This window comes from Accipiter gentilis, chromosome 14 (genome assembly GCF_929443795.1).
Source record: "Accipiter gentilis chromosome 14, bAccGen1.1, whole genome shotgun sequence".
Taxonomy (NCBI): domain Eukaryota; kingdom Metazoa; phylum Chordata; class Aves; order Accipitriformes; family Accipitridae; genus Astur; species Astur gentilis.
The window spans coordinates 14,208,214-14,352,392 of record NC_064893.1 but is presented as its reverse complement, the minus strand read 5'-3'; the positions used below and the strand labels follow the sequence as shown (position 1 = coordinate 14,352,392).

The 144,179-nt window shown below is 41.2% G+C and overlaps 1 protein-coding gene across 2 annotated transcripts; it reads left to right on the top strand.

Annotated features, from left to right (window-relative positions):
- The first annotated feature begins 32,897 nt into the window (after positions 1 to 32,897).
- Positions 32,898 to 100,463, top strand: SEPTIN7 (septin 7). Of its 2 annotated transcripts, XM_049816514.1 has the most exons (14): positions 32,898 to 32,998; positions 35,960 to 36,062; positions 72,262 to 72,368; positions 78,680 to 78,780; positions 79,430 to 79,564; positions 82,581 to 82,698; positions 84,540 to 84,632; positions 85,857 to 85,953; positions 88,086 to 88,137; positions 89,061 to 89,186; positions 93,729 to 93,749; positions 96,542 to 96,677; positions 98,764 to 98,903; positions 99,438 to 100,463. In XM_049816514.1, exons 2-14 carry the CDS (start codon positions 36,053 to 36,055, stop codon positions 99,475 to 99,477), a joined length of 1,176 nt encoding a protein of 391 aa, XP_049672471.1. In that variant the 5' UTR covers positions 32,898 to 32,998; positions 35,960 to 36,052; the 3' UTR covers positions 99,478 to 100,463. The 2 variants fall into 2 exon arrangements, with proteins under 2 accessions (XP_049672471.1, XP_049672472.1); XM_049816515.1 differs by lacking the exon at positions 93,729 to 93,749 and having other exon boundaries at positions 32,905 to 32,998.
- Positions 100,464 to 144,179: the final 43,716 nt, after the last annotated feature.

Sequence of the window (144,179 nt, the reverse complement as noted above, 5' to 3'; positions counted from 1 at the left end):
AAGCCCACCCACACCGAGCCCTTTTTGTCCACTTTCCTAGTCTTGAAAAATCTGACAAAGAGCCCTGGCATGTGGGAAGAAAGCTAGTGGTTTGCTAAAGCTCTTAGGGGTTGGTCTGCTTTTTTAATCCTTTGTTAAATGGTCTCGCAGTCTGGAATACATACTTTTTTATGTTTCACAAATTGAAATCAAAATAAATAAATAGCTAAAAGGAGCTTGCTGGCAAATTTATGTCATCTATGTGTTGTTATAATTCTGCTAGGAAACACAGATTTTTTTCAGAGGAGAGCAGCCAGGTCTCAGGGCTTAGAAGAACAAAAAAAGCAGAAGTAAGGGAGGAGGGAGCTACAGCCTTTGCCACCAGCCCAGCACCTATTACTAAGGTTGTCATACAGAGGCAGCAGTGACATTTTCTGAGCTCAGGAAGATCTCTTACATATCACATAGACAGAACTAACAAAATTTTAAAAGACGTGTCAATTTAAAGGATAATGAATAAAGATATATGTGTCTTGTTCTATATTCCAGAAATGAGCAGCTATTCAGAACAGGGAACTGAATAAACCTATCGCTTCACATCACTTCCCATTCTTCTTCCATAATTTTCACAGCCAGAATAGCTTAATGGGAAAGTGACACAGGTCATCAACATAGCAAAAAGCTGAATGTCAGATGGTGAGAAAAAATCAGCAGTGGCTGTAACATTATCAAGAGAATCTGAGGCTTGAGCTTCCCTGAAGCAAATGGTATATACAACCAGCTTTCACAGCATTTGAGCTAGGGGGATGGCTGATGCAAACGAAACAACGCGAAATGAAGTTCAAGTAAAGACCTATTGCCAAGGGGTGGAAGGGTTTAAGCACAGCAGACACCTCAGCTTGACAACATAAATTCTGCAAAGACTCAAACAGAAAGGGGCAATTACTGCCTTATGTTCCAGTTCTAATCTTAAATTATAGGATAGTTTCCTAATGAGGGGGAACATTGCCAGAGACAGCTGTGGTGGATGGAAGGGAACACTGCTGTAATTACAGATCCTTACACATTGGTGACAGAAGTTCCCAAACTCCAAGAGGAAACACCTTCATAATGTTTGTTTTTGCAGAATTGAATAGCATTCTCAATTTGCAATGGAATGGAAATGTTTGAGTATGTGAGCCCTGAAATCAGATTGCAGCTATGTGGTGCATGTTAGGAGCTAGACTAAACTGGCAGAGGTGAACTAGTGTACTGGGATCCTAACTCAGACTGGGGGTACAATAATGATGGTCAACTACAGAAATGCAAGATACAGCAGTAGCAATCAAGGGAGAGAAAACAAATAAAGAAAACAAGGAGACAGGTCTTAGGCAGAACATCTAATATGGCAAAGTCAAAACAAACTCATTCTCTTCTTTCAAGATTACTGCTAGCAGCAAGGGCATTGAATGTTTCATACACTTTCTTATTGCACAGAGCATGTTACTGGAAAGACCGAGAAAATGATTCTTGATTTAACAGGAGTTTTTTGCCTTTGTGAGCTATACAGAGACAGTGGTTTACAACATGCAGTCTACAGACTCCTAGGGTTCCACAGATGACTTCCAAGGGCTGCAGAAGAGGTAACTGAGGAGCACACTGTTGTCTTGTCCCTATCCAAGGATCTACATCTCTTCTGCAAATTTTATAGGGATCTACAACTAAAGAAAGCTCAAAACCACTGCTTTTACACTATTACTATTACATGAAAAGAAATCAGTGGTATTTTTCCAATTGGTACTTTCAAGAATGACTCAGCTCCTAGTAGCATGATGCATAACTATATTTTCAGAGTAGCTCTGCTTCAGCCAGTATACAGAACAAGAGCTGGTCATGTTCAATGATTTGTGTTCTCATTGTTTAATGGGGCTTCAGATTTTACTGTGCTGTATGCTTTTATTTTGCTCTGAAGGAGGAATTGTTTGTTCCCTAAGGTACTTATTTACTGGCATTTAACATTATAAAATCTGAGTACTTTGCAATTATTTTTTTTTTTTAACAAAACTCTGAGATGAATGGGTGAAAAATTGGGGGAAAGATAAATTAATTTTGGCATCCAATTTGAGATATTAAAACTTGATCCTTCTAAACACTTGACTTTTTTGTTTGGTTGGTTTTGGTGTACACGAAAAATATAGCCCTCCATTGACTTCAGTTAAAGCTCAGCATTTTCTCATGTCAGGCATCACACTGATCACTGGGGAAATGAGGAGCTTCCAGATAACCATATGTGAAGTTTGCCTGGTGTGCAAGGAGTTCTGGAGCAGTGGGAGAGGGTCCAAGGCAGCATTTAAACCCCAGGGGCCATTTATCCAGACCACATCTTCTCCTTGCCCTCAGCTTTAAGTTCTGTACCTCTGATCGAGCCAGTCCTCACCTCTGCTCTGTAAACTTCCCACCTAGTCCTAATCTTCTTGCTCAGCAAGTCCTAGGCCCTAGCCATTCCAAGACATCAGCCCCACGCACAGCTCATTGCCAGGACCAGCGCCGCTATCCTCTCCCTGTCTTGGCATAGCTGTCCCCACTGCCTTTCTGCCTTTCTCCTGTGCCACCTCAGCCAGGTTCAGCCCCAGGCTCTGCTTGGGGGTACTTCCCAGGTCCCCAGCACTGATGCTCCCTTCCCAGCTCCCTTCCAACTTCTGCCTTGCAGTTTGCTTCAGCACCAGTGTTCTCTCCCCATCTCTGCTGCAGGTTTAAACCTCTCAGCTTTCCTTCTGCCACCTCCAGGGCCAGATTCCACCATTCTAAGGCTCCTTCTCCCCAGCAGCTTCCCCTTCAACCCTGTAGTGCCAGCCAGGGGATGCTGGCTGGAAACTAGTCTGTGCCCCCAGCTCAGTTCAGATCTCAACATAAAGCGTGACCTGCCACAGAGCCTCGTAACGACTGTATGGGGGAAAAAACTATTTTAAATTTGGACTGGGGTGTGCTCAAGGCAGACAAAATCATCGGGGAGGTTAGCTGCTAAAATTGTAAAGGTTTCTGTTGAGCATGTGTGAGCTACAAACTTTCAAAGGCCTCTCTCTGCCTGACCTAACTGTGGCTGAATTTGCTGAAGGAGTGCGAAAAGAGAGAGCCCTTTCAGCAAGACCACTTCCTCCCTCCTCCCCCCACACCTCCTGACTGCAAAGGCCAAATCCTCACTCCAAACCCCTTTGACCTGAGCAAGATCCACGTATCGCTTTTACCCTATATCTGAAAAGTACAGCCAACTTACCTAGTGTAGGTGTACTTAATGTCGGTGTACCTGGTTACAGCCAGATAGCTCTGAACGGCTGAATTCTAGGAGCTGAATTCAGAAGTTGTAACCAGCTGGAAACAGGGCTTTGTAATGAGATGTGCAGACAAACTCTAATAATACCTGGAGTCACCAGCCTCACCTACAATAACTGATTTCATTTGGAGAAATCTATACAAAAACTGTTTTGGTGAAGCCTACAGTAAATAGGCTTTGGTTTTATTCTCCTACTCACCGTGTTAATTGTGACAGATACAGCCTGACATCATTGTAACCTGGGAACCAGATAGTTAGGAGAGGAATTGCAACCACACCAGCACCTAGCTTTCATCTGACTTATTTTTGCTCTTTGATCTCTTTAGCTGGCTAATTAAGAAGCTTGAATCAGCACACTGCCAAAATAGGTTGTGCCTTTTTCCGTATCTGTGACCCTCAGAAAGAGCATCCAGTGTACTCACATTCAGTAATAAATGTATTATTTGTGAGTCTTTCAGCTCTGTTCATTTAGGTGACCATATAAATGTGCGCTGTGTTCTACTATGGACCCTCCTCTTTCTGCATTTCCTATTTTAAGATGAATTGAGGGGGGAAAAATATAAGGCTTGACATCACATTTTGCAAAGGAAGCAAATGCACTCCTCCCTAAAGTCTAAATGAATGGCCTTTTAAGGTGACTGCTGAATTAAATTCCTGAATGATGAAATCAACAGGCATGAGAAGGTTCTTATTTCCGAAAAAGAAAAAAGCTGCGGGGAAAAAAAAAACACAAAAAACACAAAAAAACACAAAAAAACCAACAACCCCCAAAAACACCCAGTAGTGTGATTGCAGGGCTGAGAGCTGAATAGGAGCTGTTTACGCTGACTCAATAAAGATACTTTACTCAGCTTTGGTAGTAATGCAGCTTCACAGGCTGAAGGGAAACAAGGATATACATATTCTGAGCCTGCTAAGCTTCTCTAATGTAAGACATGTGCATTTAGTTGAAGTCCTGAAATACTTCACTAAGAAGAAAGATGATCAAAACCCCAAGCACATCTTTCTGTTTATCATACATGACATATTTCTGACATAGTTTAAGCAGTGCTGTATGCATGTCTGTAAAGTTTGCAGCTAAACCCCAGTTTCTGCGAAGACCTAAAATACCCTTAAGACAGAGTAAAAATAATCTCATTAGGGGAATGGGGCACGTCTGGACATTCTCAGCACAGAAGCTCTACCCAAGCACAGCCTGTTGCTCCCACCCTTGCAGGGGAAAATCACAGTGAATCAAACCACCATGAAACACAGAAATGAAACAAACTCCCTGTAATCTTGAAAAAAAGAGCCAGAGACGTCCATGAAAGCCATAAATTCCCTAGAGCTCAGGCGGTCACTAGTGGTTGATTAACATTACCTAAGCACTTTTCTATCATTTTTCACAGGGATATCGCAGAAAGACGAGAACACAATGGACATGAAATCTAGTTCCAGTTTTTTTCCTCTCCTTATACCTGCTGCCCCAGTGTAACTCCAAAACCTGGGTCTCCACCAGGCTTTCCTCCATAACGTCTTCTGTTGTTGGGACTTCCCTTGTGGCTGGATTGTCAATAGCAATATGAGCTTTAGGGCAGGAGAGGTAGTTAGGCATTGGTATTTTTTTTTATTACTACATCAACCAGACTTGCTTTAAGTAAGGTTAGACCACACAGTGATAAAACACTGATGTCTTATCTTAACTGTTCTCACTGTTGCTACAGGCAATGGTGCTACAGCAGAGATAACTGAATGTTAGGGGAGGGTGGCTATTTTAGACAAGCCTACATCTGCAGGAAGGAAGGGAATGTGACACCTCTGTAGGGATTTAGTTTTAAGATAAATGAAGCTGAAGGCAGTGATTTTCCTTTTTTGAATGTAATTCCTCCTACTATCACCGATCTACAGGTGGTAAATTAATTACTTGGACAGTTCAAATAGGGAATGAAGAGGCAGCTGAATGATGACTTGAAAACCTTCCACAGGTTAGTGGACTAGAAGGACGTTAGGGCCAGATTATCACAGCAGGCAGGGGAACACTGCAGTCAAAGCTACTTTCTGTGCTATAATCTGGAGCTAACCCTGAAGGATGTCTCAGCAGGGCATGTGACAGCACTATACTCTTTTAACTTCTCTGGTCTTCTTTGCTCGCTCTACTAAAAGAATTCTGAGTTTTGGACCCTATGTATATTTTATCCATAGCAACCACAACACTTCCCTCAGACTTGCTAAAACACAAGTCTTTAATTTAGAACAAGGAAGATGGATCTTCTCCCTGATACTCTACTTCTGAGCTTGGCTGAAGTTTAGAAGTCAGCATCTTTGTCAGCATCAGGGCTTCCTGATGGCCCTTCCCATCTTAAAGACTCCAAACTCTGGCTTAGCAACCCATGACCTTCGCAAGCAATCAGTGGGAAAGCACTGAAGAAAAATTGTTGAGTGATGACTCACTCTACCACAGTTTGGTTGCTTTATCATTTTCTAATGCTGCTGATGGAAAGATATTTTCTATTGTGAGAGGCTTGTTTTCCTGCTCCATAGGAACAATGATCCATAAGGATTTCCTGAGAAGTGACTTCTCCTTAGAGTGTGTGAGATTTCTTGTCTCTTAGCTCCTGGAAGGCTAATTGAATTAAGCATCACCCAGTTACTTATTACCTTCCTGTTCCCTCTCACCTTTTCAACACCTACTTTAATGCAGATGGCTCCTCATAGGACACAGGCTCTGGGAAACAGGGTGTGACTAATGAAAAGCCGTCATAAATCAGCATTGTAGGAGGAAACACATAGGACCGGGCTAGAGCAATCAGGGGCCACATGTGGACAACAGTGTGGGGGACTGCACATGGAGGGGAGCAACGCTGCGGGTTCAGTCCTGGCTCTGCTGGCCTTCAGTGTGAACTCCAGCTTGGAACGGCCATAGCTGATGAGGAGGGTTACAGCAGAGGACTTCTTTCTCGTCTGATCAGAAACAGCATTTGGGGCTTCTTCAGGAAGCAAAGACGCAACAGCAGTCAAGGTTTATCTGCTTGGGCAGAAGGCCCAAAGCCACTACATTCTTCTCCATTTATTTACAGCCATCAGTGAGGGCTCCTCTCCTCTGACGATCGCAGATTGTGATGTTTCATTGCAAGCACAGCTGGCTGGTTTGGGGAGCTTACAGGCAGAGCCGCACCTGCTAGACTAGATGCTAAGAAAAAAGACGTTCTGACAGATACAGGAAGATTGTCTAATCAGTGATGGATTGCATGGCCAAAAGAGTTCGTTAAGACCATCCTGTGTGACCTCCTGCATTGACCATCCATTGACTCCTGGTTGGGTGACAGAAAGTCTTTTAAGATGATACCAAACTTACAGAAGTGACTCTGATCTGATGGTGAGTATGGGTAAATATGTGTGCGCGCCTTGAGGTTGGCAGGGTAGAAGAGATGTCAGTCACACTGCATAGCTCACTATTGTCCCTTTCTCTGCTCCCAGGAGGCTGGGAGAAGCAGCTGTATTGCAGAGATGCCAACCATCAGCAAAATACAGCAATTGTTTGATGAGTTTAATGCCCTTTATCTCCTAATTTATTTACCAGGGACCAGCTGAGTAATGCTTGGTGAATCTCAGCTTGGTGAGGAGAAAAGTCTTAAAAACACTCTTCCATTTGCTAACATGTTATTTCTTAATAAATAAAAGTGTTATGTTTTAGAAAATTAAAGCTTTATTTAAAAAACAACAACAACAAAAACTGAGGGTGGGGAAGAAAGGGACAGACAGGCAAACTCCGGAATAGTGAAATATCTCCTCAGCTCATGCTGAGAGAAGACAGCAGCAGGTACATGGGAAAGCAGGTTGGCCAGGTCTCATCTTTTTCTAATTACTTGCCCCAGCAAGGATGGGATGCCATTGCCCTGGAAGCGTACGGTCGCTGCCCCAAAGACACACATGCTGAAGGGTGAACCGTATCTGAAGGAGTTCAATCTGATCTCCTACGCAAATGCAAGAAAGCTGCTGGGTTGGTATTTGCTAGCTCAGGTATTGCTATCTCCTTCGTGTTTATGTACACGTATCTGTAGTGGCTGGGACCCCACAGCGAGCACTGCCAGCCTCTGTACCAAGAGGAATTAATTGCAGGATAGAAGCCCGCTGTGGAGCAGATGAGAGGGATCTAGAAAAGCACTGGAGGACAGACAGCATTAGATAAATGGTAGTGAGAAAGCCTGCATTAATAGCACTAATGTAGCTGTGTTTCCTGAAAAGAGAGCAAGAAATTCCCTAGTGTAGACATACTTCTTGTTGGCCAAAAAGCATTCTGAATTCCTCAACAATCAGGCAGGAAGTGGTAAAATCCGTCAGACAAAATGAGCAATATGTTATTTTTTCCAATATCAAAAATATATTTTAGGTCATAACTATTAGAGAAAAACATGTTGTGGCCAGATTTATTTTTTCAGCCATACTAAGTTTGTTGGTGATATACAGCAAATGGAATTTCTGCACACAAAAATGTGTTTTAAGATCTTTGTTTCAGTCCAGATCAGTACTTTACCTTAGAGGTGCATTATGCGTAAGCAATCGTGGCTCTTTCAAATATTTACACAAATAGAAATTATCTTTTAGTATTTTCCCAGTCAAGTAATCAGAGAGAAAAGCAGAATTATAATAACCATGGGTTTTCCGCTGCCCGTAAAGAGCTGGAGTTTTTATAACAAACTGACACAAAACATACAAGGTAATTTCTGATTTTATTTTTTCACTTTGTGAGATTACTTTTGTTTAGCTTCCTTCATGACTGAAGTCAAAGTGTTGACTCTGTATCATGACGGGTCTACAGTCTTGTACCTAGCTTGCTTTGTTGGCTGTTCTGAGAGCCTCCTACCAAGATTTCCTGTTGTATCCATTTTAGAGGAGCTCTGTCTTTTCTCTGATGAGTGGAAATTAGTAAGACCCACCTGGTGCTGCTGCCTGAGTTCAGTCTGTAGAGTTCAGTCTGTGATTCCTTCCAGTTTCTTTCCTTGTAGATAAAGAGGAAGGAGGATGCTAGCTTAATAACTTCTCCCCATTGTGCCCCAGAGGTTAGGCACCTTGCCATATACAGATGTTATCAAAAATGGAATCATTTTATAAATAAACTGTGGATTAACAGCAGTCTGGATAAATGTATGCTTTGGTTCAAGACTGATGTATTCCGTTCTTTGAGAACATTCTCTAAATAAACTGAATGTTTCCATTTTGTACTTTGTTATGATTTATCACATTGTGGTTTATTTAAGTCTTTCAATGCTCTCTCTTCCACTTGCTGAACTTCAGATATGGAATTAAAATATCCTTGACTGCACAGTCTTCCCTCTGTGTTCAAAGGAGAAGCCATGTAGCTATCACAATGGATTAAGATGTCCTACTTTAAAAACCTGTGTCATTTTTGCAACTGTGTGCATTTATGCAACAAGACATCAGTAACTAATGGGTCCATCTAAGACATTAAGTTGAATGGACACTTTTTTTCATAGCTGTGGTAATTTGTGAATACCCTGAGAAAGGCTTCTTTGCCAACTGTAGCCCAAGAAAATCAAATACTGTTCTCTTGCAAAAAATGCTCTGCAAATATTCAGCCACCTTATTCCATTACATGCCATTACAAAAAGACAGCCACTTGTTTATTCATTGGAAGCTACATGCACATACAGTAGATCTTTTGAAGGTCCATAAATGCTGCTTTAGCTTTTCTGTCAAAGTCATGACCTCAAGCTAAGAACTTTCCCCATTTACCTGCTATGGACAGCCCATAGTACTAATAGATCCATAATCATAAAAATTCGATCATCCCCAATTCTTTCATATAGAATTACAACCGCCACCTTTGCTCTCTGGACTCAGCCACAACAGACTTGTGGGGTGATCCACCCATCCATGGGGAGAGGGTTTCTTTTGGGGGACATCTTCCAAAACATCAGGACCAAAGTCTTAAATGTGCCCAAACCAACTTTTTCTAGAACTAGGGTTTTCCAGGAAAGAATATTGATGGTGTTGAGGTATATTCACAATAAACACCTTCTGCTGTTACCAAACATATCAACTCCCATTTGGTATTTAGTTATGCCTTAAACCATTTATTTACTGTCTAGTTATGATTCATATAACTATATATTGCTGCCAAGTGAATTCCATTACCATGGGGATATTTGCAGACATTTTAAATAGTTGAGATAAATACAATAAACTAGAAAAACACAAAGAAATAGATTGATATAAAATGGGAGATCACTGGCTCACAAACTGGAATTAAACAAATGGAATTTTTGGACCAACTAATCACCACAACAGTAACTGCATGAGCCATGGAATAATGTGCTACAGGTAGAACAAATACTATGATTCTCTTTGCAATAAAAGTAGTCAAAACTCTTTTAAAGGAAGGATAACGTAAGCAAATATTTGCTTTCTCCACAACTGAACCCTCTTTCAGTAACATTCAATTCTTCAGCTAGGTATTTCAAAGAAATAAGAACACACAGCAACTAGTCTGTAACTGAGTGTCATGTCCAACAGACTATTTCTATCGCAGTTTTTTTGGTGAAGATGAGTAATATCTGAAAACATTACAAATACTTGTGTATTCCTAAAACATGAAGTCATGCAACCAGGCATTCCATGTATAAAAAAGTGTGGTTTTATTTAGCCTATTATATAACAGAGGTGTTCCCATGCACTCTACAGAGCACACAATCAGCTATCAAAAAGTGCTATCAATGTATAACCAAACAGTACATGCGTCACGTATATTCAACCACAGGTTTTAACCACAGTTTTTACAGAACATTGGGCACTACATTAGACTGTTAGGAAAACAGAGAACAAGAAATGTGGGCAAGGAGCTTAGGAACACCCTGGATAGGAAGAGTCCACACTGCTAGTTAGTCCAAAAAGGACATTTAATGACCCCATGATCCAGAAGTGGGAAAAAACTGTCATTTCATAAAGCATATCTATGATATTATGCAAATAACCCCCAACCCTAATTTTTCTACACTAACAAAGATTATGTATTTTGCTTGAAAATGTATACACTGAAAGAACTGAGCCTGAAGTTTGGCTCTGTAACAAGCACATTATTTCTTCAAAAACTCTCTAACACTCTTAACCTTCTGTTAGTACAACAATACAAGAACTTTTATGTGGAAGACTGAGGGTATGTCCTGGGTTATACTAATGGATCTACTTTGAAACAAGCTCTTGAAATATTCTTGGCTTATATAGTGGATTCATCATCAAAAAGACCATTATCTTCCATTATGAATCCCAAACGTCTACATAACAGATTCTTTCAGAACTGTGCTCTATTTCTAGTATTGCTCAGTCATCATAGCAAAATCACTAAGTACTGTTCTCCTTATGTAAAAAAGAAGTTCAGCATGATGTAATTCAGAATACAAATATGAAAAAGTAATCTGAATTAAGTTTCAGCATTTTCCTTGATCTATGTTTCAGTTTTTAATTTTTTTCCACATTAGGCACCTATAACTTAAAAAAACTGGATTGAAATCTAATGTGGTTTGGGTATTTCTATGCTGTTACATTCATATTTTAGCTGTTTGTGGTTTTCTTAGAAAACAATGTTTTGAGGATTTTTTTTATAATAGACAGATTTGACTGTAGGAGATTGTGTAACCCTTAAAACCAATTGCAAAATTCCCACTGTCATCAGTGGCAGTAGGCTTCAGTCAATTCCAAGTGTAAACAGACACCAGTCCTTACACATAGCTTAAGAAAGAATTGATTTTGCTTTTTACTTATTGGTAAGTGCTTAATATCACCTTTTGTTGCAAGGGACAAATGAGTAGCTCTATCGGACTAACGAGCTACATACATAGGTGTGTTCAGCTTAATGGCTGCCGCTAGATAAACTATCATCAAAGTCCAAAAGACAGGTACAAATAAACCATCCTCTGACAAAAGCAGGAGATAAAGCCAAGCAGTGAACTGTAAAGATCGTATTCATTGATTCTAGCCCAAGGGTTCCACAACTGTTTTTAGGCTGGAACCTAAAGATCAAAAGCACATTGAATATCCGAAATTGAGAAGTGCAATTGAATAGCTGAAAAGTGACTTTCAAGAAGTGTAGGGTGGATGTTCTGGTGCTGAAGCACCAATAATTTTATTCACACAAAGCAGCTGGTCACAAAAACAGGAAGGATGGTCTGACCACCTTGGGTGAGTTACATGTGTATGCATGGTAGATTAGACAGGTGTGGAAGTTCAAGTCCTCCTCTGTGAAGTGCTGCGCTCCTGATGGTTGTGATAAGCAATCCATTTTGCTTAATTGACTCATTTAATTGCCAGGTGCAGCCTTAAAGGGTGGATCTGGGAGCTCAGTCATGTGCAGGTCAGAAGAGTAAGTGCAGCAGTGGACTCAGGACCTGCCCACCCAGAGGGAGCAGGGTCCAGGCTGGTCTGACTTGCAGTACGAAGGGAGAGACTCGTCGCTTTGGGATGAGTTTGGAGAGGACTCCGGATTGTAGGTAGCCCAGTAACCATGTCAGAAGCTAGAGTCGCATTTTCACAGGTAAAGAAAACGGAACAAAGTGGCAAAGTGATTAAAAAGCCAATAAGTAGCACAATCTGCAACACTTCAGTTGTTCAACATTGGTACCCAAGCCCTTGATGTGGCATACTGCTACCTCAAGTCTAATGTCAAGTACTAGGCATACTATCGCTTTAGCATTTGCAAGGGCAAAGCCTGATGCAATGTTCCTAGGGTGATGTAGGTGTCCTTTAATCAAAAGGGGACAACTGGAAAATACAAAACCGGACTGCTGGGACTGCAGTGGCACAGGGTACACAGTACTTCTTTCCTATCAGTACCCATCATTGACTTTACTTTGGAGAAACAATGTTCCAATACGAGCGAAGAGAATGAAGAGCTGACTACTGCACATACAGAATTAATCTGTTTTCATTTTGTAATATTCGACTATTATTTACTCTATAATATTTTATTTCTGGAATTAAAAAAAATAATCTAACATTTACATTTTAAGTTCATGAATTCACTTTAAGAGAAATTATTTTTCTTTTGGAGGGCATAACTCCTTTCCTTAAATAAAAAAAAAGTAATAAAATGCCACATTGCATTACATGTCAAAGTATTTTTTTTCCTAATGTAATATGCAAAGTGTGATGGCACTACCTTACACTATGCTAGGAAGTGCTTGCTAATGTAAACAGGCAGTAAGCCTGACTCTCTGAAGGCCCTGCTCTTGCAGTGGTGGCAGTGTGAGCAGACCTTTTATGCCCACCGGGCTTTGCTCAGACACAACGGTTCATCAGTATATGTTTGGGTGCCGCACTGGTTATTAATGATTACACATCTGGGTATATAGAAAGCCTCTTAAGGATTTACTGAGACCTGCCCAACCCCAGTGGGGCTTACTTATTAACAAATAAACAAACAGAGAACTGGAATTACAGGACGCATGCTGCATACAATCACCTTGCTCCTGGTCATCCGAGCAGCCGCCGCTGCTGCCTGCAAGTGGAGGGGCAGAAGGTCGAGAGGGCCCTTTGCTTAAGGCTCCATCTGCCTGGCGTAGGAAATACATCTTTCAATCTGTCAGCTCACTGGCTTGCGTCTGTGAATGTTGTACAAATAACATTAGATGGTGCATTTTTCAAATAGTTTAACATTACTGGAAATCTGCTGTTTCCCAAGCCACAAGTCCCTCACCAGGATGAAGGAAACTACCATGAAGGTTGTCTCGCCTCACTTAAGGAAGTAGTTGTTATTGGTATGAGTACATGACTAAGGGTTAGGCTGCCTTCCTGCTTCTACTGATCTATATTCCCCGCTACACAACTATAACTGCACAAAGCAACCATTTTCTACCTTAAACAATAAGTGCATGTGTGTGCCTCTCACAAGGATCACATCATTGGGTCGTAATCTATCAAAGCCTCTTTCTTTAGATAATTGAAGTAATGGATGTATACCAGGACGATACAGTAAACACACTACAAAACAAGAGATGCTGTATTTTTCCCATAGCAATTGTTCAATAGAAGCCTGTGTTCATAACTTTTACAGCATTTTATAAGCCTTCGCTGATGAATATAGCTTGCTCTTATTGTTGCAGAGCATTTTTTTAAACAGCAAATGGTGAGACTTAAAAGGGGGCCAAGAGGTATACATTTTATGTTGCTTCATTTGCATATTAGTAGAATAATGTTGTAGGTGGCAGCCAAAGACAACAGCCGTGATGGCAGCAGCAACAATAGTTAGTATAGTTGGTTACTGTGCTGCTTGTGAGTTTGCAAGGGTTTTCTGTTTCATGACAGCCCTCCTCTGCATACAGAAAAGCGCCACAAATACAGGCCTGATTCTGGAAACCTTTATTCAGACAAGTGGCCCTACTGACTTGGTATGTCTCAAAATAGGAAAGGGTTGATGGACAAGACATCAGGGCCCAATGAGATGTGACACCAAATGCCTCATACTATTGTTAGCATTTGTATTACCATGGTGTTGGGCCGTTTCTTGTACTAGCAAACAAAGCAAAATGGCAGCATTTACAAAAAGATCATCCAATGTAAAGGGCAACAGATGTCAAAGAGGCAACAAAGTACAAGGACAGGAGACATTTCTGGTCAGCATGACAAGCAGTGGTCAAAGAGTGGTCCAGATGCTGGTAGGCATTACTGCAAAGCTAAGATTTAAGGGTGGGTTTGAAAGAGGATACTGCGCTTATTATTCAGCGTTGAGCATCCTCAGCCTCCTATCTTGCAAGAGCTAGACTGTTTACAAGAATGGGAGTTTAGGACTTCACCCAGTTGGTATAATGAAACTGGTTGTTTTGACAAGGGGTTGCTTGGTATGCAAAGATCTGTTACGCTTGTACAGCAGCTCAAAAGGATGCTGAATACATTGGACCAACTGAGCAAGCACAATTTGGTCTGGAGATGTACTACATGCCCTACAAACCCAGGAGTTATTGGAGTTGCCATGCAGAAGCAAGTCAACAGGGTACAAGCGCAGTAATTCCACCACATCCCGTGCTGGAGCTAATGCTATGTGCAAATTCACCTAGTGAGTCACGTCTTCTTGCATTAAAAAAAAATGAAAACAAAATAGTCTTCATATGTCTCACCAGCAAGAAGACACTGAAACTGGCTAGGCTGGTTGGGAACCAACCTCGTGGCAGCCCTAGTTAGCAGACTTTGTAAATAAGGTGAGTGGGTTTTGTTTCTGTATCTGAAGACAAGGACACAGATGGGTTCTGAGTTATGGCAGGTAGCCTTCTATATTTGAGTTTGCAAAGCTTTTTTTTAATTTCACAAAAAGTAGTCACAAAATTGTATCTTCTTTCAAAAGAATTAAATAAATAGAATCTAAAGAGTCTTGAAATTTACTTCTTGAGTTCAGTTTTTTAAAGTTTAATGACAGACTTAGTGAAGTCTTTTCCCTTTGAAAGAAGAACAGCAGATTGCTACAGGAATGGAAAAGTTTGGATTTATTATATTGTACACAGAACACAGCATTCTTCAAACCTCAGGGACCCATTTGCATTTGCTTTCTTTCTTCTCAAAATGAACACAATTTTACAGAATCTTCCTAACCCTGTAAATTACTGTATGGAAAGAGAATTCCCCCCCCCCCCCCCCCCCGGTATTCACAACACAGAAAAATAGGACATTAACCTCACATAAAACCCACTAGCTTGCATCTTGCTTCCTCATTAAGGCTGTACCAGTTTTGCAGTTAGATTTCAAAGCTGCAAGCTCACTTTTGTTTTTCCAGTGATCAATCCACAAAGTAATGTCTTACTTAAAAGGAAATTACTTAAAAAAGCATCATTCCCTTTTTGAAGATATCCCCATTAGTCACATACTATTTTTTCAACATTGAATATCTGAAAACAAAAGTAAATGGTTTTGGGCAATTTGAAGCCCTTACTACAAGACAGAAAACAAGTATGGTTCATATTGTTTGTTTTCCCACAATGTATTTTTATGGGAGAGCTGCGGGGACCATATTTTGTATTCAGTGAACAACTTCTGCGGTGTAAAATGTCTCTTTTTGGTATTCAAATAACCACGAAAGCAATGTAGCTATATTTCATTGCCATGGACATTACCACCTAAACCAACCAGAATGAAAAAAAAAAGGTTATTTCTTACCTCATCCATTGTGACAGACACAGATTTATGAGATAACATTTGGCAGTCCTGTGACCAAAGATAATAAAAATCTCTTTCCCTTGGGCATCCGAGAACCACAGTACATTGTAACAATTCCAGTTCTTAAACAGTGCTGAACCACATTGTGCAGGGCTGCATACCTTTCTGAAAAGATGATGTGTTTTCCTTGTTGTCATAAAACATTTGTTCATCAAACGCACCCCAAAAAAAGAAAATCAGACATTAGACAAGAAAGAATTGGATGGAAACGTGTAAGAAACAAGGACAATCTTTGAGTCTTCATTGTTGCTCCTGTCTGCCTTGCTAGGACTCTACCTACAAAAATACTGCATTATGGAAAGTTGCTATTTTCATCCTTCTAGTACCAGGGCAGGGCAAGCTCTTAAAATGTACTTTTAATAATGGCAGAAACAAGTTATATCATAGGCACAATAAATTTACATATTTTTCCCTGTTTGCCAAGTACCTTTCCCTACTAGGGAAGTGTACTGTGCCTTGTGTGAAAGAAAAGGCAAGGAACAGACCATACTCGGAAATCCCTAACACAAAATAAAGTATGTTCGGTTTCAAATCACACATCATAAATACAGGTCTCCAGTATTTCAGTTTGGGCATAAAATATCCCAGAGTTTAAAAGGCTCCAAAGATACCTGTCCCAAACATAAAAAGGAAATACAACATTGAGAGCTGTACTGGAATAGGAAAGGCAAAAGTCATTTTTCCACCTCTCTTGGAGTCCATCGTTTTCCAGTGTCACTTCTTTACCTCAGCAGAGGTTTGCCCTGGCTCACAGCAGCATTTCAGAGGAACCAGTTCAGTGTCTTGGGGACGGTAAGGCTTGTCAGTGTAATTCCCAGGGCGTGGAAGCACCTCTTGGACCTCCTAGAAGGATTTTATCTGGCGCCTGCCAACAGCTGTGTTCAAATTTTTTAATTTTTTTTTTTTTTTAAATGAATTCTCATGCCTTATTGGGGGACTTGGGCACCAAATTAGCACATGCCGATGGCAAGAAAGAGCAGGCTTCGGTCCCATTTGCGACTCTGACGGTGGGAAAACAACTGCCTTGGCAGCAGCTGCCCGGCAGAGCCCAGGCCTCGCCAGAGAAGGCCAGTCAGGGAGCCCCCGGCGTCCTGCGAGGAGAAGGGCCCGGTCCCCTCGCCCTGCTGGGGGCGGACTGGCGTCTTGGCCGCGGGGGCCGGCACCCGCGGCGGGCAGCGGCTCCGTGAATGAGGCAGCGGTTATGAACGGAACCCAAACGCCTCAAACGCCTCGTTCGGGGGCGGGCACGCCGGAACCGCGGCGGGGGGAGAGCCCGGCGTCAACCCGCCGCGGAGGGGCCCGCTCAGCCGGGCGTAGGGGGGAGGCAGAGGGACGGACTCCTGACCGCCTGCCGCAGTGCTGCAGCCCGAGCACTCCCCGGGGACAAGGGCGGCTGGCGGGCCCTCACCTCAGCGCCCCCGGGCTAAAGGCGGCCCAGGGCCTGCCGCTGGGCCCCAGTCCCCCTGTCCTGCCGGCCTCTCGCACGCCAGCTGTGTGAGAGGGCGGGCGGAGGGAGCGTAAAGCGCCATCGCGTTCATTGGGATCCGCAAGACGCGTAGGACTAGCGATGTTCCGAGAATAGCCCCGCAGAAAGGAAGGGGCGTTGTAGCCGCCTCGTTCAGCCCATCGGAGTCGTCGGCCATCTTTGTTTCGGGCAAAGCCCCGGTGGCCGCTGTGGGGCTTTCACGCTCCTGAGCGTGCCCGGTTTCAAAATGGCCGCCGAGCGGTCCTTTTTCTCTCTGACACGGAGCGGGAGAAAATGAGTCAGATCCCGGGCTGGGCTGGGCTGGGAGGGGAGTGGCGGGGGTAAAGACGTGGGAACCGCGGCGAGCCTCACGCCGAGCGGGGGGGCCGAGCCGGAAGCCACCGCCGCTGCGTGCTCGGGGAGGCGGGCAGGGAGCGAGCGTGTGAGGAGTGGGGCGAAGGCGGCGAGGGAGAAGGAGGAGGAGCGGCGGCGGCAGCGGGGTGGAGCGGAGCCGAGCCGAGCCGCGCCGCGCCGAGCCGCTAAGTCCGTCCGTCCGGCCAGCCAGCAGAGCGGGCGCGCGTAGGCGCTGTGCGGAAGAGCCGCGGCCCCTCGGCGGAATCGGCGTAGGGGGCGTTGGAGAATCGCCGGGGCGGCCGCCGGGTTGGCTGGCGGGAGGCGCGCGGGGAGGAGGGGGCGGCCCGCTCGGTGCCGCGGCGGCTGAGGGAGGGAGGGAGGGAGGGAGGACAGCCAGCCGGAGCCCAGCGTCAGCAGCGGCAGAGGCACCACCGCCGCCGGCCAGCGCCATGGGTGAGTCTCCAGCCCGGGGCCGAGGCGCGGGAGGGCCGTTGACAGTCCGAGGCGGGAGCCTGCGGCCGTGGGGTCTCCATGATGGGTGGGCTGGGAGACAACCCGGGAGGAGCGGGTGTGTGGGGGAGAACGGGACAGCGGGCACCTCCGAGAACCCCCATCCCGCTGGCGGAGACCGGCTGCCGGGCGGAACGGCGGCCCCGCCGCGGGGCCCCCCGTCCCTCTCGCTGCCCCCCCGCCTTCCTCCTCCTCAGATGCGGCTCCAGCCCCCCTCGCCGCCGCCTGCCCCCCCCCCCCCCCCCCCCCCCCCCGCATTCACTTCCTGCCTCGCCGAAATTGTATAATGCCTGCGCCGAGCCGGGGAGCCAGGCGGCGAAAATGCCGGAGATATTTCTTCTCCCTCGCTTTCTCCCCTTCCCCCCCCACCCCGTCCCTCCTCCCCTTTTCTCCTTTTGCGCCCAAATTTGGGAGGGAGGAATTCGCTGCAGGAATTAAAGCAGCTTTCAAATATGCGGGAGAGGAGCGGGTGGGACTGAAATCACGGCGGCGGGGGGAGGAGGAGGAGGAGGAGGAGGAGGAAGGAGAAAGAGGAGAAGGGGGGTGGGTGCGTGTGTGGCAGCGGGAGAGGGCCGAGGGCACCCTTCCCAGCCAGCCGCCTGCCCGCCTCCGTAGCTGTCTTTTTTTTTTTTTTTTTTTTTTTTTAATCCCTGAGGGCTTTTTCGGAGGGCTTTATGCCGTTCGGGTCTGGCTTTTATTTGGCGTGCGTGGGGCTGGTCGCCTCCTCCGCGGGGGGGCCCGGTCCGTGCCTTCCCCCTCCTCGCGCTTCCCCGGCCGACTCTTGCCTCTGCAGCGGTGCCAGGCCCTCAGCCGGCCGTTCTCAAATCAAAACGGGAAAGAAAAAAAATAAAATTAAAAATTACAATTTACGAGCGACTGCCCCGGAAATCTGTATGAAATGCATTATGAGCAGTTTCTGTGTGCTCCCCTCGTTTAGCCAGCCAGTCCTGCAGAATAAATTGGAGGGTTGCTTAGTGTTTCAGGAGGGCGGCTGGGAAAAGGCATGATTATGTACAAAGTTTTTTAATGGGCAACTTAAGGAAAAGCAGCTAAACTTACTTTAGCGTGAAGTTGTTGACTTCACACTGAACCAGTTATGTGCAAATGTAATTCTGTGAAAGACAACGTTCAAGAATCTTCTGCGTGCCGTTTGTGTGCCGCCTCCTGCAGATGAAAAATCAGTGAACAGAAGACTGTCAGAAGTACCCATTCGCTGAATGTTTTTTCTTGGCCATTGGAGCCTCCCTCTGACTGACAGTGGCTTTAGGTTATGTTCAGTAAAAGAAATGTTTCTGTATGTAGAAATACCTATGAACGGTCTTAATATCGGGAACAAAAAAAATGTCAGCTTGTGAGAATATGCAGGCTCAGCTCCCATGAAAGTTAGATGGACCACTGCTGTATATCTTGGCTAAAAGGTAGACCATACCTTCTTGTGCAAGATTTTGTTGTAGTAGTAGCTTTTCAGTGTTAAGTGATAACTTAATTTCTGACCAGAACTTCCACTGAGACATCAAAACAATATTATTGTAAAGTATTTCTCCTTTGTAATTCTGTCTACATATATTTTAAAGTTTTTGCCTGCTGAAGTGTTAGGAAATTGGGGAAGATGTGTTTTTTGTGTAGTGTTTAACATCTTTCACTTGATACCTGCTTAGTTTGTAATGTTTGTGTCTTGTTTGCTCTGTGAGATTACTAGCATCTTTGGATGGTGACTTGTGAACATAAGAGCGTTATTTCGCCCTGGATTTGGATGACTGCATTTTTTTTTTTTTTTTTTTTTTAGCTGACAGGTGTATAACAAAAAGAGATGAACAGAAATTTTACTTAGAAGAGCAGGTTTCAAAAAGCCATTGCTTTAAAGGTCAATTACTGCCTTGTCTGTGTTGAAACCTGAATTGAAATGCAAGAACATCACCTACCTGTTCTGCATTTGCTACTATGGAAGAAGAAAGGGTTGCTACTTAGTCATTCTGAAATTGAAGCAAATGCACCCAGGACTGTGCATATCAGTCTGTGTGCTGATAGTAACAGCATTTCCTTCAGTTTACCCACAAGGACAAGCGACTAGTCTCAGTTAAAATGGTGCTTCAGATGTATACTCAGTGTCACAAACAAATGCGTGTTTGTGTATATATGGATAAAAACTTGGTTGTTTATCTTATGCAGGAATAAAGGATTAGATTTGTCTTTGTAAGCTAAAATACAATATATTTTTGCATAAAAATGTCTAAACACACACAGTAGAACTACCTTCTTTTTTTCTTTAACTGGCTGGCAACTTAGTGGTCTTTCATTACTCTCTTCCATGGGTCAGGCTCATACTTCTTGTATTTTATTTTCTTCAGTTCTAGTAGCTCAATGCTGCTGTGGTGGTGTTTTTAATACTATCTTAAAATACCCATTAAGGCAACAAATAGTTATAAAGTACAATGGCTACAGATTCAAAACCTTATTTTAAACACAAAGTCAGTGAAGGAGAATTTGCCTCGGAGAAGGTGTAGGAGAGAGGTTTCTACTCAGAACTGTAGTGTGACATACATTTTTAGCTTTAATTTATTGCCAGACTATTCACTTAACCTGTCTAGACCAGAGATGCGTATGTATGAGCGACGTTCTGTTTTCTGTAAGTTGGTGCTCTAGCTCCTGAAATAAGCTAGTTAATTGCAGATGTGTTCTCTGTAATTAGAATGGCATTTAGTCACCATTTAAGTAGTTTAGTTAAGTCTCGTTTAAATTAGTAATTCATATTTGGGGTAGTGTTAAGCTGTAGGTGTTCACAAACTATTCCTTAGGAGAGCTTGAATGTCTTGAACTGATGTTTATAGATAGTTGTCTTACTGAGGTGGGGATGGTGGCATAGGTGAAGACATTTCTCAACTGCAAGGGCTAGAATCTCAGTTCACAGAAACCAGTGACTTCCTGCTCACCTTGCCAGAGTGAGTTTCATTTATGTCAAGGATGAGTCAAACTGAACTTTTTTCCAGCCTGGTTTAATGGTCACATTGTGATAGCTCTGTAAAGTCATCAGGTAGCTCTTTTCTATTTGTGGTTGGTGTTTTTTGGTGGGTTTTTTTTTGGGGGGGTTTGGTGGTTTTTGTTTTTTGTTTTTTTTTTGTTTTTTTTTTTTTTTCAGAGGAAAGAATCAAATCAATATTTACTTACATAACTTACAGTTTTGTCTTCTGCTTTAGTTTAATGCAGCTGCCCTGCAAAACCAGTTATTTGCTGCACTGCATGAACATGAGTGTGTAAGTTATGATGTTCTTCGTGTTACATTAAAAATCAAAAAGTAACCAGTAGGCTCATAAGTACTTCAGAAGACGATATGTATCCACTTTCCTTATGACAGAGTTTGAACTAGAGGTATGTAAAACACACACCTGACTAAACCTTGTTCTTATGTACATCCTGGACTTCCTTCCCACAAAAGCCACTTAATCTTACTTCTCCTTCTTGTGCATCAGTGCTGTTCCGTGCTTCTAAATGTCTTGCAGAAACCTGCCAGTTGTGAGCCAACTTCAGTGTCTGGACTGGCAGTGCTGCAGCACTGCCTGGTAGCCCTTCTTAAAGCCACTTACGAGGAATCTCTTTTTCAGCGGCTCTAGCTCTGTATCTTATTTTCAAATGGCTCTTTGTGTGGCCGTTTTCATGCCAGATTTCTATCATTTAACGCAATGATAGTTAAGAATGCATTTGCAAATAATTTTGGAAGTAGTGTTACAGAACAATAACACTATGGGTGTTACATTCAGAAGCACTTAAGCAACTAAAATAAAATAAATAGTTCTGAATTCTAAAATAGAACTGAAGTATTTCTTAGTAGCACAGAAGATTTGGAAATTTTTTTTGTCAATATTGAAAATCACATCTTAAGATGTAGTTTTTTTAATTGCTTTTTTTCCCCCATTTTACACTTAATGGTTGTGCTTTTTGTTTGGGTTTTTTTAACCTGAATAGTAAAAATGTTAGGACTTAGAAGCAGGGGGAGGCTTGATTAAAACATTAGGGAGATTTCTCCCTCCTTTGACCCACTGTAGCTGCAGGGGAATCAATATTAAGATACAGCACCTAGTTTTGGTGTCAGCATTTTTTAAAACAGAGCTTTTTAAATGGAAAGATTGCATCATACTCACAAAAGATGTGAGACCTGAAGAAGAAAAAAAAAAAAAAAAGACTTTAGACTTGTCTTTCATTTGACCACAGAAAAGTCCAAGGGGTGACAGTGGTCTTAGAATCATGCTCTCAAAGGAGAGAATATCACATACTAAGCTTTTTCCAGTCCTTTGGGGTAAAGCATGACAGGAACAATGACCAGAAAAAGAGAAATGCAAACTAGATATGCAAGGCATGCTCTTCAATGTTGTTGGTGAGTTTTGAGCTACAAAGTAGCAGTTTATCAAATTCCAATCAAAATAGTCGTCTTATATGTAGAAATCAGTCTATCATACAGTAATGTTATTACAAAGAGACCTTTCAGAAAGGCAGCTGAAGTCATTGATGGCAGAATTTCTGGTGTGACATTTGTCTGAAAAAGCTTTGTAGGTCATTGCAGTTGATGCTGAGAAAAATGTAAGATGGCATGAATGTTGGTACTGGTGCTAGTGGTTATCACTGTATTATAGGCAGGCAGATTATTAGAAGAATAATGTAAGAAATATCACCTCTTTTTATATCTCATACATTAAAAGACCATTCATGTAATGATTCAAGTTCAACTTCAAATAAAATGAAACTTGACTGAGGTGGTCAAAATTGCCAAGAATGCTTAAGTTAATGTTAACATAAAGCTTAAATCAAACCTTGTCCAGTGTTGGCCAGTTGGAGTGTTTTAATCTCACGTATGTGTAATTCTTTCACAGTTTGCAGGAAATTTTAGTATGCCCAAATTTAGTATTTTTAGTATTTTCAAACAGTATCCTCTGCTTTCCTTTTTGTTCTTTAAGAACCTTATCACATGATTTCAGAGCTTATGCTGGTATAACTGGACTGCAGCTGAAAAACACTGTCTTGAATGTGTGTTTTTCTCTTGTCCTTTGTGTTACCTCTAATGTTCATGTACTGGTGTGATTAGATGAGCTTGCTGATGTAAGGGAAAGTTAACTTTATGGTAGAGTAGTTTTCAGCTGGATATGTGAGCTGATCTGGCTTGTTCCCTAGCTGTACGCTTACCAGAACTGATAGGAGGGAAGCCTAAGCTCATCCGCAATGGTACAGTTGCTGGGTGAATCTGTTGGCCAGCTGCTTGAAAGGAGGCAATTCTGCTGCTCTCCCCACCCTTGCAGCAGTGCCTCTTTGACCCAACAGTGAGTCAGTTCATAGAGCTCAACTCACAGGAACTGCCTGTTTTTTCTTCCTCCACATCATTTTTCTTTCTATCAATTGAGCTCCCTGAACTTTCACATCATGGGGTCACAGAAGTGTTAGCATGAAAAAATAAATGCAGGCATGCTCTAGGCAAGACATGGAACTTCATTTTGGCAGTAGGCAGGTAGCTGCGATCTTGGTTTAATGCCTGGTTTAGGCTAGTGTAACATGGCACTGCTGCATGTTCCCACCCAAACACTGAGTCTTAACGTAGACTGAAAGTTGTGGTAGTGTGCCCAAGGCAGCAGAGATACGTGGTAGCTAATCTAGTTGTACAACTTGTTTATTTCCACTGTACCAGTCGTTAAGATAGGGAAAGAGGAAAACCGTATCCTGTTGGAGGAATCAATGCTAGTGGTTAAGAAAGTAGTACTCTCCCCTTGGTGCTGAGCTGGTGACTTAGCTGAGATTAAACATGAGTGGGCAAAGTTTAATGGCTCTTGTTTCAGCTGCTATCATTTACTCCTTGAGCACTAAATGGGTGAGGTGACTTGCCCTTTTTTATCTGCTGTTGCATCATTACCTGTGATGTTTGTGGTAATACTAATATTAGCATTTGGACTTTCCTGAGTGATGTGCAAAACTAAAGCCCTGACTAATGATGGCTGCAGAAGTCTGGCAGTGCAGAGGGTCTTGTAGTCCTGACCAGATCTGAACTGTGATGATATCTTCAGTAAGATGAGATACCAGTTTTAGCTGACTTCTTGTCAAAAACAAAGCAGTTGTGAAGCATTGAAAGCTGTTGTTGGAGAAATGTAATTTTTCTGGAAGCTTTCTGACACCAGACATTTTTCTGGCTGTGCATTCTTATGAAGACTCACTGTAGCTTTTCAAAACGAGAATGCAAAACTCAGAGTATATGACTCAAAATCTGAGTTCCAGATGCTGGCTTAGATGTAGTTGAATGCTTTCAAGTTTGGGACAGTTAAAATTTCCAACGTAGAATGAGGCGAAGAAACCCATCTTCTTATTTCCACTTTCCACCCCCTTTTCTGGAAACAACACTTCTTAATTGCAGCTAGTAAAGGTATACTAACAAACCAAGAGATTCAAGATTAAATGAGTTTCCTCTTGGGAGTCTTTGCCAGATGGTGGGAAATCAAGGTCTGAGTAATCTCTTGATGATGGGTAAAGGGGAGCCATCCTGTTGCCTTCCTCTGTGTTCTTTATTTTTTTTTAGCACTTAGTTGAGGGAGAACTTACAGAGGAGAGCTGCTTACAGACTGCTGCAGTATTAGTTACTGAAGCTCATGATCATCTCCTGCTGTTCCGCTGTGCCAAGTATTGACCTTCAGTGCTCTTATTTGCAATTCTTTGGGCATCTGCAAACCTGGAAGTTTTCAGAGCAGTGCAAGGAACCTGCAGTTTAAGTGACAGGCTAAAGCAATGGGGAACAAGACCTCAGAGACTGGGGCAAAAACTAGAGGATATGACTGTTCAGTCTTTTTTCAGATGTTGTAAAGTTGTGGATTGTGAATAAAAGGAATCTCCTTTTTAATCAGTTAAAGGAAAAATGTCTTAATGTTACAGGTTCAAAACACTACTGAAGGCTAGATGCCTGAAAGGAGGAGAAGGGTAGGGGTAATGAGCCCCCATCTGATAAAAATTTGGCAAGGAAAGCTGGGAATTTCAGCAGGGAGTTTTTTCCTTACTAGCAGTTTCAACTTTAATTAGCAAGTTAATTTTTGAGCTGGTTGGTGTTTGTTCCTTTTTAGGTGTTTAACAGGGCCTCTATAAAAGGTCTGTAAGATTTATTGTGTTCTGAATCCTTAAACAGTTGAACTTTTCAGCACATGAGTTCAAAATTGTATCAATACTCAGTATTTTATGTAGACCAAGTTAAGTTATTTGAGTGTTAATACCTTAGTAATGAAGGGACACTGAAATCTTTTTGTCCAAATGTATGCAGGAGTTGGCTTTGGAGAAGACCTTGGAAGCGGTTAAGACACAGCTTCTCCAAAGAAATGTTCAGTGAATGGCCTCTAACCTTGTCACTGAATGAATTTCACTTGGCCCGAGCTTTATGTCTCTGGCTTCTTGCCTAGCAATATGCCTGCAAGGCATCCAATATCCCCTTAGGTAAAGGCGACTCTTTTTCAGTATGTTCATTTCTTTGTTGCTGTGGGTAGCAACAACTATCCTGGGTTTCCTGTTCTTTTGAATTGTGTTTCTGGCTGTGAATCTTGGCCATCAAGTACTCTGGTGTGGCAGAAAGGTATGGAGAGGATTTAACTCCCACGCTGAAATTTAGCAGGGCTGATCATGCAGGATAGCTGCTCTGCTGGTATACATGTTAGACCATGTAAATCATGCTCTTCACAGCTAGCCTCATTACTAATACAAAAAACAAAAGTACTTGGGAAGTTGAGAAACCAGCAGATTGGGTGCTGTTGATCAATGGGATGGTTTGCTACCAAGCTGTGGCTTCAGACCTCACAGTCTTTAGTTTTCTGATCCAAGGCAATTAGACCACTGGTGTCTGGATGCTCTCAAATGGGTTGCCTTCCTCTTTGAAAAATGTAGGCAGTAAAGGCCAAGTTAAAAATGAATTCCTTGACATGGAATAAATGAAATCGGAACTCAGGGTTTCTAACTCCCAACTTGTACTACACATGAGTGGTAATTATACTAATTGTACATTATAATGGTCTTAATATTAAGCCTGGATGATGCATTTCGTTATCAGTATGGACCATTCTTTGTATCAGTTGCCATTGCAACCTGAAGGGAAACAATCTTTAAGTTTTACTTACTGTCTTCCTTACACAGTAATTATAAGGCGAGTTATCTTTCTGTGGTATCTCTCTAGCTTAAAAGTAAAGACAATTAAAAACAATGCAGCCAGCCAGCTGTGTTTCAAAACATCTAAGTTAAATGGAGAGATTTTTATTAGTTGGCCTAATTCTTTAAAATAGCACCTGTGTCTCTTTTTTAATCTTCTTGGTCTCATTAGAGTTCTTTATATTATAAATACAAAACTCCTCAGACAGTGTGGAAATAGTTAAAAAGTAAAATCCTCTAAGTGATTTAATAATATTGTTAAGGACCTCTCCTGGTAGTGTTTGATGGACCTTGTAGTAGAAGTATTGAAACACAAAAATAAACATGATTTCAGGGTATCTTGAAAATTCAGCTTATAATTAAAAGTCTAACTTCTGTCTTCTAGTGTCGTTAAAATATGCTGTCATGGGGGGAAATGAATGCTGGGGAAAATACCTAACCTGCTTCAAGTGATTAAAAATACAGTAATTTAACTTTGAACTACCACTGTGCTTTTTTTCATAAAAATGTGTTTTAAATGATTAGTTGGTAATAGCTTGTTAATGATAGTCTCAAGATATATTTTAATTTTTCCAAAGAAATTGCTTGTCTGAGACAAAAGGATCAGTGCTTTCAGAAGTACTTGGGTTTCATGTTCTGGGGTGCTAGTTCGCTACAGCACAAAAATACAATAAACCTTAAAAGGCAAGTGAGTGGGACATGTCTCTTAAAATTTTAGCTCAAAATGTCTTTCATGGTGAAACCTACACGGCTTCTGAAGGCTTCTATAAGTCAGATCTTGAGGTGTTCAGCATAGAAACTAGTATAGGAAAGAGAGAGAAAACAGATGGCTTCCATATGGGAACGAGTTGCATCCACCATACAGAAGTGTATGGTAAAAGCCCTTCACTCAGTTTAAATGAGAATTCCTCATGTTAACAGAAGCACCAGAGATGAAATACTCTAATTTCTATCATGATTTTTAAGGAGAACACACTTCACTTAGAGCGTGTTGAACATACATGAGTATTTCTGCATGAGTGATTCACCTCTCATTAGCATTTCTGCACCTACGTGTTCAAGAAATTTTACTAGATCTGACAGTAGCCCTTTAGGCTAGAAATGTAACAATACTATTTCTTGTATTGCCATCCTTACAGCTGCTTGGTGAGGAGAATGGGGTACACTACTGGGGAGGTCACTTCTGTTGGTATCCAAGGCATAGAACAGAAGGGAGCACAGAGTGGACACCTGCAAATGCCTTTTTCAGACACCCTTGGTTGAAATACTGCCAGTTGGATTGCAGGAATCTACTCTTCCTGAAAAATTAACTTCTGTGCTTGGGCAGATTAAGATGCCCTTACTGTTGCTGCTGCTTCACCCAGAGACTTGGGGTGGGAGAGGGAGGGAATCATTTGGGTTTTTGTTTGTGTTTGGCTGTTGTTTTATTTTTAAATGGGTCTAAAACTATAAACTGTAATTTATCACCACCTGCTAAGTCTTTGTGTTAACTGACCAATCTGTATGCAAATTTTGAAGGAAAATGCAATGTTAATGTGAACCTGAAGGAACTGAAAAATGCTCAACAGTAACTTAGATTCAAAGGAAATGGCAAAGGAACTAAATAATACATTACAGCATGATACTTTAATGCGTCTTAACACTTACTATGCTTTGTTGCTTCTTTCTACTATGTTTCCAGTGCTAAGTAAGAGTCTTGAAATGGTCTCCAGGTTGAGGCACTAACCTACTTTGTAGAGAATTTGTTTCCTTAAAAATGGCTTAAAAAAAGTAGTGTGAGAGAAAACTGCCTGAAAGTTCCAACAAGTTCTTTTTTCTTCTTTTAATTCTTCTTAAATCTTTTCTTTACAACTCTTTGGGAAACTTCCACAAACCAGACAGACAAGAGACATGTTAAATATGGAGTACAGATACTTTTTTGTTTGGCTTTTTTTTTTTCTCACTTTCCCTTGGAGGTTTTGTATCCAGGAATCTTGCTTTTTTTTCAAAATATTTTTCCTTTGCATCTTTCATTTTCAACCCTTGGTTCAGTACTTGTATTGGAATAAACATTCAATGATAGCAAAACTGAGGAGGGGGAGTTAGGAAGGAAGGTTAAAAGTGGTGATAGACACATCAAGTGATGTGTGGTTGATGCTTGATCTGCTGCTGTTCCTGACACTAGTTCCCCAGCTGCTGTTTTGGTGACCTCTTTCTGTAAGCTTTCTTCTCTCCTGTGCCATTTCTTGCTGTAGTTATTTTGACCCCTACTTTATGGAGTGGAAGGTAATCAGTCACTTCACTGTCAAATTTGATTTCGAGTTGGTCATGTCTGTTTGGTGCAAGTTGCCATGTGATGGTGGTGTGCGCGCTGCTTTCTGCAGGCAGACCAAGGCTGCTTTTAAAGCCAGAATAAAGGGGAAAATGTACAAAAAGAACAAGAAGCTTTAAAACTGTATTCTTGTACTTTGAAATTGTCTTTAAAATGCACGAATAAGGTTTACTTTCTCTCAAGGAATCAGTTGTCTAGCTAATTCTAGTGAAGGATGAACAGTTACGTAGAAACTGTCAATATGTGTGGCTGGCCTGAATGTTTCGTGGAGTCAACGTGGGTAGAACTTTTAATATTGTATATTTTAGTTATACAGGCCTGTATTTGTAGTTTGATAACTCCCTCCCCCTGCCCTTTCTTTCCTGCCCTCATCTATCTATAATTAGTTTTGTTTTTCTAAATAGTTAACTGAGTTCATTTTCCTAGTTCATTTTCCTGTAGTTGTCTGCTTTCTTGCACTTCTTTGGCTGCTGTAAGAACTGCAGCACTAACTGTTAGCTACAGCTGCTGCAGTCTGTGCACAGTTTGGTCAGGCATGCCCTTGTATGCTGTATGCTGCCTCTGAAGGCTGGCAAATGTCTTAACAGGCAAGTTAAGGTTTACTTGTGTGCCTGCTACCTCCCCTTTGTTTTTCTTCAGAGTTTTCTGCTTTCCTTCTGGACACGCTGCCTGTAGCTCAACAGATGGACCATGCTGTCTGCTCTTTCTGATCTTTACAGTGCAGAATTCTTCTTGTAGAACCCTTTTGCTCTTAGACCTCACATGTGTTTCAGCACTATCTTTTAATAAACCAGGTGATAGTGTCTGGCACAGAAAAAGAGAGTCTAAAGCTCACTCTTCACTTATACTCACTGTGCCCAGTGAGATTTTGAGGAACAGTTGAATTGAAAGTACATTCACTGGATCAGTGACTGAAGTTACTGATTATCGACTTAATCAGCTTGCTCCTAGAGACTGAGAGAAATAATTGTGCTTATGCATCGAAAGGTGTATGCAAGACCCTAGGTTCACACTTGGAAGCCAAGTTGCCTTATTATAAAATAAGGCTTTTAATAGGTTTCTGCTGTCTGCAGTTGATGTCTGTTTGAGGGAGTAGAAGTGCTGATTTCCTTTCCGTCAGTACTAGACTTCTACCATGCAGATTACAGCAGATGCTACTGACCCAACAGATGTTTTCACTTTGGATAGTGAAAGGACAAAAGCGTTCATAGATGTTCAGCATAAGTTTAACTTTACAGCTAGAGTTGATGAGTTTTCCCCTTTTATATTGTTATTTCCATACTTTTTAAATTCAGGTGAGTTTTTTTTAATATGGATTGCCTATATGTTAGTGTTTTTGGAGAAAAAACCTCTAAGTTAAGGTACCATCTATTACATTAACAAGTGCTCAGGGCTCTTAGAAGCATTACTACACTAAACACTGCTACCTAAAGCTCCGATTTTAAGAAGCAGTAATAAAAACTGTCAGTTGCAAGACATATGCAGTTGCTCTCTGCCTCTGGGATGTGGCATGACAAGATAGGGATATGTATTAGCTATATGTTTTATGTATTGCCTCCATATTGACAGTTGGAAAAAGTGCAGATTTGTTAAACTTTAGAAAGCTTTTAGGGATTTCGAAGGCGTTGGTAAGGTGAATCCCTAGGCCTTCTTGCAGGTTTTGGAGGCTTCTAGATACTGGTGTGGAGACTTTAAACAACAAGCACTGTTAGAAAGAAGAAAATAAAAAGTTACCACATCAGGTATGTTGGAAGAAATGTAAGTACACAGTGTTTTGTAGACTATGTAGACTAGTCTTTCTATGTAGAACTAGAAATTACTAAACTGATCTTACTCATAGCATGGTGGTAGGAAATGGAATAGAAATACTGTGGCTAAAGATTATGCAGAAATTAGCTAAAAGTTCTGAAGATGATTTTAGCTTTATTGAAATCAGTGTTAGGGCAGGTGCAAATTCTTATGTTTTGGTGGCTCTGACATATTTTCAAAGTAAACTGAGTTTAAAGGAAACTTGCCCTATGTGTAGATATCTTAGAAGAACCAATTGACTCCATAGCAAATGTAAATTGTAGAAAAAATACCATGTTCAGAATGTGCTCCCTGTTCCAAATGTGTGAAATAAGTTAAAAATGATCGCCTTTTATTCTCATGGTCGATGACAAGTAACATTGCTATTGCATGCCTAATGCAATGGGTATCTGTGCCCTTTCTAAGACTGTTTTATGTTGCTTATAGTTGTGGTCAGATTTCAACAATTCTTGGGTTTTCTGTGATGCTTCTGGAAGCTGTTTAAAATAATGGTTCATAGAAGGTCACTAGGGAAAAAAAAGATTGTGTTTCTTTCTCTTTGAATAACTTTGAGAAGCTCCAAAGCCAGCTTTGATTGGAAAGGACAGTGACTCCCCCCATGTCAAACTGCTTTTCTGTTTTGTCTTTTTTTCTCTCCTGCTGTCTTAGTTAATATTTGCTGCTAGTTTGGCTAGGTCATAAATCCTTGAAGAGTTTTCATACCATCATGTAGCAGGCTGCTGGTTACTACCAGTGCACAGCAGCTGTATTTTGCTGTGTAGAGTGTGAGCTGAGCTCTCAAGTTCCATGTAGTAAAGGTAAAAAATGGCTTTAGCTCAACTCGGACTTGCATCCCCTCTTGATGAGAGGGATAAGGTATGCTCTTTTGTCAGGCAATGAACCTTATTATGTCAGAGACTGTCATCTTTTGGCCCAGATGGTAGTACCTGAAGAACAACTTTAGATTTATCATTCCAGGACACAGTCAGCACGGAATAAAGGAGAGAGATAAATTCTGGTGATTGGGCAATAACAAAGATGATAGACAGACTTGATGGAAAACAAGGAAAGGAGGATATTTTAATTGTCAGTGTTCTTCCTTAAAACTCCTTGGAAAGCCACTGATGGTGCCTCCTTTCTCTCTTTTTGCTCATTTGCATAGTTACAGCAGCTTGCTGCTTGCTATTAATCCATCGGTTCAGATGATGGATCTAAAACCACCAGCTCTGCAGCTGGTTTATGTGGGCTTTTACATTTTGCTTGGGGGAGACAGACACTAAAGTAACATTGAGTGCACAGAGTGGATGCATCAAAAGTCAGCTAAGGCCAAACTTGTATGTATGGCTTGCCTTTGTTTGTGCTAACTAAGAGAATAGATGATGGACAACTACAGAGACTTAAAAATGTTAGAAGACTTGATATAAAATGATAGCTGAAATGCAGTGTAGGTGAATGTAAAGTGATAGACACGCAGACTGCTTTTGTGCTGTATGCTCAGTGGTAAGCTGTGAACATCTGTTAAAGCTTAGGAACAAGGTCTTGGGCCTGTGTACCGTTCACAGTATTGTCAGCTCAGTACTTGGAAGTAGTCAAAAAAGAAAATTGTGTTTTGGGAATCAGTAAGAAAGGGTCAGAGAATAAGAGATATCACATGATAAGACTGTGGATCTGTGACTGTTTTGCCTCTTGGATACTATATGTAGCTCTCACCCTGGCCTCTCCAGAAGAGTACAGATCTGGAAGAGGGTTATGGAAGAGCAGCAGACACAATCAGAGGCACGAAATGGTTGCTTCTCAATGAAGTGTGTTAGGTTATTAAGGCTGTTTTCCAACACAGGTAGTACTGTGCAGCAGTTAAGCCAACAGGTGGGAATTTTGAAATTACCAAGTCCTCCCTTTAACAATGTACAGGTAATCAGAGGGAGTCCTTGCTACAGGGGCTTTTGTGGATGCTCTGTTTATGTGATGCTAAGAAAAGTGTATGAGTGCATGGAAGACAAATCAATCAAATGCTTTTAAAGTGCACAAGCTAGACTGCTGGCCTAGAACGTGGTACTGATATTTTTTTTTTCTCTTTTTTGTGTGGGTGTCTTGAAATACTCAAGTATGGGAAGATGTTTAGTGAAAACCAGAAATTTAAAGGGTCTTTGTGATATGGGTTTGTAGTTAAAGTATTTTAAGTGCCATGTTGGTGAACTAGCATAGGTCTCTTGTCTTCCACAGTTAGGTGATGCTGAACAGACACTTGACTTGCGCCCTGTAATTTGTTCTGGGTTTTTTTTGGCTGTTAACCATGTCAGTTATGCCCAAATTTGCAGCAGTGCTCAGTATTGCAAATGAAGTGAATTGACACTGTTCCCTGAATGTATAAAGTGACATAGAAATGCAAAATCCTGAGATGCATTAATTATGATGATAGCTGTGATCTTTGTACCTTTCCACTCAAAATATTGTGCAGTAGTGTGGGGAAATGAGATTACATGTTCTGGTGAACACCTCTGAAGAAAATAAATACCCTTGAACCTATTACAGGTTCAGATAGCATATGGTAAACAAAAAGCACACTGACTAACTAGAGTAAAAACAACTGTTGAATAACTGCCTATATTGATCATTAAATGGCATGCAGGTCATGTATTGTATTATCATGAAATGAAGCTGTTATATAAAACAAACTAAACTAAGATTACATAAAACACTGCATGCTAAGCATACTAGATGGAAAGTATTGTGGGTAACTTTGGTCAAATGTAAGTAACTTTTTCTTTCCTTTTCCTTCTCTCCTCACATTGCCCCTGTTTCTGGATTGTTGCTGCATTTGTTTGGACTCGTTGCTGCAATGGTTCAAATTCATCGGTTTACTGGACTGCTCCTGGATGTATCCTATTGATACCTTCAACACTGGAAATGATGGAAATGTGTTGTTTACAAAGTAGCTGTAAGTATTACTTTGATACAGACATATTACAGCTATTGTGGAAATAGAGGAAGCATTAGGGTTTTAGTAGGTAAGCTGAAACTGAGCTTAGGTAGCAGCTGGTTGAAAATCAGGAAGGGATAAAAGTTAAGGGGAAGCTATTGTAAGTATTAGAAACATGAGATCTCACCTGGCACAATAATACAGTGAAAGTCAATGCTTCAACAAAAAAAGTAGTAACTTCTTTTAAAAGCTGTTGCAGGAATTTAAGAAACTCAATTCCTAGTTTGTTTCAGTGTGTTTAGAAGTAGCAAGTTATGAACAAATGCAACCATTTAAAAATCAGTATGTTGAAAGCTTCAATTTTAATTGATATTGGTATACCAGAAAACTGAATCTGGCATCTGACTTCAGTTTTTTAAAAGGCTCTTTCCTATGGAGTATAAATGCTCACATTAAATACAGTATTAATGCCAAGTGTAACATTTCATACATCCTTCTGGTTAGTAACACTTATATTTCATTATCTAAATGGGTGTAAATGCTATAGACCCACTTAACAGAGCAAACAACCTGCAAGTTGCCATCTGTTCCAGTTTAGCATTTCATACTCAGTGTTCTTAAAATTCTTAGTAGTAAAACTATGCTAAATGTGGGGCTACATATGAAGGGGATGAGAAAGAAAAATAATTTAAAATAAGCATTACATGTAAACCCATTCTTTTAAGCAAAAGAAGTATTACCTAGATTTAATGAAGGGATGAGCTGTTTCTGGTAAGCATGACATACATTAAAAGGTATCTAGGCATTAAAAGATACAGGTGGTTGAAAAGTAGAACTATAAGGAGTGTCTGACTGTGATGACATATTTTACATCTGGTAGCATGAATAGCAGTTCCATATCCTTAATAGTTATTAAGGACCTGCACTGTTAAAGAGCTCTTTAATATCTTAATATTAAAGATATAATATTAAAGACACCTGCATGTCATATAATATCTCTGAAGCATTGGCTCCTATTCAGGATTTTAGATTGTGATAGATTGTATTCCTCACATGTAGTTGCAGTAATAGATTGGAAAAGTAAAACAGTCTTTGGATTTTTAAATTCATGGCTGATTTTTTTTCTAGTATTTTGAAAACTTTCAGATGAGATTCTTGCTGCATCAAAGGCTGAATTGAAACAGAAAGCATCTTAAAAAAAGTTCTTGATGACACAAGGCAAACATTCCTACATTTAGAGAAGTAATAACATTTGTTGCATTGTGTGTATTTGAAATTGAAACTGTAACACCTAGCTTTAGCTGGCTATCATTAGATGTTCCTCTCTTATTCTGTATGAGTTAATGAGTTCAAAGATTCTGCCTTTTTTTAAACTTGAAGGAGAATTGATGCAGTGTATTATCACTAAATGAGAGGTGATACTAATTTGCAGTAGTATTAAATCTATCTTTTTCAAAGTAGTCCTGCTAAGTTTGGACTTTTCAGACTTATTTAAATATGGTGATAGCACCAGTATAATATGTCTTTGCAGTGGTGTAGCATTGCTTGAGAATAATCGTTTGTTTGCCAAATGGAGAAATCAGTTATGTGACTTAAAGCAGAGGGTCAATTCATTGATTAGTGCTGTTGGATTGCAAAGAAGTTAGTTCTTCTGGCATTCAGTGCTTTAAAAGGGAAAAGGGATAGTGTTTTACATACTTGCAAGGAAGGTTTGCTTCAACTAAAAAAAAAATAAAAATTAAACTCTAGGAGTTATTACTGTAATAAGTTTATTCTGTCAATTATAGAAAAAATATACAAATAAGCATGAGTTAACCACGTACCAAACTTAAATTAACCATACTCTATCCCATATACAGAAGTTCTGAGGCAATAGTGCCTGTAGTAAAACAGATTTTTTTTTTTTTATTAATTTTTAGAATTCCTCTATCCTCTTGAAGATAATCTTAGGGAGGGGAATGTAAACTTGTAGACAGCGCTGCAGCTCTGTGGAGGTACATAACTCTGAAGCTCTGAAGTTGAGGTAGTATCAAATCACATCCTCTCAACTTTGGATGGATGTAAAACCTAAAGGCTGAAATCATGAGAATGCTCCATGAGAAACAGTACCTTGTGTTGCTTTAAGTAGACAGTTGTCTCTGAAAGTATTTTCGGATTCTCTGTAAAGGAACTAAACTATCTTGTCTCATAAGACAATCCTCACACCTACTGTGATACCAAACACATTTCTTGGATTCTACTGGAAGAGCAGTTTAAAAGTATCATGGCTGGTCTCTGAGGATCACCAGGTCTAGTACAGTGAGGGAGAAGCATTTTAAGCACCTGTGATGAGAAGTAATGGCTAACATCCATAATTCTCCTCTCTTTTCATAGCAGGCAATATTTTGAATAACTTCTTCGCAGTACAAGGCAACTGAAGTTTTGCCTTAATGGAGAGTGTGTTGCAATGCATGCTGCGCTAGTGGAGATCTAGATTTAACATGAAGGCCTCCAGTTGTGTGACTCAGAAGTAGAGGGTGTCAGGTTAGTCCCAATCATTTTGGGGCAGTACCACCATGACTCTCGGGAGTATAGGAAAGCTACACTCATACTACTTGCCTGCATTTCAAATGGGCGTTGGAACAAAGTTGATTTTATTTTAATCTGTTTGTGCTTGTACGCTCTGGTGCTTGCGCAGTCATAATGTGGTAATTGTACTTGCTCAAAATACTGTTAGCATATTAGCATAGCTAACTTTCTGTGCCAGTCTTTTGGCTATCCAGTCAAAAACAAATCAATTTTTCTTATTTATTATTGCAGTTCATTGGACTGTCTTTGATTTAGACAGCTTAGGTTGTTGAGAAGTTGGGTAGATAGCACCTTTCTAAAAATGTGAAAATGAACATGTAAGTGACTAAAAAAAAAAGACAAGCAAAGTAAGAAGTTACAAGCTTTTCTTTTAACTTTTTTTTTCTTTTCCCTAAATATCTCTTGCCTTAGCAACAGAAGAACCTTGAAGGATATGTGGGGTTTGCAAATCTTCCAAATCAAGTTTACCGGAAGTCTGTGAAGAGAGGATTTGAATTCACACTCATGGTAGTAGGTAAGTTTGTCTTTGTTGTTGATGGTGAAGTATATTCATTAGAAGTATATTGACATAGTTCTTAAAATCTATGATGATGATGTAAATGTTTTGCATGACCTCATGAGAAAATACAGATCTTCCACTTCTAGACTGTTAAATCTAGAGTGTTTAAAAAGAACATGTTGTCTGATATGCAAGTAGATTAGGAGAATAAAGAATGAGAACTGTATAGTTCATACAGCCTAAGAAAAAAGTTTGGTGTGGATCTAGTTTAAAATGTGACTTGCATGTGTGACATAATAGAAGTAATTTCAACTTGAATTTTCATTTGAATTAAAAAATCGAACTGCTTTTACAGTTGCGTGCAACATGGCAAACTGGGATCCAAAAGTAAAGTTGAAATCTTTCCTTGCACATAACCAGGCAGCAGGATCCTGTATATCCTGCATTTCTGTGGCCACAAAACTGTGCTATAAAATCAAAGCTTTAATTTAAACAAACCTTTCTAGTTTGTATGGTTGCAAAGGAAACCAAATGTAAACAATGTGTTCCCTATGGACTAGAGAGAATGGGAAATTCTAGTTAGTATGGATGAATAATGCCATGCAGAAAGGTTCATTCAGGCTTCAGTGATGACCTAAATTGTCGTCTGTTCTGCTAGGACATCAGATTTCCTTTTTTCTCCCTCTTTTGAGTACTTGTATGATAGTAGACCATTATTAAGGTTGGGTATATTTGTATGTAACTGGTACATGTATACTGGATATGTGACCCAGTTTTGACATGCTAATCATTAAAAATAATAATTAAAAATGTATTTTATAATAGCCAGCTGTTTTTTTGTTGACATCTACCTTTATCTTTTGTAATTTGGCTAGCTTGATAAAGCTTGATGTTTTGTCATCAATACAGTGAATATCTTGTGCAGTTGTTATGTACATGTAGCATGTAACATAATAGTACTATTGACAGAGTTAGAAATCAAGGTCAAATTGGTAAAAACTCATTGTAGATCATTTATAATCTTCTTTTGATTACAAAGTGAGTTAGAATTTTAAAATTTGAGGGTTGCTTTTTTCTTTTGGAATTTGATTACAGGTTCCTTTGTAATCTAGCATCCAAGTACGTAATGAATTATTTGGTACAAGACTGTTTGGTCTTAAGTAAAATTTGGTTTTCTGCCATCTATGGGAAAAAGGGAGGAGGAAGGGAGGGAACTGTCTTCATAAAGTATTATTCCAGAAGGGGATATAATTTGTACTTCCAGGTTTCATTCTTGCAAAAAGCAAGTCACTTAAAGCAGGAGTAGTAGATGTAGTGATGTATTAGACCTGGAGAGAGTGCGTAAAATTACCCTGGTGTTCTTACGTTTGCCTGTAGTACAGTCTAGTGCAATTGCAGTTACGAGAATTGTAGAAAATTGTGACTGTCAAGAAGAAAAGTTGGTCCAAAACTAGATTGAAAATGAGATGTTGATCAGAAAATTTTGTTACTAGTTTTACGTCTAATATTTTAGTATTTAATACTAAGACTTAATTAACTTGCCATTGTACCATTGTCTGGAACTTTACTGGGGGAATTGGCAGTAGTTTTCTAAATTAAAAATGCATCTAATTCTCTCCTTCCAACCCCCAAGTATAGAAATCAGATACTTGAAAGTGAGTGTTTAAATAAAATGATGGCTGATGTTTTAGTACTCCCAACATCTGGGGAGGGTCGGGGGGGAAAAATGATTGTGTTTCAAAGTGATGTGCTTGGTAATAGTATGCCCTGGAAAAATGTCTGTTTTAAATATGAAGATGAAGTAGTTTGTGTATTACTGATTACTTTCGTTGGTTAATATTGTAATGTAATGTGCAATTAAATTCTTGGAATTGTAATTATTTATTGCTGTGTTCATCCTTTGAGATACTGTACTCTGACTTGGTTTGAGGTCTTTAGCTGACATGGTACAGTTCTGTAATAGTAGATGGAATTGTCTATAATCTACTTACTAAAACTTAAAAGTTTTAGAATGTAGTGCTCATCTGTATATGGTCAGTGCTGGCTGAACAAGAATACTGTATATATCATCTCTTGGAGATAATGTAAAATACTCTCTCGCTCTTTCTACTACGAAGAATTGTGTGTGCATGGTTGCCTTCTGCTGTAGATCGCACAATTACTAGCCTGCTGGCTATGCTTTATTTATAGGTACTTCAGTGTCAGTGAGTTACCTGTTTGTTCTTAAATGAAAAATGAGAAAAACAATGCTTGTGGTTGCTAAACAGGTACAAGGAAGAAAACAAATCGTGTTTGGGATCTGCAGTCTCTGTGTCCAGCAATTTTCAGGTGTCTGTGAGGCTTGATATTGCAGCTAATGCATTTGTACAGAAACTACTTTTCAGCTGTCCATTTATTATCACTTAATATCTGTAATATATAGAATATAAATAATAATTACGTATAATATATATTATATATAATATATCAGTTAATGTATAACTGGAATTATCAGTTAAACTTAATAGATGCACACGGTGTGGTATCTGGCTTCTTTGTCTTGAAATATGTAGTACAAAAAGTCACCAGGTCATTGTTTTGGGGAGGACTTGCCCATACGGTCATGCAGCTGTACTGACTGTTGTAGAAACAAATCAGTTTTCAGTTTAACTGTGTAAGATATTTGTTACAGAGGAAGTAGTAAGTACAGCATCCAACAGATCTGACATTTTTTCCAGTAGGAATTTTTGCAGGGAGATAGATCAGTTTTATAGAACCTTTCTTGTGCGTAAGGCGTGATGAATGCATTCCCCAGGCTGCTGAGTTACTGTCATTGCCCTGGAGATGATGGGGCTGCCCATAGCAGTGTGTGGTGGTTTCCTGCGCTTCTGTTGTGCCAGTGGAGTTGGAGAGAGGGCTTTTGTTGAATAGCCTAGAGCGTTGTTTCTGGAGCAGGTTCAGGACATAGGTGCTCCTTATCTGAGCCGATCTAAGCTGGTTGGGGGCATTGCTTTAGGTGGCTTCATTTCAGCCATGTGGGCAGTGCTCTGTCCTGTAACTTGCTCTTTGAGTCAGGACTCAGTAAAATTACTTTATTTGAGGCCTATAATGCTAGTGAAGTCTTTTCTGAAAATACAGTTTCTAATTTCCAGGTGTTCTGGTGTTTACGTTAAATGTAACTAAAGGGTGAAGTGTTTATGAACTACATGCATATAAATATAAAAAGTTGATGTTAAAGTATCCTTTTATATTTAATGTTTTAAGAATAATTGAAAATTTAATCTTAATAGGAACTGGGGTTACTCTATAACATTTAGCCATAATAAACATTTCAAATTTATATCTCACTAACTGTATTTACATTTTCTCTAAGTTGTAATGGCTTTTTTTGGTAGTGTTTCTAAAATTTTCTTCCAAAACTGAAGGCTGAGATAGCCCTTTGTTTTCCTTATTGATCAGTTGTCATTGGAAAGTGATTTGTCTTTAAAATCTTCATGAGACAATGAATTTCATATTAGTCATATTCTAAAAGGCTAATCAGTAGTTTAAATCACGCTATTTCTGAAATGACTTGTTAGTTTTTATTCTACAAAACCAAGCATTTCCCCTGAGGGTTAGACATAAAGTAGGCAGAAATATGCATTAAACTGAGCTGTATTCTTGATGCTTTCAAAAGATGACATTTAAATAGTGATTTAAACCAACGAATTCTACCTCTGAAATATTAAAGCTCACCAGTAGAAAAAATGCCAAGTTTGCCTAGGTAGGCTGCTTCCTTCATAATCTTGTGTAATCTCTTCAAGTATAAGATGTTGAAACACTTGAGAACCCAACATAAATATTTGGTCTATTTGAAATACAAAGTATTTTTTATATATATATATATATATATATAATAACTGCTGTATAGGTTTTTTTGAAGGAAAGTACATGCTTAAGTCAGATGCTTAAGAAAAGAAAACTTCCAAAAGTAATGCTACAATGGTTAGTAGCTCACAAATTGTGAAATTGTAGTTATGTCTGTTTATTAATATAATTGCACTTAAGTAGTGGGCCTGTGTTTTTGTTTTATTGTAATGAGGTGTGGAACAAAGAGTTGCTTTTTAATGTGTCCTTTTTCTAAAGACCGAATCAGGAAATCCTGCTTTTGTTGTTGCATTGAAATTATGCTGGTAACGTGATTTGAACCAACACTCAAGTAGATGCAAAGTCATAATTTAAAAAAATATCTTTTCTCCTATAGACTTTATGTACCTAAGAACAATTATTTGGGGTGGCTTTTCTTAGAGCTGTATACTTTAAGGTGTTCAGGCTTCATGAACCTTATTAGAGGTTAGACTCTTAAATTTTATTTTACTTTTTTTTTAAAAAAAAATCATCTGATTTGCAAAGTGCAGAACACTTAGAGTCAAGTGACTTTGCAGAGGACAGTTCCTATTTCTTGAACAACTGTTTGGTAGCTTTGACTCTGAAAGCTGTTTTGAAACCTCTCCTATAGTAAATTGTCTGGTTTGTTTTCTAATTGTCGCTTTAGCCTTGTAGATCACCTGTAGATTACAACTTAAAGGAAAAACTCATGCAGTATTGTCATAGTGTTTCATTTGTAATTCTATGCAGGCTCAAATGTTTTGGTTTAAACATGGGTTTTTGGCATGGACGCCAAGGAAAGGGCTTTATTTTGCAAGATTCAAGTTGTGTCAAAGAAAAAGCACACTCTGATTTTAAAACACTCTTATTGTTCACTGGAGAAAACTTGGTCTGCTTTAATACTGGTATCTTCTGGTGATGGATCATGTTCTGATTAGACTGGGGCAGTTTATTCATCAAGCCAACCAGTGGTACCCAAGAGCCTCAGCTACTCACAGCTACTTGTTTTTCTCTAGTCTGATATCCTCCTCCCCCGGTTTTAAAGCCATGAACAAAATCATTAAGCATGTGGCAGGATAGGAAGACTAATTAAGTGAAAAATAACTTGTGGGGATAACCATTTGGGGATGTTGCCAGTTCTTGTTGACCTGCTGTGATTTGAAATCCTTTTAATTAAGCCTTCTGTAGTGTCCCTACTACCACAGTATCTTGAGTATGTGTTTGGCCTTTGGTGTGACCTTCATTCTTGGCTTCATAGGATCAGTGAAGTACCATTGCTGAGTATTTGTTGTCTAATTTTGCCATTATTTTAGAGGTCTCTAGGCTCTACTACCATACAAATATAGCTTAAATTAAAACATGCTTTCTTTTAAACCTACTTGAGGAAAAAAAAAAAAAAAGTGAATTTTGACCTTTCCAGTCAGTTGTTAGCTTCCCTGGGCTGTATTGTTGCATTGTTGGTTATGGAGCTTTTCCTTGTGTATACAGTCAGGGGTGTATGCTGGCATATATATCTTAGAAAGAAAAAGTGTATCGTGGGAAAGAACTAGCGTGTCCTGTCTCCTTTTCCCCTGTAACTTTACTTCTTCAAAATACCTCAATTCCCCTAATTCTCTCATCCTTTGAAAACTGTCCCATGTTTTCATGCTACGACCTTGGCTGCAGCCCATTTTGAGCTACTTACTTACATGGCAGCTGACTGTCCAGTACTGCTGTGCCAGTGGGCTAAGGCCAGATTAGATAGCAGCCCTTCAGTTCCCAGGGTACACTTTCAGTAAAGAATAGTATTAGTCTGGGTTCGACTGGTTTGTAGCAGATATGGCTCCCTTAGGAAACTAGATTTTTTAAAAAAATGATAAAAAAATTAAGTTGCAGTTATTCTGTTGACAAGATTATGAGGTTTCAGTGAAGTACAGAAATAAGAAAAGTTCCTTTCAAGACTTTTGTAACCTTAAAAAAATAATTTACTGCCTTTCATGTACTGGTTCTGTGTTCCAGCGATGCTGTCTACAGAGTATTAAAATTGATAGCTTAATACTTACATGTGCCTGATGGGGAGGCCAAAGCAAAATATGTTGAATGTAGGGGAATTGGCAGAGCTAGAAATGAAAGTAGTAGAAAACTGGTGGAAATCAGAATGAAGCCGGGGTTTTCCTAGAGATGACACATTCCTCTGGAGTAATTTATTGATGGAGTAATGCCTCACCAATAATGTATCCCTCCTTTTTGTGGAAAGAAGTTGATAAAGGCTTTTTGAGAAGGCAGAACAGAAGAACTCTGAAGATCTTTCTGTGGAAAAGAAGTGAGTATCTCTTCAAGATGTGAAAGGTCAGTAAACTAACAGTTTACTGGCCTGCAATGCATAATTTTCCACTGAGTTGCTTTAAGATGAGAGCTTGAAGTATAGATTCATGTGGCTACTTGGCCTCAATTAGAAAATCTTCTCTCATACTTCTTTGTTGGTTGTATGGGTGTTTTTTTTCAGGTTCCCCCCCCTTTCTTTTGTGATGCAATGAAATACAGTTTGCAGTGTGCTTGTTCTTCTTGCCTCTTGTGGTATTTTCCTGTGCCTTTTTCTAGCGTTGGGGGAAGAAACCTGCACAAAGTCTAAAACCTGATGGAGGAAGAGAAACTTTTTACAGTGTATTATTGTTGCAACTTAGTGTTGGAGAAAGTCAGTTAATCTACCTATTTGAGCTTATCTAGAAACCGTAGCTCTTCAAATACTTTCACAAGTTGCTCATAGTGCAGTGTTTTTTAATCACTCAATATAAAAAAAAAATTTAATCTTAATTTTAAAGCTTGTTTTAAGCATTTCCTTCACTGTGTAATAGCTTAGACTTGTACTAAAGGATGCTTAAACACTCTAACGGGCAGAACTGAAGCTGGTATTTAAAATTATTGCTATTCAAATCTCAATTTTTCATTGTTTGCAACTGCAACGTTAATTCGGATTGTAGTGCTTACTGGACAACTTTTAAAGAGCCTTTGGGTTTTTATTTTCTTTATTAACTGTATGGATGCAAAGCTTCTTGAGTAGATTATATGAAAGCCAACTTTAGTATGGTATCTTACTGGATGCTTGCTGTCATATGAGTCTTGAGTTCTGACAACTAACCTTAAGTACCAAGTATTATTATATTAAAATATTGCTTTGAAAAATTAGGGGAAGGTGTGGTGGGTTGACCCTGGCTGGATGCCAGGTGCCCACCAAAGCTGTTTTATCACTCCTCCTTCTCAGCTGGACAGGGGAGAGAAAATACAACCAAGGGTTTGTGGGTTGAGATAAGGACGGGAGAGATCACTCACCAATTACTGTCATGGGCAAAACAGACTCAGCTTGGGAAAATTAACTCAATTTATTACAAATTAACCAGAGTAGGGTAATGAGAAATATACCCAAATCGCAGAACACCTTCCCTCTACCCCTCCCTTCTTCCTGGGTATAAATTCACTCCCAGATTTCTCCACCAACCACCCCACCCCCACCCCCCCGCAGCGCAGGGGGATGTGGAATGGGGTTTGCGGTCAGTTCATCACACATTATTTCTGCCGCTTCATCATCCTCAGGGGCAGGACTCATCACACTCTTCCCCTGCTCCAGCGTGGGGTCCCTCCCATGGGAGACAGTCCTCCACGAACTTCTCCAATGTGGGTCCTTCCCACAGACTGCAGTTCTTCACAAACTGTTCCAGCCTGGGTCCCTTCCACGGCGTGCAGTTGTTCAGGAGCACACTGCTCCAGTGTGGGTCCCCCACGGGGTCACAAGTCCTGCCAGAAAACCTGCTCCATGGGCTCCTCTCTCCACAGATCTGTAGGTCCTGCCAGGAGTCTGCTCCAGCGCGGGCTTCCCATAGGGTCGCAGCTTCTTTCGGGTACCCACCTGCTCTGGCGTGGGGTCCACCATGGGCTGCAGGTGGATATCTGCTCCACCGTGGACCTCCCTGGGCTGCAGGGGGACAGCCTGCCTCACCATAGTCTTCACCACGGGCTGCAGGGGAGTGTCTGCTCCGGCGCCTGGAGCATCTCCTCCCCCTCCTGCTTCACTGACCTGGGTGTCTGCAGGGCTGTTTCTCTCACATGTTGTCACTCTCTCTCCGGCTGCCGTTTCTGTCTATCCCAGCAACTTTTTTCCTTCTTAAAACTGTTATCACAGAGGCATTACCACTATTGCTGATTGGCTCGGCCTTGGCTGGTGGTGAGTCTATCTTAGAGCCAGCTGGTATGGGCTTTCTCTCAAACACAGGGGAAGCTTCCAGCAGCTTCTTACAGAAGCCACCCCTGTAATCCCCCCCCTACCAAAACCTTGCCACATAAAGCCAATACAGAAGGTTTTGTAAAGCTTTGGTGGTTGTATTTAAACTAATCTAAACTTAACTGCTTGTGTTGGCAGCATTTTGGTCAGAGCCTAATTTCTATTTCAAAATTCTTTGTTTCCTGGCAAAGGTTTTTGAGGAAAGCAACTTCTACCTAAGCGTGTGTATGTGAATCCATAATTTGGCAAAAATCTGCCTGTAACTTAATGGGCTTTTATTTCTTTAAACAAGTGATTCTCTTGGAAACATTTTTTTTTTCTATTTCATATATCATTTCCTTGTCAGTCTCGTAACAAATTGTATGAATTCTTTTACTTCAATATGTATTTAAAACTGGGTCCCTAATAGATGAATTCAGGGAATTTAATGAAAACCATCCAGTGAGATACCATTCTCTGCATTATGTAGGTTTCATCTTCACTGTCTTTTTTTAAGTTTTGTGGAGTTTTTCGGTACTCACCTGCATAATTAATCCTGTTGCGCTATTAGCTGTCTTCAGGCCAGTTGTAACTTTTGCTGTGTTTCTAACTACATAAATAGGTGGTTTTTCTTATCCTAGCTTACCAGTTTTTATTTTATTTTTAAATAAAAATGTCCTTGCTTATTTTACATATCTGAATATGTGCACACATGCACACAAACACACAGTTACTCTGTTGGTATTTCATGTATTACAGTACGCTGGTTCATGATGGTGAGATCAGCCTTTGAACCTGGTCCTTGTTCCTGTTGGTGACAGGCTTGTAGGTCACAATTTAACTGAAATGAATGAATCTGGGGTTTTTGATGTTACAATAAGAATAATTAATCACTGCATGATGTTCTCGTTATGCTTTTGTAGATGCTCAGATGTAATGGTGTTTAATGTAATGTGTGAACTCAAACATGGCTTAGAGAAGGTACCTAACTAGTGGATTCATTTTACTTCTTAAATTGGTTATCAGGTGGCCAACACTTACTTCGATTCTACCCTCAAAAATCAGCAGATGTCCTGAGCTGCATTGGTAAGGTGTGAGCTAAAAGTTGCACATATTGTGACTTCTAACAGGTCATTGCTTACACTACTACCGTTTCCAGTTCCTTAGCCCTGGATAATCAGGTGCCAGTTTACTGCAGGCCTGGTTTTGTGGCCATCTTTGCTACAAGCCCGGGTTGAGATTCAAAGTAGAAGTCGGGGGTTTTTTGTATAGATAAATATGCTGTATGAGTTGAAAACTGCTTCTTTCTTCCTGTTGGCTGAAAATGTTAGGCTTGCCTACTGTATCAAGAAATACTGACAATTGCATGAATGAATAGGTTAATACTGTAGCCAAAGTGATATTCTTGGATGGAGTATTTGTGGTCTAAATTTCCAATTGTAGTTAAGCCACTGTGACCCATTAAATGTGACAATATGCTTGTTTTCCCTCTGGCTAATTTTGCAATGGTCAGTTCAGATCTTCACTGTGAAACCATTTGAAGCTGTTAAATTTTGTTCCTTTTTCCAGTGTTTTTCTGTACATAGTATGGCTATTGCATGTAACTGTTCCATTTTGGTTTTTGGATGTTTTTCTGTTGAGCTTCTGAGAACGTTTACTAACAAATAAGAGTTTATACCATACTCTTGTCTATAATTTCTTTTATTGAAGAGAATGAACATCATCATCTAAGAAGAATTGTTTCTCACTTCTATTCTGGTGTTGTAGTCTGATGTTTTTTCCAGTCATTTACCATAAATATAATACTTAAGGCAGAATATTTAGAATTATTAGTGGTTGGAGGCAAGAAAGGCTGCTGAAGCTGACTGTTTCATCATATTAGTTTTTCTGTTTGAGTTCTTGTCAGCTTTTACTTCCATCCCAGTTTTTCACTGTAGGTAGTTTTGTTATGCATACCAAGAGCATAAATGTAAGAACTCTTACACTCTATGTTGGAATGGTGCTAAGTTTCTGTCAGTGTCAATATAAACTGTATTAAGTGTGTAATGATGCTGTTCAATGTAGTTCCTTCCCTCTATTAAGCTTGAAGTAGAAGTTTTTTGGAGGGTCCTGATTTCCTAATTTCATAAGCAGTTCTGGCTTTGTATCACTGAAGTTTTTGACTTCCATCACTGATGAGGCTTTAAACCAGAAATTATGCTGATATCTTATAACCAAAACTACAAGTGTGTCAAAGCTAATGCAAAGTGCATCATTCTGATACTTCTGTTTGTGAAACTTCTGTTGTGAAGGGTAAACAAGTGTTTTTCATAGGGCAGACACTTCTCCAGAAGGGCAGAAATGGTCTGCAATTTAAGAGAATCAAGCTCTTGGCCTTGGGCAAAATGAGAAGCAATGCAACATAAGGACATAAATAAATGCGGGACAGATAAGGACAGCAAGTGTCAGTTCTAACAGCATCTGGCTCTGGTAGTTTACTACTTGGGATGTGTGAAGTGGTACTGCTTTCTATGTAAGGTGACAGCTTGCTTATTTGAAAAGAATCTGAAGCATTCCCAGGTGACATCTCTTAACTGCAAACAACAGTGCTTTTTAAAATAGAAATTTTTCAGTCTGAAGTCATTGTATGTAAAGTTTTGAATTTATGGGCTAATCCTGAATCTTGGGTCCATTTTCTATTGCTAAGTCAATTAAAAAATAATAATTCAGTGGTCTGAAAGCAGTTGTTGGATATCTGTGGAGCACTTTGCAGTACAGGCTAACAAACATTGTGTTAAAATGAAGAACTGTGAAACAAACCACTGCTGAAAAATATAATTATCAGGTAAGCAATTGGTGACACTTCATAAGCTTGAATGGTATGGAGCACAAAAGAGAATTCATTGTATATATGCATCGATTATTATTACTGCCTTGATCCACGCTGCATATGTCTTTTATCTTTCAAGATAGAAATGCTATGCTTTGTATTCAAAAGCATGGTAGCAAACCATGTGTTTTAGAAGCAAGGGACATTGATCTTCAGTTTGTTCCAGTGTTTTGGAACTTGCTGTCCTTGATCTAGTCTCATTTAAGACCTGCATTTTTTGACCTTAAATGTTACTTGCCAGTGATATAACAAAATGTTATGTTCCACTGTGATGGAAATGCCCATTATCAAGGCTCTGGTTGTTGCCAGTCAGACCAACAGTTCACTAAATTAAAGGATTTTGAACTATTGCACCAAATGTAGTTGGATTTGTATTCTTTTAGAGTAATCTGATTTTTGTTACAAATGGGGTAATCTCAGGAATACTCTGAAGTTGTCTCATGAAAGATCTCAATAATTCACCTGTGATAACAATATTCTGGTAAAGAGCTAGTTGAGCTTTCATCTATAAGTATCTCTTCAAACCCTATGATGTAAATCTGTAAAACATTCATTTGTATCTGTATTAAACTGTGATACATTAATTTGCCTTCACATCTGCGTGATTTTTTTTCTGATGAGTTATTGTTAAATTTTCTATCTCATGCTGCAGAGTTAAAAGGGAGCTGTCGGTTTTCTGAGAGTAAACTCTTTTGTTTGTCTTGAAAGTCAGCAATTCTCTTTTACCATCTGTTCCTCCTTGGTTTAAGGTATGAGAAAGTTTACTGTCAGTTTCCGGTTATTTCTGCTTCACTGTTTTCCTTATTAGCTATTTATACCTGCCAATGATGAAGAGGAATTGGTTTGCTTTCTTTTTTTCACCCCCAGAAAATGCTTTACATGACAAGTGGCACAGTCTGTCGAAGATGCCTTTGAGCAATTGATGTATTACCCTGAAGTAAAATACCATTGTCTTCATGTAGAATAGTATAAATAAGTAACAGAAGGAGCTCTTTAAGACAAACTTGACTCTGAACGTCAGTTTTCTAGGGTCTTGGATAATGTGTGATGGTGTTTTGCTTAATGACCTGTGGAGAGGTTAGCAACATAAAATAGTATTCAATTTTAATTGTAATTATTTTTAGGGGGATTTCTCTTCTGAACTTACTGCATTCTGGTCACCAGAATTCTGATCTTGTATCTCCAGACTTCTGGCAAAAGACTCAGGGAATGTAGAAACCTTTGAGATGGTTGCACAGGTTTGTGGCTAACCATTCTTCTGTGTTCCCAGCAACAGAACTGAAGTTGTGAAAAGAAATTATATCATCTCTTTGTAGGCTTTTAGTTTATGGCACTCCTTGCTCTGAAAATGCCAAAGGGAGCCTTGTTAGTGCAAGTCTTCTGATGCAGAAAGAAATAGCGTTAAATAAAATTCCAACCACCTTGTTTCCATGTACTCTGAAGCATGTGCGAGGGGACTAGTGCAGGGGTTAGCCTGAGCAGGACAAGTGAAGCCCCTTGTCCCACATGCCAGGTATGTTCCACAGCACTACCATTTGTGGTCCATTGATTAACTTCAGTGAAACTCTAGTGAAGTCAGACCTTGAAGAGCATGATCTTGCCTGCTACACCAAATCCCCTCCTGTATGTAGATGACTGTATCAATAAAAATAGCATTTTACATTCACTTTTCTGTAAAGCTGTGCTGGAATTTTTCCATTTTTGTTCTTTTATGGTCTAGGGTGCTTGCAGTACATAAAATTTTTATTTGAACAGTTATTTCAAGGGTATATTTTGTCTCCTACTTCTTCCTGAGTAACTGAGGCTAAAAACCTAAACCAATTACCACTGCAAGGAAATGTCTTCTGTCAGTGATTTTGCAAAATCAATACCTTCTACAATACAGGTAGAGCTTAATTCAGTAATGCATGTTACTTATTACTTTGCTCAATAGACTAACACAGTCTAGTGGTTGGAAAACTAAATCCATGTACTTTTCTCACAAGGAAATAAATACTGTGTTTCTGAAATACAGTTCTTGCTCTGTGCATTTTGGTCTTTTTACCTGCTGTTGTTGAACTGTTTAATAGTGAGGTCACTCTATGATCAAACATTTTTAGTGACCGAATGCAAAGAAATGAGTTAAGACTTGGATGATTGGGCCAGATTTTAGCCTTAAGAATTCCTTGAACTGGAACTATTTGGCTTGAATTATCAAAGCTATTTCAGTCTATACAATATGTATAAGAATTGGATTTTTATATGCTTGTTAGTGGTTTGAACTGAGGGCACTGTCTAAATTTTTATTTGACTGAATTTATCTGCTTTGGTCGATTTATGTCAAATGGCAAGCATTCAGATAACTGAGTAAAATAAACCTGACTCAGATGAAGTGTTTTATGAGCTTTGCAGATACTTGGACTGCTTGAGGTTCTACTCAAAGTAGCTTCTGCTTTAAGTAACAAAAACATTTATTTTGCATCTCATTGCAAAACATTTTTATACACCTGTCTAATTAGAAAGAAATTGAGACCTGCAAGATCAAAACATCAACTCTACTACATAACTCTGCAATCAACAGACAAACTTCTAGGCAGTGTATATATACACATATCTTCTTGTCCCTCAGTTTTGGCACTCTTCTGAAATTTTCTATCTGTCTGGTTTTTTTGCTAAAAATAAACTCAGTTTCTTAGAAGTAATTTGCTTCTGGGGGACAGCATAGAATACTGTAATTGTATTTCCTAATGCCTGTTAAATTGTGTTGAGTGGCTGACTGAGACCAGGCAAGGATACAGACAGCAGCATAAGTAGAAAATACAGGATATCAGAAGGAGGATCAGCATCATGACAGTAGCTGAAATCATGACACGGTACTAATTTGGAGAAAGCAGGTATCTGCTTTTGTCCTCTGTCAAAATTGGGTATTGGATATTGTGTTAGATAAAATAAGCTAGGTCCCATTTTGAAGTCACAGTTGATGACATTTTATGAGTGTTTCAGGAAGGTGCTGGTATGGAGCGTTTGGTCAGACCGAAGGTTCAGTACATAGCTTTTATTGAAAAGGCTTATTGAATTCTTTTAAAATGTTAGTGAGCAATTATCTGACTTTATGTTCATGGTGAGAGAGCAGTTGTGTTTCAGGCTAGATTTTTTTTTAAATTATTTTTCCTTGTACTTGGGATCACACTTTATACTGGAGTTTTCTGAAAGGTCTTTTGTATGTTACCTATGGCTATGTAATATCTGGGGAAGCAGTGTAGGTTTTAAGTGGAAGAAGGCAAGGAAGAAGCAAAATCCTGAGTTTGTGCACAATGATGATTCATTTTTCTATATGGATTAGATGCTAGATAGGAGTCTTTACCATTCAGCCTTCTCATTTTATTATTTAGGCAGTTCCATTTTCCTTCAAAAAAGGCTGAAATACAAAAATGCTTTTATACCATTTCAATAAGGAGTTCAGGAAGTTGTAAGACATTGACAGTTTGAAAGGATTTGGAAATCTTTATGAATCTAATACCCTTTAGAATTTGTCTCTGGTTAAATTGTGTCCTGACATGCTTTGCAATTGCTGATCAGGTGAAGTTAGGCCATTTTCAGTTTCTCATTAGCCAGATACTGTGAATATTTTATTAAAAAGTAGGTTTTTAACCAAAGATTAGATAGGGTTGCCTCAGATAGAAACTAGCATTTGATTAAATCGCATATAATGACAGTTTTTATTTGAAGGACGCGAATTGGAATATGCAAAGTGTGAAGACCTTTGTATGTCTTTTTTAATAAACTGTTAAAGAAAAGATCATACAGTTGAGTAAACCTGTAGTTGATTATCTTATTCCTTTAGCATTTTAAAAATGATATGTTATTGCATCATTTTTTGTACTATTGGAAAGTAGGGCAAGAAAGGCTTCCCTATTACGAGTAAGTAAAATGAGCTGATGGCAGATGCAAAGAGTTTTTTGTGGTTATTCAAATAAGGTTATGTTTGTCAACATTGTGTATTTACCAGTTTCCTTAACTGACTGCTGCTGTCAACTTAAAAAAACCAAAATCAATTTCATGAATGTGGAATATGATTAATATTAAAATAAATAGTTTATTGCAATAAAATAATAATTTAAAAAGCCCAACAGCTATGCTTCACTAAGGATATTGTGTCCTTTACTTGTTTGCATGTTTTTAAGTGGTTTAATTTAGATATACCTTTCTAAGGTTAGGTTATTCTCAACTTGCCAAATGCAAAAATAAGCACTAAGGTCAGGGTCCTAGCCTCAGTAAAGATTCATCTTTACTGACTGCATTTTGTGATTTTTGGGGAGGCATTTTATAACTTGTTCTATGTGCTGTTCATATTCATGCTTTATGGAATGCTCCCTCTTGAGAAGTCGCCCTCTCTCCCCAGTTAAGTGGTTAAAGATTTAATTTGCATTTTCATCCATATCCTTGGCTGTAAAACTTTCAATTCTGCAGAACCACCTTCCCTATCCAATCAATAACAAAGTGGTGAGATTTTCTGTTTTTTCTTTTTTCTGGTTGTTTTTTTTGTGGGTTTTTAATAAGGAGGAGAAAACTGCTTGTTAATTGTCTAGCTACTGAGTAGTAGACCTTTGCAGGTATATTAAAAGAGTCAGTACTTCCTAGAAAAAGCATCACATCTTAAAAGCTGGGGTTTCTTAAATTCAGTTAGACACGTTGTTCTAACACCACCCATTGTCAATGTACTTCAGAGAAAGCCTGAGGCTCACTCTTATTGGGTAAGTATTTGAGAGCCTTTAGCACTTTTAACTCTGCAGAAAGATAAAAAATTAACTTTGACACAGAAATATTGCTATTGTGGTATCTTTGAGAGGTAGATGTATACGCCAAATTTAGGTTGGCAGTAATTGCTCTGTATTTCCTCTCTTGAGAATTTCCCCATGAAGCGTCTCTCTTTTTAAAATACCTGTTTTTTTAATGTAAGATATTTCTGGTGCATATACTAGTACTGACAGTATTGTCTGAGTGACATGAACACCTCAATAAATATTACCTATTTATTATGAAGAGGCATAAATATGCATCATCCTTTACTTGTAATGAAGGGCAGCAGTCTCAATTTGCTGTGGAAGATTCCACCCTGGCCCCGCCCACCCTTTCTGGCATTTTATATAAAGTCACTTCAAGCTGAAGTTTTATGATCGGTTTTGTTACATATAGAACAAAAGGATTTAAAAAAACCCTCAGCTGGGTTTTCTTGATAATAGGGAGAAGCTTTTAAATGAGGTGTATTTCTTTAAAACAAACAAAAAACCTGGAGAAATAAGCAAGTGAGAAATTCTGATTTTCCAGCTAAGAAGACTAAGATAACTAAAAAGGCTATCTTTGTTTCTGTAGATGATCACATATGACTTTTTAGTTAAATTGTGCCTTGATTATGTTTATGCTTCTGAGAATGGAAGATCAAGGGCCTTATCTTACATGACTTTCTACCTGTTTTGTTCAAGCTGCTGTGTCATAGTAGTACTGCTGAGTATGTTTAGCATCCTTTCATGTCCAGTAAATTGCAGAGATCTTGTTTCTGATGTTTCTGGCCACAGCTTTTTTTGTTGATGTACTTTGGACCCTTTCTGGAAGGCTTTTTATTACTTGCTATTCAAAAACATCTTTAGCTCTTTCCACATATTCTAACAAAGTGACTTGCGTATGTCAAAACATACGTATAGCTTCAGAGTTACCTGCTTCTAGAAGCAAGCTAAAGCTGTGGTTCTTGAAGCTATTCTAGGAGCAAGTGAGGACTTGATATACTGGGTCTGAAGGTGGGAGAGTGAAGGTGAAAACAGAAGACAAAGGAAACTTCTTGTATTGCTGTTTAGTCTTAAGATGTAAATTTTGATTTGCAAAAATAATTAGGAATTGAATTTCCATGGAAAAAAGGTGGAAAAATATGAGTGGGACACATATTCCTGCTGTGTGCTGCCCTCTCAGTTCGAATCCCATGATTCAGATTTAGCACTGGGTGCTGCTGAAGAAGTGTAAACTGCGTGGCTGGCTGGTGATAAGGTAGGCAGGGACAGCAGAGAGCTGTGTTTCATGGAGAAGTTTCCTTGGTCAGATCTGCTAACAGAGGTGAATTTCTGTTCAGCCTCCTGCAATATGCCACAAGAGGTTGTTGGACAGTACCCCACTACCCACAAGGATTTCTCTTACCTCAAACCTGCTGAATACCACAGCTTTTTGTGATCTTTCTTTGAGGTGACTGAAGTCCTTGCAAATGAGGATAAGAGGACATATTGGAATCATGCAGTGGAGTGAGGTAGAGGTGGTGTACAGTGTTTCCCTAAAAGGTTAGGATAAATGATTGCCACTTGACATAGTTTGTTAAAAAGATCTGTTAGGGGAGGCTTCTTGTCTGGCTTATTTGGGCAGGTTACCGTGCCTTGGACGTTGTGCATAGACACTCTGTTCAGAATGAGTGCAACTGCCGATATTCCACTTAAGCTTTTGGAATTGGTCTGAATATTGTATCATGGGGCCTTTTTATAGGCATAAATTCTTTTCCATATTTCTTTCATCAGAAGCTTTTCTGCCTTTTTTGTTACATGTGAGCTCATTGGGTGTTTCCTCTTGAAGCCTTAAATGTGTTTTGGTCCTGCCCTTTCTGTCGTCAAAGTATCACTAAATACATTAGGCAATCCTCTGGGTAAGTCTTTTTTTTCCCCGACTTACATGATTCATGTCAAAGAAAGATAGGCATCTTAAACGTTAAGCACAGAATTAGGTCTTGCACAGATGTGGTGGTTCATTTGTTCATGGTCTGAATCATGCTATGGATCTATTGACTATTGCCATTCTGAATGGTTGTCTCGCTTTTTGCTTTGTAGCTTGCTGAGAAGCTGGGTCAGTTTATTGGCTTCAAAGAAGGGTGTTTGGCACAACACTTCAATCTGGAGTCTCCATCTAAAACTATAGAACAAATCAGCTCCTTCCAAAACAGCAGAACATACTGGTTTTCAGAGTCCAGTATGGGCTGTAAAGAATGCAAAAGAATACATGGAAGCTATTCTGAAGTTCTTTGCCTTCTTCAGCTATTTTGAGACATTTCATTTCACTCTAAGCAAGTTAGAGACCTTCAGTATAGAAGTATGGATTTTATTTTTTTTTCATAAATAAAACCTGGATATGGAAATTACAGGTCTGTGTTTTGTCTGTTTTTTTTTGTAAGAGTCTTGCAAAGTAGTGAAGAAAATTTTGAATACTTTAAAAAAATTCCCAACAAAGTGTAAGTTTTGCTAAAATGCAGTAACATTTTACCTTTTTTTGTGTAGATAAGTTGTTGTGTAATGCTGTTTTTGAAAGTTGGTGTGGGTTTTCCGGTGGGTTTTTTGTTTGTTTTTTTTTTACCACGTCTTTAATCCCTGTTGGCCATATTTGAGTTTATGCATAGTGACTATGACTTGTACTATGTTGATAATTTAACTACTCAAGCCTTTTGAAACTATTCTGGCTTGCCTTTCAGAACAGGCTTCTTAGTATCTTGGTTCTAAGCCTGCTAATTAGTAGTTAGCCTCGGTCATAAATCAAAACTAAGCGCTGTTCGTGTATGCTATGAACAAGATGAATTAATAGAGCTTTCTGTCTTGTTACATGGATGTTTTTCTTGGCACTTTTTGTTTGAGGGTACATGAAATGTAGTAGTTTAATGTTGATCCTTCTCAGTTAAATGCACTGAAGTTCTAAAATAGTTTTTTTTATGTATGCTTTGGGTCCAGTAGTGCTTTTGGAAAGGAATGAAAAAGATAAGGACAACTTTAAAGCTGCAGTGGTGTGGGGTTTTTGGTTTTGTTTTTCAGTAATACTGGTTTATTTAGTTTTACATAAAGCTTGTATGTGAAAAGGTTCTCAAATATGTTGTTTACTATGAAGTCTTATGAGATCCAGTGCATAGTGACACATTCCAGGTAGGAGTATGTTTGCTATGTACTGTGCCATCCTTCGTTTTCAGAACTGTGAGGACAGAGATTGCATTAAGTTTCCCCCCACTATGATCCAAAGGTGCTCAATTCATTTTCTTGTCAGACCTTCATATGTACTTGCCAAAATACTACTCAAAATAGTCTAACCATATTCTGCAGCTTGTTGCTGCCTGGGTCAGTGGACTAATGTTAGATTTGTAAGTAAAATGTATTCAGTGGGTTATGAAATCTCTGAGAGTAGGAGTGTGGTTGCAAAAATTGCATGGTTTTACATAGTCTATTTCAGGTTTGTTTTCTTGTGCAGGATTCCCAAATAGAAGGTTAAGAGAACTAATTTCTAGTCCCTGTTTGATAGTGGAGTCAACTGGTTGCTCCTGATAATTATATTCCACTTCCAAGATACCAACATTATTATAATTTTCAGCTTTGACTCTGGAAGGGGGAGCATCTCTGCTATTCTGTGCGAATCTTGCTGCCTTGGTTGGCAAACCACCACCGAGTTTTGGTGGGGTTGGTGAAAGTGGCTGTTGACGCAGTGGGGGCTGCTTTAGGTAGTCAGAGGGGATGAGGACTAGAAACTACTGCTCTGTTATAGAGGAAACAATGCTTCTGTGCTTGAAGGGAGAGGGCATAAACAGACCAACACCAAAGCTCTGGATAAGGAAGCTGGAGTCCAAAAGCATTAATACAGATGTGTATGAAATATAATATAAGGAAAAAACTGGTTTGGGTGTGTTCTTCTCTTGGTTGAATAAAAGCGTACTTCCTCACTACCATCCCTGGGTGTGGGAAGACAGACCCTTAAGTTTTGAGGAAAAGGAAAGTTTGTTTCCTTTCTGGATTGAATGTAAATTATACCTCTATAATTGGATACTTTATCTAGGAAAAAGCTTTTAGATAACTAAGGCCAGCAGCAATCATGTAAAAGAGCCTCTTGAGACTGGGGAAGTATTCTGCATTTAGATTTTAAAATTGGTGCTTTTATAGCCTAATTTGGGATTGCAGATGCCTGTGAAAGTATCAGTGCTGTTTTTTCCCCATACCTTTTGTCTGGCACCAGAACACTTGTTCTTCCTTATGGGTGGAACATTTAAGTGATCATGCTGCCTGTTGTCAGTTCCCTTTTACTCCATCACCTCTCACTAGATGACACTGGGGCATCTTGAAGAATTTCAAAAGGTGCCAAAGACTAGAAATGTCATGTAACTATATAGAAGTTGGTTTTGCAAAGTTTTTATAGGATTGTTTGACTTTCCCTGGGGGTCAATATAAATAAGCTTTTTCTATTCTACAGTTGGTCTTAGTTGGCTAACTAGTTAGCACAAGTGTTACTGGCTAGCAGGTCTCCCTTATGTTTCTGGTCTGGCAAAACAGCATTTTAGATGGTTGCATCTACAAGGGAGTTTTAGCTTTGATCGTAATTCCATTCTTGAAGTGAATCTCACAGTTGTTCCCATTTACTGGGCTTTTCATTCACATCGTGGGGCAGTCTGGCGGAATATGAACTTGGTATCTTTCAGAAAAAATACTAAATCAGAAGGCTCTGTCTCGGATTACATCTAGTAGGGTCCATTTGCTAATTAGTATTCAGTCTGTCTGCCTTGAGGCTTACGCCGAGGACGCTTTTCAGGAAGACAAGAGAGGGAAGAGGGCTGAAAGTGGAACCTGCACTAACTGCCTGGTGGGAAGTGATGGCCACTGGTGTCTAGAAAACCAAACTTGGTTCTGCCAGTTATGGAACAACTTGTACAATAATAATGCATAAAATTTATAAACACTTTTGTAAATATATACTTGCAATTAAGCCTGTATCAACCATTTACAAATTAAGGCAATTTTTCTGAGCATAGCTGTTGTTCCAGTAAAAGTGTAAATGTGGCCTTAGGTGTAGTCAAGTCTTAATTAGTTCTCGTAGTACAACTTCTTATGCAAATTTTGCCGTGTTTGGCTTTTCTTGTATGTAGGAAGTAGTTCGTATTTTCTGTGAAGTGATGCTCATTTCTTTAAAAGGAGAAAGCAAGGTGTCTAGTAGCAAGTTCTAGAAGTTTTTTTTGTGTAGAAACTCTGAGACTCCGTAAAAGCACATGACACATTTAACATGCAGGCTGTAAGATGTAACTTAAACATTGCAAGTTAAATTGAATTAGCCACAGTAGTTCTGATCACATTTTACAGATGGATTGCTTTGTCAACTGTTGAAAACTTGTCAGCGGTAAAAGCTTCAAGCTTGTTCATCTTAATTCTGTAAATGTCGAGGTGTTTAGCACAGACAGGTAGCACTTGAGGATCTGCAGTGGGCTTGCTGGGTTTGCTTTTCCTAATAAGGAAACTAGCATATAGTTCTGTTTCCTCTTTGGATGGTGGGTTTTTAATGATTCCCCCCCGCTCTGTTCCCATTTGTGACATTTGAAGATGGTCAGGCATGTAGAAGCACACAGGAATGTAGGTATAGTGTGTCTGTAGTAGACTTGAGGGGCTTCCAAATGTTTGCTGAGTAAAGGCCAATAATTTTAATGATTTCTAAGATCAGGAAATTGATCTTAACAGCAAAAAGAAACCAGTGAAATCTCTTTAAAATCTGGTTGGTAATAAAGACGTGACAAATATTTCTGTGCTTCTGTACAAATGCTGTGAAATCAATATAGCTTTGAGCAAATCTGACCTGATTTGAAATAACAAATTTAATGCTAGAGACTATCTTGCATCTGCTATCAGAGGAACTATAGCTGAAATGACCTTTATTTCTTAGTGTGCTGCAGACATTACTGTTGTCCAATCCCTTTAGAGATCTTAATGTAGCTCTTTATGGGCTATTTATATTTTAATAAATATATAACAATAAAAAAACCCAACTGTATTTTGGGACTGGAAGAAGCCATCCAGGTCAGTTTATCTGGTCTCCCTCACTCATGGTAACTAGCCCTTTTAATCATTGCAATGAAGCCTTTCAAATTAAAAAACGCTGTGCCCACCAGCCCCAAAAACAAACAACCCCAACCTCGGCCTATGCATTTTGCCAAAATACATTCAGTAGGCCTGGTACAAGGACTTCAGAAGTGGCTGGTTGAAATACTTCATTTTTAAAGAAGTGTTCAACTTCAATCTTTGTTGAATGCGTTTTAAATGACTCCTTTCAGAATCATAACTAGGTATGTTTTAGGCAATATGCTAACTTTATATCCAGTCCTTCAGGATTGTTTTAAGTAGCAGAAAAGACACAGCTCATGGTTATGATCAAGAGAGGGGAAGCCCTTAAATCTAAGAAGAGACGAGTATGCATCTCATATTCTTTTTGCAGGGAGTTAGAGGCAGGAGGATGCTCCTTTTCCAGTAATTAGGAAGTTAGCTAGTACAGAAGGAAAAAGTACAGCGTCCTGATAGAGATGGCAGTGCTGCATCTCCAGTTGAGGGGGTGGAGGATATTTTGAAATGTACTCTGGTGGTAAAAGTAGCAAGTTATGTCCAATTGCAAATAAGTCTGTTGGTTATTTCAGTACCTGCATTATCTCTGGAGCAATTTAGGCCTATAATTCAAATGCAGCATTATTAGAGATGAGTGGAGACAGGAAAAGAAAACCAACAACCCCTTCATGGAAATTTGGAAGGAAAGATGATGTTTTGGGGGGGTGGTTCTGACAACCTCAATCTTTATTTTACAGTATAGATGAGTTTAGATCAAACTTTAAAAAGCAGTTAACCTGAAATGCATACTGTAAAGAGGAAGTTTGTTGTCATTGTTTATGGTGAGTTTATTTTTGGAAGGAACATTGTTGGGAGAGTAGAGGCTTATTGATGTACACTGTATCACAGCTTGGCGTAGCAGAGATTTTTGCTGAAGTCTGAATCTTGCCTAAAACCATTTTCCACAGCTTTCTGATTGATTTTTCTGTGAGGGTATTTCACTCCAGCATAATTGGATGCTGGGGTGACTAGTACTGCTCTCCTGGTATGATACTCGATTTAGGACTCTGCCCTTGCTTTCTTTCTATTGTTCTGTGTGGCTTAAGTGTTCCACTGTTGAGAAGTTTTGTTCAGAAGCAGCATAGGTTTCGGCTGCCTGTGTATTTTTGAAGACTGTCTTCTCCAGTTCCCCTCATCCAAACCTCAGGTTTTCTGTTCATTCTGGAGTGTGTGTGTGTTTGCTGGTTTACCTTCTGATGTGTGTTGATATTTGAGACACCTTACTGTGCAACATTTACTCTATCAGCTGGCTTTGTCCTTTTAATTCCCTACCTTTTAGGCTGCTTCAGTTAGGCCTTCATTTTTGTGATCTTGATTTGGCTGTTGTCTTGCCTTTACTTTTGAGAACAGGGTTCCTGATAACACTATGGATATTCACGTACAAAAACTTGCCCTGTTTTTTTTTTTTATCATTCTAATTTTGAACAATAACTGATGTTACTGGAACTCTAAAAGTTGTCTGTCCCCTCTCCCCGCCTTTACAAGGATGTTGTACTACCCAATGACCTATTTTAGCCGTAGCATTTGGAAACAGCTAGGAAGAATCCAGACTTGCATCTTCCTTTTCAAAAATATTAGAATCAATGCAAATTCCTTGGCAGTCATTGCCTTAGCCATGACTCTGTTTTGCAGTTCTTGACCTCATTTGGCTGCTTTTTTTTCGTATCGATACCAGTGGATTTTTTGACATGGCTCTTTTTCTGCTGGCCAGTCTGATGTGGCAAACTGTCTTTTTCTAGTCCTTCTCTGATCATTTTAACATTGGTAGATCTGTAACGTGACCAGCATAAAGTTACCACTGGAAAATAACTAGAGCTTCTGTCTCCAAGATTGCTGGTTCCTTTGAGAGGTTTCCCATTGGAACATGGCAAATATGATTAGCGTCACAGATGTTAATGGATACAACACTCTACAGAAAACCACTTTTTTAATGTGGCACTGGAGTGACTGTTAGACTTGTTTATTTCAAGATTTATGTTTTTTCTCATTTTTTCTAGCTTTTCAGTAATCATACATCTTTAAAAACTGTAAAATTTAAATGAGTATTATCATTTCAGTATTGTGTGCTTGTCAGCTTTTTATCCCAAACCAGGTTACAGTGACTTTTAGGAAAATGAGACTTGAGTACTTTTTGTTGAGGTGAAGGGAAAAAAAAAAAAACAAACAAAAAAACCCACCCCCAAAACAAAAACCACCACCCAAAAACTTGAAGGATTTTCTTGCTTAATGAAAAACAGAACAAAGTGAAGGGGAAAAAATTAAACCGTACATTCCATATGTGGTCAGCTTCTTTTCGACTAGTTTTTCTGTAGAGCTTTTTTTTTTTACTGAGTTTTTTTTTTTTTTTTTTTTTTTTGTTTGGCTTTGGGTTTTTTTTGTTTTGTTTCGGGTTTGGTGGTTGGTTTGGGTTTTTTTTTTTTTTTTTCAGATTCTGGAATTCCCTTTCCACACTGTTTCTTAATATAGTGGACAACCTTTTGAAAATGCTTGGGTGGGAAAGTTTGGTTGATGTAGAGGGTGTCAGTTGTGTAAATAAGAATACAGAAATGATTCTCCATAATTTTTTAAGTACTTAAAGGGACATACTGGCCTCAGTGGCATTTATGAAGTGCCATTCTGGTTTGATTAGGAGAAACTGTCCAACAGTAGCAGCTGTTCCTCTAGGCTGAAATTCAGATTTTAACCTGGCCTAAGTCTGTGCTGCTAATAGCACTAGGCCCAAATTGGATTAGTGTGCGAATCCAGCTGGAGAGTTTTCTGAGAGCTGCAAGGAAGGTTAGTCTTCAGTCTGTTTGTAGCATGGCAAAAGAAAAGTCTTGTGTCAGCACAAAGAAGGGGTGGCATGGAGGCTGGGATTTAACTTTTTTTTTTTTTTTTTTGTGGCAGTACTGGCTGATATGACAGTGATTAGGCATTTGTTTCAGAAACTTGTCAAAATGACCTTTAGTTGCATTGAAATAATGCTTGCTTTTGGCTAAAAATCTTCAGTATTATAATTACTGACTATACTATGGTGGCTGTAACGAAGGTTCTGTGTTTGTCTGAGATATTTTTTCTCGAAGAATTTTAAGACTTCCATAGTTGGAAGAGCAGCTTATCTCATGAATACCTTCATGCTAAAAATACTAAATGAAGCTATGCACAAGTCAGTCTTGTAGGATGCGATTAAAAAATATTCTGAGGTAAATGCTTAAAAATTGTATTTTGTGGATTCTGTATGTGTCTGAAATTCTTGAGAGCTCAGGGGAAGAGCCCAACCTGTAGCACTGCTCAGCTGGAGTCATGCATCAGATCAGCTGATGTTAATGGATGTGTAACTACACTTTGCCAACATGCTATTGAGATGACACTTTTTTTGAAGTGCTGGTTGTTGCAGCTTCCCAGTGTGGTGTAGGATGAAGGCAAGTCTTTGTTCCTCGTTTTAAAAAGAATAGCTTAAAGTTTTGTAAATGACCCATCATTTAGCATACATACAGTCTTGTTTAGGATGTATGTTTCAAATGCAACATTTGTGTGGTATGGAAATCTTACTTGTATGTATTTTCAAATGACTCCACAAGTTTTTATTAAATGGGGAGCTTTCACATGTGTTGAACTGTAAATAAATAACATGTTAATCAGATGTATCTTATTTGGAATTCCGTGCATCACTGAAGCTTTTTATTTTTTTGTAACATCACACTAGTAGAATTACTATTTTAGTATGAACAAGTATATGATATACCACTTCCAACAGCAAACTTGAATAGGAATCTGACAATTACTCAAGCAAATTCTTAAACATGGCACATGAGGAGTGGGAAGCTTTTTGCTGTAGGAGAGCAACATGAGACTTTTTAAATTCAGATTTTGAAGTTCAGATAAAATGAATATCCGTAGTACTGCAAAGGTGGTATCCTCATATTCTAACTTACAGAATGTAGAAATTACTAGAATATTTTATGTGCTGCTAGCCCTACAAAAGCAAGTAACTTTAAAATCCACAATGGATCTCAGAGTCTTAGAGTAGCATAAATGCTGAAGTAGGAGATGAGGTGAGATTTTGTGATATTTTGTACTGAAAAGGCTAATTTAAAGGAATGCCATTACACTGTAGTGGAGGAGAAATTGCAAGATTTCTTATTTTTTAGGTCTTGGAGGCATGCACTGCTGACAAAAATGTGGAATATATACAAAGTTGCTAATTTAGAGGAAACTGACTATTGGCAAGTATTTATTCACCATTTTTCTGCTACATCAGTGCCAGGCATAGCAGAAGCTGACAGTAGCTGACAACTCAGCAGATACTGAGAGAAAAAAGAGAATGTTAGATTTTTCACTAATTTACCCAGTCAGGTTTTTGGTGTGGGTTTTGTTTTGTGGGATTTGTTTTGTTTTGTTTTACATTGCATTTGACTGAATGATTTAAGAATTTATGTGAGAAAATATTTTAAGAATTATGCTTTGTATCTCTTTTGTCTAAATTCATTGTATATCATCCTCACCTTCTGTAAAGGACAAGCCTGTGACTGACCTGATTCTGTGTCCTTGGCTCTGGGCTGTGTCTTCCCTAGCTGGCAGAAATTCCAGAAGGAGTCCTGGTCCACCTCCTGTGTCTGTCCTTCATGCTCATCTGCTGCAAAACATAGCAAGCACATTAGACAGGTCTTAGGATATCACTTTATCATAAGACCTATCCGTTTGCCTTTCAGCTTTGTAAATGTATGCTTCTGTTGTCGCTACAAAAGCGGCTCAGTTTTCCTTAAGTAATAGAAAACTGAATAGTGGTGGCAGCAATTTGGAAGCAATGGCTTAGCGCTTAAGCAAAACAGTTCTTCTCACCATATTAAAAAGGGTGTAGTCTTGACAAGACAAGCTTATTCCAACCTACCTCAGCCTTTGTTAGAGATAAAATACCCATTTTTATGACTACAGTGGAAGCTGTCTTATGGAAACAAAAGCATGTAACTGCTCCCAAGTAATTGAGGTATCAAATCTGTGTATTTTGCCAAGGTTGCTTAGAATTGGCAGCAGTGTATTCAGCAAAGCACATCTCTGCAATCCTTTTGCTCCTTGTTTGACCCTAGACCAAATATTGAAAAGCAGAGTTATCCTAACTTGCAAATGGCATTGCCCTAACTTTTCATTCCTTATTGCCACAAAAATAATATCACTGGGGTAAATTTGCAGAATTCTGTCATGTTATCTGTATCTTTCTCTTGCTACTTGTGCCAGTTAAGTGTCTTGTCCTAACATAGTTTCCCTTGTGCTGCCTGCAATAAGAAGTGCTTCCAAAGACATTAGGGAGGGAAGGCATCAAGAGAAAAGGTATAAGGTGCTGAAACAAATTTTGACTAGCACTAGAAATCTAGTTCAGTCCTCTGACAGATTTTTGTGGATTGGCTTAATAGCAGAATGTCCCACCTGGGATATTTTGAGAGCACTCAACACTTACTTCCAGTAGTTTTTCTTGTGTTTGCGCATAAATTTTCAAGGGAAGAGCTGATACAGTGTTGAGTAAGTCAATCTAGGTGCTCTTTGTAGAGTTCTGTAGAGACTCATTAGTTTCCATGTAAAAAAAAAAAAAAAAAGTTTTCTTTTTTTGTCCTTTTGAAATTTTCTGTGATATTCATGCCTTAGATGTATCAGTTGGGTGACTTTTTTGAGTAACATCCTGCCTAATGTGCTTCACCTTTCTCTCCTTTTGCTTGAGTTGATCTGTAATACTTCTTGTTAAGTAGAATGCGAGTAATGCAAGCTATACTGTCTTTAAGGTTTTGACCCTGTATCTGTACCAAGTATTTTAGTCTTAAAGATTCACTAAACCCAATAACCCTTTTGTTATTTTCTCATCAGCATGTAGATAGCTGTGTGGGTTTTATTTCTGCCAAAGTAATGAAAGATCCTACTGTGACAAATTAATCTGTGATAATTAATCTTTCCTTCTTGAGTCAGCAATTGTTAGAAATTATGTACTGGAAATGCTGTACAATTAGTTGTAAACACTAATGTATAGATGACAAATTTCATGTTCCTATCATCTTTCTTGCTTTTTTTACTTTTTTTTTTTAAATTCATGTAATTGGGGAATTTAATCAATTAGATTTGTCACTGTATATGTCTCCAGAGAGTAAGTCCAGCTCTGCAGCTTTCTCTAGACACATAATTCTTCCAGACCAAGCAGTGGTAGTCTCAGATATATGCTTTTTTAGTCTTAGAGACAATCCTTCTTTAGCATCTTTCACAACTGTTTTTGTTCCTCTTGCTTTCATTTTGAAGCAATATGGGTTTTTTTCTTCTCTTGTGAAGGCTGTTTATTTTGGCTTTGTCAAAGCCTGTGAAAATTCAAGGTATATGCTGGTTATGACAAATATTTAACCATAGAAGATTTGTTGTTCTGGAGCTCTGTTGCTTCTGTCATTTCCAGTTGAATCCCTTAACCCAGTTATTTCACAGATAGCTAGTACATTCAGATTTCCCACGTACGTCAGTTTTGACAACTTCTTGTTTGTCATGTCTCTGAAACTGCATTGCAGTATGGCCACAACTTGATCAGACATAGGAGTTTTCTTTTAACTAATACAGAAAACAAAGCAAGGTAAGCTTTGGCAAGCCTGGGCTGCACCTGCTAATTACATACTTCTAATTCCCTTCAAGCTTGGATGCTGAAGTCAAGGTTGTAACATTTCAGCTGTTGTTGGTACTAGATATGGGTAGACCAATGCCATGGGGTGTTTTTTTTATCTGTAGTCATGTTGAAGGTCTAAAAATGAAGAGAAACTTGTGATTTCAGTTCCTTGGTTTTACTAGACTAGAACTTTTTTTTTAAATGCTGAAAGCTTGCTTCCTTTGCCTCATGTTTAATTAACGTATCCTATTTTAAATGGCTACTTTGCAGACATGCTATTTATCAGGAGCAAAGCCTATACATGTAACTAGAACAAATGTGACTTTCTTCATGAAGCGTCACAAAATCTTTAACTTGTGAATTGTTGGTGGTTGTTGCAAAGAAGGGGTCTAGTTTTAAAAGCAGACTTTTACATTTACCCTCCCCTCTTTTTGGAAAACTGTAGATTTGACTTACATCATCTGCCTGGTGTCTTCTTTCCCTCATTTTCCCATCCTCAAGCCCCTAATGACTTGGTTTGCTTCTTGCCTTGCCATGCTGCATAATGAATTCTAGTGCAAGCGGTGGATTGGGAGTGCTATCTAGAATCTGTTGTAATATTCTTCTGAAGTACTTCCCTTCCCTGCTTTTAATGGCTTTTCTGAATTATTTAAATGACATCTGTGACAATAATGATATGCCAAGAGTCTGTCCTCAGTTAATTACACTTAAAATTTAAATTTTGCTCTAAGAAAGCTTATTAAATTGTCTTACTGTATACTGAATGCTGAAATTTTGTTGCTGTTGATGCAGTTGCTGATAGGCAAAAATTAATTTATCACTGGTAGACTTCCCTGTTACTCTGTTTTGCTAGGATCAACTTTGTGGCTCTAACAGAAGTTAATTCCGTCATTTATGCTCCAAATTCAAGTTGTGAAATGACGGAGCTTTGGCTCTCTTTCCCTTATAGACGTCTATGAAATAAAAAGTTGAACTTTTTGCAAGATTTCACATAATGCTGTCCTACATGGAACTGTAGATATGTGGGAGCAGCTGTGTAGCATGGTGCTGCTCCTACCCCTCCTCCTGAGGGGTTTCATTTGGATGTTCTTGTATGTTTATCCAAATAGTGGTTTGTATTTTGTAGAGTGCTGAAGACAGGAACTAGCCTTTATCAAAGCTTCTAAAATCAGACTTACAATTAAAAGCATCTTATAGCCTGTGTTTCTGTGGTCATCTATAATGACATGGCAGAGCATCATTCCCCCTTGCAAGAGTACGGTTCCATCATACCATTTGGTGTAGTTAACGATCTTTGATTATTCATGTAGCTTCCCTTCTGTATAAAAGCAAAAAACTGTGTGTTACAGTGCCATCAAAGATATTGCACACTTGCATAAAGCTGCAGGTGCTGTCGTGCACATAAACTGTGAATTGTACAAGGATGAAAGAAGATGAAATGCATTAATTTTTTTATGTCTTCTGACAAGCTTTTTACCCCTCTGAGTCACCAGTATCAAACTGATGGAATTATATTTTAAGCAAAAGCTGTCACAATAATTAGAATTTACAAAATGGAAAAAATTCCATGAAAAAAATGGCTCACCTTCTAAAAATAGAATATGCTTTGATGTAAATGTTCTGTATATGTAAGTTGTGAAGTACAGCAATTTTCTGTTTAATTCGATCCCTTTGTAATAACTCTTTGGGGCTATCAAATGCACGAAAAACCTCTGCCCCCTCACATGAGAGAAGAAACGTATTGTTCGATATCTTCATTCTGATAGATAGTAAAGCAACTGCAGCTTGTGTTTGTATCAAGTAACTCTAAATACAGACTTCTACTTAGAATGCAGTGGAAGCTTTGAAAAAAAATTGTGCGGTTTGTAGAAAACCCGTTTACCCTGGGACATGAGATGTTGGTGGCTTGTCTCTAGTAAACTACAAGCCCTACTGGGATGTTACCTTCTCTCGGCCACCAGAGTTGTTAGCAGTTAATGCATCTTCTAAATCTGTACTTCCTACCGTTCTCGCTTAATAGATACAGCGACAGAGACTGGGTCATCTTCTTGGTGACAATACATGAAGCATACTTCTTTGAGCAATTTAACTGAAGTCTTGGTTTATGATGCTGTGATCACCAAAAGCATTTTCCTTGCACATGGGTGGTTCCTAGGCAGTCGTGTAGTCCCACCTGGAGCTTGGGAAAGCAGCTTGAAATTCCTAAGTACGGATAGCACGTGTGGTCACATTCCCAGCATGGCAGTTGACTGTCACAGGGCATGAGCATGAAATACTGTTTGACTGGTAGATAGCTAAGTAATTGTCAGCAAAGAATAGAAAAACTTACAGTGAATTATGCAAGAGGAATTTCTTTCTCATTTAATGAAGAGGTGGGAAGTAAAACTTGTAAAGAGCACACTGAGAATGTTCAGTATTATTTAGTGATCTTGATCACTTGATATGTTTAATGAACTCTCACATGGGGTCATAAATCTAAGATGGTACGTCATGCTTTTAAGTTCAGGGCTTGGATTTTAGAAAACAAGATGCTAAAAATACAGTAGAAAACCAATCCTGGATTTTCAGAGTGACGTCATAGCTAAAGATGTAGTGAGGTGCATTATCAGGAGATGTAATATATACAGGAGAAATAGTAGTCTCCAACAGGAGTTGCATATAAAGCTGGAAACTGGGTTGGACTGGACTGCTTGTCCATTTCTGTTGTAGGTATTTGAGTTGGAATGGCAGAGGCTGAAAAGTTGAAGGAGATTGGAAATTTGCCACATTCTCAACATGCCACAATAATGAATAGTGAAAAAAGCAGCATCATTAAGATTTAAGGATAAAAATCCACTTCTATTACCATAGGGAGGAGATGCTTGCCATTTAAGTTTCTTTGTAGTAATAAAGTCATAACAAGAGCTGATGGATAGAAGTTGAACTGAAAAAACCCAATGTTTTGAACACTTTCAATTTTAGCTGCAAGTAGATTTTCTAACTGATTATCATAGATTAGGATTTCTGATTTGTTTACAGGGAGCAATTTGGAAATGAAAGACTTATGTAGCTCAGTTGAGGACAACCTGAATTACTTATTTTTCATCTCTGGAGCACTGCTTTCCCACCATTCCTGTGGATTGCACTTCATTGTTTCAGTTTTTTAATTGTTAATCCTCCATACTTATCTGCTTTAATATTATTCTGGAGACTATTTACCATTATTTGCAAACCATTCTAGTGATTGCTAGTGGTCTCTTCTGACCCCCAAAAATGTGTTTGAGATACAAAAAGCTGAATGTGTTGGATTAGTTGTTTTGTTTTGTTTTTTGTCTCCCTTCTCATCTTACAGCTAGTCTCATTTGTGTAGAGAAAAAGGGAAGTACTTGGTCAGTGTTTTGTTCACAGAAGAAGAAATTTCCCTATCCAAGGTTAATTTTAAATGATGTGCCATGGGCCACCTGTATAAAGATGCTAATTGTCAGCAGGAAGTTGTTGTGTATAAGTGTATAAGAAAAGCTCCAATATTTGTACAGCCATTTAGAAATTCATAGACTTGAGAAGAGTCAGAACTTCTGCTAGTCATGTAAGGGCTGACAAAAGATTCTGTCCTTTGCAAGACTGACAGGAGTACGTTAGTAAAACTACATGCTTATTTCTACCAATAAGAGTGGCCAGCTCCATATATTTGAATGTAACTATAGAGGAAAAATAGCTTGAGAAAATGCTGAAATTCTGAAACGCTAATTTGTTGATAAACATGAGACACAAAATAATGAAGAAACCTGTATATTTATTAGGAAGAACTTGAAGCATATATGAAACATCTAGTAGGAGAGTGAGGGCAAGGTAAAAACAGTTGCTGGATACCAAAAATAAATTCTTGGATTCAGGATTACCCCGCAAAGTCAAAGTATTTTTTTCTTTTCTTTTTGAAACAAAATATTTCATGCTGAAAACAGAAGATATTTCTAAAAATAACTCACTCCAAATTAGGAAGCTAGATCTAACTGCATCATGATGCATTGAGTGATTGGAAGTTATTACTACTGAAATGGTTCTAATACGTTGCATCCTTATGCCACTTTATGTAATGGTGAAAGGGCAAAATCTCATCAGAAATGCTTGCTAAGAGCGGGAAGATGCATTTTTATTTGGGGTGCGTATCTTTTTTTGTTGTTTTGTTTTGGTTTTTTAAGGCAAAGTAAATTCCACTTGTTTTCCCTGTTCTCTAGTGTTTTGTTTGTCATATTCACAGCCCATTGCATCCTTGGAAGCTGCGTTCCCAGCCTTTCCAGTAGGGAATCCTTTCGGGTGTATTTGGGTTGAGCAAGGTTCTACATGGGAAGAACAGAAGGTTTTGTTTGGGGTGGTTTGTTGTGGTTCCCCCCCCCCTCCCCTTACCATATTTCTAGTTAAGATCAGAGTATTTTAATGTGTCCAAATAGGCTGCTAGAATTGTTCACATACACTTGATTTCTATAATTCTGCTTCCCCTGTAATCAGAGAAATTCCTGTTTGATTACAGTGGATGCAGCATGACTCCCCATAGTACAATATCAAATGTTCCAGTTATGTTTTTTACCTACAGATTCAGTATAATTTGTTTTATTTGATATTATAGCCTTTTACTACCATCATAGGTGTTGACTGTTACATGGTCTAAGGCAAAACTGCATCCAGGATTGGTGTATTGATGCTAACTCTTAAATGTAATACTTAAATCACTGGTAGCACTTAAGCAGTCTAAACTGTTGTAATCTGCACTGGCTGATTAAAGTTAGGTTAGCAGGGGTGGGGGTATCTAGGAGGCTGGGCACCTTTGGGAACAAGGTGGTGCATAAATATCCTTAGCATACTTAATCTTTTCACTAATTTTGTCTCAAAAGTGCCTTCCTATCTTTGCTACTGTAAGGTGGGGGGACCAAAACTCAAATCTATTGGGGCGTAATCAGGAACTACTTGGTACCACAGCCGCAGGAGCCATCTAGGGGGAGCTGCTGGTTTTCCATCACATCCTGTAAAAGCTGAAAATCCATATGTTGAATTTCAAGGGCAACTTGACAAGCACCATGATTTTCGGGAGAAGTGGTTGTTCTCAGTGTTTTCCACTTTAAATTCTGTATCATGTTAAGACCAGCAATAACCCTAACAGAAGGGAGAAGAAGGGACAACCCTTTTTGTATATTGAAGTAGAATCTTGTCCTGGTTTCAGCTGGGATAGAGTTAACTGTCTTCCTAGTAGCTGGTACGGTGCTATGTTTTGAGTTCAGTATGCGAAGAATGTTGATAACACACTGATGTTTTCAGTTGTTGCCCAGTATTGTTTAGACTATAGTCAAGGATTTTTTAGCTTTTCATGCCCAGCCAGCGAGAAAGCTGGAGGGGCACAAGAAGTTGGCACAGGACACAGCCAGGGCACCTGACCCAAACTGGCCAACGGTGTATTCCATACCATGGGACGTCCCATCTAGGATAGGAACTGGGAAGTGGGGGCAGGGGAATCGCCGCTTGGGGACTGGCAGGTTGTTGGTCGGCGGGTGGTGAGCTATTGCCCTGCACATCATTTGTACATTCCAGTCCTTTTATTACTACTGTTGTCATTTTATTAGTGTTATCATTATCATTATTAGTTTCTTCTTTTCTGTTCTATTAAACCGTTCTTATCTCAACCCAGGAGTTTTACTTTTTTTTCCCCCAATTTTCTCCCCCATCCCACTGGATGGGGGAGAGTGAGTGAGCGGCTGCATGGTGCTTAGTTGCTGGCTGGGGTTAAACCACGACAGTCTGATATGCAAATCTTTCTTCCATAGTGCAGTAGAGAGCCTTTTGCGAGGTTACGGTCAACTTAAAGCGATGTTCACTGAAAGGATATGAATTGTACATTGCAAAATTGGAGTCCTCTTCAGGGGTTCAGTAGGTGGATAAAAAAACTCTTCAGTTTAACTGGAATGATATGTGCACCTTGAGCAGAGTAGTGAGATGGAGAAAGTTATGCTTCAAACTGGCTGTAGCTATGAGGTTGGAAAGCTGTGCTTCTCAGAAGCTTCTTTCTATCACAGACTTGGTAGGGAAGCCCCTCAGCTGTAGGTGACCCTGCCCTAAAGATCTTGGATGTGCAGAGTAGAAGATGTGTGCCCCTTAGAACCAGACACTTTTAGGCACTGTATTTACCACAGTTCTGAAATATCTAATGCATCTGACCACAGAAAAAGGGAGATTCTGCAGTGGTAGTGATGAAATGCTTGTTGGCAAGCCTGTCCCTTCTGGCTCACTTAATAGCTGTTGTGTTGGGGTTAGTGTTCCCAGCACTGCTAACTTCAGTATCTCCTTGTTCCTTGGCTGCCACAGCCCATCTTCCTGGCTGTAGCCAGACCCTGCTTGCAGCATGAGTTAGCTCATCAGTCGGACAGGGTGGAGTTTGAAGAACAACCACTATTAATAATGTAGGCAGCCTGCAGGAGCTCTAGTTGCAATGTTTCATCAGCTGCTAATCCATTTAGGGTATATCTAATCAGATTGCTCTGTTAGGTACTGCAGAGACTTTGAGCTACACCATTGTAATCAGGATGGCTGATATGTATAAGCTAGCTTGTGTATGAAATGGAGCCAGCTATTAACAGCTTAGGCAAGGTCTTGTCTGCCGCAGTTCATAACTACTTTCTGTTTTGTAACTCTCAGTTACTTGCGTTAACCCAGGACGTTTGTCTGAAGACAAGTTGTGAAGCTTTCTGAATTTTGTCTTTAAATCAACTGGTATTTGGGGATGGGGAGGACTAATGGGTAGTTTTTTTCTTTTCAAAGTGTGGGTGTAGTGCAGCTCATTCTCCTCCCTCAGTGAAAGTATGTCACCAGTGGTTTGCACCCAAATTCGTTAGCTTAAGAGCAAATTTCTGTGTGACTGTTTCTGTTTAGGCCAATGTACTAACAGCACTGCATATGAAAACTTAAACAGAAAGCATAATTTCCATATACTTTTTTCCTTGGTTCTCATGCTAATGTGAATTGTTGTGTTGAAGTAGTTTCTTTACAATAGAAAACTAAGCAGAAGACTTGTCTTTTTTAATACTGTAATAAGTAGTTGATGTGAAATTCTTGCTCCTGTCTCTGTAGAGCTGTAAATGGGAGGTAATCTTTGATGTGGGAATTGTAACTGTATTTGCTTGGATTGTTATGGCAGTAGTATCTCCAGATTCTTTAGCAAGGCTGATTTATTGTTGCTTATGAACAAATTACCAAAAATACCAAACAAAATCCAATCCCCGTTCCCTTCCCCAACAACAACAAAATTCCCAGGCAAACCACATAGTTCTGAAACTTCATTTTAGCTCTTGTGGCTTTAGTAGTTAAACCATACTAATCTCAGTCTCTGTTGTCTTCCCCCCTCCTCCATCCCTGACGATAAGACTCTCAAATAATACTTGAAATAAAGGAGATAACTTAGTCTGCTTTAATATTATGATAGGAAGTCATACCAGGAAGACAGCTTGTTTATAAAGTTTAATGTGGGGTAATATCATCTTTTTGTGTTGTAATGGGAGCAATGGAGAAGTACTAAATGCATTCAGTACTTAATGTGATCAGAAAAATGAATGTCTGTAGAATCCAGCAGTGACAGATTTGCAGGGTTTTCCTTGAAATGGGAGAAGATGATAGATCCTCAAAGCCTTAGAGTGCAGTGCATGTTTGCTGGTACTATGTTTCAAGAGTATTTGAAATGTAGATCTGAATGTTTATACTTGGTATGATACTTGAAGTTTTACTGAAACTGTTCTGCTTTCTTCCAGGTGAATCTGGACTGGGAAAATCAACATTAATCAACTCATTATTCTTGACAGAATTGTATTCCCCAGAGTATCCAGGTCCTTCGCACAGAATTAAAAAGACCGTACAGGTATGTCTGGGGGAAAAAACCCTGCAGCTTGATCAATGTAACTTGCAATTTAGTAATGTAAGGTGATACAGTTGTCACATAAGCATCTATATTGCAAGTAAGTTTAGCCAAGATGTGAACCACTAAGAAGTATTCAGTCTGTCAGTGTGCCTTAGCTATACAAAACTTCCAGGTTCTGAAACTTTTAGCCTGTTGAAGTGTGGGAGCCCTGAAGTGAAGCACTTGGTGTGCTGCCTGTACTTTAGAAACGTCATATGGTACAGCTCCGTTTGGACATGGAATGTTTTATTATCAATTAAAATATTAAGTATATCCATAGAAATATGTAGATGTACACTAAAACACTTGACTGTTTAAGGCAAGCTTTTAGAAGCTGTGTATTAAAGGATTAGTCGTAAGTGTGAGGTCCTAAGGTACAAAAGTATCCACCAGTTTCCTGCAGCCTGTATCCTTTGTGGTACATTTTTTACCTATTATAAGTTGTTACTCTGAAAAATATCAGGGACTAGGGTGAACCTGGCTGCATTTAAGCACTAGACTTACATACGCAAGAAGGTGGTACTGCAAGTGCATGATACAACTAAAATGTTTAGTCAAAGACTAGAAAACTGAAGTTGATCCATTTGTTTTGTGTCATAATTTGCTGCTGATCAGTTCTGTTTTCTCTCAAGAAAAGGAGCATACTTTTTGTATTATAAAAAGTTGGGGGTTATTAAAAAAACCCCCAACTTAGTATTAAGAAACAATTAAATAATGTTGTGGGTAGTTTAGGAAATCATTGTGTTTCAGTGGGGTATCTTCTGCCTCCACAGCTGAGCAGCTGAATAAGGATGCATAAGCTCTGTTCATCTCTCTTGATGTGTGTCAGATGCTTATTTAAGATTTTGGTGAAGATAGCTTGTGATAATCTAACTTCATACATATGAGGGCTGGGGGTGCTCACTCTTGCTGCTGTTGTCCAGGAGAGTTCCCTCAGCTGCAAAATTACAGTCTCAATCACTTCAGCCACAGCTGAGGTGGTCTGTGCAATTACAGAGTTGTCATAAAGTGATTAAGCCTTGTGTTGAGTTAGGAGGGTATGCAAGGTGCTAAACAGAAGCTGTAAAATTGAATGCTTTTTTTATTCAAAGGAATTGAATAACTGTGCTCCAGTGCTATGATCCACTGACCTTACTGTTTTGTGGGGCTTTTGGTTTGTTTTTTTGGGGGGGTTTGGGTAAGGCTTTTTTTAGTCCAAACTCAGAACACTGAATAATTACCACAGGGCTAAGAAAAAGTTAGTTATGCTCGTACTAAGAAGGTTAAATTACATTGTCAGTTAGCTCAATTTCAAAGCCTTGAATACTAAAAAAAAAATGCATTTGTTGCAGAATATCAACTTTTTCATTTGGAAGAAAGCTTTTGAACAACCTGAGTTTGGTTAACAATATATTTGTTTTTTATAAGCTTTGGTCATGCTGTTAGGCTATTTTATCAGTTTAATGTAAAACCATAGTGACTCTGACAAAATGGACTTAAAAGCTTGTTAGTAGGAGTATTTGACCATTATTTGAATTAGAAGGGTCGAATTTATGTACCTGTTTCAGAGAGATATTAAGTGGGTTGGAAAAGGTGTGCAAATAGTTAATCTCTGGTATAATATACTTATTAATGAAATAATTAGTGACTGTTGGAAAACTAAGTAGAAGGGTGACTTTTAGTGGGAGAGAGATGTGATTTCATTACTGTTGATTACACATTGGTTTAGCAGAAGCTAAACTAATTTAGGTTGTGTTCATTGGATTATAGTTTAAATAATGGGGGTAGTATTCCTTGTCATTGGAAGTTGTTTTGGTTTGGTTTTGGGTTTTTTTTTTAATTGGGAAAAATCATAGGAAGAATTTACACACAAACTAATGAAAAATAGAATAAGGCATCTTTCAAAGATAACTCAGTCCCACTCTGGCTAAAGGTGGATCAGCGTAAGAAAAGTTAAACTAAAGCTGTGTGTGGAGCTTCTGGAATCTGAGTTAAGTGCTTTCATCTGTTAAGTGGCAAGATTAGATGAACTGTTCATCCTGAATTTTGAGTTCTTCAGAGGTGGTTTGATTTTTATTCATTTACTGGTTGAAGAAAAAAACCCCATACTTTTCAGGAAGTTTCACTTAATTTGGGGGGTGGTGTGGGTTTGACATGTAAAGCTAAAAAAAAAAAAAAGGCGGGGGGGCTTGAACAGAGCCCTGGCTGAAAAGCCATTGCATTTTTTCCTACTTCCACTGTGTGGGCTAAAGCCTGAGGGTGGCTGAGAGCTAGCCAAAACTATTTTCAGTAGTGAATTGGGGTCTGTCATGACTTAGCAAATAATAATATGATTGGAAATTAAATATATTCAAAGACAAACTTCCCCCTTAGAAACTATTGCTTACTTTATCTAATGAGTATTTTTTTTTGTTTTAGTATAATTGTAGTGCAACATTGCTTTGCTTTCAGTTACTTGTGATAAATGAAAACTCAGTAAGCATAGCATTTTAAGATGGAAACAAACTGTCTTATTTCAGTGTCAATGTCTAAGTGAGGATAAATTTGTTTCCCCCTACAACCTTGAAAATTGTGTGTGCTGGCAACTGTGTATGATGTGGAGGTGATTCCAGTCAAATATTAAAATTAAAGAATTAACAGTGGCAGCTATTTGGATCCATGGAATTTGTAGTCTTTGCCAGTGTAAACCTTTTTAAGTTAAGGATGTCAAGAGTTTTGCAGGGTAGAGATGAGGCAGATGACCAGATTATCCTAAAATCTTGGTGGTAATAATTGCCTGCACTTATATGGTGTTAATAACTTAATGGTGAAGAATTATATGAGAGCGTCTAACATAAATACAAACTGTGGTTTGGGCTTGAAAACAATTGCAGTTGAAGTTGTTTTGTGAGGGAGGTCCTTTGTATTAATTTTGTGGAAAACACAGAAAAACAGTTAAAAGTGATTTGATGTCAGATGAATTCAAACAAAACTTCTTCAGAAATGATGGGGCATGAAATGTTTTATCTGATCATTATTTGACTGTCTTAAATGGAGTATGGTAAAGGTTTGTTTAATCCACTAAAAGTAGTCAAGCTGTAACAAGCATCATGTCATGAACGCTGTGTAGCAACTGCCAAGGAGACCCGTGTGACCCAGTTGACTGGAGTGCATGGGAAAATGGCCATTTGGAGAAGACTTTTATTAAAAAGTTTTAAATTCCAATACTTGAACTAATGTTTTCCATGAATCCCTTGGGAAAACTTGTAAATCAGATGATGGGATGCAGTTGGATGCTTAACTATGAATGACACTAGTTTACAGTGATTTTTCTGGATCTTTTCCAGATGTTGCTACTTTCTGTGCCTTTGACCATGTATGGACACATCCATTTAGGTTAGAAAAATGCGCCTTTACAGAGGCTTTATGGCAGGTTCTTCACCTACTGTCTCCTACCAGTAGTCTCTACTGCTTACAATATATGGTGGATATGGTCTGATTGTCCACAACACAAGCATAGGGCATTTAATTTGATCAACTAATGTTTCTTGTTCTGTAGGTTTTCGAAAACCCTGCTCTGATAGCAAGATACCTACATGAATTTGTGAAAAGTAAGGATAAATTTAAATCCTCACCACCCAGTAAGATATTAGCATTGTCTGCAGAGATTCAGTTACTGCAGGCCATTTGTCAGAAGGTGACTTCACTATTTCAGCCACACTTACATTTTACAAGCATAGAGAATTGGGGAAAAATGTTTGGTGTGGCATTTCTGAGGATCTCCTGACCTTCCTTTTCCTTTGTTATAAACACACATTCAAGATAATGTTTTATTAATTGCTTCTTTTGTAAAAGCATTCCACTGTGAGTGCTTAATATTTTAATGGTTCTTGCTGGGAATTTTTGTGCTGAAGAATAAAGCTGATACCTTGTAGCACTTGGCAAGAGTACAGCTCTTAACATTATCATCTCTAGTCTTTTGAAAGTGTTAGGGGTTTCTTTTACTTGCAGAGAGCTTGGTTATAGGAGGGCTTTGTGGTTACTATACTATATGCAAGATAGCAAAAAGAATGTGAGCAATCAGAAGTTAATCTCCTGTGTGCTAAAGCTTGTGAGTAGTAAACTCTTTGCCGAGTTGACTGTGTGGCTGGGGATTACCGTCTTGAGTTCTGGCATCAACTGTGTGCAATAAAATTTCTCTGTAGGACTCTTGAGGGGAAAAAATACATTCACCACAATTAAAATGTAAGATTTTAAAGCACTGCATGTATTCCTAGGTTCTCATGGCTTTGGACTGGACAGTTTCGGAAGGCAAGGAGTTGTACAGTTAGTGAAAGGGTAACTTGGTGGTGTCTTAGGCTGGTTTGTGTGCGTTGAGGTGATTTTTTTTTTAATTTCTTTTTGTAAAACCTCCCTAACCTTGCAGTAAGGCCAGCTTAAGTAGGAGGTTGAATTGGGTGGCCTTGAAGTCTACCCCAACCTGGATTCTTCTGTGACTAGCATCCAGGTAGCCCAGTGTTGGGGACTCTTGTTTTATGAAGCTGCCTTACTTATATATTTTTGTCTTTTTGTTAGGTGAGGAACCAGCTCATGATGATTGCATGCTGTAGACAGACATACTGTAGCTGAGTTAATTTTTTGAGACCTAGCAGTGAAAGGGATTGATCTGTCTCAGATAGGATCCCTACTGATGAGTAGATAAAAATAACATCCTGCATACTCAGAGGTTAAATACGGATCTTTCTTTGCAGTTAGTTACTGTTTTCTTTGTTTCTGTATATTCTCTTCTGAATTAGAATCAGTGTTTTGCTTGTGCAAGAGGTATTTAGTTTGACTTTCTGCAGAGTGTTAATTTATCTTGTAGATTTACATTGCATCACATAACCAGTGATTGCAAAGTGTTTACAACAATGTTCAGGTGTGGCTGTGAGAGTCTGTTTTGCCTATATAACTAGGGATGTGCAAGCACTTAAGCAGCGTTGATAACGATCTCTCTCAAATCTTGAGCTGGTCAAGAGACCATCCAGATCAGATTTATTATCCAAGTTTCTGCTCTCACTGAAAGTTCATTACTGAATGTTCTTGCAGGTGTTCACCTAGTTAAATACAACTTTCTTTTCTCTCCCCAGTTAAGGGTTCAGGAGGCTTAAGAAATGTTAAGCAATGAGCAACAAAGGTGCATCAGTGTCTGCCAACTCATGTGTGGCTCTGAATAAATGCCTTACACAGTTGATTTCTTGAATCCATGTCTAGAAAACAGTGTCACTAGTAATTTAATGGAAATTGTCTTAATACCAGGGGAAAAAACTATGATTAACTGTGTGAGCAATTGGAAAGAGCCAACATGCTAACATGAGTTTGTAATTTCTTACTGTTGCAGATCAGACTGTTACAACAGTGGTGTACAGCACTTTCTCAGGCAGATACACCTGATGCTGGCATTATCAATAATTACTGAGATAGTAGTAGAATGGAAGAGGTAGCAGTCCATTTGCTGTTTAGCCTAAATTTTCTGTTATGATATGCTTAATCTGTTTGATGACAGCTGACTGAGCTGCGCTGCAGATGGGTGGTCACAACTCAAGGCACGCATTCCCACGCCCAGATCTTGCATCATGGCTTGTGCTGGTGCAGCTGCCTTCAGAGCCAGGTTTCCATCAGTGACCTGAGCTAACAGGATCCATCCAATCCATTACCATCATGTAAGGTCTAGCTTAGCAGATTGCAGCTAGATTGTATTACTTTCCAATACCAATCTTGTTTGTAACAGGAAACCATCACATCCTATGATTCCTTTCCCAAGCATTATACTAGCTTAAAAATAAATGTATTCTTAAAAGTACATAGAACTAGAAATGTAGAATGTAAGGTGCTTGGGGGGAGGATTAGTTTCAAAAAGTGTAATTTTTCTTGAAGTGACCAAAGTTCACAATTTCATAAATGTATTGTGCCTGGTTTATCAGAATGTCTGGATATCTCAGAACATTCTCTCTCCCTCTCCCGGCATTAGTGGTGTTGGTTAGGGTTTTTCCTGTTTCAACAGGAGTTAAAATATTAAGATATTCTATATACTTAAATGGGTTCTTTTATCACTAACTTCATTTAAATTATGACCCTGTTTCTTTCTTTAAAAAAATAATTAATGATTATCAAATTATTGGGATTGTATAAGCAAAACATGGACCCTGTATCCCTCTGAAGCAGAAAAGCTAGCAATTCTTTATCAGACTTCTTATTCATTGAATGCTTTTCCCAGTGTTTAAGTTGGGTGACTAAATTGCTAAAAAATTAATCTTACCTTATTCATTTTACAGGTTGAGCAGTCAAAAGTTTTAATCAAAGAGGGTGGTGTTCAGTTACTACTTACAATAGTTGACACACCAGGATTTGGAGATGCTGTGGATAATAGTAATTGGTAAGACATTCTTCGCATGTTCTCCCACAATAATTCTGAATTGTATTTTGTGTGTGTGTGAGAGAGAGAATACCTTGTGGCTTTTTAAAAAACAGCACACTTCAATCTTCAGTTAAAATATTAACTCTTAAACTTTTCAGTTAGCTGAAAACTTTAACTTCTGTAGTTCCCAAGTACCTCTGTTAACTCGATTGAAATGCTATCAGCTTTCCCTTTAAAGTGAATGGAGCCCCTGGCTCTTTATCCACATATGCAGAGTGCAGAATTGACTTCTGTGCTGTCACAAGATATGACAAGTAAAGCATATTCCTTTAGCTACTGTTCTTACTGTTCTTAAGTGTCCTATTTAATGCTATTACAATGAAGGTAATTGTGTTTGAAAGGTTTTTTCAGTGAAATCGCAGATTGTATCTTCAGAGCTATGTAACTCAGTTGTATGTTGAGTGACTGGTCACTTAAAACGTGCTGTCTTGAAGTCTCTTACTTTAAAAAACAACCACCCCACCCAACCCCCAGCACCCCCCCCCCCCCCCCCCCCCCCCCCCAAAAGCAGGCCATGGGGAATAGTATACATCTTTTTCTTAGCAAAGACAGACTTTTTTACATAAATGATGTAACTTACAGGTTTTTATTCATGTAACCTCTGCAGTTGGCAGCCAGTTATCGACTACATTGACAGTAAATTTGAGGACTACCTGAATGCAGAATCTCGAGTGAACAGACGTCAGATGCCAGATAATAGAGTGCAGTGTTGTTTATACTTCATTGCTCCTTCAGGACATGGGTTCGTATTAGTGTATTGTATGTTTCCTTTCTCAGTCTTTTATCTCAGATAAATATCCAAATTTGGCATTCTTAGTTATGTAAAATTCCAAATAGGATTTTCTTAATGGCCTGCAGACCATGTTTAATTTCAAGATGAGCTTACTTTGGTTTGTCAAACATCAGCAAGCCAGACAAGTAATAAGTTAGAATACCAGAAAACATGATTGCACATTAATTACATAACAAGAAAAATAGTATTAGAACAGTTAAAAATACACAGGTGTTCACAAGTGCCAGGTCTATTTGTGATCTATGTCTTCTGTTCACACACTACTGTTCAGAAGGAGAAACGGTTTCACGCTCTTAAGCAACAGGATTTTTGCTTTCCACTGTTCCTCCCTCCCTTTGATTTTAATGATAATTGGAAGATGAGAAGTTTCAAGCATCCTTATAAGCATGCTTTAATTCACCTGGGGTGTAATCCTTTGTTTAGTGACAATTCCAATATAGGTATTCTGGATTTTTTTCAATTATACAATCTTCCACCCCTGCTTAGTTTTTAACTTGATCAGACTTCTACCTAGTGGTAGAGAGGGACAACTGCATTTCCAGGGTGTATTAGATGTAGATTGACTATATCTGAAATTGGTTGCTTAGCATTTTATCATTGTATTATGACTGGTTACATTTGTCAGAGACTCTTAAGTTATACCTTCAAAACCAGAAGGAGATGATAAGTAACCTATTCTATTGTATGGGTCAAAAATAGTAAAACTTGTTGAAGGGAGTAATGAAGGAGTTCTGAGGAATATTCCTCAGGCAGTGAAAAATGCCAGCTATTACACTTGGCTTCTGTAGCTAGCATTTGAATGGTTCTAATCACTTTGAACTAGACAGACACTTCGCGAATTTGGAAAGAAATATTGGGGGGTAGAGAAGAGTTTTTCTTATGTAGACTTATCTTAATTAAACGTTTTGTTGTTCCATATCCATGTCTGTAATATCAGTTTTGCGCAACGTGCGTGTCAATTTTGGTGCAAACACTTGAATCCTTGGCATACACTGTTTTACTAGCGTGCAAAATCAAAATGTCATTTAAATAAAGGGAAGATGATCCATTCCTTGTGTTAGTCAATCTTTTTTGAGCTAACTTTCAGATTCTTCAGAAAACATGTCTTCCTTCCACACCCCCATTTTATCTGTTAAAACTCTCTAAACCAGTGGAAGTACAAATTGTTTGTAAGGAAAAATAAAGATAATGCTTCAGATAAATTAAGTTTTGGTCACTAACTTTGTAAGACTGAAAGCTGGAAAAGTATGTTCCTTGTGAAGATATTTCATATTCTTGAGGGGGAAAAAAAAAAGTGTAAATTTGAGCTAGGTTTGCATAGTGTTTTTCAATTACTGGAGTAAATGCTTGGAATTGTCATCTAATTAATGAAATGAATGGAGCACAGAGAAAATTGGTGCTGCTGTTAGCATTCATTTCCTCTTTTAAGATACTGTCTTCTCTGAAAGGACATTGCTCACTTCCTACCTGGTTTTTGCGGTGGAAGCAGTCTTCAGTCACGTTTCCTGTGCAGACAGCTGCACCAGTTGAGTAGTGTACCCTTCACGCTTAATGCATGATTGTATTTACATTGAGTTAAAGTATTTGTAGGTGAACTTACCTCTGTTTGTCCTTATGACTTAATACATTTGTAAAAGCCAGCTTGTTACAATTTATAAAGAAAAAACAATTTGCAGATTAGGTCCTTCCATTTAATGCATCCCACCATTTTTAGCTGGTATCCCCACAGACATCTGAACTGAAGGGTTAGTTTGTGTGAGGGTAGGGGGAGAGCGTGAGGGGATGGGAGGCGCCTTCCAGGTAAGTGAATGGGGTGATAATGAATTGCAGCCTCTTTCTGCAGTTCTAGGATCTTTACATAAAGGCTTCCCACTTTAGTCTCCACTGTAAACTCAAGACCTCGAGATGAGCGCTGGTGTGGTTCTGAACTATTCTGCTTTGGTAACTGCCCTTCAACCTGGTGTTGGCCTAGGTAGCTTTTTGAAGCAGGGAGAGGGAAAGCATATTAAAGTGAATAGATAGCCAAACCAGTGCTGTTAATCTAAACATGCATTAATCTTAGCTATTTAGTGGAAACATGTTGAGAAGCTGAGAAATTCAGTGGCAGGTAGAAAATGTTAAAGTGAAGTGTTAAGTATGTGTTCGTTAAATGTTTTCTTTATTCTTTTATATATGGTTTGGAGAAGAAGCTATATTTGAGTACAAAATGAATCTGGTTTTAATGTCCCTAATCCTAATTTCTTTTATACAAGAAATAATCTTGTTAAATCCTTCAAGTGAATCCTTTAAGCCTGACTAAACTTGCTATAATTCTGAAGCATTAATGCATCAAAACCTCTGTGGCTTTACTTTAGCAAGCAGGAAATATTGACCACTTCGATCCACATTGATGGTTTTATATACCCATATGGTGGGTGTTCTAGTTTTTGTCATTGTCATCCACTTTTCATAAAGGTCTTTTTGTTATACATAGCTATTTAGAGATGTCATATTTCTACTTCATTTGTACACAAGCCACAGAGTTTACTGTCTTCAGCAATCTAATTTATAAAAAAAATCTCACAGCCCACTCTCAGGAAGAAACATGACTTTCAGAAACTGAAACTGCATATCTGAATAGAGCATGATTCACAACTGCAAACTCTTACCAGTTGGGCTTTAAATGGGACTATCTTCCAGCTAGTGACACAGGCTCTACTACCTTTGTAGGAGAGTTCTTATCTCTTGCTTGAATGTAGCAGAAGTCTTATGACTACTGGTAATATTGACTTATGACTTACTCCTCTGGTATTACACAATTCTAGGAGATTTCCTGTAGCAGTTGCAGGTAGCCTTTTGAATTTCATTCAAGCATCTATCACTCATAAATCAGTGTCTTAAGAGTAGTTGTCATGACAAATCTCAAATTATTTGTACATTCTTGTTTAATTAATATAAATTGCAAGGCTCTAATGCTGTCTTTCAGACTTAAGCCTTTGGATATAGAGTTTATGAAGCGCCTGCATGAAAAAGTGAATATCATTCCACTTATTGCCAAAGCAGACACACTTACACCTGAGGAATGCCAACAGTTTAAAAAACAGGTGAGTTGAAAGATTACTATTTACAACATGGGATAATTTAGTAAGTTGATCCCTATAGAAATGGTGAGATTTGACTTCTTGCATGCAAAGTTTAAACCCTGAAGCAATGACTTGAGACAGCAAAAGTAAGTAATTTATATCTCTAGATTTAATTATATTTCTTAGTGCAATAATCTTGTTTCTATCCTCAGGGGAAGAGGTTTCAAGTATAGTATGATTCTTGGCAAGTGAAATCATTCACTGCTGAGATAAAAATCAGTAAGGGAGGAAGGGAGCTCTCAAGATTTAGGTGCCTAACAGAAGTTGTGTATGTTTAAAAAAAAAAAAAAAAAAAAAGGTATTTAACAGTATCACAGTATTATTGATCATATTGTGGTATTCAAGTTTCATTTTGGTGCACTATATTTATTAAAGATGCCTCAGGTATTAGATGAGAATCAGTATACCTGTTGTTCAGTCTTGTGCTTGGTAATGCATTTTAAGGATGGTGAGATAACTCTAACAATGATAGCACTGATATAATTTCTTTGTATTTGTAGAATAAATTTGGTCTTAATGTCTCCAAGTGGTTTATGTTTTATTTCAACTACATGATCAGAGTAGAACATTTAGGCTTTGCTGTATTATACGAGGAGGATAAGGAGGACCCAGAACAGGACAAGACAAGGCATGAAGTTTGTTTTATTGAACCGTGTCTAGTCCTAGTTTAGGAGAACACAGGTTCTGAAAAGAAGTCGGCCTTAAGTGATGTTGTGTGCAAAACTCTTGATTTAAGACTAAAAATTAAAGGACGTTTTCTGCCTTGGAGAAACTTAAGCAAGGTGCTAGACACCTGAAGTCTGTTTTGGTTGCATTTCCTGGGTTTTTTTGACGTAAAGGGGGGAAAAATGGTAGAATACAGAATATTTCTTAATGTATAAGCGACTTTATCAATGAGTTGATGTTAAATAGAGGAGACTTTCCCAAATCAAACTTCGAAAACAAGTCCTTGCATGAATTGGAAACTTATGTTCTTATAAGATTGCAAATCCATGAACCAGAAATATTCCCCAGGGCTCTTCCGAATAGCTGTCAGCAAAATGGTTTAATATTTTTCCATTCTACAATTCTGGAAAACTAATCAGCTTGTTTTTAAAAATACCCTACAGACAAATTGAGCACCAAAACAGTACAGTCTCATTTTTGATGACGCTGTCAGTTATTCTTAAATTTTCATTAGTGCTTGCAAATATTTTTCAACACAACTAACTGCTGGAGTCAGTCCATCAGTTACAAGCTCTATTAAAATAGGCAGGTGATCCTGCTTCAAGCAACTGATGCTCAGGTGAGCTAGAAACAGGAAAGAATAGGAGTGTCGGCAGTAGCTATTGTGGGAACTGAAAGGGCTGAAGTATGCCTGCAGTTATCTATTCAAATCTTTTTTTTTTTTTTTTTTTTTTTTTTTAAGGGACTCAATTGTGGGACTAGTCAGAGACTTTAAGCTGTATTGTTAGTTCTGCATGTGCAGGTAGAATTCCCATTAGTATAAATCTCTGTTTGCCATGTTGTAGGAAACTGATGTTCATTTTTGCTGCCTTGTATTGATGGATAGTATTCTGTTAGCTGTAGGGCTCCGGCCCTGATCCGGTCTTCTCCTGGCTAAGGAGACACGGTCATGCTAATAATCCCTTGGGGTCACCTGATGGTGTTAAACATGTGCAAGTTTTGTGATGTAACTTGGTTACCTTAACATGCAAGGATCTTCCATACCAAACAAAAGTAGGGAGAATTGGATTGCAGCAAGAAATAGAGTTATTACAAATTATTAATTCCTCAAACAAATAACATATTTTTGGTTTTAGATAATGAAAGAAATCCAAGAACACAAAATTAAAATATATGAATTTCCAGAAACAGATGATGAGGAAGAAAATAAGATTGTTAAAAAGATAAAGGTAAATAATTTTCTTTTGGAAAAACTACTTGGGGTGGGGGGTGGGGGGAGTAGAGGGTGAAAAGCTTTTTGTCATTAATGAAGAGCCCACCAAAATGTTTAGAAGATAAAAATTGGATGTAAAGCTCTTGTAAGAGTCACTGTTCCTCAGCAGAGGCAATGAATGGCACTCTTAGACAGATAACTTAAGTCTTTTAATGGCTAAAATTCAGAATAAGAGCACTAGATCACATGTTCATTTAATAAACTCTTTTCAGATCACTTTCTCTTCCCATTCCTATTTGACTTTTATCCACCTACCACATTTTGTTTGATTCTGAGCTTTGAAGGAGGCAAGGGTTGTCTTTTCAGATAGAGGTGTGCAGCGGCACAGAGTGTGTGCGTTACAGTTAATAGTTGTCTGACTAGTTGATATACTGAAACCTTAACGGAGACGAACGACTAAGAAAATCAAAAGGACTGTTAGGCTGTTTGAAAGGCTTTTTCTTTGTTTACTTGTGGTTTTGGTTTGTTCTTTTATGTTGGAGTCCATCTTGTATACGTTTCTAGAGCCTTGCTTCTGTTTGTTCAGTAGCTTTAACAGCCTGTGAGAGCTTTTACGTTTTTTTGTTACTCTGGGAATCACTTAGGATACATAAACACAAATAGTACAAATGGAAGATATTATGGAACTAAGCCTAAAGGAGAAGAGCAGAATAAAAGCAAGGACAAAAGTCCAAAATACTTAGCTTTGTACACTTCCTTTCAGCTACTTGAAGCTGCTCTTGGCTTCTTTGTTGCTTGTTACACTGGAGGGATTTTTGGTTCAGCTGAAAACAAGAACTTGAAGTAGTTCTTTGCCAAACCTTTGAAAACTGGGTACAAGTTCCAGTCCAAGTAACAGTCCTTGTAGCCAGTAGGAATATGAATTGATAAATAATTATTGTGCAATTGAGTAAATAGGAAATGGTTTGCCTGTTGCTTAGCTTACTAAGTAACAGTAATGTCTGTTTCTTAACTAGATTTACAGAAAACAAGTGTAAGGAATTTCAAAGGCGTGTGTGTGTATATATGTGTCATTAAACTAGGCAGAGGTCAGTAAACATGAGTATTCTCACACTTTGGGTAAGCTGCATTGCAGTGTTATAGCGCCAAACTAGCTTATGTCAAGTTTATACATGGGCATGCTTTCAGTATCTTTTGGCAGTAGAAACTTTTATTTTTAAAGTAATACTTTATCTTGTAGGACCGTTTACCTCTTGCTGTGGTAGGTAGTAATACGATCATTGAAGTCAATGGCAAGAGAGTTAGAGGAAGGCAGTACCCATGGGGTGTTGCAGAAGGTAAGGCTTTCTTGTGACTTTTTTTATCTATTTAAAACTTATTAGACATTAGTCTGTTTTTGAAATGTTTGAAATGCTTAATTTGGTCTGGAAATTTATTGTATATACCATTTTGTTATTCTGACAGTCTTGGAACAAGGTAAAGGTTCAGCAACATGTAATTTTGCAAGCAGATTCCTGTTGAAGCCTCACTGAGGAATTGTAAAACCTGTAGTAACTTACTGTAGTTAATGATGAGGCTTAGATTACAACTATTTGCTAGCATTCTTATTTTAATTTTGTTCATATAAAAACTATGTATTTCTTAAATTCTTCTTTCTAGAGTATTCACATTATAAATGTTAACTTGATCAGCTTGACTAGCATAAATGCAATTTAAAAATTTAAAGTTTCTGGAAGAATTTGTGGTATTTTTCCAAAACATCTGAGTCCTAATTGCTGGGTTGTAGCAACTGGTAATGAATTGAATACTTTTGATGGTTCTTTTTTTTTTTTTTTTTTTAATTCATTTAAAATTTGCTTTCTACTGTTAATAAAGGCTTGAAGATAAGTGCATGTTCTTCTGGCAACCATTGCTTGTGCTTTAATGCTGTTCACTTATTTCAGATGGCACATGGCATGGCTTGCACCATGCTGTATAGTGAAACAATCACTAATATTAAACTCTTTTTTCCATGATCATTGGACTTTTTCCTTGTAGTATGTGTATATTGAATAAAGAGAAGATTTTTTTTTTTTCCCCTCACTATTTCTGCCTTCCGAGGGGAATGGACTATAAATTTGATGCAGTGTAAAACAGACAAAAAAAAACCCCAACCAACAAGCACTGTATGGACCAAAACTTTAAAGAGAAATGCTGTAGCACTTTGAAGTGTGTGTCTGGCAGGAAATGAGGTTTGGCAGAAAATAAGAACCAGCTGCATCAGAGAGGATCAAGCTTTATTTAAGGCTTTTGCATTAGCATTTGGAGATGTACAAAATGGTGTTGCTTTTCTTTATTTTAAAACAAACTTCATAAATGTTTCATGCTCATGTGATTGTACAACTTTTGGAAGGGAAGAACTAGCCTAACTATGAGGAACCTCTTTAAGTGGCTTTGAGTCTGTCAACTAAGGACAGAACACTTGGACATGATGCTTTTTGGGGAGTATGACTTCATGTACTATCTGAGTGGAACTTGCCAGTTTGTGTAAAACCATGGAACAAAATAATGCAGGAGTGCAGATACAAGATGAACACACAAAGGGGCTACGTGCTTCATTTTTCTGTAGGATTCACTGAAATTACTTGAGTTATTTTAATTCTTTCATCCTGTTTTTCTTCCTCCTCCCCATGAAAATGTCCATCTCTACTTCAGGGGCACGTTGGAATCTGCCTTGTGCCTTTCTTTTTTGTGCACTGAAGAGCATTGTGTGTTGCCTTCTCTGTCTGCATGCCAGAGAGTTCTGGGGTGTGCATTTTTCTCCAGTGTTGTTTCATTACCTATCAGGGAAATACCACTCACAGCATCAGCCTCTTCTACAGTAATGGGATGATAGGCACAGTGGAATAGGTGGCATCTAATGACAGCTGCCAATGCTCTGTTTTGGTCCATAGGCAGGTGTATCAAATTAAATATACAACCTTCCTTTGCTTAGTTTTAAAGAACTCAATCCACATTAAAACTAAAATGAAGACTTTTGCAACTCTTTTGGTGGGGCAGAGAGAAATAGATTGCATTAAGTCAGTCTTCTAAAGGTTTTGGATATAGCTGGATCCAGACTCTGATGTCTTTAGTGTCTGATCCTTAATTATACAACTGTGCTGGCAGGGCCTCCAAAGGATCATAAAGTTAGTTAAATTGGCAAAACTGTGTTTCTGTTGTGGTACCTTATTCTGCTGTACTGACTTGGAGTACAGTTTGCCAGTATGGCTTAGGGGAGCACAGGAACTTTGCTGGTAAGATATATTGATAGAGTTATATTGTTAATGCTTTCCTACTGTTAACACACATACTGTTTTGAGTAAGGAAAGACTGGAAGTAATCTGTTGTTGGAATGAACGTAGGAGGTGGGTGACATCTAAAAGCCTTACCTCTGTTTGAGGCACATATTTTGATTGGTATCTCCACAAAAATTTACCTTTCTTTGCAGTTGAAAATGGTGAACACTGTGACTTCACAATTCTGAGGAACATGTTGATAAGGTAAGTAACTCACAGGTAACATTAAGTTTTCTAGTATGCCGGAGAGATTGGAAAGTCACATATTGGAGAAAAAAAGGATTTGAGCTAGTGAGTTCGTACTAATTCCCATATTTTTCATTGTAAACAGTATCTTACACTTTATGATATCTTGTTTAACCACATATTTAGCAAGCAGTGGTGGTGGTGATGGTTTTTTTAAATAGTTCTCTTTACTTTCTTATTACTTGTTCTCAAAAATTATGATAAACCATAGGAACCCGAGTTGTCTGCTAGTGCTGATGTGTACTTAGTTGTAGGCATTTTTTAAAAAAATTTCAGCATTGCGGTTGTCTAAAGCAAGACTGCCTGTGCTTCATTGTGTTACGTGCTGAGTCCTACACTCACAGCAGTTCAGTAAGTGACGTCTGCTGTAACAACTGTTAGTTTGATTATTAAGCTTTGTTTTTCTCTAGGCTGATGATGGAAAGTTATTAAAGAAAGCTAATGTAAAGTTCGAGACCAAGATACAAACATTTAACTTTTGCAGACTTAAAAGATAGAAACTAGGAAGTTTTGGCTTGTTGGTTGTTTCTTGCCTGACATGCTTTGGCGCACTTAACTACAGTAGTAATACACAGTTCTCATAGCTGTTCTCCAAAACTTGCAAGTTTAGCCACAGAATTCAAAGTTTCTAAAGATTGGTCCTGTAAGTTAATGTTTGGAATACTGCAAACTTGGGATAGTTCAGTGCAAAATAATCTGTTATTTCTGGGACTTTGCGGTCAGGACAGCTCTAATTTAAATGGAAGAATGACAACATTGTGGGGAATGGGACATTAACAGGGGGATATAATTTAAGTCTATCTGCAGTATGAACATGGACTGATTTTTCAGATAGTATTTTGTATTTGTGCACTAAGATGGTAAATTACACTTATTGACAGAACTCATATGCAGGACCTGAAGGATGTCACTAACAATGTACATTATGAGAACTACAGAAGCAGAAAACTGGCAGCTGTTACATACAATGGTGTTGACAACAACAAAAATAAAGGGCAGCTAACAAAGTAAGTTCTTGTTAAGGTTGTATTGCACTTTAATCTTTTTGCTCTGGTTTTCGGTTGATGGTTGGTTTTCTGTATGTGTGGTGGAATTTTTTGTTTGGGGTTTTTTTGGGGGGTAGGGTGGCTTTGTATTTATCGTCCAATCAGTTGCCTCGTCACTGTTTTCTGGTCTGAAAACTGTATACCTCTTGTTTACTTATGATTTGTTTTTTCTGTTTAACTGAGGTTTACACTAGTTTAACTGAACATGTTAAATAACTGGGTTTTAGTTAGATTCAGTTCTGAAGCGAATCCTTACATTTACTATTTCTGTTTGAGTTTTATTTCACTGGTACTTATTGCAAAGTTTTTGTGCATTAGTGTTTCTATTTTGGTTTATATACTACTTTTGGGATTATTGGTTCTTTTGGCATGAATGCTCAATATTCAGTCTCAGGGATGTTTTTGAGAAGAATGGGTTAATATTTGTTTAGAAACTGAAAAACCAGACCTGCTACTGTCATCTTTGAAATGCTGCCCTGGCTACTTCTATGGTTGCTTATCATGGCAGGGAAATTATTGCACCATCTTTATCTTTTGTGAGAGGAGAGTTGCAATGCAGGGCTTTTTGGTTTTTGTTGCTGGTTTGTGTTTGTTTTGTGTTGGTTTTTTTTTTTAACCCTAATATGTAGTTTTCATTATCTCTGACAAACAACTTGCTGTCAATCTGATGAAGTTATTGGAAGATTTAAAAGTAGGCTCTATTGTATTCTGCATTGTATAATGTTATTTGAGAATAGCTACGCTCTTAAATTTAAGTATTTTTCCTGCTCTGCATTTATCAATTGTATCAACAATAATTAGTGATTAAATAATTATCAATTAGTGATAGTCTTATTTCTTTTATTTGTACTATATTTAAATACAGATTTCCTCAACCAAAATATAGGGTACTATTCTGTTCAGCTAATGATATGTCAAATTACAGCTGTTCTTCCTGAAAAAGATCCCTGAAATTAGATGGAAATATCTGCTATTCCCATCCATATGACAGCTACAAAGCCATTTTTCGCTAAAGGAGTGTCTATTCTACACTATCTTAATGCGTTGAAAGTGGCTGTGAGGTGATGATTTAAGTGAGCATGATTTTTTTCATCAAATGTGAGCCTACACAAGACTTCCCTGCTCAGCATTGACAAAAAATGTAACAGTATATGTCAGTTATATCAACTCTTCAAAAGTGTACTTAAATTTAGGTAAAGTTTGTAGTGAGGTCAAGTCTTAAAAAGAATAAATTTCAAATATGTGTATCCATAACACAGTGGTTACTTCTTCTCACTGCCCTGTTTCCTGCCATCATATTATCCCTGACTCGCATCTCAAGGCTTCTGAATGCATATAGCAAGTGTGTTAGAAATACTTCTCAAGCTACACTTGTCCTCATACTGCTACAGTGTTGATGGTAGGGAGAGGAGGAGTTTTAAGAACTAAAATTACTAAATGAGGTAGTCACTGTGAAAAAATTGCGGTGAAGGGGCATGGAAGGTAGTTTGCACATTTGAGAACAAAGCGGTGCAGGTGGGCACATGAGAGCAGAAAATGTGCTTGAGCACAAGAACTTGAGCCATCTTTCTTTTTGCTAAGGTGGTGGTATAGTAACAGTAGTGCAGAACAGAAAATTCTGCATTTCCTCCAGGACTTCTAACTTGCTATTTCTATACTTTTTACTGTACTATTATTTGCTATTACTGTACTGAAAAGTGAAAGTTTTTCATTGTAATTTTGGATATCGGAGGAAGCTGTATAGATTTTATTTTTTGTGTTGTTTAATGCTATTTTTTAATACCTTTCCAAATCTGGGCATGTTTTCCTTAGATTTTGAAAAATCTTAATTTTAGTTATAATACTTTCACCATTTTGTTTTGTGTCTGCTTAGATTTCTGTTAGTCTGCACCTACAAACTTAGTCTGTTACTTAATCCAAGTAAGGACTGGCTATTCTGCCTTCTTCTTAAAAAGAATAATGCAGTGATTTTTTTTTTTTAAACATTATTTTTTTTATTCCCATATTGCAAACGTAACAAGACGTACTTTTGTATGAATGCATCTACCAGAAGGTTTCAAACCTCTTTTTGTGTCCTTCATTCTCCCCCTCACCCCAATCAGTTGCTGATAGCATTGCTGAGATTTCCTTTTTAGCTAGAATTTACACTAAGAGGGTCTGGAATTACTCTGCTTTCTGAAACATGCTTACTTTTGCATCTCCTGCCATCTCAGATCACTGTGCTGTCCCACCTGAATACTTCTAGGTAAACATGCCTTTTGGAACAATTTTTTCCGTAAGAAATCTGTCGCTCAGAACACTGCAGTACTGCAGCTTGGAGGTGAATAAATACAACTGGCACTCTTAGCTATCAGGTTTTCTTTTTCTCAAGAGAAAAAATAAATTACTGCAGTTTGTGTGATTCAGCTATGGAGAAAGATGAAAGATGGCAAAATGTATTGCAACCTTGTAAGAAATACTTGAACGTTTCCTTAGAGTTTGTTCCTCCATACATAGGATGACTTAGTAAGTAAATAAATAAAATTTTTGAATGCATGTACTGGTTATGAAGCAGCTGATGCTATTCTTGTCTTGTTACCTTAGCCATATGTTGAGTTGCAGCATTTTTTTTAAGCTTTAACATGCTTTTTTGGCTGCGATGTGTTTTCATACTTTTGAATCTAGCATAGTTGAAGCAGCATAGAAGGAATTTTCCTAATAACCGTGTGTCTTCCTGGAAATTAATTGAAAGAGGGAGGAACACTATTAACAGTTTACCTGTGCATCCCCTTAGGAATTTTATGCTTGCCTGCTTACCTTTTGTAAGAAGTGTCTGTGTCTCAAAATGGAGCAACATTTGACTTTGTCCTTTGGAAATCTGATTCTTTCCCAGGAGACAAATCCTCTATCTCTACATGAGAATGGAGACGTGCTCTGATGCTATCTGGTAGTATTACAAGCGTACTGTTAAACACAAATACAATTTCTGACTCTGGAAACTCCTAAGCTGCTGTTCTTTTGTAAGCTGGGAGGGCAGACTTAAGAGGAGATGTACGTGCAGTGGTTCTTACACTCTTCCAAAAGTATCTCCTACTGGCAGCTATTGGAGACTGGACTGACCTTTTGTACCTTTAAAACAGCTGTATTTTTATGATCTTAGCAGGTCTTTGTTTGTCATGCAACTTGTTAACATATTTCTTTGAACAAGAATGCAAATGTGAAAACAAATAGAAGTATGTGCTACAAGTTTTAATAATGCTTTGCAGATGAATTGAAGCAGTTTCTTCTATCTAGTTGATAATTTTCTTTCTGATTTGTCTCCTTTGATTCAGTGAAACTCTAATTGACTGTTCTACAAGTAACTTGTTGACCTAAGAGCAATCCAAAGCATGTATTTTCTATGATTATGTAGCTTTTTGGTATTTTAGTTTTAGTGTATGATTTCTTCAAATTTTCAACATCATCCCAACCATTAAAAAAATAAAATAAAATGCCAAGGGTAATCTGCACATGTATGGATAACTTGTCTCTTCAAACTATGTGGTAATTGTAATTTCAGATGTGTACTACATGACGTGAGAAAATTGGCATTTGCTCTGAAATTTAAAACATCTAATTTGAGAAATCTTTGCTGTATGAAGCTGCTATCTTCAGCGAGTTTAAAAGTAAAACCTTATTTTATTGAAAGCCATATTGTACACTGCAAAGATAAGCCTTACCCATCTACTGATCTGTTCAATAACCTGTCACACAGGGTAACATAATACACGATGCATAGGTCCTTTTAACTGCCTAGCTTACACTGCTTCAACTGCCTTTGCCTACATTCTTAGCGAATTCTGTGAATCGGTTCTAATAATTAAGCCCATCGTACTGTATGGTGAGACTTAATACCAGAATCTTCTTTTCAGACTTCTCCCCACCCCCCCCCCCCCCCCCGCCCAAGTATTAGTGAAGTGCTAACACAAGCATGCTGGGGTTAAGCATCATGCTCTGGGGAGGTGACCCTGCAGCCCAGCCTTCTTCAGAGCTCAGCTCAGCCGCCCGTGAGACCTCTGCTGGCCTTTGAAGTCAAGTGCTCCTTTTGTAGCACAAGAGCATTTGGGGGTTTTTAATACAATGTGCTTTACTAGGTGACAATTCTTAAATGAACGGATAAGCCTCCATATGGCATCGGTTTCCGAAAACTTGTTTAGAGCCAAGTGGTTGTTCGTGTCACTAAAAAGATTTAAAATCACTTTAAAAGAATGCATATTCTAGGGAAGCTATTCCTGAAAGTATCTGCACATCAAACCTGCATTAATATTTACATGGTGTAGTGATTTACTAACTGAATTTGAAATAAATATAACAAGCTTTAACTAACAGTCTTTCCTTTTACTGTGAAAAATTTGCTTTTGGGGGAGCACAAAATTAGCTTTAGGAATCTATTAATAATGAATTTACTTTTTTAATTATTACATTTTGGTTTTGTGGTTTTATTTAAGCATGCTAAGCTAAGCCTCTGTATTTTTTGTTTTTTAGATTTGACACAGTTGAAGGCATGTAAGTGGTCATTTAAATTTTTCCAAAAAACTTAAAGACAAAAATCTTATAAACACAAAAAGGGTTTCACTGTTTAATGTTTCAAATTTAAAACAGTTGTTATCCTGCTCTTGGCACTGGTTTTTTGTTTTTTTTTTTTTTTTGTTTTTTGTTTTTTTTTTTTCCCCTAGCAGGTTTGGGTTTTGTTCTAAAGCTGTGCTAATGTAAACTTTAGGAATTTATAAATACTTTCAGTGACAAATATCTCTGTAAAAACACATCTTCTTTAGAAACTTTTTGGCTAAGCCTCAAGACAAATTTGGTTAAATTTCATCAAGGAGTAGAAGTGCATAAATTATGAAATTCCCCCAGTTTCTCTCCACAGCTCCATCATCTTTACATAGATGCTTATAAAGAATTAGTGGAATTTTCATCCTTATCTGTAAATTTACAGCTCTTCATTGGATTGGGGATTTAGTTACTTTAATCTTTTCTGACCATGGTTTTATCTTATTAGTGGCTTGCAGAGGTTCCACTTTGTGCATATCTAGAATAATTTTTAATTTTTGGAGATGAATTTAGAGGACTGTTTTAACACACATCCTGTTAAATTAGTTAAATGTAAAACATCTTTGTTTAGTGGTTTGGTTTTTTTCCTTCAGCTCTTTTTTTTTTTATTCAAGTCCCTTGTATAGTTTTATCCTGAAACATAGGATGATGTGCTTTTACCCACATCACGTATTTAAGACCTAACAAAACCAGTTGTAACTGATGTTGTAAAGCTCTCAGCTGTAAATGCTCACTTGTTAGTTTATCAGATTTTCTGTGCAGATTGATTTTTACCACTTTCTCAAATACAGCTCACATGACATCCCCATTAGATTATTAGGTTGTCAGTAGATGGGATGGTTCTGCTCCCATTTTGAGTCTGTAGAAACTACAGCAATGATTCCTCAGTATTCAGATCTACTTCCTAGGTTAATTTTTGAAGAGCAGATACATTTGAGAACTTTACACTTCTAAAAGGTAACAACAAGAAAATAGTCTCGTTTTCACAGCTGGTTAGCTTCCACAAGTACTGCTACTCACCTCTTCTTTCATTTTCTAATTTTTGTGTATTATTGTATTTTACCTGTGGTTAACCTTTTTTCCTTTCCCCCCCCCCCCCCCTTGACAAAAGTTGCTAGCAGTTAGCCTTTTGAAGGGCTAAAGTAAACATTAGGCTGAGGCTCAGTTTCAGTATATTATACAGCATTTTACTCGCCACTCCAAGCTTTGCAACTGTTAGTTCGGATTTTTGATTTTTTTTTAATAGAAATGCCATTTTCTTCCTCCTTGCCCCCCACCAATTGTCACCCTTAAAATACTGGTATTTGAGGAAAAAATTCATATGGCCTTGACTTCATGTGACATTGATTACTTTCACTGTATGGTTAGTTGGTAAAAATGGGCAAGCAGGAAGGATAAAATGATCCATTAATAGTCAAACCAGATCTTAACTATGATATATAACCTCCATTCCTTTAAGAATCAATGGCAAATTCTGAATCAAAATAGACGTTGCTAATTATGTTTCAGTCATCACTGAAAGTCAATTCTTTTGTCCTTTTAGAATGCTTTTCCTGCATGTTTTGAATCAGAACGGGGGGTGGGGGTGGGGGGGGTGGTGTTGTTTGGGGGTTTTTTGGTTATTTTGTTTGGGCCTTTTTTGTTTGTTTTTTTAAGAAATTAAGACAAAAAAATATTTTTGATAGGGCTTAGGCTTGCCACCTCTGTTTTACAATTTACTGGTCTGAGTGACTTTTGCATACATTACGGTAGATACCCTTTGCCGGTTGATTATAACAGTTCCAAATATATTCAGTTCTTCATTTTTACCAACACAATAGTTAAAACTTTGTCATTTAAGCTGTACATACTCAAAACTTAAAAAAGAGGCCAGTGATTTGTTTTGATTACTCTTTATTGAACAGCAGAAAAGTCTCACAAGACTCTTACGTAGCAATCATCACTAGATCAAAATCACCCTGATTTATTGGATATTTAATATGAAACTTGCTATTTAAAACTTGTATCACCATAACATTGATAGCAGGCTTATACAGCTTTAAAGATTCAGTAGAATCCAGGAAAGTAGTTACCGTAAAGTGTATAGAAAAATTAAAAATAATGTACATTATTTTTATACATAAAGTTTATTAATAGCTTTCTAAATGGAAATATTCCAACTAACACTTTCATGAAATCCTTATGTTTAGTTGCCCGAACCTTTTTTTGCAAAGTTGCTATATCTTCAAAAGTATCACCACAGCGTTCAACACAATTGTAATGTTAACTTACTCTTGGGCTCACTTTGAACAGTGAATATTTAGAGAGGAAATGGGGCTTTTGTCTGCAGTGCTTTTAAAACTTTTATTATGTCCATTCATTTTTTTATATATTTGAACGGGAAGGAAAAAGATGCCTGAAGATCACTTGGAAGATGCTAATTTTTTTTGTTTTAACTTTGGTTTCCTCTCTTCCCATGACCAGGTTCTACTAAAGATAGAAAGACAAGAATTTCTGTTAACCTAAATGTAATGTAATTGAATTGTGGGGGAGGAAAAGATATTGTATGAAATGTCTTTTTGAAGAAAGCTTAACTGAACAGTTAATATAATAATGCAAATCGAATTTAAGCTAGCAGTGCATACAGCAATGTTATTTATCTTACAATGCTTCAGCATTTTTATCTTGTTTTTTACAGATACCCTAATGTAACAGACAGGAAAAAAGTTCTTATTAGCTAACTTCTTCTTCTGGATTTGTGGCAGGAGCCCGTTGGCACAGATGGAGGAGGAAAGGAGGGAGCACGTAGCCAAAATGAAAAAAATGGAAATGGAAATGGAACAGGTGTTTGAGATGAAAGTCAAAGAAAAAGTTCAGAAACTGAAGGACTCTGAAGCTGAGGTACTCAAAATGTCTTAAACCTTAATATGCTTGAGGCAGAACAAGTGTAAGGATGGCTCTTTTTGCCAAGACTTTGCAACATAACCGCTGTCTAGGAATTGATTCCATAGTTAGATTTTATGTTTAAAGACAACTCAGTTATTCTTTCTCAACATGTTGTCTTTGCTGAAATGGTATAAGCCCAAACTTAGTTTTAATGTGCACATGCATTCTCTTTATTTTCACAGTCACAATATGTTAAAATACTCCTTAACTTTCTCACTTTCTTTTTCTCCCTGTTCTTTGGAATATTTTATGCCTGTTTTCTTCCATGTGCTTTAAAAAGTTCTTGAGATTTTCATGGTTTATATAAGCTAATGTAGTAATGGTAACCTGCGTTGCATATTAAAGAAGCAGTTCAGGAACTTGATATGATGTCTATAAGAAATCATCTAAATGAGAATTACTAGATTAAGGAAGAGGCAATGATATGTTCTTGTCAGTGTTCTGGTGTCATTTGAACATATATAAATTTTAAGGTTGTTTAATTTCTGTCACCTCCAGGTGAAGTCCTTCCCGTGAAACTGTTTCTTATGGGCTTCAAGCAGCTCTTGAAGTGATCTTTTTAAGAGACTACTATAAAATTATGTTTAAATAGAAAATTAATTTTGAGTTTTGAGAAGGCAGCTTCTCACAAGAAGTCTAATAGAGAAGTTCAAAACTGTCAAAGTTCCTAAAGAAAGTTTGGCTCCAAATTTGAGGGAAACTGTGAGGAACCCTGGAAGGGTAGTTTAAATACTTGGCAGCCTAGGCATTGTCAGGAGCCAAGGCATACTGGATCAGAGGAAAAAATACATCAATCTAGATTCTCCCCACACACACACACTCTTTTGGAGAAGCGAATGGATAAAGAGATAAATGCTAGGATACACCAGTCAGCAATTTGAGGATTGCAAAGCTAGATGTTTTATCTGGATCACAGTGTTTAATTAGTCACTAGATTTATACCTCCTCAATTTCTGTCTCAAATCTTTTTGAACCCATTTACACTTCTGGCCTCCACACTTTCCTTGTTATATGAAAAACAAAGAAAAGCCTGTCTTATTGCTTTTCATGTATTACCTCATGACTTCTGAGCGAGTGCATCCTGTGATACCAGTTTTTAAATGTTCGTGCAATTCATTCCTTTTTTCTTTTTTCCTTCACAATTCATGACTTCCTAAACTTCTGTTGCATTTTTCTAAATGTAGAAAAGTAGGCAATAGACAGTGCCTGAGTATAAAGCATTTTAAAAATTTGTAAAAGGAAATACATTTTGAATGGTTTGTGTAAGACAGACTTGCAAGAGAGTAAGGAAAGAGTTCTATTTAACTCAATTAAAAAACATGTTACACCAAACAAAAGGAATCACTTTTCCTGACAGTGTCTCCATTCTCAAAACACATTTGATTGTCAGTCTGTCCCATCAACTTGCATGAGAGACTTCTTATACTGTTCTGGCAGTGTAGGCAATTCACTTCAATAATACTAATTCATTTAATTAGTGAATAAATTAATCCCTGTAACACCCCCCCCCCCCACACACACACACACACACACCCCGCTACCAAAACCTTGCCACACAAAACCAATACAACATGTTTTCCCTCCCAAATAGATCCTTAATATACTTAATACTATAGGATGAAATAAACGCTTGGGGTTTTTTCCCTACACACAGTCAAAGATGCTGCTAATTTATGCATTACTGATACTCAATGCTTTGCAATTTGCTGCTTAACATTTGCATCAAATATCAAATGTTCTTGAATTTCCTTTTGTTTGCCACATGTGTAGCTGCTTACAATCCCTATGTGTAACTCAGGCAGCATTTGGGGTGTTTTCTGTTAACTCTAAAATGAGGCTATGGGATTAATACCCTTTTTGTTTTCATTATGGGCAATACCTATAACGCTTTTGAGTTTTTGGCCTATCAGTTACTTTCTCTGAAGAGAAAATATACTACTATATTTTCTTGCATTAGTATAATTGCTGATGTTTGTTACTATGGCTCCAAAAGTTGCTGTGTTTTCTGCGCTTACTGACTCTGCTCAATAATGTTCTATAGCTTCAGCGACGCCACGAGCAGATGAAAAAGAATTTGGAAGCACAACACAAAGAATTAGAGGAAAAGCGTCGCCAGTTTGAAGATGAAAAAGCAAACTGGGAAGCTCAACAGCGTATTTTGGAACAACAGAATTCTTCCAGGTAAATTGGAGTCTTGTCCTGCAGTTCACAGTAAATGTTCCGTAGCTTTCTGCTAAAAGGCAATTTCTGTGGTAACAATGGTCAGTGGTGGTTGACCACTATGGAAGTATCACTTAAAAGCCAAGAAAAATCTTGAACTGCTTTTAGTTACAAATGAGCATATGTCAGAAATATTGGAAAGATTATTAGTTTCTAAAGCAGAATTTAATCTCCATACATAATTAGATCTATCTAAAATAAAATAAGTTTGTATTTGAAAGCTAGATTGCATCAGACTTCTGAGCGATGAAGAGTTAAAGCTTTGAGAATGAAAGTATTTAATTCTAGTCCTTGGAAGGGGAAATCTAGTGATAAATGCATTGCTTGACTTCATGTAGTATAAATACTGTGTACATAATGAGTTTCATACATTGTATTTCAACCAATAAAGCTTTATAAAATGCATATTTTAAAAGATGTACATTAGTAACTTTTTTTAAAAATCAGAGCATGTATGCATTATTTAACAAACTTTTTTTTGATATATCATTTTAGAACCTTGGAAAAGAATAAGAAGAAAGGGAAGATATTTTAAAGGCATCATTTTGACCACCAGTTATGTATTAGTTGCCAATATGCCAGCCTGGACATCAGTGTTTGTTGGATCCGTTTGACCAATTTTGCACCCGTTGTATCCATAGTAATGGATTTAACAGCATGACAATTTTTTGTTGATTTTGATGGAGAATGAGATGCCTTGAATTGTCTAGGGTGTTGTGTACTTGGAAAAATAACAACTCTAAGTACCTTTTGTTTTCCTTTCCTGTTTTTTTAAAACATGTCATTTTAATGCAAAAGAAAACATTTTACTGTTGTACAATCATGTTCTGGTGGTTTGACGGTTTACAGGATATTAAAAAATGCAAGGACTCTAGACGGTTTTTGGTGAGGATAAATTGCCATAATATGATGCAAACAATGCTTCTCTATTATTATAATACAAGAATTCCATTCAGTGCAGCATATACAATAATGTAATTTAGTCTAACACAGTTGACCCTATTTTTGACACTTCCATTGTTTAAAAGTACACATGGAAAAACAGAAGTTGTAGGCTTACAGTGCACCTAAGCTTTTTATAACAACCCTTTTATGTTTTGGATTCTTTGAATATATGCTATTCTCATTTAGTAACTTCTTTAGCCAGAAGGATCTCATTACTGCTTCATTTTTTGTAATAACATTTAATTTAGATATTTTTCCATATATTGGCCCTCCTAAATAGAATATAGCTTCTTTCATATGGTAGGAACCAGTGAGTAAAACTTTCCTTTAACTCCCTTTTTACATTTTATGGTAAGTAGCAGGAAAACGCATTTATAGGTCATTTCTAGACAAAATTGTGGCGTTAACTACCAACCTGTTTCTACCTGTGTGCAGTCTTTCTTTATTTTACTAGAAATGGGAATATGGCCTCAAGAAAAACATCACCATTTCACATTTAGCTGTATTCATATACTGCATTTCTGTATTTTTGTTTGTATTGTAAAAAGTCACATAATAAACAATGTTGTGATGTAACATGCTGCTGTGTCAGAAATTTAAAAGTATTCCTCTGGTAAATGTTTGAACGTTCTCTCTTCCATCTGGACTTGTTTGACCCATGTCCTTGATTTGTCCCAGGAATTAGTTCAAGGTATAGAAGCTGCCTATGCATTGTGGAATTGGCAGACAATCCGGTTTCCGTGGGGGTGCTCGGTATTGGCAGAAGGAAGGTCTGCATTGCCCAGAAGAGGGCACCAAGTGCCCGCAAAGGCTGTGCTGTGTCCCGCCGCCTCCGGTTTTGGTAGTCACTTCGGCCTTCTTGCCAAGGTTTTTTGTGTATCTGGGGAGGTGGTTGTGTAATGACACGTTTGCAGCCTCGTCAGGTACTTCTGTTAGGCTCGTTGGCAAGGGTGAGGTTTTTTGTTTTGTCATCGTTTTTAGTTAATTGTGTTAGTTCTAGTAAATGTAATCGCCAGGAACTTGATATTTAAAATACAGCCTGTAAGTTGTTGAAAAATTGATGGGGACTTCTTATGTATGCTTTTGCTGTGAAACAATGAAAAATGTCGCGGTTTTTGTAGATGTCCCATGTATTATGCCTGCTATCACTCTTGATTCCGTACATTTTTCTTTTATGTGAATTATGCTTATCAGAAGTATCATTTATTCAGCTAGCTTCCCAAAGAAATGAAGACATTTTCAGTAGTCTGTATAAAGGCCTCCTTATAACTCATTTCTAATATACTGCCTGTCGCTTTTCAGAGAAGACACTGATTAACGGTAAGTGGACATAGCTTTCCCTTTCAAGTAAACAGAATTGCAAAATCTGATCTTTTAATACATCACGGAGGACGTACACTGCCTGCATCTGCCCCTCACCTCCTCAGGTTTCAGTTTAATTCAATAAATTGAATAATGAGAAGAACAGGCAAGAGTTACCGTCTAGGACAGAAGCTGCAGATTCTGAATTGCTTTTAGGACTCATCAAAACTCAGGATATACAGTCTGTGGAAATGCTAGTGCTTTAGCGTTCCCATTTGCTCTGAAACAGAGATTTCATTTATCAGGAAACTTGTTTTAATAACGCTTGTCTTCTTTCTCCCCATTCTTATTCTCTATCCTCCCACACACTTATTCAGGATAATCAGAAACTAGTGTAAGCTCTTGTAAGATCTTGTGTATGAGGGCACATAGATATTCTATAACACAGGATTTGTATTTGAGTGAAAATTTAGAGCATAGAGAAGTCCAGTGTTCTAAGCTCTCTTCTGACATGGAGCATTGTCCTTTTGGGAAGACTTTTGTTATCTCTTGTTCCTTAAGTGCTTTGGCTTTTTATGGTAAGTTTGGGCTGCACCAGAAGAGTATGAGTTTGCCAAAAATTAGAATTCTTTCAGACTTTCTGTACTCTTTAGTTGTGGGGGCTTTTTTAATTAAAAAAAATAAAAATAAATTGAGAATAGGAGGCGTGAACCTGTGCAGCTTGCCATATAGTAGCTGTGTAGACAATAAAAAAATTTGTAAGCTATGGAGGTACTATGATAGACCCCAGGATTTTTTTCTTCCACTTGAAAAAAATCATAATTTCAGTGTGTTATTTCTGTGAAGTCAAAACTCATTTTACTTGCTGATAGATGGGTACTTAAATTTCCCTGTATTTGTGTCACAACTCAAAGAATGTGCAGCAGAGGTTTTGTGGTGTGTATGTGGTGTGATCAGAAAGAAACCTGTTGCATCCAGATGGCACTGGACAGTACTACACTTGTCCCATTTCCCTTATGGTGTGCTGTGAAACATCACTTGGTCTACTGAGGCACAAAATAAGAGGTATTAAAGAGCAGTTCTGTCCATCTGCTGCATGTTTCTGTAACAGTAGTTGTTAGAATTAATATAGCCTAGTCTTCAGGCAGTCATGAGGCTGGAAATTTTGCTACTCTGTTTTAGAATGAAGGATCTCAATTCAGCTTAGGGTGCGTTCTGTTAAAGAGGTAGTGAGGAAGGGAAAACAATCCTGGTCCTGTCAAAGATGGCACTGCAAACAGTCCTGTGGAATGCGCAACCATACTAGCCCGTACATTTATAGGGGGTGTGGGTATATTTATTTTTAAAGAGAGGTAGATATGAAAATGCATCTCTCTTTATATAAAGAAAAAGTGAATAAAGACTGCAAACTTGGGACTTTCTTCTGATGTAAAAGACATTCCTGTATTGGGTTGCTTATCCGGCTGACCACAGTTCAGGTTTCAGTGTCCTAAGTATCTGGATGCTAATATTGCTGCTTCCGGCATGAAATACGAAGTGCCAAGGGTTGGTGGAGTGGTGGTGTAGTTCTTTTGGTTTTCACTGCGGTCTTCCCGTTCGGTCGTTGGTGACCAGCTGATGCCCTTTCTGACTCCTCGAAAGGCCACGTGTTGGACCTCTTGAGTTCAGGTGACCTTGTCTCACCACAGTACTTGTGGTCTGGCTGCTGAAGCACTACCAAAACCATTCCTCAATTTGGCACCCCAGGGAGTGAGGCAAACTACATTTCCCTGTCATAATTCCCAGAGTAAGCATAAAAAAGGGATTCTTAATTGTTTGAGGACTGGGTTTGTCTTCATCGATTCAAGAAACCCCTCCATCTGATTTAAGTAGATGGCTTAAAATGTTAATGCTTTTAAAGGTCTCAATACAAATTAATACAGAAGTCGGGAACTGGGCTGGATTACCAGTTCATGCTTTGGAAATAAGCAGAAAGTGTAGCTGAACCTGTGGACCACACCAGTATATTAAGGGTTTGCCTTCCTATCTGTGCAGTGTTGTCAAGCTTCGTTTGACTTCGGATAGTGAGGGCAGGCTGGTTTAGGTGCCATGGGTAAGGATATGCTTTTCCCTTAGGGTTATAGCTGCTGAGGTTGCTTTTGCATACAGTTCTTGGGTTTCCTGCCAGCTTAACCTTAATGTTTACAAGCCTCTCTTAATGCAGTTTACATTTCTCCGCTGCCAGCCTGTTTCCTGACCTTACGCTGTTCAAGGCTCAGCAAAGGCAATTATTCCTTTCTCTAGAACCCATGCCCGCCTCCTCCAATGTTATGTCGAGTATCCTGTCGGGTGGCTGGTGGGTTTGGTGGCCAGCCATCGCAATAGCCTGCCCCGACGCCAGGATCTGCTGTGTCGTGCTTCCTGAAATGAGCTGCCTGTACCAACGCCGTCAGGAATGGAGCCCTTCGGAAGCTTTGCACCTGTGTTGTGGTTTTGCCCATCCTGCCTTCCTGTTGCCACATGGTTATGGTTACTTCTCCCAGGAGCTACTCTTGGCAGCTTCATTTGCTTCCAACTAGTCACAAGTGTTCATCTTTAGAAATGCGCACTATATCCTGGTAAAAATGGCAGAGGTCGTCTTCAGTGGGCATGAATGGGATTCCTCCCCTGCATCTGGATCTAACCACCTGCTGATGCTGGAGCAAAGCACTGTTCCCATCATCTGCGTTTGTTGATACAGGTTGTTGGCCATCTTTGGCTAGGGACAGCAGTGAGGGAACACAGTAAACAGAAGGTCTTTTCCTTCCTATGGTCACCAGGATATACAGCCGTGAGACCCGAGAGTTTGATCCATTCATCAGGTAGCCACAGCTGCCTGGGGCATCCCTGTGTGAGCAGGAGGGGATGCAGGAGGGCACCTGTGACTATGTCCCACCCCTGCAAGTGGGCTGGGATGCCAGGCAGTGCTGCTGCAGAGGCTGCAGGTGTGAGTAATCCCTGTGTTCTGCACCCTGTTTTCTTCTAATGAGCTTTTAAAAGTGGATGATGGAGGGAACAGATTTTCGAGCAATATCATGAGAAACTGCTGACCTACATAGGAAAAACAAGTAGAAATCTTCATCCATTTCCCTTATGATTGGGAAGGCAGCTCTGGTTCTCTTTCTGTAATATATCACCTCTGCACTGTGATCCAGAGATGTCTCTGAGGCAGCCAAGATGTTTGCTTTGTGCAGCCAGAGCAATTTTTTAATGAAGGTGATCATCTTTCAGCTTGCCCTGGGATACCTAGACCATATAAGTCAAGATAAAACTGTGGGTTTGCTTTATTAAGGGAGTATTATTCCTCTGACTTCTCTGCCCTCCCCCCCTTAGTCTGGTAGCAATAATCTTCATGGAAGCCAATGAAAGAAAATGGAAAAAGCAGTCATGTTGCAGGGACCAAGGCAGATTTTTGTAGTTTATCAAGATTACTGACAAGCAAGAGAAATCCCTTTTCTGCTCCCAAGAGCTTCTCATTTACATACCTTGAGAATAATTTGCTCCTCTCCTTTGGGAGCTGCTGAATCCCTTCTCCCCAGACTTGACTCATCCATATGGCTCTCACAAGGCTAGCGCGATGGTGAAGTTTTGAAATCTTTGATTTGAACTTCGCTTATGCCTGAGGAGAGGTTGTTAAAATTCAGAAACAATATGATATTGCCATCTTCTTGCCAGCAAAAGCTGCCCTGGTCTGTGGGCTTTAGCAAAGATTAACTGGAGCAGTGTGAGAACACCAGCACACCACTGTTTCCTCGCTAAGAGGAAAGCTTTACTTCGCGTGTGCCGAGTCTGAGAACTGTGCTGACAGCATTCAGGCTTCCACCTGGCTGGTAGAGGCCTCTGAGAACTTGGGAAACTCACCTAAATTGTAGTTTTCTTCACTTTTCCATCTGAAAAAGAAATTCTGGTCTCCCTGCAGAAGAAAAAAATATCTTTCTTCCAGGGGCTGGAGGCAGGGTCATAAGTCTTAGCAAGAAGGAAGAAAGGGGTTTGGCCCCCTGCTGTGGCTAAGTGTCCTGTCACCCGGTATAGCGTGAGCTCCTCGCCTTCCCTCTCTGCTGCTGCTTTGGTGGTTTTAGACCCTGCATGGAGCTGATTCAAATCCCAGAAAACTAACCAGGAAAAGAAGTAAGTAGCAGTGTAATTCCATCCTGTCTGGAGACCTTACAGAAGGTAGGTTCAGACTTTGCATCTCCGTTCCTGTGCACCAAACCCTGGTGGGGTTTCTCCCCACTCATCCACGGATGGATGTAGCATAGTCACCGTGTGCTTGTCCCCTCCCCGCCATGGTGCTGCTCTGGCTGCTCAGCCCTGTCCCCAGCTCTGTCCTGCCATCCCCTGCCCGGCATCAGCACCACATCTGCAGCTGAGGCTCTCTTCCAGATGGTTGTAGTTAAGATCCTTCCCCAGAGGCATTTCACTGGGAGGGAATAGCAATCCAGTGCTGGTGCTTCATCAGCTCTGCCTGCAGAGCACCCCGGGCTGGTTTTACTTCATTTCTCTCTGACTGCCAAGCCATGGTACCACAGAAACATGGGCCTTTTTATTTAACCCTGTACAAAGAACGTACACACTAATCCTCAAGACTATGACCTAAATCTTTGAATTGCAAATAAGGGCAGCAGTTCAACACCTGTTCCTAGTCTGTTTAGGTCATGCACTTTTTACAGTGCTTTAAAAAATATTTTAAAAGCCACTTCTCTCTTGAATTTGCTTTTGGGTGCCCGGGGTTTGGCCACACGTGATCCTCATCATCCCTGAAGATTTGTACTTTGTACTAAGAGGCACCAGGGAAGAAGTGGTAGCTGAGTGCCTACTTGGGCTCCTCTGAAGGCTTTGCAGGTGATGTTTGCTTGCTGTGGTAGCCCGCCTGATTTGCAAACCTGGTTACAGAGAAGAAACTGCAGAAAAGGGAGTGTTTTGTGGTCTATTGTGTTTGCCAGCAGTACGGTGGAAGAGAAGTTGCCGACAGATGAGTTATACAAGCGCAAAAACCCAGCTTTTAGTCCCTGGAACGTGCAGTATTCTGCCCCCCTACCCCCTGACTCCAACCAGGCTTATCAGGCTGCAAAACAGTTCCAACCCCAGAAATGACCCAAACCCCGGGGAAACTAATGTCTGCCTGTATTTAAGCAGCAGGTGGCAACATCTGCTGCCTTATGAAATTCAACTTACGGGTTCATGAAGGGTTGATTTTTTTTTCCTTCTGGTCAGGCTCTGTTTGCAGCCTCTGCCTTTCTCAGGAGCACCCTGTCAGTGCCTCTAGAGGAAGGTCTTCAGAAGCATAGTGGGGAAGCATCTTGGATTTAGTGCTATGGTTCCTGTTTAGAGAAGGTGGGGTTTTTTCCCTGTTGCCCAAATGGCTTTCACTAAGCATAACCTGAAGCGAGTTGGTGGTGTGTGAGGGCGTGCAGGAATGCCTCCGCATGTACTGACAAACATTTTCCGTATGTGGTGGCTTTACCAGGTTTGGAAAAGGTGCAGAAAAAAAGCTTTCCCTGAATACAAGGATGTGCACGGGTGTGCGTTTTAATGGCTTCTCAATTGGGCAATTTAGAAAAACATCTCTGCTTTCCCATTCCCAGCATTTTGCTGCAGGGCAGCTTGGTGACCTCCAGAACTTTCTTCCTCATCATCCTGCCCTTGTTTCCTTAGTCTCCTGCTTGCCTTCCCCATGTCCGTGCCCGGCTCCTCCAGTCCTGTCTTCTCCTCCTCTTGCTCCTACAGCAAGTGATGTGTCTGTGGGAAAAGACCCCATAGAGCTGCTTCCTCCCCACCCATTCTGCTCTTCTCCTCCACCTCCCTGTTGTCCCCTCTGCCATTCACCTCATCTCTCTTCTTCCTACCATGCCTGCAAAAGCTCCTTGTACTGAGGTTTTTGTTGTTCTGCTGAGCAAGGGAATAATGAAGAGAAGCCACGTGGTAATTGCCATGCTGGGCAAGCAGCATTCAGCCCTCGTGCACTCCTGTTCGAGGCTGTTCCCCATGCACTTCAGCTCTCCATGGGCTTTCTCCAGCCGTTGGATGCAGAGACTGCTCAGCTCTCCCATCTGAGATTGGCGCTGGTCTATAGGGAGAGGTGTCCTGATGCTGAGATGGGGCATTTGCAGAGCTGTAGTCCCGTGCGTTTGGGATGCATCAGATCGCAAGCTGGGTATTCATCCTGACTGAATATTTAAAAGCATGAATCTGTGTTGTGTTGCCTTTGATGGTGCATCGAGGTTCTGGTTTAAAGGAAGTTGCTGCTGCTGTTCTTTCTGGCTCCCACCACTAAATCTCAGCATCCTCCTGTAGTCTTGCATGGGCCTTAGTGGGTCGCAAGCAAAACACCTTAAATATGAATTCACGCTTTACCTTGAAATATCCTGGCACCCCACTGATGCCGCAGCTGTTAGACCTGAGATACACTGGCTCCACCAGCCATGGCTCTCCGTCTTTTCTGCCATCCTTGGGACCACAAGCTCTTAGCTAGTCCACAGCGAGTAACTCGGGAGTCTTTTAACCTCAGCATCTGAAAAAACTGCTGTAAACTCCTTGAGCCACTTCACTGTTTGTTTCTGTGTGCTTAACCCGCTTTTAAAGCCTAAAATTATGGCACTCCTGGCATAGCAGGAATACAGGCAAAGAGCCCAGGGTCCAGACAGAGTTGTTTAATGGCACGGTTTCTAATTAGTCAAAGAGTGCCAGTTAAACTCTTCTATGTGCTGCCTTCACCTTACCTCTGGTGTTCTTCTGAGGTATATTCAGTCTCTACTGTCCAGCTCTTCCATGCCTCTGGCTAGCAAAAGCAAAATAGTCATGGGTATGAAGCACGAGGTGGCTGGTAATGTCCAAAAATGCAGTGATTTTTAAACAAACAAACAAACAAAACACCCACCCCCCTCGACCAAATCCCCTTCTGACTGTAGTGCAATTCTGTCTGGCACTTCCAGATTTCAAATCTGTGAGTAGCAGCTTATGGTGAAGAAGATGAGCTGCTGCACAGAATGGTGCAAAATCTGCATAGTGAGGTTTAGTTCTAAAAAAAAAATGGAGAAAAATGTTCTGTAAAAAAGAGATTCTGTAAAGTCATTTTGTTTGGGTCGTTGATGGATAATGTGGAGGGCCAGAGGTAAGGTCACATTGTTTTAAATGCAGAGGAACTACCAAAATAAGGAAGCCTATTATGGAGAAAGAAGCAGCCAGAAATTTAAGTCAGATCACGAGATTTTGGTACAACAAAGGATAATCTTTGTAGCTGTGCAGACAGTAAATGCTAGCCCAGAAACTCCTGGAGATTGTTGAAGAGGCACACATGACACTGATTTAAAAGATACTAAAATATTTCTGTCCGTAAAGACAGATGGCCAAGATGCCTGAAAGCCTGGGGGATTTCATTTGGTACAGGTGAGGAGGCCAGTTTAAGTCACAAAGTGATGATAAGTAGTGAGGTTCATTAGGGGCACTGGCAATAGGCATGCTTTCACCTTCTATTTCAACTCCTGCTCTTGTCATGGTCATCGTTCTGGCATGTGATTCATACTGCTCTTTGATCAGTTTTCCATTAGCCTCAAACTCTTCCTTTTAAAATCTGGTCTTACCATTAACATTGTTTTTTCTAAATACCAGGTTTACGTGTCTTCCTGTCTTTCCATCTACAAGGACAATCCCCACGTGAAGCTATGGAAATGCAGTTGCGTGGAGAAAGCATTGCAAACAGTCAGTCCCATTTACTTAGAAATTCAGTTTTCCATGACCAGGAGCTTAACACCTGCTCCTTCCCGCTCGATGATTTCAGCTCCTCTGCCATGTGCTTTTCCTGCACCAGAATTTGTAATCCATAGTCCTGGCTGGATGTGGTGGTCCCATTTGCTGGGAGGCTGGAGGAGCTGGATCGAGTCTGGGCAGAGAATGTGACCCATGCACATCTGCCGGAGCAGCCAGGCTGCACAGGCACCTGAGGGTGCAGGGAGGGCTGGCCGCTGTCTTTGCACAACCACTGTCTGTCACCTTTGGAAGGCCCTAGAGATGAGGGGAGGTCCCAGCGACTCAAAAAAGGCAAATGGCACACCTGGCTTCAAGAAATTTTGGAAGGATCCTTACGCAATTCAGCGAGGACAAGTGCCAAGTGCTGCAAGTGAGAAGGATTAGCCCCTGACAGTGATACTGGGGAGGGACTGGTGGGGAGTAGCTCTGTGGGAAAGGCCGGGGGGTGGTGGGACAGGAGCTGAGCGTGAGCCCCCAGCGTGCCCTGGCAGCGATGGGGACCTGCAGCATCCCACCCCTGTGGGCAGGAGCATGGCCCGTAGGTTGAGGGAAGAGGTTACCTTCCTCTCCTCGGCACTCGTCGGACCACGTGTGGATACTGCGTCCCCCCAGTACCTGATGGATGTCGGCGAACTGCAGCGAGTTCAGGGGAGGCCCCAGGGTGGCTGTGCAGGTGCCCAGGAGGCTGTGCAGGCTCCGGCCCTGGAGGTTTTGCAGCCCGGCTGGATACAGCCCTGAGCATCCTGCTTTGAGTGGGAGGTTGGACCAGAAACCCCCTATGGTTCCTTCCCACCTGAATTATTCTACACCCCTTCGGTGGCTTCAGTGGCCATGGAAAAGACAAACCCCTGAATTGAACTGGTCTGAAATCCACGGCCACGTGGAGCACCCCAGGCTGGTGAGAGCATCACAAAATGCCAAGAAGGGACCACCTGACAGTGTTGCTGCTGCCCCTGTGTGCACTTAAAAGAAATAGAAACCCCACAGAAAATATAATTGCCTTCTAAAGGTATCTTGTGACTCAGAAATAAGGATTTTTAATGTTGCTTAAAGTGTTAATCGAGACCGATGTCTCCAAAACAGCAAGTTGTTCTGTATTTACGTGAGCTTATGTAGAGATGCTGTGTGCTTATACATGGGATATAAAAAGCTGGCCCTGGTTTTGCACAGTGAATGGGAATGTGCCTCAGTAGCTGGCATCCCCACCGGCCATAGCCTCGTCCCGTGACTGAGATGTATTTCCTGAGGTCCTGGAGTAGCTCTCAGCCGTTTTGGATAATTGCCTCATTACTGGCAGTTTCTCCCCATTTCCTGGGGGAGGTTTGCTCGCGTTTGCTGCTTCAATTTCTCCCACACCACTGCAATGCCTTGCAGGTGACCGACACAGCAGCCACCCCTGGGGAGGGCAATGCCCTCTGGGCTGGCCAGGGCCACGGCTGGGAGAGGAGCACAGGATGGGTGATCGCAGGGTCCCTCCCCTCCAGACCCCTGGAGCAGCCCCTGAGCCCCTTGGGTGGAAGGAGAGCACAGATGTTCAGACCCTCCAGCATCCACAAGCTGCATCTCGGGGTATTTACGTCACGGCATCTGAGCGCTGCTTGTGCTTAATTCCTGCGGAAAGACAGCTATGTTGCCAGATGTTACAACTCCAGTGACCTAATTTGGGATCTGGGGGCTGGCGCCTTCCATCCCAGCTGCACCTGCCGGCGTCGTGGAGCAGCAGCCACCGGAGGCAGGAGCTGGCTTTGGGCCTCTGCAGAGCACCTTGTCCCCAGGTACCACTGTGCCTGTTGGGTCTGTATGGGGCAGCGGTGCCCAAATTTGCAGCTGGCAGCATCCCGCTGCCGTGTCAGCTGTGCTCCAGCCCCGGCTGAGCGCTGGAGGACAGGCACATGACTTGTTGTTCGTCGTGCTGAGCCAATTTGCTGTATGCCATGAAAGGATGGCATGCTGGGTTTTCATTGAGGGCTGCTTTCCCAGAGGAGGGATTTCTGTCAGGGATATTAACTCCCTGCTGGTTCAAGCTGAGTGCTTCGAGTGACTTTCACTGTTGTCTTAAAAACGGAGATATCCTTATGAATATGTCCCAAAGACTAAAAATGTCCTTGTTCTCCAGCAAAATATGTCATCACCCATGCACCAAGAACCATCCTTCTTACCACAGCCTTGCTGGCATTTGGCTTCATCCAAAGGAGAGTCAGGAGGTTGCGTCCTTTTTCCTCAGGACCATCGCTTTGTCAAAGAAAAGTTTGGGCTCACTGAAACCCCAGGGGATTTCACAAACCTTGGATTTATTTTGATGCCTCTGAAGAAAGCCGATGAGTTACATCCCTCTGTTCCCGTGCACATCAGTCTGAACGGGCTGGTGGCCAACTTGGGCCATGTGGCACCCACCAAGGAATAGGTGTGCAGGTGGACTTTCAGACTTGGCCTACTTATGGATGGCAAGAAGTTGATGAATAAGCTATGCATAAAGCGCTACCAATCTTCTCTGCCCAAATTGCATCCGGGATCATCAGCTCAAGCTCTGAGGTGCTGCCAGGGTGCAGTGGGCTCGGGGAGGACTGTCACCGGCACTGAAGAAGTGCTGCTGGCTTTCAGGCTGACCTTCAGATGTCTCTTCTGACACCGAGCTGAACCAATGCATGGAATTTAAGTCTCTGTCACATGCAAAATCACCTGTTGTAGTGAAAAGCTAAAGGTTCTGCTTCCTCTTAGCTCTTGTATGACTGCAATTTATTTCATTTTCTTGGGAGGAAAGGAGTGAACTATTGCTTTGGCCCAATCCCAGTCTCAATGATGTCTCTTCTGCCTGTGTGGGGGGCCAGCTGAAGGTAATTTTTCCTTCTGTACTAAGGCAGGGTACTGCTGCCACACGTCTCACTCTCTTTCAGTTGCCCTTGCCCCCTTTTCTGTGTCACCAGAGCAAGTTACTTCAGACCAGAATTTCCAGGTCCAGAAATGCTGGTGGATGAAAACAATCAGTGTGTTTTTCACCAAAAGCTTGGCTAACTCAGGTCATGGATTGTCGCTGGAAGGTGTAGGAGCTTCCACACATGCTCACCAGCCTCTTCCAGGCATACAAAACCCCGCTCGCCCCTGAATATTGATGCCAGCATGCCAGGGATGCCCACGGAGATTTTTCTGTATGAAAACCAACTTGGATGAGGGAAATGCCTGTGAGGGTTCCAGTGGCTGTCTGGGAGGGATCAGTCCTGCAGAACCTCCCCCCCCCAAGGCATGGTTTTCTCTGTCACCCAGGGGAGGGCAGCAGCATGGGGATGGGAAGGCTGGCTTCAGGTTGCTGAGTGCAGCCAGAAGTCCATCCCCCTGTGTCTCGTTCACTGTTTTTTGGCCAGCTTTGTATCTGGCTGGGTCCTCAAGAGCCCAACTCTGGGTGTGGGGGCTCAGGCATGCATGGGAAAGGGCTCTGCACAGCCAAGAGCCGTGGCCAGTCTTCACGTGTTGTTTATCTGAAAAAAAAAACCAAACTATGATTTTGTGTTATTTTTGTCCTCAATCCACACTTGCTGTCCCTCCTAATCTTCTTTGCTGTTGTTTACAGAAGCACTGGGGTGGGGGAGGATTTCAAGCACACAGCTGTGTCTCTGACCCTGAAGACTAAACCCAGTAGAGAAATGTCATGGTTGGTTCAGCCACGGGGTCCCTGAGTGTCAGGAGCTGGAAATCGGCAATCCTGGCGGCAGGCCCGGCAGCTGTTCCTGGCTCACGGCAGCCCCCATGACCGGCTCACACTGTGGAGGCACCAGCTATCCTGCCTGGAACACCAAGGAAGGAAGGTAAAAATACCTCCTCAGTCACATGTTTGTGAGATTCCTGGATGGAAGATGCTAAAAATGGCACAATGGTTTTGGACAGGTCGGGTTTCTTGGCAATGCTGTCAGCAATTAGTTTGTGTCCTGGTTTTGCACCAAAATGGAGGCATGGGGTTAGTGCTGGGGGAAAGCAGCACTGCCCTGAGGCTGTGTGCCAGGACCTGCACCAGGAGACGTGCCTTCTTCCAGCTTTCTTCCTGCCTTAATGCATCCCGTCAGGAGATCTTTGTGACCAAAAAGAGCGCCTTGAAATCATGAGGCTGGCCAGAAGCAGAGCAGAGGCAGGGCTGGACCAGCCCCCACTGGTCTAGGACACCAATGCTTTATATCAGAAAGGGTGTTTTAATGGTCAGAAATGGTCTGAACAGACTTGTGCCACACATATAACTAAAGGAAACTTCCAAGGAAATAATATAGTGGGGAAAAAGCTGGGGGTTTTCCCCACAGGGCAGGGGAGGGGGGAAAGACTCTGCCCTCTCAGAGCTGCTGGTGCTTTGCACTTTCCTGAAGCAGCACATCAGTTTGGGACACCCCCCCCCCCCCCCCCCCCCCCCCCGGAGATGCCTGGGGGCAAGGGAGAGCTTGGGCTGCCCAGAAGGAAAGATGCTCAGCAAATGCAGAGGTTGCACATCTCTGGGATGTTCCCTAAAATGAGGAAAAATGAAGGATGCTACACCCATTACAGGCAAACCCAGAGTAAAAGTTTGAGAAACTCTTTTATATGGAAAACCGAGACAGACGTGGGATTGCCTTCCTGTTGTATAAATAGTCTTTCGTAAACAACGAGCTTCATCCACATTTATTTTAGTTGCAAATACTTTCTAAGAACACTAAAATGAAGATGGCAGAAGGAAAGCCAGCCTCTGAAATAAACAGGAGGTAAGAGCAGGCAGAAAGACTTGCATGATCCCGCTCCGATGAGTTGCAGGAGCTATTGCAGGCAAGTCGGGTGTCCCACAACCCCCGTCCCCAACTTGTCAGCTCCCCCCATGCACGTGTGTGCCAGGGTGCTCGTGGGAGCCTGGCTGTGGGCAGCGCCTTTGGGCAGCTGCCTTTGGCCAGGGGCTGGATGTGGCAGGGAGGCCAGGCGCCTGCGTTGAATAGGATAAGTCCTGTAAATAGAGCAGACACCCCGCTGTGGCCTTGGTTTTGCTTAAACCCGTCTTCCTGCAAACACTTGCCCTGGCTGCAGCAGCCGTGTTCCTCCCCAGTATAAATGCAAATAGATTTGGTAGGTGCTTGGCCAAATAAGTGCTGAAGCAGTTGGGTTGTGCTGAGACCTCAGAGGCTTGGCCATAGGCAAGAGGCATTGTCTCTCACCAGTGCTGCTCAAAACCAGTAATGGCTGTTGAACGCCCCCAGTGATGCTGGTGCATCTTTTGTGGTCACTTCCCCAGGCCCAACAGGGAGCACGGAGCAATAAGAAGCATTGGGAGGCTGATTTGTTAGTGGTCAGCTTCTTTTTAACTTCTGGAAGAGGATCTTGGCCCCTTCCCCAGCCTGGCAGGCAGCAGAGCTGCAGCCAAAGAAACAACACAATGAAGGCCGTGTCCTTGGCAGCTCTGGATTTTGAGTTAGTACCTTAGGGAGGCATCAGCCTGTGAAAAACACCTTTGAGATCAAGTTGCCAGATAACCACTGGGCGAAGCAAGATGCAGCTTGGGCTGCCTGTCTTGGAGCTGTGTTCCAGGGCTGCTCTCCACTGCTGACCCTCATCCAGCTGGTATGCAGCTCCCCTTCAGTAAGCCAGTGGTGTAGCCGGTGCTGCTGCTCTCCTGTCTCCACCACCTCCTCATGAGCCAAGCTGGCTGCTCTGCATACAGGGAAAAAGGCCGCCTCTTCCAGCTGAGGTGGCTGAGATACCCATAACGGGGCCAGGGGAAGACCCTGACCCCACTCTGCACTTAGACGTGAGGTCTCTCGGCAGCACTTACCCGTGTTATCTTAGCTAATGTGCAAGCATGGGGGAAGCCAAATAACTTTAAAAATATCTACCTACATACCATGCAATGTCAGCTTGCTGCTTTCTGGGAACAGCTGCTGCAGAAAACTGTCCATCCCAGGGAGCCACTCTCTCAGCACAGGCATGAGACCAGCGGACGGGAAATCACAGGAAGGAATAATAAATTATGAAGCAGCACCCTTCCCGTTTAATTTTAGCAGCAGCCAGTGGTGTTTACAGGAATTTCTTCTTCTTCCTCTGTGTTCCTGCTGACTTCCTTCTTGATGCTGTTACGGCTTCGGTCAGTGTGACCTGCAGGCAGATGAAAAGCAATGAACCAGCCCTTGCCTTGCCACAAGGGAGGTGTGGGACAAGGGGCTCCGGCGTGGTTACTGATGTGGGTTGCTTCGGTCTTTGGTGTGCCTATGCTTAGCCTGAAGGGCTTGATCCTCAGTGAGGCTGATCACAGCTTTCCTCAAATCAGACCCTGCTAAGAGTTCAAACAATCACCTGCTAAGAGTTCAAATCATCCCCCTGAAACTGTAAATGCTCCCAAATCTCTGTCCCCACCTGCCCGTGAGAGGCAGCGAGCCAAAGCGAGTGCTGGCTGCAGGAGCTGCTCATGCACTGGCTCTCAGTCACTGGTGGCAGGCGGCAGCAGGGGACGGATGCTCTCTCCAGGCACAAGTGGAAAAGCAATCACAATTTTCTGATGTGTTGGGCTCTGCTGGGAGGCTATCATGCTGCTTCAGACCATGCATCTTCATTACTGTTTAATGGCACAGCCTGTTTAATTAGCCCATCTGCTCAGCAGTGGGAAAGGGATGGCATTCCTAAGCCTTGGACATCACCTTTCCTGATCTGAGTGGGGCAGGGGCTCCACAAAGCCTTCAGGCACAAGAGCTGGCAGGCAGCACACCAGGCAGTGTCCCACTCTCTCTCCCACGGCAGGATGATGTTCTGGCGTCTCTTCACCGGCAGACAATAGCGAGCCTTGCCTTCCTCCTCTGCCAGCCCCCTGCCCGCTTCCCCTTTCCCATCTCTTTCTGGGGCAGCCTTGTCCCATTAGAAAACCCTCATACACCCACCCCTGGCACAACAGGGCATTTGAGCCCCTCCTCAGAGCCAGGGGGCACAAACTCCTCAGCAGGGCCACCACAGAGGGGACGAGGCTGCTCTGGTTATGCACCCATGGCCATGGCCACCCCGCAGCTGCCCACAGGCCTGGCTGGTGCGGGCAGGGGGCTCAGGGCAATCACTGCATGCAGGCAGGGCGAGGAGGGCAGCACAGCAGCCCTGCTCCCAGCCCAGCATGCACATCCCTCTGCACAGTGCGGGTCATGATTTACCGTCACATCTATCTGATTTTACTGATCAGGGAACCTAGGGTCACCTTGCCTCCTGCTGGGCTTTGCTCCAGAGGGGATGGGCAGAGTTACGGCGAGGAGAAACCCCATCCCATCTCCCTGGGGCTAGGGTACTCCCTTGCTGCTTTTTGGCTCAGGGCATCCCCTCCTGGCACAGAGATCCCAGCATCTTTCTGAGGTGGTGATTGTGAATTACTACTGACCTCTATCAGCTGGAACTTATTTCCCAGCAGCTGCCAATTGTGGGGTCAGGTTATATAGGGATCTGAAGGCCTCCTCCTAGGTAAGGGAGGTTGGTTTTAGTGCTGTGGGCAAGTTTTCAGTTTGCTCAGCGTGCCGTTGTACTGGGGGCCTCAGAACAGATCTTTCAGCATCCGAGAGCAGGGATGGCAGGTAAGTCACGCTGCAGCAAATGGGGGTGGGGGAGAAAAGGAAGGTTTTAGACTAAAAATGTCGCTTCTTGTGTTTATTCCCTATGGACTAAACCCTAAATTTTTAGATGCTTATGTTCCTGCTTTAAATGCTTCTTTGTGAAAGATTTGGGGTCTAAGCTGTTGTGTTAAAATCCTTCATGCAGTGTGTTTTACCTCCTAAATGTGTCTGGGGGGTTGTTATCCCTCAATGGAAACCAAAACACAAGCAGATTATGGGTCTTGGTGGTAAAATCAAGAAGTGAGGTTTAAGGTTTTAAATCCCACCTGGCTGCGGGGCAGCTGGTGTGCAGCTCCATGCTTGGCCCATGGGGAGCAAAAGGGTTTGTTTGGGCAGCTATTGGGATGGAGGGTGCAATGGGATGCTTTGTGGCTCTCCAGGAAACCATTTCAGACAGATGCAAAGAGTAACAATTTTCTGCCTGCGAGAGGGGCTGAAAATAACTGTTCAGAAAACAGCCTTCGGGGATGGATGGGAGGTTTCCTCACGTGCCAAACCACCCGTAGGAATGCAGCGTGGCTAGAGGAGCGTCTGAAGAGGGTTTGGCAGCACTCCTGAGTGAGGGGTGTGTGAGAAGCTGCATACCTGGATGCATATTTCTGTGCAGCTGAACTTGGGAAGCCACTGGTTCATCTGCTCTGATGACCTGGCCCAGCTGGTTCATGTGGCTCTGCAAAATCCTGGTGGCTTGCTGTCCTCTGGAGGCTTCTTTCTCTCTTTCTTTCTCCCCAGTAAACTAGAAAAAGAACAGGTTCCAGCACAGTGGTTGGAATGGCAAAAGGTGGGTCAGGGCCCCTAGGTGGGATTGTGGGGGTGAAAGTCATCTGTGCTCCTTGTTTTTTATCTCCCCATAGATTGTATGGGGAAGGCATGGCCATGTCTTCATGCCATGAATTACACGACCCTTGCGTAAATCACAGGGTATGCCTGCAGTGTTCAGTACAAAAGATCCTCTTACCGGTTTGAGCCTTTGGACACAAGCAGTTGTGTTGGTGTTGATGGCTATGTCCCTCCAGCTGTTGAGGTTTTCGTTCACTAGGCTTGCATAGAGTTCCTAGGTACTGGTTTTGGGTGACAGTTTTAAGCTGCTTGTGGAATAGCAACAACTTCCAGCTGCTTCTGGTATCGCATAGGGTGAAAAAAGCCCCTCTTGCCCAGCCTTCAAGGAGAGAAAAGGGAGAAACAGTTTGTCTTTTATTCAAACATTGCAATGGCAAAGCTCACTGCTGCAGTAGGCAATGCTTGTGTGCCTGCCCTGCTCGCTGGGGAACAAGGGCACATAAGAGTTGTTTCGGTGGGACATGCTGGCCAGGTTACTCCCTTTCCTTGAAGTGGTTTTGGGATCATCATGTGGGAAGTTGCTACTGATTTGAAAGCCCCCGTACTGAGATGAGTCACCTCCTGACCGAGCAGGTAATGAAATGAGATGACCTCAAGCCTGCTCAGAGAGGCTGTGACCAAAAATTGCCTCACCCATCACACCCAGGGGACTTCTGCTGCCCCCCTCCCTACAAACAAGTGCAGGGGTCCAGGCGACTTCGCATCTTCTTAGGAACAATAATAGCAAAACAAGCTACAACAGTCTTGTCTGGGCAAGAACCAGAGTCTTTCCCCATCTGCCCCGCTCACTGGCTCCTGGCATCTTGTCTCTTTTCTCACAAGTGAGCTGCACAGACTTGTTTTTCGGAAAAAAAAAAAAAGGTGTTTTGTAATTTTTTTGGCAAGTGAGGGAAGTTCTTTGCAGTTGTCTGAACTTTGCATTTGTTTAAGCAATTTACAGCCATGTCCCTCAGAGGGGTCATTTGTCCAAATAGCTGTGGGGTCAGAGAATAGTGCTCAGCCTCTCTGCTCTTGCTTCCACCTGGGTATTGGCTGGCCATGGGTGATGCAAGATGAGCTCAGCTTCACGCTGTTTACTTAATGAGTCAATGAACCCCATATCTCTCCTGACTCCTGGGGTGACCTTTAAAATGAAGGCCGGTCTCCCAGCTGCAGGCAGCAGCAAGGAGCCATGCCTCCGTGCCCCCCACACCCCCACAGCAGTGGGGCAGAGAGCCTGGTCCTGTGGTCCCAGGGAGGGACAAGGTTGTGTGGTGACCTGTGCCCAGAGGCCTTGTAACAGTTGTTTTTTATTCTAAATAAAGCTGCTTTGAAGATGGCAACAAACAGCACCATCGGGCACTTGCGGGTAGGAGAGGCTTGTGCCAGAGCCAGGACTGGAGCATCTCTCTCCTTGTTCCCAGGCCAAGGCTGATTTCCTCTGGGACTTGTGACCCTCCTTGTCTCACCCAGCAGACTTTAAAATCTGGAGGAAATCTCTTCTATCCCAACCTCCAGGCCAGGAATAAAACCTCTGCTAAGTGCATAGGGATACTTGGGATGGGGCTTTTTCTGACACCTAGGGTGAGAGACCAGGTGAAACGTCTTTATCTGTGAGACAGAAATATCAACTAGCACAGGCGTGTTCACTATTTATAGATACATAATTGCTAATGCTGTTGAGCACTATCACTACTTCCTAGAGCTCAAGCATCTTTTCACCCCCAAAAGAACTGCCTCAGCTCAACAGCATCTCTCAGAGCATGCAAGCAAGACTCCTGTTTGCTTGCAGCTTATAACAGCATAAGCTAAGTGTATAGTGGAGCCCTTATGATAATGACTTCTGGGCTTAAAATAAGAGGGAACCACCTGAAGCTAGCAAGCTATGCCAGGCAGTGAACCCCACAGCTTTGATGGTGCAATATGCCTCGCTGGCTGGTGAGAGACACGTTTGCTGGGTTGGCAGCCCCTGTGCCTCCCAGCCCTGCTGCAGAACCCAATTTGGGGGCTACGTTCTGCGGCTGAAAAGTGAAAAACTGGCTGCCCTGACCATTGCCAAGCTGCTCAGCTGATTTGCATGCCAAGGGGACATTGAGCTTCCCAAAAATACCTTAAGTGCATCTCTCGGCAGCCGCCACAGGGAAATGAAACCTTTCTCAGACGCCTACACTTCCACATGTATATGTACGTGCGCACATGTGCATCTCCTGCCTGCTGCAACAGTGAGCACCCCAGCAGCATGGGCTGTGTGAAACCTGGAGCCGGGCCTCTTGCTTTCTGTTGGGACGAGCCCAAATTTCTGCTTTGCACCATGTCAGGTAGCACTTCTCCCCTATCCTGCTTGGGCACACAAAACCTGTGGTGCATCGCAGGGGAGAAAAATCCGAAGTCCATAAAACCCTCCCAGCTGGCCACACTCTTTGCTCACAGTGCAGTTCCTTTTTGGGTTCCTGAAGCAGCATGGTGGCAGCATCTCTGCAGGTACCTCTTTGCTGGGGCTGTGTGCCCTCTGCAGTGTTTTTAGGTTTCTCACACGGAGCGGCACAAAACCAGAGGCACAACTTCCTTATGGATGTGCTAAACCAGCAGAAGCTGTGTGTGCCATTTTGCTCTCTGGAAGTGCCCACGAGATGCCTGTGATGGGCAAAGAGGAATTTGGGAGGTATTGCTGGCTCTCATGGGACAGCCACGACAGCGCTGGAGAGCACACAGAGCCTCCAGTGTGACTCAGGGCTGTGGAAATAGCCCAAACCACTGGCTGGGTGAGAGCTCAGACTGCACTGTGTCTTTCTGGGGCAAGAAGGAAACAATGTGAATGCTCACCTCCTTAAAACCCCTAGAAAAAGTCCCAGATTTTTTTTTCTAGCAAGAGCGAAACCCTGATATGCAGAGCACAACCCCAGTCTGGCACATTGCCCAGCAGTGTATTTGTGAGCCCTGAACTGGCAGGAGAGCCCCGTTCCCCCAGAGCATCCCTCCATCCAGGTGAGCGGTCCAGCCAGGCATCATTCCTGAAGCCTCTGTACCATGGACATGTACCTGCAACACTTGACTCCAGACCTCTAGCCTCCCACATGCCACAAAAGGGAGCCCTTGGCTTTGCCAAAAAAAGATCCTCTATTCTTGCATGTGGTAAGCTGGGATTTCTGTTGATGTGGCTGGTGACTCATGAACCTCTTTTGAAAACTGTGGCTGGATTAGCAGTGAGAGGCTAGTTGTTCTTCTCACTTGTCTTTTGTGCCTCATTTACCATTTCATTGTCCGATCTGAGGCTTTCTCTTTATTGCCTCCTCTTTTCCCCCATCCACAGAGCCCTTTGCCCCTGTCTTCCTGGCTTGGCTTTACTTTGACAAATCTTCTTTACACCTTGCGCTCTCATTTGCTGACTCTTTCACATCATGCCCTGGGTCATTCCAGTCGAAACACAGTTTGGGGGCTTCTAGAAACCCTTCTAGGAAAAGAGAGAGGGAGCCGGGGTGCATGTGTCCACACGCACCACCCCACAGACAGTCCTGTCAGGGAGCATAGGGCACCGTATGCGGCAATGTGCTGCCAGGGCTCTTGGGGAGGCTGAGGCTGGTTTGCTCACGTGGGGTTCACTTGCAAGCACTACCAGGCTTGCTCTTCTGAGGGCAAGTTGCTACTTTTGCTCCCGCCTGCCCCCCTTGCCACCTCTTCTGTGCCAGCAGTGGTGAAACGAGCTGCTGTCTAGTCCTTCAGACTTTCCTATGTGTAATTGTATGGCAAAAACCAAGCTATGATGTGATTTGGGAAGAGGAATCAGACGTTTCTCAAGCAAGTATTGCAACTCCCCTTCATGAGCAGAGCTGCTGGTACCCAGCCAGCACCACGCTGTGTGGTTTGCTACATCAGCAGAGGAGGAAAGGGAGTGGGTTCCCAAAGCAGTGCCTCAGGAAAAACTCTCACGATATAAAGAGAAGGGGGTGGGAGGTAAATGCAGTGATGCCTTTGGTGCCCACAGAGACAGCAGCAAGAGCCAGCCCATGCTGTCCCCTCTCTCCCAGACCAAAGCCTCCAGATGTTGAGGCATGTTGTCTATCAATGGCTGAGGCATGGAGGTGATTGCTCAGGCCATCATTGGGACCCCGGGGCTCACAAGGAACATGCTTCCTACCTCGTATATACCCATGCTTGAGGTGCCCTAGAGTGAAGAGAGAACTGATAGTCTTGCAATAACCTGGGAGGTTGTTGCCCTTGGTCTGAAGCAGGGTTGTGGTCAGCTGCAGATGTTGAATGAGCTGTTCAGGAGACAAATGTGCCATTTGGGGACTGGCCAGAGCATTATTTGGCAATTATGCAGTGAAAGTTCAGCCCTGCAGAAGGTGGTGCATGACTGGCATAACCAAAAGCACGGGGACAGCCAGACCAAAAAGCGTGGCTGCTGGAGGGTTTTCTCTGAGTGCAGCTGGCAGACCTCAGACAGCTCATGTTTCCTGAAGGACTGGATCAGAAGTGGTGAGACACTGGATCTGCAAACATGATATTGGGAAGCAAAGGCCCTTCTAAGCTAAATAAAGCTGTGAAAGAAGCTAGATGCCCGTGTTACTGCAAGGTTTAGAAAGCTTGTGTTTCAGGAGTCCTTCAAAAGCCACATGCTACCCTGCCTGAGCAGTAAGTTAGGAATGCACCAGACCCTTGCAAGGATGACCAACCTATATTACCACTGCTACTATGATTATCCTCCATAGTTACTAGCCACGTGTAGCTCTGCAGCAACAGAGCTTGGAGATGTTGCAAAAGAGACAAGAGCTGTTTCACAGCTGGGGAAGCCAAAGCAGGCAGGAAGCCTGGTGCTCGAGGGTCACCAAACTCATCTCTCCCATGTCTCCATCCTCTGCTGGTTGCTGCACTAAAGCAAGAGCAGCTTGTGTGTGTCATGGGAGCAGGAGAGTGGGGCAGGGTATTGATACATCTTAATTAACAGAATTGACCGAGTTTCTTTGCTGGCATTGAAATGTATTCTTCACATAGCTGTGCTCTCTGCATTGCAAAATGGTCGCTGCAGCTATTTTTATATGTGTTTTCCCAACCATTTTTCATTTTTCTGTGCATCTGCTCCTTGCCTGATCTTGCTGGGTAGCCAGGAAGGAGGATTAAGTAAGAAAAGGGAAAATTTGGGCAGCCATCTGGAGCCTTTCTCAAAACATTAAGCACCCCTGAAACTTTGATCTTTTTGCAAGTGTTTATGCTGGGCACCCCCTTAAATGGCATAATCTTTAATCACTGCTCTCTTTGGAAAATGAAAGCCAAGCTGTGGTGGCTAGCAGATGTGGATGGCAGCAGGCATGGTAACCAGTGCAAACCTCCCTCCAAAGCCCCCGCGGCCCCTCTGCTTCTCCCATTTTCTCCTTGCTCTTCTCCACCAGCTGCTGCATGGAGGGGTGGAGCTAGGGGGAATGGGATGTAACCCATTTAATCTTAGCCTCCTTGCTCAGAGCAACTCTCCAATGTGATGACTCACTCTTGGTGAAAAGAAGAGCTGTGTGATGAAGGGCCTTCCCATCTGTGCACCATGTCTCTGCAAGGTGGGAACTGGGCTTATGTTGGGAGGTACCACCTTGCAAAGCCCTTGAGCTGCTTCTTGCAGGGAAAAGCAACCCTAGAAGTGAGGCTGCGCTACCTCTTTCAGAGCAGAATGGCAAAACCCAGATGGGCCTTCTCCCTCCCTCTCATTCTTTTTCCTTGTGAGGTATTTTGACCTCTTGGGAGCAAACAGTATATGATATTTCTTCAGTGTGATGGCCCTGATGTGTTTTGTGGCTTGTAGGTCTTGACACCTTATATGTGTGAGCGAATCTACCTGTAGCTCATCCTGGGCAAACATTTCCCAGGCAAATGTTTTTGACACAGGCTGCCTTCAGGCACAGTGCATACCTGGGTCCCCTCCATAGCTAATGGGGAGATGTTCCTTCTGAACATGATTCCTGCTCAAAATCATGCTCTGATCTTTTTTTCTCTTCACAAATTATAATCTTTAATAATAATGACTAAAAATAATCTCTAACAAGAATGTTTAAATCATTGCCTTGGCCTCCTAGGCTAAATTCAGCCTCCATATATTCAGAAGGTGCCCTTTAGTAATTCAGTCCCGGAGAAGCACTGGTGGGAAGTAATTGCACCAGAGACTGCGGCACAGAGCAGAGCAACTGGGGTCCTTCTGGTACAGGGCAGTGGAGATGCTGATGTGCAGATAAAACTGTGTGGCAAGAAAGACTGGAGAAGCTGGAGGTGGAGACTGGTTGTGTGGCAGTAGATAACTCTGAAAATTGTTTGTGGAGTGTGGAGAAGCTTTGTTTTTAGTCAGCAGTGATGATACCTGAAGAGAAAGCACTGGACTCTTCTGTGCAATTCTGTCACTGTCTGACATTCGATGGGGAAGATATTTCTTCACCCAGCCTGTATTGCCATCCAGGCTCGGATCTCAGACTTAATTCAGAGTAGGAAACCTAGACAAAATGCTGAGAGGCTCCTTAGCATAACCCTCATCTTGGGTGAGCTCAGAGATGGACTACCCCCCCCCCCCCCCCCCCCCCCCCGCCCCGCTCTGCCTTTTGGGGCTTTTTTTGCACTCCCTGTGGGCAGAACACCAGTGTGCTCGGGTTGCATTCTTCCCTCGTCTCTTCAGAGCTGTGCACAAAGTCTGGTTTGTTCCCTTCAGACAAAAGGACAAAGAAACTAAAGTTCCTCAGACACAGACCATATACAGTGTCTGTCAAACTTAGCTCTTCCCTTGCTGGCATTTCCAGTACTGGGTTTGGGCTGGTTCACAAGCCAAAGCTTCAATCTAGGCTTTGGTCCCAGAGGACTTCAGCGGTTTAATTTATCTTCTCACTGCCTCAGAGAGAGGGAATAAACCCCCATCCTCTGAGTGCTGTGCTGTGCGGAGCTCCCCATGTTTGGGATGTAAAGACAGGAGGGTAGCACGTTTCTAAACTCAAGGAAAGAGTTTGGAAAGCACAAAGCATTGGCTCGACTCTGGTACCACCAGAGTCAGGTGTAAAACTCCAGCTGACCTTCCTGGAAACAGTGTTAGGCCAATGCCCAGCAGTTTTGAAAAATGCCACTCCTTTAAAACAGTCTTCACTGTGGGCATCTCTGGTCATCACGGAAAGTCATTTGAGCCTTTCCAGTCTTACAGCAGTAAGCAACATGTGGTCCCCATGGTCATGGGAATGCTTGAGGCTGGTGGGCTTATGTGCTCGTCTCCATGCAGCGCGGCAAGAGCTCAGCCCTGGGTGCTGCATGGCTGGTGGGGCTGAACAGGCTCTGCACAGAACCACTGCTGAGGCTTTTTCTGTGTTTGAAAGAGCATGGAGAGTTTGCTGTATGGCCCAAATCTTCCCCCAAAATATCAGGCTTTCACAGTAATGGGTTGCCCTGTGCTCTTGTTGAACATGCCTGCTTTCATGTGGGATGGGGATGGTCTGAAGGTGTCCTTCAACATGGCATTTCTATTGGTAGCAAACCAACCCAACAACACAACATCTAGAGCAGGAAGGAGAAAAGGGGAAACCCTGCCTATATGAAAGGAAGGCACAATTTTACTGGGCTTTATTTAATCAGAAATTATTAATATTCCCCTGCTGCTATATCTCCTCTGGGGCTATTCCTCCCTGCCTTGATTTTCATTTAACACATTTTTAATGGTCCTTTTTTTGTATCTGCTATCCATATCAGAAAGGCACCTCTGCAATATATAACAAATAGGCGAGTATAGAGAGTGGAGAGGATGAGGAAGATGGAGAGGTACAAGCACAGATGCCTTTTCAGCATGCATTGGGTGGCTGGCTCTGCTGGAAAGGACCAGCTGGCAGGTAGCGCTGAGAAGCTGGCAAAAGTCTTGCTGCACGGTGCGCTGTGTTGTAAGCCAGCAGGCAGGGAGCTGGGAGGATGGCAGGAATTTCGGCGTGTCCCAGTTGACATCTGGTGCAGGGAAACAGTGGGAGGGGAGGAGGGAAAAAGCCAGTCTGATTTCTCAGTTAGCTGCCAGCTGCTTCGTTGCCTTCACCACCTTGCCAGCTCCTAGTGTTCAAAGTTGTGAGACAGCCCATCCTTTGCCTGAAACTGCAAGAAGTTTTTACACCATAAAAACATCCTAATCTCCTCAGCAAAAAAAGCAATAGCAAATGTCTGGTTCTTTCTGGGGTGGAGGTAAGGGCATGTTTTCAAGTGCTGCTCTGCAAGTGGGAGGGCCAGAAATGCAGGGGTAATGGGCAAGAGCTGATGCCCTCCCAGAGCTGTCGTGGGGACGAAGCCCCCGCTGCTGGGATGCTGTCTGTCAGCCAGGGGGGCAGCACAGATTTCGGACAGTATGTGTTGCATTAGTGTCCAGATCCTCCACGTTTCCTTTGGATTTTTTACGTTTGGAAGGCCCCAACCCAAAAGCCTGACATAGTAAAACTCCTAAGTCATGTGTAGATGTACTCCAAGCTGGGTTGAGCGCGAGATATGTGGCCTCACTTCTGCGCTACTAACACCAACACAAGTTCTGACTGGGTTGTCTGGTTTTTTCTGTATTAAAATTTCTCTTTGCTCTCAATGAAAGCTAAAGAGAAGAGGACTGGGATTTTCATGTGTTTGGGCCTACCTACCTACCTTGTTGTATTTTGTTTCTTTGCAGTAAACACTGTGCTTGGTCAACTGTTCCTGCCTGCCACTGCCTCCTCCTCATCTTATGTTTCTAGCACCTGCTAGCTCATCCAAAATCTGTCAACAGAAGTCCAAGTGCACTTCCTGACCTGTCAGCCCACCCGAAACATCCTAGCCATCCCAGCTGGTTTTCCTCGACCTTCACCCAGGGCTTACTGGAGCAGATAAGTCTCTTTCTGTTGATGACGGGGCATCTGTATCTATATGGGACACCTGTGAGCGCCTTAAAATTATTGGGGGGTGGGGGAAGACACACATTGGCCATGGGGAGAAAAGAGATGTTTCTTGGTAATTCCAGGAACAGTTCAACGTTGCAGCTCTCTCTATTTGGAAAAGGCATCGATGGTCAAATTTGTGCCCCCAGCAGAGGGTTGTTAACAGTGTCTGTCCTTGCCCTTTCCCACTCCCTGCCAACAGAGACAAGACAAGAGGGCTCTTGATCCTCATGTGCAACCTGGGTCCCACCTGCACCTAAAAATCTGTCGATGTTATAGCTGTTTTCCCTATTGGTTTTGTTCCTCTTCACTTCCTTCAATGTGTGCTGTGTTTTAGCAGATGCATGTGTATGTTACAGACCACCTTTGTACACAGAACTGAGCTTCAGACAATATAACAGATCTGTTATGCAGATACTCATACCACTGGAATATAAGGCAGCTTTTGAGAGGAGAGTCACGAAGAATATCTTGGTGATAAACTTATTTTGTAAAGGATTTGCAGCTGCCTGTAAGAAAACCAGTGGTAGTCTTCTGTTTCTCATTGATTTCTGGGCTGAAATACAGAGTGCAAAGATTTTGTTCAAGGGACCATGATGTTTATAGTTGTTGGCTGCATACTGAAAAACAAGCCTATTTGGTCATTCATTAACCAGAAAGAAGCAAACAAAATAGAAGATCGTTCATTCAAGAGGCAGTTTATGCTCACTGAGTTGAAACAAATGTCTTAATTTCATTTTGTGAAGTAATTTTCTAAGCAATTACTTTCATCCTTAGCCCTTGTAGTCATGATATGCTGACAAATATTTTCCCACAGCCCAGGTAATGGCAAATGGCTTTTCCATAAAACCCCACCCAGTCTTCTGGGAATCTTGTTTTGTGAAGAGATGACAGTTGAGTGAAATGAGCTTCCCCAATCCCTTTTTCCAGTTTTAGCTTGGTTGGACACCATCAATGGAGAAAAGAAAGAGAAAACTCATCAGAGTTTAAGAATCCGTGAAGACACATGAGCTTGTGCGATAATGAGTGATTCAGTTTAATGTGGTTGTACCCACCAGAGCTACCTATTGCTATTCTTGTCAGACCTGTAGGATGTGGGAAAAGATTTGGGGTTTGTTAATCTGTGTGTAATTTGTGCACTGAAGAAGGTATTGGAGTGTTGAAGCACTTGAGCATGTTCATTGACTCAAGTCTTATTAGTGAAAATGTGTAAGGCTGTGTCTAATGTCAAGGTGGACTCCACAAAACATTTATTTCTAAGAAATCTGACTGGGAACCTTTGGAAACCCAGAATCCCTGTCTGTAGGGAGGCCGCTGCAGTCCTCTTGGTTTCAGTGTGATTATAGGCATCCTTAAAGGTAACCTTGTGCTCAAGTGCTGTGTTGGATCAGGGCTCAGGAAAATGCAAAAGAACGAACATTTTTATTGCTGAAGACCTGTTGCTACTGAAGACCTGTTGCAGTAGCTTTTACTGGGAAGGTGCTTGCAATGTGTGTTGTATGAAGCTTGTGGGTATGGTAAGGAAAATGCTAGTTCTTGCAGGTGAGATGCCAGTGTCACCTAAGGGATAGTGGCCTTGTCACAGGCAGCCTGTTGAATGTTGGTTATATAATAGCAGAGGCTTCTTGTAGATCGCACCTGTCTTTTAAGAAGATTAAATATGGGCAACTTTTGATGGAGTAAAGCAGAAGAGAAAGAGTTGGAGGCAGCACTAGTAGCATTTCACTGTGTAAATTTTAATTTACTTGATTCTGGGACACCACCAGTCTTTTAACTGTTGCCTAGAGGCTGGCAAGGACTGTGCCCGAGGGGTTTGCAGGATTCCTGTCTTTTTTAATGGAGAAAAATTAACAAATAAGGCACTCCCTGGCTATTTCTTAAGTTTGTGCTCATGAATAGCAGCTGAAGACAAACATCTTGGTCTCTTCCTGATATTTATGGTGACGAGTCACCTAAGGAAGGGACCAGCCCCATGTCAGCTAACTCTGCACAGGCAGCCAGCTACTGGTAACTGCTGCCAGCCAGCCAGGATGGGTTTAATCCGATGGCATGGGGAGGGGAGGTAACACAGGCCGTGAGGTTTGGGCTCCTTGCTGAGGACCCCCTCCTGCACAGCTTGGCTCTGGCTGTGCATCCCCCACGCTCATACCCCAGCTTTTGCCTTTGGTCCCACTAACTACAACCATTGAGTCACCCTTCCCCCGGTTTCCTCATGCCTGACAAACTGAAATCAGACAACGATGACTGTAAGGGTAAGAGAGATCTATTTTTGGGGAAGCAGGTCACATGTAAGCGTGAGCGCATTGGTTCCCTGTGTGCGTCTGCCGTGGCAGAGTCTGTGTATGGGCTGACATTTCAGTGCATCCTTTTTATGCTGCAGCCCAGACAGCGGGAGAAGTATTTATAAACAAAAATGCAGATTGCATTGAAATCACCCCGTGTTAAGGAAACAAACACTTTTGCCACAATGCAAAGCCAAACATTTGCTCAAGATTTAGAATTCCTTTCCCTTAAGCTATCTGCAAGACACAAACTGTCTTTTTTCCTCTTCTTCCACTGATTTCCTCACTGCGGTCCTGTGATACATCGGATGGAGAAATGTTTGCCATAGGTAACAGTTTCACATTTTTGCTTTTTATAGCATGCCAAGAATTTGATTGCCGAACACTTCTTGTTTTGAAATGTCAGGCATGTCTGTCTGAATTGATTGACTGCTGCTTGCACTGTGAGCAACACCTATATTTTGACAACATCTCTACACCGAAAGAAAAAAAAACCCAAAACACCAAAACCAAACAACAAACCAAGCTAAAAATTACCCTGGTTGCTAAAAGTACTGTGGACAGGAATAGAGAATTCACCTCGTTGTTTTGCAGACTCACGTGTGCTTTGGCTTTATTATAGGATTGGAGCTGCCAAACTACACTGAAGGCTGTGGTTGAGTTTCCATTATAAGTTTGCTTTTTGGCTTCTCCCCAACACTGTGACAGACTTCATAGATGCTGCAAAATCCATAGGTAGGCAGCCTTTAGGATAAAGGGGTGGGTGTATGGGAGTTGCTTTGCTTCCTGTAGCTAAATTTTGAAGCGGGGTGCCTGGAGCAGCCTGATTATGGGGAGCATCATGCCCTTGTGTGTGCCTTCCTGGTGGCTGCTGGACTGGGGACTGACTGACTGCTGGCCACCTTGGCTGGGAAGAGCTGCTTGGTACTGGAACGAGGGATGGGTTTTGCCTGTGCCATGTTACACCCCTCACTGTGCAGAACCATGATGGGAGAAAAACTTGTCTGAAAATTGCACTTTGTCCTACCAAAGATTTTTGTCCTACTTTTGTCCTTCTAACACTGCTGAAAAGGACTAACAGGCAGGTGGGCCAGAAGAACCTTTTATAGAAGGCACCTAATTGGGAGTAGAAGTCAATGACAGCACTAGCATTTAATCCAAAGCATATAGCAAAACAACAAAAAAAAAAAAACCCACCCACAAAAATCCTGACCCTTTGTTGCCTTTTCATGTGAGAGAAAGTTGAAGGAGTAAAAGTTTCAGGACAGTGCTTCCAAGCAGGGATCCCTTCAGGCTACTGTACTGGGCTGACACTGCCTCATCATCCTTCCTGCTTTCCCCAACTTTTTTTTTTTTTAATGTGGTTTTATTCTTCAACGTGCAGAATACATTATTTTGCAAGAGCTTCTTCTATAAAAAGCAACAAGTACGCTGAAGCCTTGCCTCAGCTGGGAACAGCTCTGCCACTCCGAGTTATCAAACTCCTTTTGCAGAGCATGCACCAGGAAGGGAAGCAGCAATACCTGAGGGGACTAACCCAGATAATTTGAACAGCACTGTCTCTTTTGTTACTAGCAATGAAAAATAGCTGCTTCAGGTGTCGTGGTTTAACCCCAGCCAGCAACTAATCACCACACAGCTGCTCACTCACTCCCCCCCACCCAGTGGGATGGGGGAGAAAATCGGGGGAAAAAAAAGTAAAACTCATGGGTTGAGATAAGAACTGTTTAATAGAACAGAAAAGAAGAAACTAATAATGATAATGATAACACTAATAAAATGACAACAGTAGTAATAAAGGGCTGGAATGTACAAATGATGTGCAGTGCAATCGCTCACCACCCACGATTCACACCCAGCTAGTCCCCGAGCAGCGATTTCCCCCCCCTGACTCCCCAGTTCCTATACTAGATGGGATGTCGCATGGTATGGAATACCCTGTTGGCCAGTTTGGGTCAGGTGCCCTGGCTCTGTCCTGTGCCAACTTCTTGTGGCCCTCCAGCTTTCTCGCTGGCTGGGCATGAGAAGCTGAAAAAATCCTTGACTTTAGTCTAAACACTACTGAGCAACAACTGAAAACATCAGTGTTATCGACATTCTTCGCATACTGAACTCAAAACATAGCACTGTACCAGCTACTAGGAAGACAGTTAACTCTATCCCAGCTGAAACCAGGACATCAGGTCATTACTGTAAAGAGCCAAGCAGGCAGACAGGTGCCATCAGCTTTCGAATGCTAGAACTGCACAAAGAGGCCGGCTTGCCACCCTTGCTTGCACTATCGTGTCTCTTGGTCAGGCTACATCTGCAGTGCACGAGGGATTTGAAACACCTTGCAGCTGGTGGTAACGATAATAAGGCTGATAAATAGACTGGTTGCTTTTGAAATGATCATTTGTTCCAAAACAGTCCTTATTAATAGCACAAGGATGGCAATGGCCATCTGGGGCTTCAGCTATGCAAACTGCTACAAGAATTTTCTCAGGCTTTGCTTTGCTCTGTGGCTGACAGGGAACTGTGGCTGCTACTGGTTTTGTCCTAGGCCAAATGGGTGCTAAAATTGGGGAATGTTTCCTTGGTGAAATCTATTTCCAGTTAAACCATCTATTTGTTGCTCTGCATATTTCATAACATGACCACGAAAACCATGAAGGAGAATATTGACCCCTTGAGTAACACAGCTGGCTCCAGGAGACTTACCCTCTTGATGAACTTGGCCTGCTTTATTTCTTAATGGCATTTCGGAACTAATTAAAACCCTCCCATGCAGATAAGCAAGAAGAAGAAAAAAAAAGGAAAGAAAATTCCCCCAAGCCTCCCCCAAAGGTCAAGCAATGCCACAAGCTGCGATGAATAGGTCTATTTGTCACCTCTGGTGTGAGGCTATCCAGAGCTGTGACATTTCTCTGGTAAACGTCAATAGCAAGTCCTCCTAGATTTGTAATGCAGTGTGCAGTTTGCCTGCGTCTTCTTTTTCCTTCTCCCGGTTTCAGTTTAAAGATGTGACAGCCTGTAGCAATCCCCATCTCTGTACCAATAACGTCAGCTGGTTTCATGCATGTGGGGTGCAGAGAGCTGCAGGACCACCCCAATGAGACCTGCTCTATCTGGGACATGGTGGGGGTGAGGGACCAGCTGCTGGGAGAGGGCGGATCTGTGCCTGCAGTTTAATGGTGGATGCAGGCACCGTTATCTGCCCGTGCTGTGTATTAGCAACAGGATGGAGCCAGGGCCGCTTTGTGCTCGACTCTCATTTTCCTCCAGCGCAGAGATGCACGCCAGGGAGCCTTGGGGCTGCGCCTCCTCACCTTCCTGTGGTTCAGAGCAGCTGTGTGTTTGGATGTGAGCACTGGATGTGCTGGCTGGGTGCTTTGGCATATGTGACCCAGGCACTTGGGAAGGAAACCGAACCAGAAGCCGCCTCCACGTACACATCAAAACCAATCTGGCCCTGTCTGGGGTGGCCCAGACCAATTCTCAGTCCTTGTGGCAGGGGCACAGAGTCTGGGGGGCCAGATCGGACCTCATCTGAAATAAAACCTCTGAACCGCTTACAGCGTGGGGGCACCAGCTGCTTTGGTCCATTGACCCATTCCTATCATGCTGAATTACTTCCTAATTTTAGCTGGGAGGCAGACCTTTCCTGCCCTGCCCTGCTGAGCTATGCCAGTCCTCCCAGCAAGCCGCTAGTAAGGTTTACTGGTGTCCGTTACCATTGAGTGCCAGGACTTCATCCCAGCACACAGCTGGCTCCTGCTGCACTATGCCAGCAAAGTCCTGTTACAGTTAAAGCTTGCCAAGTTTCAGAGGCAAAGACTGAAGCTGTGTTGCCCTCCTACATACCCTGCTTCTCCCTGGGATGTGGCTTTTGGGGTGCCAGAAGAGGTTCACAGGGAAGCAATGACACAAAGGGAGACCACACATCCCCACCACTGCTGGTACAGGAGTGGGTGTAGGGGGGGAAATTCAACAGCGAGTGAGTCATGTGCAACCAAATCCAGAGCTGTTTCACTGCCCCCCTTCTCAGCACCCTCGGTGACTGTTTTGGGAGATGTTAAGAAGAGAAGAAAGCTCTTCTATAGTTGAAGTCAAAGCTGCCTGCCAATAATAGACATGTTCTTTCTCTTCGGTTTAGCCACACGGGTTGATCTGTGTTTTTTTTATTAAAAATGATGGAAGGCATTTTAAATTTATAATGATTGAAAAAAAAAAAAAAACATAACTGTTCCTTATGTTGTTGTTAGGTTTGGGGGTTTATGCGGCTCAACTGTATTTTTGGCTTGGCTTAGAAAGTCCTTGCTTGTCTGGTCTGCTTTTGTTGGCCTGTCTGAGAATACATGCTTGGTACACAGAGGGAAAAATTAACAGCAAAATGTAGTTTTCCCTAAGGTTTCTGAACCAGGCAGGAGAGCCTGTGCTTTGACCTGACCAGTGAGAAGGAGGTTAGCTGCTGTGGCGAGCTGGCAAGAGGCAATAGCTTTATTTTCCCTTTCTTCTGTGGCTGCTGCCTCTGCCACAGGTGTAGGGAGCTGCTTTTGGGCACACAACATCACTGAGGGTTGTATGCAAATGGGTACAAAAGGCAAGTAGATGGGAGCCTAGGCAGGGATGAAGGGGATGAGAGAAACCAGGGGATGAGGACAGGTAGGTGAAGCAAAAAAGGAGATGTGGTGGGAGGATAGAGAAATGGGAACCTTGGAGCTGCCTACCCTGCTCTTAAGAAGAGGCTAATGGAGGTGCCAAGTAGACAGATATATGGAGAGAATTATATATAGACACACCTACAGATGCACACAGATAAATATGGCTCTTAAGAGTTTATAAATGATACAAGCAAAATGTATCTATATACATGCACATCATCTAACACCAAATGACTTCTGAAATCGGTACTTGTTAGTGCTCATATCAATACTGATCTATAAATCCAGCACAACAGATCTGTTGTTCTCTAAATAGCTTCTTATTTTGACCCTGTACAACATTTGCAAAAATCAGGAGACAAAATGTAATGTAGGCAAGTGAAGCAAACTGCATAGGAAGAGAGATGAATGGTGCCCTACAGGGCACATGCTGGAGGAAATTCAGCACTTGCAACTCTATCTCTGGCCGCTCTGAAGATGAGGTCTCTAATTGCATTAAATGCTTTGTGAGGGAAGGACCCATTTGGGACATTAGCTGTGCACTTTGGTCTTCCCCACTCAAGTCTGTTTTCTGGCAGCACACCTTTTTCGCCTGAGCATCCCCAGGGATTAGAGAAATTAGAATCATTGGGGGTAAAAAAAATAGCAAAAAAAAAAAAAAAGAAAAAAGTGCTGAAGTGCTAGCTGGGCTGAATGCACTTTTCAGATATGCTCTGATGTTTGCTGATAAGGAGTTATGTTAGCAAAAGGTGAAACAAGGGGCCCTAATACTGGTGTGGGGTGTGTACTCTGCAGATAGATGCCTGCAGCAGGAGCGAAGGCATCCCTTGCAGGGGGTACGTGCTGCACCAGAGCATACATCCATTTGTAATCAAAGGACAGCAAACTCAGTGGCATTTGAATCTTTTTCACAGGATCCAAGGAAACTCCCAAGCAAGTAACAAGTTACTACTTAAAAATTCAGAGGTTTATTATTTATTGCATGTGTCACAGTAGGATGTCGGAACTGTGCCAGGGCCCTCAGCAAGCAGAAGAAAAAGATGGCTTGTACCTCTAAGAGCTTATCTGGGGGTAAAAACTTACTGGTACATGCAATGTCACCTGCAGAGAGCCATGAACCCCTAGAGAAGTTTAATCCCTGTGTGTGCAGAGTAAGATGCTACAGGAAACGGAAAGTTTTTTCCCTAAGTTTTCCATAAGTCCCACTTTCTGGGCTATGGAAATGATGTGCCCTGGGGAGATTGATTCTTGGTTTTGACCAAATGGTTTCACAGCAGTGCCTGAAGCAGGGCCTGGAGCTCAGGGGATGCCCCACACCAGGCTTCCCTGAACAGGGAGAAGCCTGTACCTGGGCACAGGTATCATCTGCAGCGGAGCATGCGCTACAATTTGAATGGGTTTTGCTTTGTAGGCTTTATTTTTTTTACGAAGAAACACTCTGAGGATTTTTTTCCTCTGTTTTTGGTCAAAACCCTGGGTACTGATCCTATACCCACTTCTGCAGAGAAGAATCCCAGTGCTTGGCTGATGCCTTTATCTCTTTACCAGCTGAAGGCAGCAGTAAAACATTGAAATTAGACTGGAAATCATAGGGTAATCCTGATACAGCATCCACCTGTTTGTCACTCAGATAATATGGAAGTGCTTCAATTAAATATGAAAGCCCTCTGGTCTCTTTAATCCAGTAGCTTCAGACTCTTTTAATATATTTATATATTTAATTATTTTTTTAATGCCTGCCCAAAACAATGTCTCCCCTGGTTTTGGTGGGGGTTTTTTTTGGCCATGGGTCATCGTTTCCCTTTTGGCTTGAGAAAGACTGATAAGGCATCAAAAGCTGGGCTGCAGCCAGGTAATCAGGTCACTGAATCAGGCAAAATTCAATCAAATATCTTTTCAGTCGGTGTCACTCTGGCCTGAACAGCCCCTGGAGCCACGGCTGCCTGGCAGCTCTTGTACCCCTGATAAGCTCAGGGCTGCTCTGCATGTCAGTTTTGGCACCCACCTAACCATTTACGTCTTGCTACGTGCATTTTGGTGACAGGCTTGCCTTGCTCTCCTTGTTCCCATGCCAGTGGCTGGCTGCCAGCATGGTCCCCGTTTGTACTGCCCCATCTCTGGTGTAAGTGCCCATCAACAAGGGACAGGGTATGCACAGGCATTTTCTGTGGAGTTCGTGGCTCTCAGCTGATCTGTCTTAGGGGCTATCTAGCCATCCCTTGAATCCTTGTGAACCAATGGGGTCTGTACCATAAGGTGCCAAGAGGCAACGTAGCTTTATGAGGCTTTGCATGAAGGACTGCTGCTTTTTCATAGAATCACAGAATGGTTTGGGTTGGAAGGGACCTGAAAGATTATCTAGTTCCATCCCCGCTGCCATGGGCAGGGATACCTTCCACTAGAGCAGGTTGCTCAAAGCCCCATCCAACCTGGCGTTGAACACTTCCAGGGATGGGGCATCCGCAACCTCTCTGGGCAACCTGTTCCGGTGCCTCACCACCCTCACAGTGAAGAACTTCTTCCTTACATCTAATCTAAATTCTTTCAGTCTAAAGCCATTACCCCTTGTCCCATCACTACAGGTCCTTGTAAAAAGTCCCTCTCTGGCTTTCCTGTAGGCCCCCTTTAAGGTACTGGAAGGCTGCTATCGGGTCTCCCTGGAGCCTTCTGTTCTCCAGGCTGAACAACCCCAACTCTCTCAGCCTTTCTTCACAGGAGAGATGCTCCAGTCCTCTGACCTCTGATCATTTTGATGGCCTCCTCTGGAATTGCTCCAACACGTCCATGTCCTTCTTACATTGGGGGCCCAACTAAGTTGAATGCAGTACTGCAGGTGGGGTCTCATGAGAGTGGGGTACAGGGGGAGAACCACCTCTTTATTTTAAACCTGCCACCTTCACTTACCATCCAGAAAAAAGTAGTGAAGGGGCTGTATGGCTCATGTGGCTCAACAGATTTCAAAGCAATGCTTTCTTTTGCAGTCAATAACCAAGTTGGGCTCTCTAGACTGGCCCTGTCAGGAAAATTAGCTTCTCCTGCTAGCGTCTAATCCAGAGCCAAAGCTGAAAGATGAGACAAGTCAATTTTCCACTGGGTGCATCTTAATATTTCATTGCCAGCATTGAACAAGCTGTGCTCCCCCTGCATTATAAAATGGCATAAGAAGAATGCAGATCCCAGAAACAGGCATTGTTAATTTACATCTCACAAGTATTGTTTGTCAAATACAACTGTAGTAATTGCTTGCTTTCCATTTCTAAAATGTGCTAGCAATGAACTGAAAATGTAATAGGATACACATATTTGGCAAGTTCTTTCCAAGGTTTTGTATCCGTCCCCACCGCTGGATTCAATTACAAATTATTTGAATTTTTCACGCTACATCTTGCTTCTTAAAAATGTCTCCTTTCAAAATCAACACCCCCCCAAATCATTTGTGAAAACACTCAAGGTGTTTTAAGTTTTAGTCCAAAATTTTTCATGTAGTGTGAAATCGGATTTTTTGGTAAGTGAAAATGTTGTTCTTGTTGGATTAAAACATCTCCAGCATTCCTGGTTAAATGGGTATGTACTGAGCCAGAAGAAAATTGAATTAATTTCCTAACATCCTTCTTCTCTGGTGCGTTGGAATAAAATAGCTGGTTGGTATCCAGCTGCTCTGCCCATCGCAGTTTGAGCACTGTCCAGACAGATACTTTCCCAAATTAATTCTCGTAGCACCCACTGGTGAAGAGAGAAAAGCAGAAGCCCATGATTAAAGGACAGCTTTTCTAGGGCTTGAGGATCTTGCACTTGCAAAAAAAAGTGGCTGCTGGGATTCTCAAAAGCATTATAACTTCTACTGAAATAGATAATACCACTGGGAATCGTGGATTGGGCCATGTGGCTGTTTATCGCGATTCCCTGAGTGTGGCTTGGAGGACATCGGAAGAATTACGGTCTGCTTATCCTTCTGGTTTTCCTCATTAGTCAGGCTTTGAGTTAAGTTTCTTTCCTAAAAGATGTTGTTTTAAATGAATGAAGCAGTTATTGCTCGTCCTAACTGATTGTATCAAAAGTTAACAGTGCTAATTATCTCTCTCGTACCTCCTTCCTATTTTTATCCGCTGCTGTTGAAGGCAGCAGAGAAGACATCAGATGAAAGTCCCACAATGTGGTGGATTTCTCTGCTAAAACCTCTCCTGCGCAGTGAGGGGATTAATTGTAGGTGATGTTATTAGCTGTAAATCCAGGTCCCCAGGCTGGCTCCGCTTCGGTATGTGATTGAATGTTCCCTCTTCCTGCTCAGTAATTTCTGCCTAATGCCACCCCACCCGTTGCTGATCCTCTTTTATAACGGGCTGTCCATCAAGGCAGATCTGACCAGCGACCTGCATGACAGGGAAGGCAGTGAGGGTGTTTGTACTCTGCACCCTCAGGGTCTGCATCGGGGTGTCTCTCCAGCTGTGGGCATGCAGCACAGCTGTTCTCATCGCTTGTCTTGGGAGCCCTTCCATGCTTGGTCACCACCACCTGTGCCCCACAAAGGTTGCGCTGCTATGAAAACCTGTGCTTTGAGTTGAACACATTTCTCCTTTACCTGTTTCCCATCACTGGCAGATTATATTTTTAAAGGTCATGCAGGCACAGAGTGAAATACGAGCATCCTGCCTGTTGCAGCTCCGGGCTGCTGCTGGAAATGTGTAATTTCTCTCTGGGAAAGGCAGGGAGAGGGGTGGGCTGGGGGAGGGCTGCAAATTTCCCTACTAGAAGCACAACTGCTTGGGAGAGAAAATGCAGGAAGAAGAGAAGAAAAAGAACATAGCAGCATTGCAAAATGTAACAGTCCTGCAGAGACAGTCACTCCTTGTTCAGCCTTCATTTGCTGATTGATATCACTAGTGCCTCCCTGATGTGATATTTAAGTTTCCTACAGCACTCTGTGTCCATACGCCATGAATTTCTTTACCATTTATCTTTGCAGATGCGGACACAGAAGCAGTAAAAGGTGAAATGCTTTTGCGAAGGTCATGGAGCAGATGTAGGAATCGGGAACAGAAGGTGGTTTCTCTGATACTTTCTCCTTTGAAGCAAGAGAAGGCAATGAATTTTGACCAAGGCCCTCCAGATGGTTTTAGTGGGGCCAACACAGCAGCTCCAGCTCCGTTAGATGCTCCCCACTTCCATTGTGCAGCTTTCTGAGACGGTGAGGGAAAGGCAAGAGTAAGGACAGTCCCATGGGCACAGAAAAGGCTATCATATGCATCTGGAAAATATAACCTTGGGACAAATGTTGCAGGGCTTACCAGTCCCACCTGAGCCTCATGCCAGGCAGGACGTGGGGTCCCACACGGTACGCAGGGCTCTGGGTGTGGGATGCATCCAGCATACACAAAAATACTCCAATGGACAGATTGAGAGAGAAAAAGCTTTGAGATTTCAGCCTGGTAGCAGCAGCAGTTTGCCACATCACGAATTTACTCTCTGGTAATATAGTAACTCCTGCTTCAAGGAGCTAAAAGTTTCTGGTGAGACCTTTTTGCTGCTGAAGTTCAGGGAGAAGGAGCACTCCATCAGCCCAAATGGGGTAATCCCTGATGGCCGTTGTGGGCTGTGGTGGAGGAGAAGGATTTGGGTTTGCTCGGGTGGAAAGTGAGCTGTTATGGGGCGAGCAGACTTAATTAAAAACCAAAAAAATAGAATTATCATTTTTAATATTTTACAAAATATTTGAAGAATTAAAGGAAGGTCCTAATGAAAAATGAAACAACAAGGAAAATTAAAACTAAGTATTCAAGGAATTAATAAACATTGGATAAAAATGAGAAAGGTCTTTGGTTTTCCTTTAAAAAAAAGCACGAATGAGCATGAGGTGGGCAAAATGAACGTGCCTTCAGGGGAAGGAGCCCTCCTGCCTGTCCCCCTGCAGCCCTGGCCAGCCCCAGCCCCACCACCACAGGAAGCTGAGTCGTCTTCCTCCTGCTTCAGCCCGAGAGGGAGGGAAAGGGCACGCCAGCACTGGGGTGGTCTGGGTTGCCTTTATGGCCAGCTGAATCATGAAATACAGCTTGTTTTTTGCAGCTAGAAAATTACTGTTAGATTTTACCTATCTGACCCACTGGATCAAATCTCTTGGGTACGCAGCTACTGCTACTTCAGCTCCAGGGGAGTTTTGCCACTTCATGCAAGCAATGATTTGGGCTTAGTGTGTATTGATTGTGTCCTTTTGTCCCAAGTCCTATATGATCCAAGCCTTTCCATCCACGCAGATTCCATAAGCTTTGCACTTTCTTCCTGGACCTTCTTTAGTACAATTCTCAGATTTCGACTTTGGAGGGGAGCGACGTGCATGCTTACGTAGGTACGTACGTAGGCTTACTTTGGTATGTAATTAGGACTGCTTTTTTCCGGTCTGTGTTGTTTTGGAAGGGGGTTAAGATAAACCATATCTGGGCTGCTCTAAAACACATAGAATAAGTATTCTTCCACAGTTACACCAATATAACTTTTATCCATAAAATTGAACATATTTAATATAAGTAGCAAAACTTTCCCAGAGAGCTGAGCCTTTGGCATATTCGTCCCCAAGGCTGCCCTTCAGTTTGGTGGGTTTTTTTTAATTCAAAGCTGACACATTAATGTTTTGGGGCACTAGTGAAACTATGATGAAAAGAAGAACATGGAGAAACTCTGTTATCAGACTGACCTTTCCTGGCAGAGACTCCGAGTGACAGAGGCTGGAAGGACTGACCCCGTGGCTTTGACCAGCTAACTTCAATTGCTTGAAACTAGATTTTTTGGCACAACTAATGGGAGTAAACTTGAGCGCAGGGAAACCAGCAGATACTTTTCAGCCCTTTGATAGGAAAGCAGCATTCAGGCATCTCATTAAGCATAGGGATATTTTTTGTGTAGTTTCTGTCAGACGTAAGGAAATTTCTAAAATCTTGTTCATGGATGCATGAGGCAGTATGCAGGAGATTAAAAACCAAAAAAAAAAAAAAAAAAAAGTAGCTTTCTTGCCCTGTCTTGTCTCTTCTAACTATAAAAATGTGCAAAGGAGAGCAGGTAGAGAGTTGAAAAATGCACCCAGGGCTGTGGGGATTGTCACACAGCATCTGCCCCACAGTGTTGACATCAATGACTAATTATTGCTCCCTTCTTGTCTCACTGCTGTAGTTGTATAACAGGACCAATATCTGCCTTGGGAGGTCACTTGATGGGGCTTCATAGAAAAAGGACTGCAAAGGCATCAGTGGTGTAGAGCTTTCCACATTTTGGCATGCTTCTCAGTCTGGTCCTTGGAGTTGCAGGAGGCATAGATGTGTGGCTGGAAATCTCAACTTGCCCATATCTCTGGGCTGTCTTTGATCCCTTAGTGCTGCACCATGAGGTTAAGGTCTACAGGCTGAACACAAGTCTTAAAATAAGCTGCGATTCCACAGTTTGCAGATCACGTTCTCTTTAAAAGAGGGTAAGCCATAAAGAGTTTTAAAAAGGAGAGAATCTGCCAGATCGGGCAAAGCCAGCAACGATTTATAACCCAGTGATTTTTTTTTAATTTCCCTTTGTTCCTATGTTAAACATTTTTCCCTTTCAGTCACTTTCACTGGGCTACCAGTGCCGAATGAAAGGAACAGAAGCACTTCAGGGGAATGACTGGCAGTGGCTTGAGTCTTCCTTCACCTTACACATGCTGAGCTTAAGAAGTGGTGGCTTTCCATGACAGGCCTCCTGTGTCTTTCAGCTGGGTTCAGAAACTCATGTAAAGCTCAAAGAATGCGGGTCTGGAAGATATAAAGCAAGCAGTGTAAAAACAGGAGTGAGGTGGAAGCCACCCAGCTTTCTATATTTGGAAATCAGAGTATATGCACTCCCAGCAGCTGTGAGTAATTATATTATATGGGGGAAAAAATGACTTAATGGGTTCCAGCTTGCCTGTGGTGGCACGGTGCTTTTGAACAGCCAGGGTACAAATGGCAGCAGCTCCAAAATTTCATTTACATCAGAGCGGCCAGCTAGAAATTTGCAGTATGTATTAACAATGTACAGTCACATGCTGCCAAAAGTGTCTGCCCCCCCGCTCCCCACAAAGAATTGCTGCTGGAAAGTCTCTGTGTGCCTCTGGAGCAGGGACATCAGCAACGTTTGCTGCTGCTGCTGCTGCAGTTCTGTGCTGAGCCCATTCTCACATCTTTGATTAATGAATTTCAGGACAACTTTAGTGGCATTGGGTTTTTTCCCCTTTTGGAAAGCAAGTTTTCAGTTCCCACTGTGACCTGCCATACCTTAAAATTTCAGGAGGCAAAATACTAACATAAAAAGGAGCAATGTGTATTTTTGGGGGATGTCAGTCTGGCAGGTTGGAGCCAGGTCTGTGGCAATCTCATGACCACTACTGTGCCTGAGATGACCATGAGCGCTGGGATGCCAAATGGCGCTACGAACCCAAGATCTCTGAGGAACCAAACCCTAGCTGCAAAGGAATGGCTCTGGGCTGGGGGGGAAATAAATTAAAAAATCCCATCTAGCAGATCACCAACTGCAAAAAGTCAGTGCTGAATTTTATAACTTACCATGGAAAAAAAATACCTTTTAAACCATTATAAATTGTATTTGAGTAGCATCCGCATGATGAAAACAATCAGTCTGGTTTGCTTGAAAGCTGGAAGCAAGGCCACAGCCCCATGCAGCAATACCCTCTGCTCCTGCTTTTCAAACCCTCCCCACTCCTGTCGTGGCAAGTGACGGGCAGCATCAGTCCCAACCCCGTCCAACTGCCAGCCATGGATAATGCAGGGCTTTATTTTATTTCGTGTGAATGTTTCTGGTGTTGAGGACATTAAAGTGAGCTCAAATGTAGCTCACCCCCAGTGCTTGCACAGGGGCATGCTGTGCCCTCGGCCTCCGTCGTTAATGCTGCTTGCACTTTTTGGACAATGTTATCTGCCCAGAGCCACAGCTGACCCAGACGTTGACAGCCACAGGTCATCCTTTTGCTCAGAGCTTATCGTCATCAAAATCTAGGTGATAAGGTGCTGGAGAGAGATGCGCTAAAGGATCATCCTGTCTCCAGAGAGCCTAGTCCTGCTCTTCAGTTTGTTGCTGAGCTCCCCAAGTCACAGCCCAACCCCTATAGCCCTTCAGAGCCTGTAGCCAGAGGCAGGACGGCTTCTTTCACTCCCTGTAGGAGCTGCTGTGCATCGTGCCCATGTAGGGAGAAGGCAGCCTGTGGCCCTGCTCCATCCCCAAGGGCTGGAGCGGCGTTAGGAGCCCTTGGGCCAAGCATAAGGCTACGGGTAGCTGCAGGAGGACACATTTAGCCATCAGAGCACTGTGGGTCATTAGAAAAGCAAGTAGGACTTTAAATATAATGGAGCACAAATGTATGGCTTAAAATTAAACGGTATGTTTTTATCTAGGAAAAGGTTAAGCCCCGGGGAAATTAACTGGGTGAAAAGGGAGGTATTTAGGACAGTTAGTGCTGAAAGCGGATTGGGAGAGAAGAATTTCCTACCTGCCTAATGAAACTTTATACACTGCCATCTGCCCAGGTAGACCCATATTTCAGAGAAGCGTTAGAGACCAGACAGACCTCTCTTTTAACTTCACTCCAATTTCTTTCATCAGACATACAAGGCTCTAACAAAATATATTTTGGAGAAAAAGATCTCTGGCATGGCAGAACTGAAGCAAAATGACTTCAATTTTTTATGGCCTATGTTTCTAAAAATATAGATGACTAATAGAAATCATAAAATATTCACAAATTCAGTAATCCATGTTTATAGATAATGCTGAATTACGTCTGAAGACATTTTTAAATGGGAATTTAATGCATGTCTTTGAACAGAACAAGCAGGTTTCTTCTCCTCAGCTTCAGTCCTCAGAGGAGGAGCTTTGGGGAACCATTAAAGCCCATCATCATAGCCTCGCCGAAAGCCACCATGCAGTCCTGGACAGCACATCTCACTGTGGCCGTGGAGCATCTCCTGTGACAGGAGCTGGCTGGTGCCGTACCACACTGGTGATTTTGGCAGCATGCAAGTTTCCCACTATCCAGGAACGTAAAATAGCATTTTTCTTTTCCGCACCAGCGGATGAGAGGGTCTTGTGCCAGGGTATCAGTGGAGGCTAGACCGTGGCTTTGGGAGAGAGAAGAAGCTCTGAGGTCCCTCTCCATCCCTGCGTGGGTTGTCTGGCCCTGGGGCTGGTGTGAGATGGGAATGGCTGCGTTCCCGTGGGGTCCCTGCTTGAAGGGTCCCAAGCAGAGGCATGTGTGCGGCTGGCTCAACTGGGGCAAGTTCCATTTCAGAGCAGAAAGTGCTGACCTGGACTTGAAAAGCCTGGAATTTGACATCCAGTTCTGTCCCTGACCAGCTGTGTATCTTTAGGCAAGTAGTTTCACTTCCCCATAACTCAGTTTTCCACCTGCAAAACCTACCTGACCGAGTTTTGCATCATGAAGAACTGCCCAGAAGGTACCCGTGACTTGAGAGTGGGTAAGCAGCCAGCACTGCCCTGACTCCGGACACTGTGGGGAAGCAGGCTGGCCCAGGACTGTGGATGTTGCTGGGGAATAGTCTCGGAAAGACTGATTAAAAAAATAACAATGAAAAAAAAGGAGTAAGTCGTCTATGGTGACAGCATGGTTTCATCTGCTGCAGTCTCCCAAAATCCTGGTACTGAAAGTAGATATTTAGGAACACAGGGCTTTACAAACTGCTCAACATGCTTTTTGAAGAGGTTTGCCAATATACCTGGCTTTCAAAATGATATATATTACGGTTTCTATGGTGGTTCATTAATCTAGATTGAAAGCATGCTCTAGCTAGAGGATAGACGATGATCCAGGGGTGAAATAACCTTCCCTTCCCCTTCTGAGAGCCAATATGTTTTCCACAAGGCACAGGCAGTTAGGGGTTTATTAGACTGTTTCTCTTTCCCCTCTCGGCTTCTAATTTCGTAATAATTTTCGTATTGTTTGCTTCATAGGCTGAGTACCATTTTCCCCTGCATTCTTTTCTCCCTTTTTTTATTT

Bases quoted from the DNA above. Each gene is read 5' to 3' on its own strand.
- SEPTIN7 (XM_049816514.1), top strand. The intron at 84,633-85,856 runs GTAAATAATTTT...TTTATCTTGTAG, and splicing joins AGATTGTTAAAAAGATAAAG to GACCGTTTACCTCTTGCTGT. The intron at 93,750-96,541 runs GTAAGTGGTCAT...GATTTGTGGCAG, and splicing joins TTTGACACAGTTGAAGGCAT to GAGCCCGTTGGCACAGATGG.